A 132,414-nucleotide genomic window follows, 5' to 3' on the forward strand; every position below is an offset into this window, starting at 1 on the left:
CTGGAGCTGTTGGTGTGGCCGGCGGCCCGTCCAGGGGGAGCACACCCCTGGGACCCATGTGGGCTATACTCAAGAGCCTGGCCGCTCCAGACCCCAAGCATGTGCCCCATCACCTGGGCGGCGGACACCGCGGCAGGTGCAGGCTGCGATCCTGCAGGCCTCCTTGGCACCCTTCTCCTGAGCTGGGGTGTGCAGAGTTGGCTGTGTGGTCCTGGGCAGCTTAGGAAGGGAAGGGCCTGGCTCTTTCCTTTGACAAAAATAACCTGGTGTGGTGGGAACGGCGTGGAAGTGACATGGCTTGGATGTGGTACCACTGCCAGGCTCTCGGCCTGGCGCCCGGGCTGTGGACCGCAGCACCTGCCGCCCAGGCCACCTGCCCAGCCCCTGCAGGACTGCCAGACGGGACGCTGGCTGGCGGGCTGGGCAGACCCTGACCTCTGGGCATGGCTAGAGAGCCAAGTGGCCTCTGAGGCCATTTCCTGGGGTGTGTCCCAATGTGACAGCCCCTCCCCCTCCCCTTCCTCAGGCTCTGCTGTGAGGCCCGGCTGCTGCCCTTGGGCTAAGATGAAGTCATGCCTGGGCCACGGGGCCAGGACAGGGACACCCCGCTGGCAGGCACTCCCTTGGGGACCCCATAGGGCCTTTCTTGCCTGGCGCCTGCTCTTGGGGCCCAGCTCAGGGGTGACTCCCAGAATAGCTCAGGGAGGAGTGATAGGACAGCTGGGCTGACCAGCCCGGGCCGGTGGCCGGGAATGCCCGTGTCTGTGGCCCCACTGGCTCAGGGGCCGCTGCAGGCCGTTGACCCTGTGTCTGGGCCCATCCCGGTCCTTCCAGGTGCAACTACGGCTGGCAGGGACGGTTCTGTGACGAATGTGTCCCCTACCCCGGCTGCGTGCATGGCAGCTGCGTGGAGCCGTGGCAGTGCAACTGCGAGACCAACTGGGGTGGCCTGCTCTGCGACAAAGGTGGCCGGCTGGGGAGGGCGGGGACAGGATCTGCCCCCTGTTCTGGGACACGGGGCAGTGTGGCCAGGGCCTGTCCCCTGAGCGCGCCTCCACCCGCAGACCTGAACTACTGTGGCAGCCATCACCCCTGCACCAATGGGGGCACCTGCATCAACGTGGAGCCCGACCAGTACCACTGCGCCTGCCCCGACGGCTACTCGGGCAAAAACTGCGAGCGGGGTACGTGGGGCCACTGCTGGGGCCCAGAGGCCTGGGGTGGGGAGCGCTGACCCTCACCCTATCCACCCTGCTCTGGTTCTTAGCGGAGCATGCCTGTGCCTCCAACCCGTGTGCCAATGGGGGTTCCTGCCATGAGGTGCCATCTGGCTTTGAGTGCCACTGCCCGTCAGGTTGGAGCGGGCCTACCTGTGCCTTGGGTGAGTGCTGGACACGGGCCTGGGGGCTCCAGGTGCTGTGGGGGGCTGAGTGATGGAAGGGCACCCTCTCACCTGGCCAGGCCCACGTGGCTAGGCTGCCATGCCCCTGGCCACCTCTTCAGACCATCTTCTGTCCTCTGCAGACATCGATGAGTGTGCCTCGAACCCGTGTGCAGCAGGCGGCACCTGTGTGGACCGTGTGAACGGCTTTGAGTGCATCTGCCCCGAGCAATGGGTGGGGGCCACCTGCCAACTGGGTAAGGCCCCCCGGGCCAAGGGGGCATGCTGCCGCGCTGTGCATGGTGCTGGGGCTGCGGGGCTGCGGGGCCAGATGCGGCGTGGGCATGGGGGCTTGGGCCCCACAGCTCCCCTTGTCTCTTCACAGACGCCAATGAGTGTGAGGGGAAGCCTTGCCTTAACGCTTTGTCTTGCAAAAACCTGATTGGCGGCTATTACTGCAATTGCAGCCCGGGCTGGAAGGGCGCCAACTGCCACATCCGTCAGTACAGGGAGGGGGCTGCGGGGTGGGCCTGGGGCGCGGGGGCTCCACCAACACCCGCCTTCTGCCCTTAGATATCAGTGACTGCCATGGCCAGTGCCAGCACGGTGGAACCTGCAAGGTGAGACCAGCAGGAGGGGGTGGGCATGGGACCAGTGGGCACTGCAGGAGGGGCTCACTGGTGGTGAGACCAGCAGGAGGGGGTGGGCATGGGACCAGTGGGCACTGCAGGAGGGGCTCACTGGTGGTGAGGCCAGAGGAGGGGGTGGGCATGGGACCAGTGGGCACTGCAGGGGCTCACCGGTGGTGGGGCCAGAGGAGGGGGTGGGCGTGGGACCAGTGGGCACTGCAGGAGGGCTCATGGGCCTGCTCACGCCTGGCCAGGACCTGGCAGACGGCTACCAGTGTGTGTGTCCACGTGGCTTCGGGGGCCAGCACTGTGAGCTGCGATGGGACGCCTGTGCTGGCAACCCCTGCCAGGGCGACGGCCTCTGTGAGGACCTGCCGGATGGCGGCTTCCGCTGCCATTGTCCCTCTGGCCTCTCGGGGCTCCTCTGTGAGGTGAGGCCTGGGGCCCAGAGCAGGGCAAGGAGGCCAGAGTACTCTGGTGACCGGGGAGTCCCTGCTGGTGGGAGGCTCTCCCCAGCTCCCCATGCACCTGATTCCCCCAGGCCCAGGGGCAGATAGCTGACTCCGAGGGCGGCCAGACGGGGGCAGGGGATAGGAGGCGGCCTTCCTGCCGGATGCTGCCTCCGGGAGGCAGAGGAAGTTGGGCTGCAGCAGTGGCCAGGGCAGTGGGAGGAGGTCAGGGGCCCGCAGGTGCTTCCGTCCAGCGGCCAAGGCCTGGATGCTGCTGGAACTAGGTGGAGGCGGAAGCAGGAGGGCAGCCTCGGGAATTCCCGAGGATCTGCCTGTGTTGGGCATGGAGGTGGGGTGGGCCCTGACAGGTGTGTTCCCGCCTCCAATGCTGTGCAGGTGGCCGTGGACTTCTGTGAGCCTAGCCCCTGCCACAATGGTGCTCGCTGCTACAGCCTGGACAGCGACTACTACTGTGCTTGCCCTGAAGATTATGGCGGCAAGAACTGCTCGGTGCCCAGGGAACCGTGCCCTGGAGGGGCCTGCAGAGGTGTGCAGGTGGCCCAAGGCGGGGGCTGGGCTGGGGGCTGGGCCGGGCGACCCTGACTCCTGCCCCCTCCCACCTGTGCAGTGGTAGACGGCTGCGGCCTGCAGGCTGGGGTGCCGTCCGGCGTGTGCGGCCCCCACGGGCACTGCATTAGCCAGCCTGGGGGTGGCTTCTCCTGTGCCTGCGACAGTGGCTTCACGGGCATCTACTGCCATGAGAGTGAGTGGGGCAGGGCCGGGCGGCCTGGGGACCCCCGCCCCATGTGCCTGGCTCACCTGGCTTCTCCTGCAGACATTGACGACTGCCAGGGACAGCCCTGCCGCAACGGGGGCACGTGCATCGACGGGGTGGACTCCTTCCGCTGCTTCTGCCCCAGTGGCTGGGAGGGCGAGCTCTGTGACACCAGTGAGTGGCTCCCGCAAAGCCCCGGCCCCTGCCGACAGCCCCGCCCCCACTGACCTCCCCACCTCACCCTGTAGATCCCAACGACTGCCTCCCGGACCCGTGCCACAACCGCGGGCGCTGCCATGACCTGGTCAATGACTTCTACTGCGCATGCGACGACGGCTGGAAGGGCAAGACCTGCCACTCGCGTGAGCACTGTGCCCCCAGGGCCAGGGGGGTGCTGCCGTGGGCCGATGCTGAGCACCCTGTGTCCACAGGTGAGTTCCAGTGTGACGCCTACACCTGCAGCAATGGTGGCACCTGCTACGACAGCGGTGATACCTTCAGCTGCGCCTGCCCACCGGGCTGGAAAGGCAGCACCTGCAACATCGGTGAGGTCGTGTGCGGGGCTGGGCCGGGCTGGGCCGGGCTGGGCCGGGCTTAGCTGATCTGGGCTGGGCTGGGCTGGACCGGGCTGGGCTGGACCGGGCTGGGCTGGGCTGGGCTGGGCTGGACCGGGCTGGGCTGGACCGGGCTGGGCTGGACCGGGCTGGGCTGGGCTGGGCTGGGCTGGACCGGGCTGGGCCGGGCTTAGCTGATCTGGGCTGGGCTGGGCTGGACCGGGCTGGGCTGGACCGGGCTGGGCTGGGCTGGGCTGGGCTGGGCTGGGCTGGACGGGGCTGGGCTGGGCTGGGCCGGGCTGGACTGGGCTGAGCTGGGCTGGGCTGGGCTGGGCTGGACTGGGCTGGGCTGGGCTGGGCTGGGCTGGGCTGGGCCGGGCTGGACTGGGCCGGGCCGGACTGGGCCGGGCTGGGCTGCGCTGCTCTGGACTGTTGAGTGCCTTCTCCCCCTCACAGCCAGGAATAGCAGCTGCCTCCCCAATCCCTGTGTGAATGGGGGCACATGCGTGGGCAGCGGGGATTCCTTCTCCTGCATCTGCCGAGACGGCTGGGAGGGTCGCACCTGCACACACAGTGAGATTGGGGGCTGGGGTCTCCTCCCTGGCTGTCCACCCCAGTGATTCCAAGGTGGTCGGGCCGCCTGCCGACTCCTTCTCCCAGGGCAGCACCCCCGGGTCTCCCAGCACCCCCTCAACCTCATCCCGTAGTGGGGGCTCCTGCTGAGATGGCCCCCGATCCTGGGCTAAAAGCTGCAGGCCCTGCCCATCTGCCCTGTCCCCAGCGCCCCCGGCATGGTCGTGCTGGGCAGGTGCAGCCTGGACCAACCACCCCTTGTGTCTCCTCTCAAACCAGACACCAATGACTGCAACCCCTTGCCATGGTGAGTGCCAGGCAGGTTGTGGGGAGGGGCGGGGCAGAGCAGGTGGGCCTGCCTGACAGCCCTACTTCTGCAGCTACAATGGTGGTATCTGTGTGGACGGCGTCAACTGGTTCCGCTGCGAGTGTGCACCTGGCTTCGCAGGGCCTGACTGCCGAATCAGTGAGTGGTCCAGCCCAGGGCAGGGGTGCAGGGGTGGCTGGGCACCCCAGGGTCCCACTGCTGAGCCGCCGACGTGCTTTCCCAGACATCGACGAGTGCCAGTCCTCACCCTGCGCCTACGGGGCCACTTGTGTGGACGAGATCAATGGGTACCGCTGTAGCTGTCCGCCGGGCCGGGCTGGCCCCCGGTGCCAGGAAGGTCAGTGGGGACGGGCCGTGGGCTGAGGGCCGCCTGGGGCCTGGGCACCCACACTGGCCCTGAAGTCTCGTCTCCCCACAGTCATCGGGTTTGGGAGGTCCTGCTGGTCCCGGGGTGCCCCGCTTCCCCACGGCAGCGCCTGGCTGGAAGACTGCAACAGCTGTCGCTGCCTGGATGGCCGCCGGGACTGCAGCAAGGTGGGGCCTGACCCCAGCCTCCCTGGGTCTCCCGTCCAGTGCTGATCACCACGAAGACACCAGGAAGCTGGTGCGGGGGGGGAGGGGCTGGGGAAGCCGAGTGGGAGCCCTGGGGTGGAGGGCCCCGCTTCCCCCACGGGCATGACCCTGTGTGCTCATGCCTGCCCCAGGTGTGGTGCGGGTGGAAGCCATGCCTCCTGACAGCTGAGCCCAATGCACCGGGCACCCAGTGCCCACCAGGACAGCGGTGTCGGGAGAAGGCCCCAGGACAGTGCCTGCAGCCGCCCTGCGCTGCCTGGGGTGAGTGTGGACCTGAGGAGCTAGCCCTACCTAGCACGCCCTGCCTGCCCCGCTCCGGCCATCTGGACAACAACTGTGCCCGCCTCACCTTACGCTTCAACCGCGAACAGGTGCCACAGGTGAGCGCTGGGCAGGGGCAGTGGGCACCTGGCACTCAGACGAACCCAGTCCCTCCTGGACAAGAATGGGAGGGCATGTCTGCGGAATTCGCCCCCCTCTCCGGGCACAGTTGCAGAATGTCCCCTGTGTCCCACACGTCTGCCCAGGGCACCACTGTGGGTACCATCTGCTCTGGCATCCGCTCCCTGCCGGCTACAAGGGCAGTGGCCCGGGACCGCCTGCTGGTGCTGCTGTGCGACAGGTCCTCCTCGGGGCCCAGCGCGGTGGAAGTAGCCGTGGTGAGTGCCACAGGGTGGCCCCCAGGAGGCAGCACAGGCGCTGAGGGCCCCAGCCAGCACTGGCCCAGCCTAGGGGACCCACATACACAGGGGTACAGCTGTGCTTGTGCTGGAGGGCGCAGAGCTGGGCTGGGTGGGAGAGCAGAGAGCAGGGCCAGTGGGAAGTTGAGCTGTCTGGTGGGACAGGGAGGATGTGGGGCCCCTGAGGGCTCCCCTGTGGCTGTGGGCTCCTGGGGTGAGATGGGGTCCCCAGTACCTGTGCAGAAGCTGTGATGGCGGCCACCTGAAGTGTGGAGCGAGGGTGGTCAGAGCTCTGAGAGGCTCTCGTGGTTGTGGGGCAGGGGCTCGGGCAGCCTGGGCAGAGATGCCCGGGACCCCTACCAGGATCCCCGGCGGGCTGGACAACTGCAGCCATGTTGCGCCTGAGGCCAAGGGTCCCTAGAGTGTGGTTGGCCCCACAGCATGGTCTGGCAGGGCTGGGGTCTTGTGCCACCAGGCCTCTCTGGCGCAGGGGCCCCTCTACTCTGCTTTACCAGAGCCCTGGTCCCGGCTGTGGGGAGGACCCCGCCGGTGGAGCCTGGCGCGGGCTTGGTCTCTACTGGGGTGGGGAGAGGGCGACCCAGGCTGAGGACAGTGGGAGGGGTGATCCGGGCAGCAGCCACAGAGGGTTCGCCATCCCCCACGGGACCCCCTGAAGCCTCCGAGGGGACCCCTCAGTGCCTTGCTCTACAGTCCTTTAGCCCTGCGAGGGACCTGCCGGACAGCACCCTGATCCAGAGCGCGGCCCATGCCATCGTGGCAGCTGTCACACAGCGCGGCAACAGCTCAGTGCTGCTGGCGGTCGCCGAGGTCAAGGTGGAAACCGTCGTGGTGGGCGGCCCCAGCACAGGTGCGCGGGGGACCCCTGCCCCTGCCCCTGGCCCAGGCCCAGGCCACAGGTCCGCTCACTGCCCCATGCGCCCGCAGGCCTGCTGCTGCCCCTGCTGTGCGGCGCCTTCAGCGTGCTGTGGCTGGCCTGCGTGGTTGTGTGCGTGTGGTGGACGCGCAAGCGCAGGAAAGAGCGGGAGCGGAGCCGGCTGCCGCGGGATGAGAGCGCCAACAACCAGTGGGCGCCGCTCAACCCCCTCAACCCCATCCGCAACCCCATCGCGCGGCCCGGCGCGGCCAAGGACGCGCTCTGCCCGCGCACGAACTTCGCGCCGCCGCCACGCGGAGCGGCCGAGGCCCTGCCGGGCCCTGCGGACGAGGAGGACGCGGAGGACCCCCTGGAGGTGGAGCGGTTCCTCCCGCGCACCAAAGACCCCGACGGCTCCCCGGGCCGGCCGGTGCGCTGGGCGCCGGGCCCCAAGGTGGACAACCGGGCGCTTAGCAGTGCCCGCGAGGCCCTGTATGTGGGCAAGCAGTAGGCGGTGGCTGCGGGGCGGACCCGGGCCCTGCCGGACTGCGAGGGCCGGGGCTCTGTGCATAGTTTCTTTATTTTGTGTAAAAAAAAGGAAAAGAAAAAAAAAAGAAACAAAACAAAAAAACTCACTGGAACCAAAACCCAAACCCAAACCCAGAGGTTTATTTTGTACGTGCCCGAACCCGTGTGTAAGTTATTCGGAGCGGTGGGCGGGGCACCGGCGTTGGTTTACAGACGTGTGGGGGGGTCCGCCTCCGGGCCTCGCGCAGGAGCCTCGCTCCAGGGTCCCCCATGCCCCCGCGGAGTCTGCGTGCCTGGGCTGGGAGCCGGGCCCTGGCGGCCCTGCTGCCCCAGGTCTGCACCGAGCTTCAGAAGTGGTCTTCCCCCACTACCCGGAGCGACAAGTGCCTTTTGCCGCCCTCCCATGGAGCGCACCTGTGCGTATGTACATATTAAAGGCCCCTGTGTCCGAGCAGCTGCTGTACGCTGTGCCGTCCTTGCTGGGGTAGGAGGGGTGAGCATGGCCTGGTTCCCACGGTGAGGGACAGAGCAGGACGCACCCTGGCGGGTGGCCCTGGCCTGTTCTAGCCTCAGGCCCGTGGCCAAGGCTGTACCCCGATATGGCCCAGGCTCCTGGGGTTGAGGACAGTCGGAAGGCATGTCAGTAACATGAGTACCTCACTGGGGAGGTGCTCCCTGGAGACCCCGTCTTCGGCCTTTAAAAGATTGTAGTTGTTTGAAAGGCAGAGAAAGTGACCATCCAGCCACTGGGTCACTCCGGTACACGCCCTCAGCCGCAGCGACCAGGTGGGGCCAGAACCCAGAACCTTGTTGAGGTCCCCCTTGGAGATGCAGGGACACAGGCACCTACGCCAGGCCAGGTACACACAGCAGGGACCAGAGACCCAGGGACAGCAGGCCCAGAGGGGTCCAGCCTGCTACACCATGTGCCACACCCTGGGGTTCTCAGTGGAGTTGCCTGGACAGGTATACACGGCTACACCTATGCACACACCTGTGGGTCCTCCTGCTTGCTGGGAGTGGGGCCCGAGGCCACGGCCTGGGGGTGAGTGGGAGCACATGTGGGACCCTGGGCTGCCCGTCTCCACTGGTGCTGTCATCTCAGCCGTGATGCCCTGGCCACGTGGCAAGCTCCTTTCCTGTCCTCTGTCATTGCATACTGCAGGCCAGGCCCAGTGTGCACGTGCTAGCAGAGGCCCCGGGGGGGGGGGCTGGACAGGAAGCCCCCAATCCTGGCTGCATGGCCTGCCAGGAGGAGCACATGCCAACGCTGGCAGGCCCAGCGGGAGCAGCAGCCAACTGACCCGGGAGAGCTTCCGGAGGTGACAGCCTACAGGCTGCACGCCAGAACGGGACGCTGGACCCTACTGAAGCAGAGGTGGCGGGTGGCAGCTGAAGAGTGCCCAGTTGGGCGCCGGTAGGCGGGCATCTGCTGCAGGGAGTGAGCTGTGAGCTGCACCTGTCTGGTTCTGTCCCCTAGTTCTGGGGAGCCCTGCTGCCTTGGTGCGGGGCTCCCAGGACACAGTCCGCCTCTGGCTGCTCCAGGCAAGGCACCCGAGGGAATCTGCAGCTGGCTCTGTGTGCACAGGTCCATGGCTGTGTGCTGGTGGGTGCAGGCCCCCATGGATGTGTGTACACACATGTGCAGACCCCACGGCTGTGAGTACAATACGTGTGCAGGTCCCATGGCTTTGTGTACAGGCATGTTCAGGGCCCCATGGCTGTGTGTACACACATGTGCCAGCCCCCACAATCCTGCCTTCCATTCTCCCTGGTCTCCCCAAGCAGTCTCCCCTCAGGTCATGACTGGGGGTCACTGGGGAGTGTTGACCAGGTTCGGGTGCCTACTCTCCTGCCTCCCTGCCATGCCGGCCCTGCCCTCTAAGGCCATGAGGATGCTGGGCAGAGGTGCAGGCCCTGTGGCCAGCCTGTGTCCCCACCCTGTCCCCACCTGGTGGGCATGCGAAGAGCCCCCAGGGTACGCTGCTCCTGGCCTGACAGTCCCCAGGGTGGGGGAGGTGGGGGCTCGGGGCATTTGGGGTAATTCTTTCTCCTCACCCACTGCTGCTGGCCAGCCTGGTCCCTTTGGGGCACCATATCTGGGAGCTGTGCTCTGTGCCACAAGGGCATACCCTCCCCAGGTGCCGGGAGAGCCCTTGCAGGACTCAGAGCCCCAGGCCCTTGGCCCTGCTCCCACCATGGCCTGGGAGGATGACAGGGTCAGGTCCTCCGGCCCTAGGAGCTTGGAGCAGGGCAGTGAGGGAGGCAGCTGGTGGGAGGGGCCTGGAGGCAGGGTAGACTTTAGGGTGGCTGGACTCCAGGAGGGTTCCGAGGGTGGGTGTCGGATGCAGACCCATGACACGGTGGCTACTCATGGGCTCCAGGGGAGGAGGGATGGGTCACACTGTCCCCACTTGACCCCCTTGTGGGAGCAGGACCAGTGCTGGCTCCACCCTGCCTGACCTGCACCCACCTCACCTAGCCCATGAGGACTGCGGGGAAGCCCTTGGCCCACCTCCAGGGCCTTGGCTGCTTTCCGGGCAAAGGCCCGAGGGACTGCAGCAGCTGCTTTGCCTGGCGACAGCACGGGCTGACATGTCTCCGAAGAAACCAGCCCCAGTGGGGGCAGCGCGAGGAGGCCACACAGGCACCCAGGTGCCCAGGCCCGTTAACCCCTGCAGGCTGGGCAGTTTGGTGCCTGAGACGGAGGGTGGGGGTTATGGAAGCAGCTCTAGCTGTGTGGAAGCTCTCATCTAGGTACCTGGGCTGGGAGTGGGGGGCTGCTAAGGAAACATCCCGGTGTGAGCGACGCCCTTTGCCCATGGAGTGATCTGGAGAGCGGAGGCAGAGCCTCGGGGGCACCCTGGGCCTGGAGGGTGGCACTGGGCACTGTGCTGCTCTGTCTGCTCCACAGACACGCAGGGACATAGGCAGAGCAGGGCCAGGTGAGGGGCTGCAGCTGGAGATGGGAGGACACTGGCACTGCGCAGCTGCCCCGAAGCACTGTCCAAGGCTTCTGCTACCCTTGGTCACCCTCATCCGAGAATATTAAATAGAAGATTCCAGAAGTGAGAATAACACACTTGAAGTAGTTTTTGTGCTGTTGCTGCTTGCTCTGCTGCAGTTATTACTGTTAAGTTCTTACTCTAATTAAAGACCTTTGGATCAGTAGACCACACTCAAACTTTGTGAATCTTCAGAAAGTTCAGACTCTGTTTGTTGATTGATATACTTTTCTTGGAGAGGCAGATTTAGAGAGGAGAGACAGAAATTTCTTCCACCTGCTGGTTCTCTCCCCAAATGGCCACAATGGCAGGAGCTAAGCTGATCCAAAGCCAGGAGCCAAGGAGCTTTTTCTGGGTCTTCCACATGGGTGCAGGGTCCTAAGCACTTGGGTCATCCTTACTGCTTTCCCAGGCCACAAGCAGGGAGCTGGAGGGGAAGCAGAGCAGCTGGGACAAGAACCAGCGTTCATATGGATGCCAACACTTGAAGGTGGAGGATTAGCCAACTGAACCATCACACTGGCCCCATGACTTTCTTTCTTCAAGATTCATTTATTTATGTGAAAAGCAATGAGGGGAGTAGGGCGCACAGAGAGAGTGTGCTTCCATCTTCTGTTCGCTTCCCAAAGCTGGAGTGGGCGCAGGGACCAGCACACTCTCAGGAGCGGAGGAGCTATGCCCTCCACCCCAGATGCAGCCATGGCGGGTGCTGTCCCATCGCGCCGCAGGCTGCCCAGAGCCCCAGCCAGAGTTTGAGTGGCGCCGGCGCAGACATGAGCACATGGCTCAGGCCTCTGACCTGGTGGCTCCGAGGGGCCTTCCGACCCCAATGCACAGAATTTTCTCCCAGTTCTAGCCCGTCCTGGGGGCGGGTACAGGCTGGGTTCACAGCTTTTGTCTTTCTGCAGCATTTACATGTAAGTTGCAAGGCCTCGGCCCTGCATGTTTAGCGTGTGGCCCAGGGAGTTGGTCACACGTGGACCTCTTGCCCAGTCTATGCACAGGCAAGATGCAGGGCACCTATGGGGGCCTGGAACTGCCACAGGCTGCACGCTGCGTGTCCTGCTCCCCGCAGAACCAGGGTGCTTCTTCCGCACCCCAAGCGAGTGTGCCTGGCCTGACCAGCCCCACAAGCCTGGACCAGCATTGTGCCTGGGCTGGCAGCTGTAGTCGTGGTAACCAGGAGCTGTGTCCACGTGAGCTGTGTCCACGTGTGCAGCCCTGGCAGAGTGGAGATGGCACTCACCTTGAACACAGCACAGCCAGGAGCACGCAGTGTCTTTCCCCGCGTCTCCCTGTGTGTCGCTGTCTGTCTCATTCTCTTTCTCCAGCAATTACTGTCTCTCCCTCTCCTTCTCTCTGTCTCTCTTCTCTCTGTTTCTCTCTCCATCTGTCTCTGTGCCTGCCTCTGTCTCCTCTCTCCCTCTCCCTCTCTCTGTCTCTCCTCTCTGTTTTTCTCCCCCTACCCCTGGCCACTCACGAGTTGCCCTGTGCCCACCTCCAGCTCCCCCACAAAGCCTGCACGTTAGCCATTTCTCATGTGCCCCAGCCAGGTGGCACAGACCTCCCCAAACCCTGGCCCATTTGTGCTCACTGCATGTCACACCCCCAGCCCCTGGTAACCATGCAGTCAGCTCCCGTCCCTGCAGACCAGGCAGCTCGGCACACACACACGATGGGTTGGACAGTGATGGTCTGTTCCATCTGCTGGTTCACTTCCCCGCATGGCCAGGGGCCAGATCTCCATCAGATTCCCTGCACTGCGGGGCGGGCCTGAGGACTCAGACCACCCTCCACTTCCTCCCAGGAGCAAGGCGTGGAGCTGGACCCCGTGGAGCAGCTGAGACTGGCCTGGAGCCCCAACTGTAGGCGCTATGTGCTGGCCCTCACCTTGTAAGCCGTTCCAGCCGCTTCCAGCTGTGAACATTCAAGGGCAAGCTTGGGGCAGGTGTTATTGCCTGCTGGGCAATTCCTGGTTTGGAGCTTCTAGAAGCTGCAGGGGCCTCCTTCAAGGCACAGGGTGCCCCAGCACACACCTACCAGCAGGTGCGAAGAGCATCCCACAGCCTCTCTCCTGCCAGCGCTGCCTGCAGTCACTCACCGGGGGTGTCACTGGCAGACGTTTGGTGTGCCCACGTGGAGAGCCTGAGAGGCGCAGTGTGCATGTGTGACGCGGGGATGGACTGGGCACCAGCACCCCGGGCTTGGATCAGCCGTCCATCTGGCAGGTGCTGGCTCACACAGAGACCGCGGCAGCTCACGCCCAGGCCCTGTGGTTGGCATGGGAACTCAGCGAGGCTGAGCACCCTGAGGCAGGGCGTCACTGGTGGCATCGGACCAGGAGCCCGAGGGCTGCGTGAGGAGCGCGGGGCGTTGGCGCTAAGGCCGGCTTGCCCTCATGGAGGTCTGCTAGTCCTGCTTCCCAAATTTCTGTGGCTTCAGAGACCAGGGGGCGCTGGTGAGCTGTGGGCGGGACCGCCCTGGGCGCCAGCCAGCTCCCTGGGAGCCCTCCCCACCAGCACTGGGCACACCTCCCCACCAGCACTGGGCACACGGGGTACCACCCCCAGCACCCCTCAGGGCACCACTTCTCAACACCCAGCAACCCTCAGGGCACCACCCCCAGCAACCCTCAGGGCACCACCACCAGCACCCCAGCACTGGCCCCTAGCACCTGGCATACTGAGCACCACCCCCCAGCATCCTTAAGCTGGGCTTGTAAGGTAGGCGCAGGAATCCACACCCCCTTGTCCTGCAAGCTTGGTAGAAGGGCCGTGAGCCCAGCAGCTCTTTCCAGCTCAGCTCCCTGTGGCCTGAGTCCAGGGGATGCAGGGTGCTGACCAGGCCTGCCCAGGTCCTCTCCAGACCCTGGGGCCTGGAATACCAGGGCATGTAGGTGCATGCTTGGCGCCATGGGCCCAGCCAAGCTGCTCCCTCCGTGTATAAGCATGTGGGACACATACATGCAGGGTCTGCATGCTGGACCCAGCAGGGGAGTAGTGTCAGCTTGCCCTGTACCTAGTGTGGTTGAAGACCCTCAGGCTGCTGCTAGGCCCTGGCTCTGGGGGGCATCTCATTCTGTACGGGGTTGCGGAGGCCTCCCAGTAACCAAGGGAGGACACCCCATGCCAGCAGGCCTGAGGATGACTGAGTCATCCTGGACCCTGGGGGCTGGAGGAGCTGCGAGCTTAGGCTGACCCTGGGGGTCACAGGGGAGCTGAAAGGACAGCAGCATCCGGGGAGTGGGCCAGCCATGAAGGGTCCCTCTACCTGTCCCTCCCCTGGCTCTGATTTGCCAAGAAGCAGGGGCTCCTGGAGGTGAAACCCCGCAGGGGGTCTCCAAGGGAGGACAAGCTTGCAGTCAGGTCAGTATGGCCAGAGGCACCCGGACACAGCCCCTGTCCGCTCAGGGCCGCCCTGCCTGTCCCACACTCCCCGGGCTGCGGCGCAAGTGGCCTCAGGTGAGGGAGCCCTGCGCAGCAGCGGCAGTAGGACCCCTTGCCGGTGGGGACCGTGCTCTTGCGGGCGAGGCTCGCGACCACCTCCTGCCTCCTGTCCAGCCTCGGGAGCGTCTCAGCCACAGGCAGTCCCCCGTGCCCAGGAGCAGCCGCATGGGGCGCCCCGGGCAGCGCTTGCCAGTGGTTGGCGGATCAAAGGGCGGGAGCAGCCGCCAGCCGGCGCCCACGGAGGCAGGAATCCCTGGCCCCAGGGCGCGGAACCCAAAGCCACATTCCGGGTGCCTGGGCCTCACACGGCAAGGCAGGCCAGGAGCATGGCGACACCTGCCCGGGCTGGGCCTGTCCCCGGGGCCCCAGGAGGGCGGGGGCTGCGGGGAAAGTTGGGAGGGGGTCCCAGCACAGGACCAGCGTGCTCCCACGTGCTTTCCCCGGGGAGCTCACTGAGCAGGCAGACAGCCAGACGGCCTGGACCCCTGGGGGGTGTTGCTGCCCACCGGCCAGGTGCCTGGGGCAGCTGTCAGCCTGCCCCGTGAGGCTGTGACGAGTGGGGTCACTGCAAGCGGGCAACACGGTTCTGGGGGAAGGGCTGGGGCGCCGGGGCCTCCCGCCCCCACCCCTCCTGCCCCCAGCTCAGGCACAAGCGCTGGTGGGAGGACCCGAGTGCTGGGCTGCCCGGGGAAATGCAGGACCGGTCACGGCCACCGGGTGGCAGGGCAACTCCAGTGTCTGGATCGGTCCTGACCCGGCTAGCCGGGCGGTCGCAGAGGGGCCAGGGCCCTGCCAGCCTGGCCAGCGCCTTTCCCAGCCCCAGCACCTCGGTATGTCCTGAGAAGGTGGGGGCAGCGGGTAGTGACCATCCTCTGGCCGGTAGCGCTGGTCCTGGGCACAAAACACGTCAGCAAGGAGGGTTTGGGGCTGGACAGTGGGAGGACACAGTCCCCAAGAGCCCCCATCTTCCCTGGGCACCTGCCCACGGTACCTGCCCATGGATGACTCAGCTGGTCCATGCCCAGAGTGGACACTAGGATAGAATCTGCGGCTCTGGGGGCCCCGGGCTGTCCGCCTCACCGTCCCACCAGCTGACTGCCCAATGCCTGGTTCCGGTCCCTATGTTGCCAAGCCCCGCTGCAGCTCAGGCCGGCCCTGGGAGGCTGCAGGGGTAGAGGGGAAGGCTAAGGCTGAGTCTGAGGCTTCCGGTTCAGCCTGGCGTGGCCGATTGGTGACGCATCAGGGTTCCTGGACACAGCAGTGAGAGGAGAGGTTCCCCTCTAGTAAGAGACCGGAGGTGGGGGTGGGGTGTGTGCAGCCAAGGGCGCCTCTGTTCCCACTCTCCAGGAACAAACGGAGCGCTCAGGTCAGGTAAGCACCCAGCTCACGGCTTCTGTCTCCACCCCCTCCCCAGCTCAGGCCCCCGTCTCCAGCCCCCTACCCAGCTCAGGCTCCCAGCCACCAGCCCCCTCCAGCTCGGGGCTCCTGGTCGCCAGCGCCCCCACCCAGCTCCTCAAGGACCCCAGCTGTTGTGTCATCCCTGGTCTCCCCCAGAGCAGGAGGAGGAACCCACATCTGTCTGTTTCCTGAGAGACGGAGCTGGGAGGAAGGCTGCCTGGAACCCTGTAGTGCCTGGGATGGGGGTGGGGGTACCTTCCTGGGTCCCCACTGGGATCTATGGACCTGGCACTCTCTACCATGGACCGAAGGGCCTGGGAAGCAGGCCCAGTGCGGCCGTGGGCGCTGGCACGCTGCCCAACATCCGCTTTGCTGATTTCTGAGCCCTACCCACCCCCAAAACAGCCCAGTACTCTACTCTGCACCGGCTGTCAGTAATGGGTTTGGGGCGTGTAGCCTGTGAGGCCCTGGACACAAGACAGGCCCAGGAGGCCAGGCATGGGGGGCACTGGAGCAAAGGGGCAGATGGACAGGAGGCAGCCGGAGCAGAAATGCAGAGGATGGGCTAGCAGTTCAACTCCCGGCTGCTCTGCTTCCCATCCGCTGCCCGCTGAGGCCCTGGGGAAGGCAGTAGAAGATGGGTCAAGTCCTTGGACTCCCAGATGGGAGACCCGGAAGAAACCCTTGGCTCCAGTCTGGCCTAGCCCCAGGTGTGGCTGTTTGGAAAGTGAACCACCCTCCCCTTCCCGCATAACTCTGCCTTTCAGATCAATCAGTCAATATGTAAAAGATGAACACACACCAGAGGTCTGCAGGAAGGGTGGGGCAGGGCCACCCGTGGGGGGCAGGGCCACCCGTGGGGCAGCGTGTGCCGGGGACTGCCCAGAAATTCCACTTCCTCAGGTCCCTTGTCCCCATTTTGAGCCTTCAACAGCCCTGGCCTCTGGAGCACACAGAATTGTCACCGTCACAGTTCTTAGTAAACTGAGAGTGGATTCCCCCACCCCTAGGCACTCACTGGGGAGGGAGGGAGAGGAGGCACCAGGAGCCACCGGCCAGCTGTGCTCTGGGTGGGCTGCGGGGGCAGGTGCTGGGGCCCCGGGACCCTAGCAAGTCTCTGGGGGCAGGCTATGTGCCCTCCCCTCTTCCTCTCCATCCTTGCTTGGGGCCAGCCCGGGGTGTTGCAGGGTGTGAGCGAGATCATGCCAGACAAGTCTAGGATGTGTTAAGGAGTCTTTATTAACTAAGCTTGGTGATAACTAAAAATTAGCAAATGACAAATCCATATGGCAATCCAGTCTGAATCAAAGCTCCGAGAAAAAAGCAAATGGTCATTACCCGAAGTCTATCCGTTCAATTGAAGACCTATGTCCAGCTTGTCTCCTGAGGGACATAAGGGAGCAGCCTGGGCACACACTGCGCCCTCCCCTCCCCTTCCCCTGCCTCTCTGCCCACATTCCACTAGGCCTGACTCTCCTGGAACTCTTTTTTTTTTTTAATTTTAAAATTTTTATTGGAAAGGCAGATGTACAGAGAGGAGGAGAGACAGGAAGATCTTCCATTTGTTGATTCACTCCCCAAGCGGCCGCAACGACCAGAGCTGCGCCGATCCGAAGCCAAGAGCCCAGACCCTTTTCTGGGTCTCCCACCCGGGTGCAGGGTCCCAAGGCTTTGGGCCGTCCTTGACTGCTTTCCCAGGCCACAGGCAGGGAGCTGGATGGGAAGTGGAGGAGCTGGGATTAGAACCGGCTCCCATATGGGATCCTGGCACATGCAAGGCGAGGACTTTAGCCGTAAAGCTACTGCACCAGGCCCTCCTGGAACTCTTAATAGCACACACATTAGAAATACAAAGGATCTTAACATTAACATCTTCACTGTCCCGCCCCAGCAGTGACCAGAGGGTGAGGACTACAGAAACACAGGGGCCACGCTCAGGGGCTCCCTGTCCTTGGAGTCTGTTTGCGGGTACTGGGGAGGCCAAGGGTCGGAGTGCACATGCCCAAGAGAGCGAGCCCCTCCCTATCATGGCCTTTATAGGGGCTTGTGAGGGGTGTGATAACAGAACAACCCAATACTGCCCCCTCTCATGCCACATGTGGGCAGAAGGGAACACCTAGGTGGTGGTGGGAGTGGCTTCCAAGTTTGTGACCCTGAAGTAGCTGCCTACCCCACAAGGGAGCAAGGAAGTTGGGCATCTGGGTCTTAGCCTGGGGGCTAAGAGGCCCCACGCTCTGTGGAAACCACAGCCCTCACTCCACTCAGGGCCTCTGCGGCCTAGGCCTGCGACCCCAGCCCCAGTGACACTGACTGCCCCTGCTGGCACCCACAGCACCAGGAGCCCCATCTGGTTACCCCCTTCCCCCCACTGCCTGGCCTGATCCCTCTCCCCAGGAGGTGCCAAGGAGGGGTCAGGACCCTCAGGGGCCTCACAGGGGCCTCACCTGTCACATCCTCTGGGACACAGCATGGCAGGGCCCACCAGGACACCGGCGCCCCCTGCCCACGGGGTCCAGAAACAGGCGGCAGGGTGGAGGTGCTGCTGGGGGAGGCTGAGTGCGTGCTCCCTGGGGTCAAGAGGAAGCCGGCTGGCAGGCCGGTCATGCGCAGGCCATGCAGTGCCAAGGAAGCGGCCCTTCTAGGTGACACCTGCCCACCCAGGCTGGGGTCCCGGATGCAACGGGTCCTTTCCTCAGACACCCCACCCCTGCCTGCGTCCTCTTTCCACGCAGCCTGGTCCTGCTGTATACAGGAAGCGTGCCTGAGGCACTGCTGATTGCAGCCAGCTCTGGGCCAGCCCTGCCCAGGGCCTCAGCAGAGGAAGCGGCACCACCCGCCTGGAGCCTCAGCCCAGTGGAGAGGAGCCCGATGAGGACAGGTGGCGATCGCTGGCTCCCTGTTCAACTGCAGATGTGGCGGCTGGGTCAAGGGGCAGTTGGAGTGGGTGTGGTGTCTGGGGGCCTACTCCCAGGATGGGCTGAGCAGGGTTAGGGCGGGGGTGGGGAACAGCCCCGATGCACAGGGTGGCCCAACAACCTGTCTGCAAACCCAGGAGCTGATTGCTCCAAGGCTGGGTGGGACCCTGGGGCCCTCTCCACACGCCTCCACAGGGCCCACATAGGAAAGCTTTCCCCAGCCACTGTAGGGACCCCCAGGGCCTCAGGGAAGGCCCCCCTGAGGGAGGAGTGAGCCTGGAGGTTCCCTGCACCACCACCACCGCCCCCCCCCCCCCGCTTCCCCCAGGAAGACACGTCATCCGAATCAAGAGCAGGGCCTCGGCCAGCCCCCACCGCCTGCCTCTGTGGTTAGGGGCGTTCCAGACCCTAGCCACTTCCTGAAGCCTGGTGCTGTCAGGCTGGGCGCCGGGTAAGTCGGGCGGGTGGCAGGCGCTGGGGCCAGGAGGCTGCGTCGGTGGGCACAGGTGACCTGGTGGTGTCCAGGTGGGGACTTGGCTGGGGGCTTCTAATCTGGGTCCCCCCAAGATAAAACAGGGTGCAAGTGCCCACATGTGAGGAGAGGGGCCTGCGGGAAGGGCCCGCCATCCCCAAGGCGAGAGCTGGGGGAGTTAAGGAGGGTTTGGGGGTCAGGGTCCCAGCTGGGCCCCACCATCGCTGGCTCACAGCCTGCCAGGTGTCCAGGCTCTCGATCACTTCCTGGGTGTGATGTGGGGGTGTGCACACGTCTTGGCTGCCCCTCCAGGGCCCACCCAGGGAGGAAGGCTTGTGGGCCACAAGGCAGGGTGGGCTGTGGCCAGCCTGGCCATGCGGGGAGGCCCAAGGCCCAGCAGCACCCCGGCCTGTGCACTGCCCACAGTGGGCAGCATGGAGCCAGGCCAGGGTGTGCGAGAGGCTGTGCCAAGAGGGAGGGGTCAGCCCACCCCGCACCAAACAAGCGTCCTAAGTGAAACAGAAAGGGTGCTTCCCCTGGTCTGGGGGGACCAGGAACCCTGAGGGTGGGGGCTGGTGGGGACACGGGGAGTAGGCGTCGAGGAGCTGGTGGGAAGCCACCCTGCCCTGGGGCTCATCGACAGCGCTGGCAGGCAGCCCAGGAGGCCCATGCTGGCAGGCAGGAGGATGGGCCTGGTGCTGAATCCCCAGGGACAATGGCTGTGCAGATGGCTGTGTGAGCTTCTCTGTAGCAGGAAGGCAAGGGTTACAGGGACAGTCAGGCCACAGGACTGGGGCAGCAGCTGGGAGGCCACCCTAGGCCCCTATCCCTAGGTCTGTAGAGGTGTGCAGGCTCCCATGGACAGGCAGGGCAACTCCAGAGGGGAAGGAGGCCTGACCTCCAGGTTTCTGGAAACACAATGGGCATTGGGTGGGTGGGGGCTTGCGTCTGGAAGTACCTGAGTGACCCCCCCAGGACCCGTCCATCCAGCTGCTCCACAGCCAGTAGTCATCCCAGGGCACAGCCTGAGGAGGCTGTGGGCTGTCCTGGAGGATCTTGGCAGTTCTGTGCTGATATGGTGCCCGGGATCTGCGCCCCAAGCCTCAGCCTGTGGACCATGTCGGCTGGCCAGCCCCTCCCACCCCGGGGCAGAGGCTCCCGAAGAAGCTGTGACCTGGGAGGTGGCCAGGCTGGGGAGCAGGGTTGAAGGGGAAGCCCAGAAGGGGCCGGGAGTGACCTGAAGCGGTGTGCCCGCTGAGTAGGGTGGAACAGCAGGGGCCCTAGCTGCGCAGCTCCTGGCAGAGGAGCCAGGGCCTACTGATGGGCGCCCCCACTCTTCTGACAGGCCATGGCTGGGACCCAGAACTGGTCAACCAGGGCAAGTGGCCCCAGGGCGCATGTGCATTGGGGCCAGAGGGGGCCACAGGGGGCCTGGCTATGGAAGGCTCACTTTGCCCCGGGCTGTGGGAACATTGGAAGATGGGTGCACAGCAGGCCTCCCCCAGCAGGTGAGCCAGGGCCTCAGGGCCCCACTAGCTTCTCCCACAGTCGCAAGGACACCCATGCTGGGAAGCTCTGGGCTGACCTCCAGGGCTCAGCCAGAGGCCTAGGCTGGCCAGGGTGCTCCTGGTGCCTGGGTCATAGAGCTTGAGGGTGGGCCTGGAGGGCTCCCTTCCCGCAGACCCCCTGTAATGGGACCCCGTTAGGGAAGGAAGCAGAGACCCCCCCTCTCCAGTCAAGCCATCCTCACTGGGCAGCAGCTCCCGGGCTGTCACCTCACCACGACACACATCTAGCGGGCTGGGCCAATGCCTCCGGCTGCTGTGTACACAGAAGCAGCGCCCACTCCTGGCTCCCTGCTCATGTCAGTCTCCGGGGCTGTTGGTCAGTGTTCACAGGGAAGCACCTTGTGCTCAGCGAGGCTCAAACCTGCTGACCGAATAGGAGAGCAATAGATACTGCCGCCCACGGAGCCAGGAGCTCCGGTGTGGTCTCCCCCGGCTGTGCAAGGCCTCAGCCGCCCTCCCAGGCTATGGAGGAGAGCGGACTCGGGCTCAGAGCCAGGCACCTGATGATGCCTGGTGTCACAGCCGCTGCACCCCACGCCTGTCCTGAGCAGGCCCTGGGCCACTCCCTGCTCCGTCGCAGTGGGTCTCCGTGGGGGTGCTGCCAGTGGCTCCTGACACGCTGCAGGGAATCCTGAAGGGCTGAAGGCACTGTTGTCATTTCCTGGTCAAGGAGCATGCCAACCCGCTCAGCCGCTGCCGCCGCCATATGCAACGAGTAAGTCGCATTCAGGCTGGTTTGCACAGCGCTGTTTCAACCCGCCACTTCAGAGCCGTGTGCGACCTCCGCAGACGTCGCGCCTCAGGACGGCAGGCCCGAGTGGCTGTGGCTGTGTGTGAACCCAGTCATGTCAGGTGAGCGGCCCTCCCACCCCACATGCCATCGAGCACCGTCATCCAGCCCGTGCCAGCCCGAACCCAGGACAGGTGGTGGTCCCAGTGCTTTCCCTGTACCATGCAGCCTTGCCTGCTGTGGGGGGCGGGGTAGGGAGCAGACATGAGTCCACCTGCCCCCACCAGGAGGACTGGCTGTGAGGGGAAGGTATGGGCAGGGGGCGGGGGCTCTTGCTCAGTTGCACATGATGGGTGTAGGGCCTCCCTCCCGCCTGCGTCAGCTCTCTCCTCCAGGCACCTGAGCCACTGAACCAGCAAGTGCTAAGGTGCAGGTCGAGTGCCCCACGGGAGCTCCATCCAGCCTGATGGCACAGCAGGGGCTGCCCTGTGCCCCGTGAGGGGTGCCAGTGAGGAAGGGGAATAGCTAGGGTGTGAGGTGGCATAGCTACGTGGAGGACAGTGTGGCTTCCCCGGACCTGCAGCTTGTCCAGCCTGCGGTCTCCAGTCACCCTCCTGAGCCCTGCCTGGGCTCCCAGCCTCAGCTTCAGCCTAATGTCCCACAGGGAACGCCACCCCCGTGACCGCCTCCATCCCCCGGGCCGGCCCGGGCCCCTCCACCGAGCACTGCAACGCGTCCTTTGAGGAGAGCCGGGTGATGCTGGTGCTGGTGTACAGCGCGGTGTGCGCCCTGGGCCTGCCGGCCAACTGCCTCACAGCATGGCTCACGCTGCTGCAGGTGCTGCAGGGTAACGTGCTGGCTGTGTACCTGCTGTGCCTGGCGCTGTGCGAGCTGCTCTACTTGGGCACGCTGCCGCTCTGGATCCTCTACATTCAGAACGGGCACCGCTGGACGCTAGGCCTGCGTGCCTGCCGGGCCACGGCCTACATCTTCTTCTGCAACATCTACCTCAGCATCCTCTTCTTATGCTGCGTGTCCTGCGAGCGCTTCGTGGCTGTGGTGTACGCCCTGGAGAGCCGCGGCCGCCGTCACCAGAGGACCGCCGTGCTTGTCTCTGCTGCCATCTTCGTCCTCGTGGGGCTGGTCCACTACCCTGTGTTCCAGATGGAGGAGGAGGAGGGTGGTGCCTGCTTCGAGCCACCACGCATGAGTGCCACCATCGCCGCCTTCCACTATGCCCGGTTCACCATGGGCTTTGCCGCGCCCCTCGCCATCATCGCCTACACCAACCACCGCATCCTGAGGAGCGTTGGCCGCAGCCCGGGTCTGACCGCCGCCCAGAAGGCCAAGGTGCGGCACTCGGCTGCAGCTGTTGTGTTCATCTTCCTGTTCTGCTTTGCACCGTACCACCTGGTGCTGCTCCTCAAAGCCGCTGCCTTCTCCTACTACCACGGGGACCGTGACGCCGTGTGCGCCTTCGAGGCCAGCTTCTACAGCATCTCCGTGGGCTTTTTGTGCCTGGCCACAGTCAATAGCGTGGCTGACCCCATCATCTACGTGCTAGCCACAGAGCACTCACGCCAGGAAGTGTCCCGCATCCACAGTGGCTGGAGGAAGTGGTCAGCCAAGGTGGACGCTGTCAGGCTCACCAGCTCCAGGGACTCAGAGGACACGCGCTTGCCTGCCACTCCTGCCAAGGGCTGCCCCGGGCCCCAGAGTCCCCCAGGGCCAGAGCTGGCCATGGCGGGGGACAGCACATGAGCCCTGCACAGGCTGGTGGAAGGGTCTGGCTGGGCCCAGCATGCCAGGGGCAGGAGGGCAGCATGGGTGTCCCTGGAGCCCAGTAACAGATATCCCGGTTCCCTGCCTTGAACTGCTCCATCGGGGGTCCTCCGTGCGGCAGCTGACACTGTGTCAGGGACATGGAGGCCTGCAGTCCAGCCCGGCTCCCTCTTGCTGCAGCTGGGCCTGGTTGTGTTGTGGGGTCTCCATGGACTGTGCAGGAGTCTGGCTGTGGTATTACATCCTAAACCCCCTCTTGGGGCCTGGCATGGACTCTGGGCTGAACTGTCACACACTGCAATGCTCACATGCTGGCCATGGGAACCACAGAGGCCGGTGGTGCTGGCGGACAGCTGGGGGTGTGAGCTGAGCAGCAGAGGCCAGCACAGGCTGCCCACTCAGACAAGGAAGTGACAGGGAGCGTGATCCTAACCCCAGCATCTCTGAGAAACTCCAGACTCCAGGATGACTGGGCAGAGCCCTGCACTACAGCACGAGCAAGGTCTGGGCCAACTTGAGTCCACACTGGCCTCGGCGGCACAGCTCCGCGGTCAGGCTGGGGATCTGTGCAGGGCTCACTCAGGAGTGTGGCCCAGCCAGCAATGCAGCCCAGGCAAAGCCTCGCCCAGCTGACCCCACCTGACCTGTTTCTTTGAGGTTGCCGGACCCTCCCCGACGGGCCACAGCACACAGGACAGTGCCAGGCCACAAGCAGGAGCCTGGGCCTCCACCCACATCTCCCATGAGGGTGCAGGGGCCCAATGCCTGGGTCTGTCCTGGCTGCATTCCTGGGTGCAGGAGGCAGCCGGGACTCGAACCAGCACCCGTACAGGAAGCTGGCGCCAAGGGCAGGGGCGCTATGGCTGCTGCACCGGCACTATCCATTTGAAGATCTGCTTATTTCTTTTCAAGGCAGAGTGAGAAAAAGCAACAAAGGAAGGCGACCTTGGCTCTCAGGCGGTGGGAGGCTCCAGGGCCGGAACCCACAGCATGGAGTCCAGGGCCGCAGCCTCCTCTCCCGAGAGCTACCAGCCGTCCACGCCCAAAGCGGGTCCCCTTCTGCTCCCTCCAGTGTCGCATTACAGAAGGAAGAGCGGAGAGGGACCACCGCCTGGCCGCTGGCAAATGGCCGCCATGTCCGGCCGCAGCAGGGACTCGTTGCGGCCCCAGGAGACCCAGGTCCCAGAGTCCTCCGCCGCCTCCCAGGCGCCCAGGCAGCCCTCGTGTGCGAGGACGGGAGGCCCGGGGCCGGCGTCGCGGCAGTCAGGAGGCGGTATGGAGGCGGGCATGGGGCGGCATGGAGGCGGACGTGGGGGCCGGAACCCGCCCGTCACACAAGCACACTGCGTGGAAACTTGTTCTGGGGAAGCGAGGCCGGCCGCGCGCACGCGCCTGACGTGTCGGGGCGCGAACCCCGCCCCTACGGGGGCTCCGCCCACCGCGGAAGTCCGAGCCGCCCGCCCCATCCGCGCGCGCAGCCCGGGAAACTCCGGCGCAGGCGCACTCAGGCGCGCGCGAGGTGGTCCGGGGGGCGGGGCCGACGAGGGCACGTGATGTCCCCAACGGCCGCGCAGCCGCGCGGGAACTCGCGCCACCGCGGCTCTGCCCGCAGCAGGTTTGAACCGGAGGCGCCGCCCCCGCGCTCGGCCAATCGGCGTGCGCGGCGCGCGGCGGCCGCCATGGCGACCCTTTGTGGGCCCGCGGAGCCGCCTGGCGCCCCGCCCCGCGCGGCCGGGCCCTCCCTCGGCGGACGCGGCGACGGAAGGCGGTGGACGGCGTGCGGCGAGGTGAGAGCGGGAGGGCCGGGCAGGCTGCTGCGCTGAGGGGCCCGCGGGGCGCCGTGCTCGCCGTCCTCCTTCCCGCGTGTCCTGCCCGGGTGTCCTCCTCCCCGTCCTCCTCCTCCTGTCCGCGTGTCCTCCTCCCCGTCCTGCCCATGTGTTCTCCTGCCCGCCTGTCCTCCCCGTCCACCTGCCCGCCTGTCCCCCCATCCTGCCCGCATGTACTCCTCCCCGTCCTGCCCGCGTGTTGGCGTCACCCTGGGGCTCTCCGGCGTGTTGGGGGAAGTGGAGTCATGGGGTGCAGGGGCTGTTCTGGATTTCCCTGTGTCAGAGCCCACCCTCGGCTGCCTTGGCTTGCTGGCGCTGGCCCGCCGGCCTGCATGGGTGATCGTGCGCCCTTTGGCCAGCCTGCGCTCCCAGGGCTCCCAGCCAGTGGAGGCCCTGACCCCCCCTAGCCAGCTGGACCTGTGACCCGGTAGGCTTGGTTTGGGGCTGACCTGAAGGTGGCCGTGCGAAGCAACAGTGGACGAGGATGGGGCGCTGGCCTGGCTCTCAGTCAGTGGCTGTGCCCGCCTCAGCGTCTGCACAGGCGGACACGGTCCTCTGTGCTTCACGCACCTTAACACAGGGCTCCGTCAGAGGGAGATTGGGAAAGTGAGGTTGGTAGCCTGGCCAGATTGTGGACAGGTAATAGCAGAGTGATTGAAGCTGCCAGAGTAGGCCCAGCCCCCGGCTGCCCCCTGCCCCCTGCCCCATTGCCTGGCTCTGGAGCCAGAGCGTCCATTCAGATGTCCTGTGGGAAGCAGGTCGGGGCTCTCAGCTCTTGGATGCTGTGGGTGAGTGCTGTCCGGAAGGTGCTCTAGGGGCAATGGGCAGCTGCACGCCAGTGCTCACCCACAGGTGTCCCACATGTGCCCTTTGCCCCTGCTATGAGCCCCTCCTGTCTGGAAGCTCCCAGTTCTTTGGGGTGCAGGGCTGGACCCCCCCATGGTAAAAGGACATTGAAAAGTACGGAAGGTTGGGTCCCAGCCGTGAGGGTGAGTGTGGAGGAATGTGGGGACCTTCTTCTGCAAGGGTAGGGCTGGCGGGGGAGAGCCTGCGAAAGGTCTTCTGGCCTCTTTACCTGGATCCTCTGGGCACCCTGAAATGCCTCCCAGCCTGGTGCCAGCTCCCACAGCTGGGAGATGGCAGGCAGGCCCCGGAGCAGCGGCTCAGGGTGGTGTGGGGTATGTGTGCGTGTCCTCGGCTGTGTGAAGGTCCCGCAGGGTCATCTGACCATGAGAGCGTCACTGGGGCATGTGTGTGTCAGGACCGTCTGACTTGGGAGTGCCACCAGACAGGATCCACACAGTGGATGGGTCTCCACAACTGGATGGCACAACGTGTGCCACCCGCAGACCCCTGCTCCTTGCACAGCCTCCCACGCTGAGGCTTTTGGTTGGATTCCAGGCTAGGTCCTTGAGAACACACTTTACCTGCTCTTGGTCCCTTTCTCTGCTGTGCAGGGGAGTACTGTTTGGGCAGGCGGCTGTGCAGGGGGAGCGCTGTGTGGGTGGCCGGGCCCCAGGGTGGCTGTGCTGAGGGCAGCTGTGTGCAGGGGGAGCGCTGTGCGGGTGGCCGGGCCCCAGGGTGGCTGTGCTGAGGGCAGCTGTGTGCAGGGGGAGCGCTGTGCGGGCGGCCGGGCCCCAGGGTGGCTGTGCTGAGGGCAGCTGTGTGCAGGGGGAGCGCTGTGCGGGCGGCCAGGCCCAAGGTGACTGTGTGCAGGGGGAGTGCTGTGCGGGTGGCCAAGCCGAGAGCAGCTATGTGGAGGGCAAGCTATGTGGAGGGCGGCTGTGCAGGGGGAGCACTGTGCGGGCCGGCTGAAGGCGGCTGTGCAGGGGGAGCACTGTGTGGACGGGCTGAGGGCAGCTGTGCAGGGGGAGCACTGTGTGGACGGGCTGAGGGCGGCTGTGCAGGGTAGGGTGCCTGTCCTTCCGCTGCAGCTTCCGGCTTGCTCACTGGGTTCTGTTGGTCCCTGCAGGACAGCATGTTTGCGCGGGGACTGAAGAGAAAGAGCGCGGAGCCAGAGGAGGACGTCCCTTCCTACAGCCTGCAGCGACAGTCACTCCTCGACATGTCCCTGGTCAAGCTGCAGCTGTGCCACATGCTGGTGGAGCCCGACCTGTGCCGCTCGGTGCTCATTGCCAACACCGTGCGGCAGATCCAGGACGAGATGAGCCGTGATGGTTCGTGGCGTGCGCCAGCGCCCCCGGGCCTGGGCCGGACCCCCCTCGACCACCTGGTCTCCACGGATATCCTGTGCCGCCCAGCCAGGGAGCTGGGCGGGGAGGGCCCCGTGGCTGAGCTGTCCCTGGGCAGGACAGCGGCCCAGGCTCCCAGGGACGTCGGGAGCAGCGGCTGGGGTGTGGGCAGCCCCCAGGAGAACAGAGGCGGCTTCCAGAAGTCATTGGACCACATCTTTGAGACGCTGGAGAGCAAGAGCCCAGGCTGTGTGGAGGAGCTGTTGGCGGACGTGGACAGCCCCTACTATGACCTGGACACGGTGCTCACAGGCATGATGGGCGGCCCCAAGGCCGGCTCCTGTGATGGGCTGGAGGGCCTGGCCACGGGCACCCCGCCCACAGGCCCCAGCTGCAGGCCGGACCTGGGCGACCTGGAGCGCGTGGTGGAGATCCTGGTGGGGACGTGAGGCAGCCCAGCCCTCCAGCACGGCTGCTCTCCGGCGGGTGGCCATTCCCGGGAAGGCTGCCCAGTCCTGGGCCCTGCTGCCGGCATGTCCCGGCTGTGGAAGCCAGCGGAGCTGCCAGCTGTGTCCACCTCACTGGAATTGGGGTTGGTGACTTCAGAGCTACGTTGTATGTCGGGGCCGGTACAGTGTCTTACAGTGTATTTTTACAGTTTTTGTACTTTTTAGATCTTTCTCGGTTGTTTTGTATGAACGTCTTCTGCTGCTATGTCGGGGACATCTGTCCTCGTCTGCCACAGGTCTGTGGCCATGGCCAGTGGCTGTCGCTTGAAGTCCCCATGAGGCCGTGTCATGGTCCTCCTGGATGCTGAGATGGGACTGGAGCAGTCGCCCTGTGCTGCTGCAGAGCGGCCCGCAGTCTGGGTCTCCAGACGGACACCCCGCCCTGTCCCTCAGCCACAAGGTTTGTTTCCTTTGAGGATATGACTGCTGTTTAAGATCAGTGACATATTTTGCTTACTAAATTCATGTAATAAATGGACGCATTGGTTCATTTCAAAGTGAGGGAGGGAGGGAGGGTGCTTGGGCAGCCGATCGGCAGGTCCTGCCGCCTGGAGCCCTGCTGGGCCCGGCTCCCCTCCTGGTCGCCAGCAGCCAGGAGCTGGGTTTTCAGCCACAGGAGGTTTGGGGGCCAGCTCGGGGCCCTCTTGGGCTGTGGGGTCGGCCGGCAGCTGCTTCTGCTTGTGGAAGAGCGGTACGGGGTGCGGTTGCCCCGTAACATTTCCGCGTTCTCCACGTGTTGCTTGGCCGTTTTCCTGAGGAGTAACAAAACTGGAGCTGTAGTGTCTTAGGTTTTTCCAGAGAACTCTTCCATCCACTGGTTTACTCCCCAAATGGGCACAAGGAACAGAGCTTGGCAGGTCCTAAAGCAGAGGCTTGGAGCATGCTGGTCTCACAAAGGCCCAGAGTTTTGGGTCATTTTACTGCTTTCCCGGAACTGGTGTCCACATGGGATGCCGGCACCACAGGCAGACACTTTAGCTACTGTGCCCTGTAGAGTCTTTTCTTTTTTTTCTAAGATTTATTTATTTTTTCTTTTATTGCAAGGTCAGATATACAGAGAGGAGGAGAGACAGAGAGGAAGGTCTTCCATCCGATGATTCACTCCCCAAGTGACCACAGTGGCCGGTGCTGCGCCAATCCGAAACCAGGAACCAGGAACCTCTTCCGGGTCTCCCACATGGGTGCAGGGTCCCAAATCCTTGGGCCGTCCTCGACCACTTTCCCAGGCCACAAGCAGGGAGCTGGATGGGAAGTGGAGCTGCCGGGATTAGAACTGGCGCCCATATGGGATCCCGGAGCGTTCAAGGCAAGGACTTTAGCCGCTAGGCTACGGCGCTGGGTCCCTGTAGAGTCTTTATACCCTTAAAAGAGCAAAACATTTAGGAGGAGCTGCTCACTGGGGGCACAGCTGGCCAGGTTGCCACTTCCCAGGTGCCAAGGATATGCCATGCCTTAGCCCTCCGCTGGCTTCTCTGCGGGCTCAGCAGGTTCAGGTTATGTTCAGCTTGTTGGTGGCAGACACTTGTGGCCAGCACCGAGCCATAACTTCCCCAGTGCCACTGGGAACCAACACCGGTGCCAGCACCCATCCAGGGCACAGTCATGGTACCAGTGGCGTCTGACCCCCGCTCGGGCTCACCTGCTCGGCCTTTGTGTTGATGGGGCCTGTCAGGACTGTCCATAGAAGAGGGGAGTTGGGGGCGCCTTCTGTTACCTGTGGGGGCACATGGAGCCTTCTAGCCCACGGCCTTCTACCACGGGACTCCCCAAGGGTGACTGAACTCCACAAGTATCCAGGCAGTGGGAGTGAGCAGGCACAGGACTTGAACATCAGTGATGGGCTGGCCAGGCCCTGCCTCCACCTGTAAGGGTTGGCCAGCCCGGGGGTGAGCGGAGTGGGGCAGGGGGCAGTCCTGGGCACTGAAGCCAGCTGCTGTCTGAAAGCCGCCTTAGGGTGCAGCTTGTGTTCCCTGGTGGTGGCAGAGAGACGGTCAGCTGTCACACCTCGGGTCCTCTTGAGTGTCAGGCTGTCCCACGGCCCTTGGCCTGCTCCCCCATACACACAGACATGTCCTGAAGCCCCAACAAGTGTTACGGCAGTGCCTCAGGCCCTGACCCGCTGAAACCCATTGCCAGTCTGGCTTCTGGGGTGCGCTGTGTGGGCGTGGCCAGCGGCCCTGGGGAGGCCACCTCACAGCCTGCTGTCCTGTCTCTGTGCCTCCAGGCCCTGCTCAGTTGGCGTCCTTGGGGTCCCAGCACCATGCTCTGAGTCCACACGTGGCTGTGGCTCTGGGATCTTCTCTGCTGGACTTCCTGCCTCCTGAGTCCCCATGGTCTGGTGCCCGGCCAGCTCTCCAGCCAACTGCGAGGCCCCTCATGTCACTACCTGCTTGAGGCGAGGGCCTCAGATGAGCCCAGTGCCCCAGGCCTGACAGGGAGCCCTAGGGAACCCCAACACCCATCCTAGCCCGTGTTCCCCTCCTTCCACCCATGACCTGGCCCTCTCCTTGTGGGAACTGCCCCTGCTGGTCCAGTCTTTGATCACAGTGGACATGCAGTGAGATCACTGCCTGCCCAGCACTCCCCAGGGCTAGGGCAGCACTGCAGTCAGCTGCCTGGGCTGGCCCCACTAGTTCCTGCAGGTTCCTGCTGCTCAGGGCACGGCTGTAGCCAGTGCAGCTTGGGCAGGCTGCCATCTATCTCCTCTGCTGCTGTCCTCGCTGGCCACCATGTTCGGTGGGGACTGAAGCCAAAATGAGCTGCAAAGCAAGCAGAGGGCACGCTGGCCTCAGGGTCCCTCCCACCTCCTGGTGACATCCACGGCCTGAGGCCTGGACCTGGACTGTGTGAGTCCCTTAAAGGGTCAGGGAGAGGGAGGCGGGGCTGCAGCAGACCAGGGAGGACAAAGTGACTGACGCCTTCCAAGCCGAGCCGAGGCCCTGCTCAGCATCTGGGCAGAAACCCACAGGGCTGCAGCTGAGTGCCAGGCCCCTGGGGCCTGCTACAGGAGCCTGGGTGCTGGGGCAGGGGCAGCTGGGCCCAGAGTCTCATGGTGATTGTAATCTCTCTGAGCATTCCTGGCCAGCAGGGCTGGGTCAGGGCAGTGTCTGGAGTGACAGCCATGGTGCCTTGCTCTGGTGTGGGCTGCCTCTCCTTGCTACCACCACCTTGGCTGCTGTGACCACCAGGGGGGTGAGAAGACAGCAGCCCAGAGAGGCATGGCTGCAAACCCTGACTGGCTCCTGTTGCCTGCCCAGACCCACCGCAGGCTCTCAGCTGTGGGCAAGAGTCCCGAGACCCAGGGCGCTAGGTCTGAGCCTCTCTGACTGGAGCCTGTGCGAGGATCAGGGAAGGTGAGGTGTGGCATCAGTTATGGCTGCGGGGCACCTGGGTAGCAGAGATGTGAGAAGGACAGCCCCTCTGGAGGCCCAACCTGGAGGAAGGCAGAGGCGGGCTGGCAAGAGGGCACACAGTTCCTGTGCCAACAGCAGGTGACCCCTGGGGAGTGTTCACGGGGGCAGGAGCTGGGGGCTCCAGATGGCAGCCCCCTTCTCCCGGGCACCTTCTCCTTGGCTCCCTCAGCTTTGGGCTCTGAGACCTAGCAGGCAGGAGGAGGGGTCCTCCAGGGACATAAGGCAGGGAGAGGCTTGGGGCTCTGGGGTGTGGGGGCTAGCCAGGTGGCTCCTGAGATGGGGTCTCCAGGCAGACACCAGACAGGTGTCCGCTACTCAGTGCCCCTGCTTGCCAAGCACCTGTTGAGGTCCACAGCTGGGCCTCACAGCCCAGCACCAGGGGCAGAACACAGCTGGGGGTGGGGAGTCCTCAGGCCACGCAGGGGGCTGCAGTCCCTCAAGAGGTAGCCCCTCCTCCTTGCCTACGACCGGGGTGAGGCCACTTCCTTTGGGTGGGTGGGGGCATGGTGGGACACACAAGTCTGAGCCCTGGGCCCTGGAGTCTCCATCCCATCCGTGTGCCCAGGCCCCACCCTCAGGCTCACTCAACTGGGTGGATGTACAGGGCCCAGGGCCAGGCCAGGCGGGCATGCACAGGGCAGTGTCCCCACCCAGGAACAGCTGCTCCAGGCTATGGGGCAGTGTCCCTCTCATCAGGCTGGCTGGTCCAGGCTGCGGGGCCCCTTCCCGGCAGTGCTGTCCTCAGCTCGCAGCTGGCTGACCGCCTAGAGATGTGGCCAAGCAGCAAGAGCTGCCCATGGCCAGCTGGCCTATTGCTGGCTGCAGCCTTGGAGTGTGAGCATGTGTGCACACGGGCCCAAGTGTAAATGTGCGTGTGTGTGTCTGTGTCTCTGTGTGTCCTTCGGTCCAGGATATTGTCTTGAGCCGCCCCCTTTGGCAGCGATGTCCTGCCCACCTGTGTGGATGGGGATTCCTGTGCCCGTCCATGTGGGACCGAGTCCTGCCCCCACAGCGCCCACCCTCAGGCTTGCCCCAGCCCAGGTCGCAGCCAAGCTCCTTGGCTCACTGCACACTGCCTGAGGACCGTCCAGGGAGGCTCCCAGAACCTCACTCCAGGCGAGGATCCGACTTGGTGGCCTGCACTGCTCAGCCCTGCTCCAGCTCCGGTGGGTGTGGCTCCTAGCTCCCTGCCTTCTCTGCGGGAACAGTGCTTGTCCAGCAAGTTCCTTCCGCACTGACCAGCTCACACCTCATCCTCTGGCAGCCTCCCCGCCCACACAGCCCCTGGGGTGGGTGCAGTGGGGTGCCCGCCCCCAGGCTCCTGGTGAGAATGAGCAAGAAGGATGACTCCAGCAGTGCTGACCAGGCACCTTGTGGGCACTGTGCCCCCGACTCCATCCCTCCCGGGTGGGAGGGCAAGGCGGCGGCCACGAGCAGGTGCAGGGAAGCGGGCTCCTCCCCGGGACCAGCAGGGGAAGCGCCGGCCAATGGGCTGCGCGGGGCGGGGCGCGGCCGGTCCGCAGTGTCCAGCAGCCACGGGCTGCGGAGGCAGGAGCCGGGATAGCGACGGGACAGCGACGGGACGCGCCGGGCGGCCGGCCCCAACGCCGCAATGTGCGACTGCTTCCACGCCGTGCTGCCCTGGCCCGGCGCCTCCGGCGGCGGTGCGCCTCCCTGCCTGCAGCCCGCTGTGGGGCGGGTGGGCTCACCAGGGTGCGCATGGGGCCCTGCCTCTGCCTTCCCGTGGCCCCCAGCTCCAGCCCAGTGCCTGCCTCCCACCCCCTGCGGGGTCCCTGCCCCATCCCTGCATCCTCCTCCGTTTTGGGGTCCCGGTGTCTCTCCTCTCCATTCTGCTCTGGGGTCGCCATGCCTGTCCTGCTCCTCCGTGGGACCCGCCTCTGCTCCAGAACACCTGTCCCTCCTCCCATCAGTTTGCTTGTCTCTCTTGTCATGGCCATCGGGGACCTGTTTGCTGGACCCTGGGAAGTGGCTTTGGGAGAGGTGTTGCCTGCTGGGAGCAGGTTACCCATCCTGGTGGGTGGGAGGGGCCAGAGGCCAGGCTTGCCCCCTGGACCTGCTGCAGGGACAGTGGCCTGGCTGGCCCAGGAGCCAGGGCTGCTTGCTGAGAGGTGGGGTTCCTGGGTGAGGGGCTGAGTTGGGGCGCCCCAGTGCTGGGAATGGTGAGGCACCTATTGCTGTGCGAATGACCCTCGGGGTGGCCAGCACACTCCTTTTTGCCTCTGGCTACAGAACGGGCACTGGTGGCCACACCCAGGACACCCGGCTAGCATGGCCAGGGGCTGGGGCCACACCACAGCCCTGGGGGAAGCAGAGTTTGCTGCTGTTGCTGAGCCACAGGCTACAGGCCCAGAGGCTCCACCTGCACTGGGTGTGGTCCTGCAGCCCAGCTGGAACCCCGCCACCCTGCGGCGCTGTGTCCGCCACCCTGCGGCGCTGTGTGTCTGGCCGAGGCTGGACCCCCCAGCTCTGCTCAGTCCTGAAAGACCCCCTGTTTGGGCCTCCCCTCAAACACGGCATCAGATTGAGGGCCCTGGGCCAGCGCAGGGTGTGGCTGCTTCCTTGCTCAAGGTGCCACCCCGCTGTGCCATCCTCTTGGCTTCCCCAGGCTCCTGTCTGGTGCCGCTGCTCCCAGGGGGTGGGGCTTTGGCAGGCCACCCGTGGGGTCATGGCCTGGGAGGCTCTACCTAGTCTTCCCCACAATCCCTCAGCCCACGTATGTGCATTCCTGCGCTGCTGGCCCCCATGTTCTGGCTTGTGCCTACTTGCTGCCCAGGGGACAGTCTATTCCGGGCTCTGGCCTGTGTGCCAGGGCTGCCCCCTGGTGGCTGCACTGGGAACTCGCTGCCTCTCCCCCTTGGCAGGTGCCTGACCAGCCCCACCAAGTACACCAGCTCCACACTCTGTCCACGCCTTGGGCTGTCACTCGAGGAGGTGATCAGACTGACAGGGAGCCCCTACCCCCCCTGGCCATCCCCTACTTGGCCCCTGCCAACCCCGACCGGGGTCTGAGTGCCTCCCCCAGCTGCACCCAAAAAGGCCCCCTGGGTCAGGGGGATCCCAGAGGACATCTGCATGGTCTCCGCTCAGGTGGCTGACCCTCGGCAATGCTGGGAAACGACTGAAGCATCTGTGGCTCAGACCGTCCCAGCTGCAGACGGCAGTGACCATGGAGGCTGGCACCGGCCTGCGTTGGCATCTCCTGCTGCTCGCAGTCACACAGGGGTGTGGCCCCATTCCACAGCACCTTGCCCAGCGGGGTGTCCAGTGCTGGACCTGCATGCCACCCTTGCTTCCTCCCAGGCTGGCTAGTCCCTTCCGGCCCAGCTGGGCACTGCTTCTCCCAGGAAGCCCCAGGTTGCTGGACTCCCCACTCCCCGTCCCTCGGTCCTCTCCCCCTCTTTGCTCAGGGCCTCTGTCCAGATCCCTGCTTTATTCTGGCTGTGAGGGGCCTGCCTCCCCTTCTGAAAATGAGACGCCATGGACTCCCCAGCTTACTCTGCTGTGCTTGGGGGCAGTGTGAAGGGCAAGGATGCCTGCCCACCTGTCCATTCGGGTATGTGCGCCCCCAGAGCCGGTGTGTGAGCACTGTGGCCTTGGGGGCACGGAGGCCTCATTGAGAGAAGGCGTCATGGTGGCTGCAGCAGCTTAACACAGGAGCTGGGTGGGTGGGAGTGAGGAGGTCCAAAGGGCTGGGCGAGGAGCCCTCCTTCCCCCACCCCTGCACGGGGTGCTTGGTCCCACTGTTTCTTGCGCAGGGTGTTTTGGTTTCCAGACTTCTCTGGTTTGATTAGCAGCCAGTCCCCGCCTTTCTGGAATGAATATTTAATAGCAGAACACAGAGCAGGGCCCAGGAGGCCGGCTACGGGTGAGGGGAGGATGGGAGGACCACAGCCCCATTGCTGAGGGGACAGTGAGGGGTAGTAGGGACACACAGGTGACAGGGCCCTGGGGTTCACATTGGCCACAAAGGGCAGCCTCAGCCCCACCAGGGAACAGGGGCACCTGCCCCGCCCAGGCCTCCCTGGAGCTCTGGCTAACCCTGGCATGCCGAGGGCAGTCACAGGTGGGTAGCCTTTTGCCAGGTAGTATGGCACTAGGGCCCCTTGTGACCCGGCCCTGGGAATGCTGTGTTACCAGTGGCAGAGGCTGAGCCTGGGGTCCGATCTGAGCCAGGCCCACCTGTGCAGTGGGTGTCTGGGTCCAGGAGGTGGTGCCTGGGGGTTTCCTGGGAGTCAAGGCTGTGGGCAAGGTCTTTCTTGCTCAGTGTCTGGCCCATGGTGGTGGAGGGGTGATGGCCCAGTGTAGCTGCCCACTGCACCGGGGCATTACCCTCCCCGTCACAGCGCTCATGGGTCCAGAGCCCTGGCTTCCACACCCACTGCTACCGGCCAGCAGCAAGGGCTGGTGTGACCCAGGTTGGAACCAGGAGGGCAGGAACACCTGGGGTCCAGGGGGCGCTGGAGGGGCTGCTGCGCTCCCAGCAGAGCCTGCTGGGCTGCATGTGTGGGAGAGGGGAGGTCCAGCCGGGAGCTGGGGGCAGCCAGACCCCTCTCTTTGTCTCTCTGGCTTCTATGAGGAGCTTGTGGCTGAGAGGGTGCTGACGCCAGCCCCGGGGCTGGGGGCACAGGAACTGGAAGCTGACCTGGGGGGGCCGCATCTGTCCAATGGCTGGTCTGTTGGCTCCCCCACCCTCAGTTGCACCGCTGGGCTCAGCACTGACTCAGCCAGGCAGCCTGCCGGCCTGGGGCTGAGAATGGGCCATCAGGGTGAGGTTGGAGGCACAGTGCTGGCACCCCTGACTAACATCCTTTGATGTCAGCGGGCTGACAGCGTGGCTGGAGTTCATCTTCCAGGGCCAGGGCGCTGAGGAGGGGTCTCAGCCTTGCAGCCTCTTGCTGGCCTCCTTGGGGCATTGGAGCTGCTGAGCCCTGATTGCTCCCACATTCCCTGGAGGAGGCCCCAACACAGCTTGCTGACCAGGGTGAGGTGGGGCCAGCGGCAGTCCCGCTGCTCCAGGTTGCCCAGGAATGCTGGTCTGTACGGGCCTGTTCTGGCCTGCCTGGGGCCGTGGGCGTCTGGCATCCACAGTTCACCGGCAGCATGGCTGCAGGCCCTGCCCAGGCCTGCTGGCCACCCAGAGCCAAGAGGGGTGGGAGGGAGGCTTGGATCTTTGGGGCTGGTAGGCTAGGTGGCCCTGTGACCTGGGTCCCTGGATGAGAGGGCATGCCCCTGCCTGCTCTTGGTCCAGTGTCTCCGCTGCCCCTGGGAGCTTGGAGAGGTAAGGGCTATTGATGGGGCAAAGGAGTGGGCAGGGGGACAGGCTCAGGCTGCCCCCGAGGAGGCCAGAGTCACGGGGAGGCCTCCCTCCCTTCATTGCACCGCCATCTGAGCCCTTTGCAGGGCAGGGCGGCCTCTATCTGGGTGTCGCCTGTCTGCACACTGCGCCCTGCACAGTGTCTGTGCGTCTGGCCCAGCGGCAGTGACTCATGCAGTCGGCTGCTCTAGGGGTGGAGCTGAGCAGAGCCTGGCTCCCACTGCAACCAGGACTCGGCCACTCCCTCTGCAGGGCATGGGGGTCTTGGCAGGAGGAAGTAACTGGGGAGGGGAGAGACCAGCAGGCAGCGGAGGGAGGCTGCAGTCTTCTGGCCAGCTGGACAGCAGAGCGTCTTCAGCCCTGGCTGTTTCCTATGCCCACCCAGCACCCCTGCCCTCTGTTCACCTCGCCATGAAGCAGGTGTGTGGGGCCACTGGGCTGCCAGGCAGGGGGGCCAGGGGTGCTGAGATGGTGTGGTGTGTACCTGGCTGCAGCTGATGCTGGAAGGCAGGGGTCAGCTCATGGGGATCTGGCAGCATGTGCCGGACCAGCCAGGCAGGGCAAGACACCAGGAGGCACTGCCTCAGAGCCGGAAGAATCAGGGCTAGCTCATAGCCTGCAGGGGCTCAGTGTGGGCAAGGAGGTGGGCTTGGCTTGGAGGGGCCCCAAGGGCTGGACTGGGTGGCCATAGGGAAAGGAGGAGCTGTGAGAGCTGCTGTGCTAATTCAGTGCCTGGTGGTTCAGGAAAGCCCCGAGCCACTGCACTGGGGCTGCTGTGCCCCTCCCATGTTCGGGCTGTGAGTGGGAGAGGCATGTGGGCTGCAGGAGCAGGCGGTGTCTGCAGTGACGGCTCCACAGCAGGGCTCCACAGCAGGACTCCACAGCAGGGTTACACAGCAGGGCTCCACAGCAGGACTCCACAGCAGGGTTACACAGCAGGACTCCACAGCAGGGCTCCACAGCAGGACTCTACAGCAGGGCTCCACAGCAGGGCTCCACAGCAGGGCACCACAGCAGGGCTCCACAGCAGGGCACCACAGCAGGGCTCCACAGCAGGGCACCACAGCAGGGCTCCACAGCAGGGCACCACAGCAGGACTCCACAGCAGGACTCCACAGCAGGACTCCACAGCAGGGCTCCACAGCAGGGCACCACAGCAGGGCTCCACAGCAGGGCACCACAGCAGGGTTACACAGCAGGGCTCCACAGCAGGGCACCACAGCAGGGCACCACAGCAGGACTCCACAGCAGGACTCCACAGCAGGGCTCCACAGCAGGGCTCCACAGCAGGGCTCAGCCTGGGTCTGCATGGTGGAGGGAAGGTTAGAAGTGGGAGAGAGAGCTGGGGTCCAGGCAGGGGCAGGGAGGGAGACCTGGGCCACCATGGCTGAAAGCTGCGGGAGTGCTCAGGATGGCTGGGGGGCTGAGAGGATGACCCTGGACCCCTGGGACTCTGGCAGCCAGGCCAGCCTCCAGGGTTAGCCACGGTGCTCCTACAGGGAATTATCTGGAAACATGGGGTGAGGCCTGTAGGTGCCCACGCCTGTCTCATGACAGAGCCTGCGTGCCCCTCAGTAAGTCCCAAAGGGGCAAGGCTGAACCTCTGTGCCTAGATGGTGCACTGTGGGTCCCCCGTGTGCCCTCGGTGCCCTGCACCCTGGGTCCCCCGTGTGCCCTCGGTGCCCTGCACCCTCGGTCCCCGTGTGCCCTCAGTGCCCTGCGCCCTGGGTCCTGTGAGTGCAACAGGGCCGGTTGGTGTGGGTGCGGATGGAGCTGGTCAGAGTGGTTGCGGACACGGTGGGGTAGTTCGGGTGTAGACAGGCCAGTGGATGTGGGTGTAGATTTGGGTTGGTTTTGGCAGATGCGTTGGTCTTCACCCCTGGGGCCTCTGCCTGCCAGGGCTCCATCTGCCCAGGTCGTCCCGACATCCCAGGTGCTGGGAGCATAGCTTCCTGGGGCCAGGGGTTCCCAGCATGCTGCCCACCCCCACATTCTATCAGGCCCCACCCTGGAGTGGGAGATGGGCAGGTATGTGCGGAGGACAGAGTGTGGCAGCCAGACCTGCTAGACCAGGCTGAGCTGTGCCTAAGAGGGCTGTGCTGTGGGCTGGTGACTGGCAATAACCTACCCGCTTGCAGGGCAGGGCAGGGCAGGGCAGGGTCAGGCTGTGAGAGCCACAGGCCGGACAGCGGGTAGGCCCAGAGCTGGGTGGGAATGGGGAGAGAGCTCATAGCTGCCCAGGCCTCCTGGTAAGTGGTTTCCCTGGGTGACCCACAAGGCACCTGCTGTTGGGGTCAGAGGGGAAAGGGCAGGACCCTGCCTCCACCCCTCTCTCCCTGGCAGCGGAAGGCCTTGAAGGGTTGTCCAATCCTGCCAGCCCAGTGGGCAGTGACATGGAGGTTCTGACTTTCCTGAGGTGTCTTCCTGGGGGAGCAGGACGCAGTGGCCCTGTCCTGGGAGACCCCAGCCCTCTGCTAGGCCCAGGAGCATGGCCAACAACAACTGGCCAGGGGCTGAGGACCACGACCCCACTGGGCAGTGCTCACCAGACCTGCTTGGTGCACCGCGGCCGCAGGGTCCCCCAGTCAGGAGCCCTGCCCACGTGGCCAGCAAGGGTTCCCCGGGACCCTGGGAGGGGCCAGGCTGCCACCAGCAGGGAGCTCCAAGGTCCACCTGCTGTCCTTGGCACCTCGGCTGGAGCCACGGATGTTGGTGGTCAGCAAGCTGCCCCTGGCACCCTGCCGTCCTCCCCACCCACAGACCCACCCCAGGCCAGCATGGAAACGCTGAGCTCAGGCTGGGATATGAGCGGGGCCCCTGTGGGGGCGTCCATAGAGCCCTCTGTCCACGCGCACCTCTGCAGCAGCGTGGCCTGCTGGGCCACGTCTCGGTGTGTCCAAGGGCTTCGATCCAGGTCCGCCCTCTGGAAGGGGCAGACGGAAAACAGCAGCGCAGGCCAGTGCCATTAAGTCTGACGCCTGAGGGGTTTCTGGAAGCGTCACTGAGGCCTCTAAGGGACGTGGCCTCCGTCGGGATCATCCACGGGGCGTGGCCTCTGTGGACGTGGCCTCCGCGACTCCCTGCAGCTTGGCCACCCCAGGCGACCCCGGTCCCCTCACGCTGGTGTGAGGTGATGCGTGGACGGCCCCGTCCGGCGTGGGGCTCGCACGCACAGGGCCGGGGCGGGAAGCCTCGAGCCCCGCGGTGGGTCTGAGCCGCGGAGGGGGTGCTGGCCCCCAGCCGCCGTCTTGGGTCCCCTGGCAGGGTCTGTGCCTGCCTTCATTTGGAAGGACAGTTTGTGAGATACTAAGTTCTTGTTTTGAGGGATTATTTATTTGAAGGGGGGCGGGGTAGTGACAATACTGGAACATGGCTCCCATGTCTACCATAGCTAGGACTGAGCCTGGCACCCTGCCCGAGTCACCTGTGGGTGGCGGGACCTAAGTAGGCCATTACCGCTGCTCTCAGGGTGTCCATCGGCAGGAATCTGGGGCGTTCCCTGGGCTGCAGCCTGCCCTTGGAGCTCCGCTGCCCGGGGCACAGACACCAATAACAGCTTTGGAACCTGTTAAATCCAAAAATGGGGCTGACACTGTGACCATCTCGAACACAGCGTCCCACCAGGGCATTGGTTCATGTCCTGGCGCCCTGCTTCCCATCAAGCTCCCTACCTGTGGCCTGGGAAAGCAGTCGAGGACGGCCCAAAGCCTTGGGACCCTGCACCCGCGTGGGAGACCCGGAAGACGGTCCTGGCTGTAGGTTGGCTCAGCTGTTGAGGCCATGTGTAGAGTGAACCCATGGATGGAAGATCTCTCTCTCTAACTATGACTTTCTCTTTCAGAAAGTCTGGCACTTGCTTGACTGTTGCCACAGCCCCACTTGCTCTGCATGACTCCCACCCCGCTGCTGAATGGAGCACCTTGAGCTGCAGCGGCAGGGACTCTCAGGCACTTTCCGGGCTCCCCATCCCACAGCCACTCGAGCCTGGGCCTGGGACAGGCCTGGACCACATCGTGGCCTCTGTGGCTCCACTAACAGCCTCTCTCTCCACAGTGTCTGGTGGACAGCTAGAGCCCCAGGAGCCCGGTGTGGAAACGGAAGAGGACCACTTGGTATGGAGCACCCAGGGGAGATGTCCCCACACCCTACCCTCCTCCCATTGGGCCTGGAATGGGCCTCAGTGGCTAAGGGCAGCTCGGGTCTCCTCCCAGGTGAGCGAGGTGCCTGTGGACAAGCTGCTCCAGCCCCGGCCCCAGGGGTCCTCACCTGTGTACGAATGCAAAACTGAGGGCTCCAGCTTTGGCCTCCAGGTAAGCCCGGCAGAACCCTCAGGTGGGGCCCAGGGCTGGGCTCGCAGGCACTGGCATGTCTGCAAGCCTCCCTGCTGGCCACTGGGCCCTAGGGATGCCCATCAGCTATGCCCTCTGTCCCTCAGCTGTGTCTCCCTTGAGGTGGGTCAAGACACAGTCAGGGGAGCCCACAGCCCTTCTGAGTATGTGCACAGGTGGGACACACACACACACTGCCCACACACAGACTTTGTGCTAGACGTTATGTGACATACACACCTGAACCCACACACACGTTGTATGAGATGGCCAGCGAGTCACACCTGTGCCCCCACATATGTGTGTACACACACCTGGGCATTCACACACCTGTGCACCTACATATGTGTGTACGCACACCCAAGTATTCACACACCATACATGCATACACTTTGTGTAAAGCCTACTTGTGTACGCACACAGCTGGGCACATGCTCTGTGTGTGCGTAACACTGCCTCACTGAGGTGAGCAAGGCTGCCTGAGTCAGGGCTGTGAGGGACTCTCTCATGCCATACTCTTCTTGCCAGTGAGGTTTCTCATGAGCCGACGGCTGTGAGCAAGGTTGTCGTGGCAGTGGGGATGCAGTCACTTCAGCCCTGTGTGCTGCCCTGGTCTGGGGCGGCTGGGGCACTGCCCACTCCGTGGGCTGCAGTAAGCCACCCTGGGCAGGCAAGGCTCCTCAGAAAGACGGAGGTCCTGGTGAAGTGGGATTCCAGGCACTCACAGACACCCTCCAAGATGAGCCAGCCTCAGGTGGGTGCTGCCCGGCTGGGAGCATGGCTTCTGCCGCCAGAACTGAGGCCAGAGCAGAGGGGGCAGCCCAGGCCCTGGGGAGACCTGCTGTGCTGCAGGCCGAGCTGTGCTGCACCCTGGGTTCTCCCCGTGGACTGACGCAGGACTGAGGGAGCTGGGCTTTCCTCTGCCGGCAAGGCAGCCTCAGTGTTGCCCACCCTGGGTTCATCGTGGCCAAGGCCTCTTCCCAGTCGCCAGGCCGGCGGCCGTGGCGCTGTTGCTGCCCCTGGGGGTGGGGGTCTCGGCGGTGATGGGGAGGCAGCGTCAGGAAGCTGCAGCTGCTCCTGTGCCCTGAGGCCCCTGGGCCGGCTTGGGCGTGGACAGGCTCTTCCTGGGCCAGGCAAGGGAAGTTCCCATGCAGGAGTGCCTTGGCTGGCTTCCTCAGAGTGTGTCGTGTTCTGGGCTGCTGCAGCAGTGCTGTGGTAGGACAGGCTCACAGCCAGCGCAGTGCTGATCTGCTCCTGTCACAGTCCAAGCAGGAGGCCGCCGAGGTGGCCCTGGAGACGCAGGTGAAGGCAGGGGCCAGTGGCTACAGTATCACCGGCGGTGGGGACCAGGGCATCTTCATCAAGCAAGTGCTGAAGGAGTCCCCAGCTGCCAGGCTCTTCAGCTTACAAACAGGTGCCACGATGGGGCCAGCTGGTGGGGGTCAACGGGCGCATGTGGCGTGTGAGACAGGGCCAGTGCTTCCAGCCCTCTGAGCCTGAAGTGGTTGCTGGCATGGAGGGGTGGGGTGGGGACTAAAGCCGGGGCTGGTCTCACTGCCTAGGGGACCAGCTGCTTAGCACAACCGTGTTCTTCGACGAAATTAAATATGAAGATGCTCTCAAGATTCTGCAGTACTCAGAGCCATACCGGGTCCAGTTCAAGGTCAGACGGAGGGTCCCTGCTCGAGAGGCTGAGGGGTGCGACTCCAGCAGCGGCCGTGGGGCCCTGGGAGAGGGGGAGCAGGTAAGGCTTGTGGATCTCGACCCAGCAGTACAGGTCAGCCCCTGCCCCAGAAGCCTCACCACCCAGTGCCTTCTCCCTGCATTTCAGGACAAAGATGTCATCTGTGAGTGGACAAAAGCCCAAACAAAGATGCTGCAGGGAGACACAGACCAAGAGTGGCTCATCTCTCAGCCCCGAGAGGGTAGGGGCAGGCAGCCCCGGAAGGACAGGCGATCTTGGCCTAAGTTTCAGGCACTCGCAAGCAAGCAGGGACCCAGGCCCCGGCGGTCTCACAGCACCTTGGAGGCCTACAAGCGCAGGGATGCCTCAGACATGTGCCCAGACAGCGTGGAAACAGAGGCCCAAACCCCAGCTCCGGGTGGCCAGAGGACCAGGAGGTTCCTGAACCTGAGGCTCAAGATGGGCTTGGGGCAGGGCCTGTCTATGGGGGAGTCAGGGTCAGAGGCCACGAAGGATGTTGCAGACCGTCGGAGAGAGAAAATGCCAGCAGTGCCAGGTGCCAGGCCACACCTGAACATGCGCGGACTCCCTGAACCCGTGGAGGGGGCTGTGAGCATGGCAGTGGGAGCCAAGCCACAGAGCAGAACAAAGGACAGGACAAATCAGTGGGGGGTTGGGGCACAGGGAGAGGGGGACAGGAAAGCAGTGCAGAGCCAGGACGCTGGGATGTCCAGGAGGGCCCTGGAGGACGCAGCACAGCGAGGGGACGCCCGGAGCCACCCTCCAGAAATCCACATACGGATGCACAATTTGAAGATCCCCAGATTTGGATTCTGCCAAGAAAAGGAGCTTCAGACAGAAAGACAAGTTCCTGTCCCACAGGCAGAGGAAGGACGGGGCCCTGGGCGGCAGGAGCTCGAGGCCAGGGAGGCCAAGGTCAAGGCCAAGCTTCCTGGATGGCAGGAGGGAAGCCCAGACCCAGCGGGAACAGAGCCAGGCACAGAGGAAGGAGGAAGGAGCAAACAAACCGCAGAGAGGGTGAATGGGGTGCTGGAACACCCAGGGACCCCACCCACAGAGCCAGCAGGGCCTGAGGAGGACACCCCTCAGGGAGGAGGGCAAGGAGACACAGGCATAAAGGACAGGGCCAGACCCACCACAGAGAGCAAAGGAAAACGTGACACAGAATACAAGAAACTGACACCTTCAGAGAACGAAGGACCACACAACAAAGTGGGGCAGGAACACAGCCTGGAGGACAGAGAGGGAACTGCACAGGACAGCACGTTGAGGAATCAGGTCTACAAGACGCAGTCCTGGAGAAGCACAACCACAAAGAAGGGGACCAAAATCTCACTGAATATGCCAATGAACAGGGCTGGCATGACACGGAAATTAATTAAACATGACAAAGACGACACAGAACACAGCGTCCAGCGCCCTTCCTCTGACCTGCAAGTCCAACCCGGCCATGTGGACGTCAATGTCCCCGAGGCAGGGCAAGTCCCCGAGGCAGAGCTGGCGGCACCACAGGCCTCTGCAGCTGGCCTGAAGGTGCACCTGCCCACGGTGCAGGTGCCCGGCATCAGGCTGCCCACGGTGGAGCTTGAGGGTCCCAAGGTGGACGTGAAAGGTGCCAAGGGTAAGATGAGCATGCCCAGTGAGCTAGACATGCCACTGCCCAGTGTGGATGTGGACTTCCAGGCTCCAAGTGGGAAACCTGAGATGGACACAGAGCTGGGAAACAGGGACATGAGCACCAAGGACGGCAAGTTCAAGATGCCCAAGTTCAAGATGCCCTCTTTTGGGGCTTCCGCAGCCTGCAAGGCCACAGAGGCCTCGGTGGACGTGATCACACCAAAAGTGGAAGCACACCTGGGCCTCAGTACCGTGCAGGGGGACCTCAAGGGCCCCGACCTCAGCGTCCAGCGCCCTTCCTCTGACCTGCAAGTCCAACCCAGCCATGTGGACGTCAATGTCCCCGAGGCAGGGCAAGTCCCCGAGGCAGAGCTGGCGGCACCACAGGCCTCTGCAGCTGGCCTGAAGGTGCACCTGCCCACGGTGCAGGTGCCCGGCATCAGGCTGCCCACGGTGGAGCTCGAGGGGCCCCAGGTGGAGCTCAAGGGTCCCAAGGTGGACGTGAAAGGTGCCAAGGGTAAGGTGACTGCCCCCGACCTCGAGGTGTCACTGCCCAGTATTGATGGGGATATGCAGGCCCCTGGTCCCAAGGTGGAGCCCGACCTGGCCCTGGGAGACAAAGACGTGGCGACCAAAGACAAGAAATTCAAAATGCCCAAGTTCAAGATGCCTTCCTTCGGGGCGTCCACACCGAAGAAATCTCTGGAGGCCTCGGTGGGTGTGGAGACTCCAAAGTTGGGGGCTGATGCGAGCCTCCCCACTTTGCAGGGGGACCTCAAGGGCCCCGACCTCAGCGTCCAGCGCCCTTCCTCTGACCTGCAAGTCCAACCCGGCCATGTGGACGTCAATGTCCCCGAGGCAGGGCAAGTCCCCGAGGCAGAGCTGACGGCACCACAGGCCTCTGCAGCTGGCCTGAAGGTGCACCTGCCCACGGTGCAGGTGCCCGGCATCAGGCTGCCCACGGTGGAGCTCGAGGGGCCCCAGGTGGAGCTCAAGGGTCCCAAGGTGGACGTGAAAGGTGCCAAGGGTAAGGTGACTGCCCCCGACCTCGAGGTGTCACTGCCCAGTATTGATGGGGATATGCAGGCCCCTGGTCCCAAGGTGGAGCCCGACCTGGCCCTGGGAGACAAAGACGTGGCGACCAAAGACAAGAAATTCAAAATGCCCAAGTTCAAGATGCCTTCCTTCGGGGCGTCCACACCGAAGAAATCTCTGGAGGCCTCGGTGGGTGTGGAGACTCCAAAGTTGGGGGCTGATGCGAGCCTCCCCACTTTGCAGGGGGACCTCAAGGGCCCCGACCTCAGCGTCCAGCGCCCTTCCTCTGACCTGCAAGTCCAACCCGGCCATGTGGACGTCAATGTCCCCGAGGCAGGGCAAGTCCCCGAGGCAGAGCTGACGGCACCACAGGCCTCTGCAGCTGGCCTGAAGGTGCACCTGCCCACGGTGCAGGTGCCCGGCATCAGGCTGCCCACGGTGGAGCTTGAGGGTCCCAAGGTGGACGTGAAAGGTGCCAAGGGTAAGATGAGCATGCCCAGTGAGCTAGACATGCCACTGCCCAGTGTGGATGTGGACTTCCAGGCTCCAAGTGGGAAACCTGAGATGGACACAGAGCTGGGAAACAGGGACATGAGCACCAAGGACGGCAAGTTCAAGATGCCCAAGTTCAAGATGCCCTCTTTTGGGGCTTCTGCAGCCTGCAAGGCCACAGAGGCCTCGGTGGACGTGATCACACCCAAAGTCGAAGCAGACCTGGGCCTCAGTACCGTGCAGGGGGACCTCAAGGCCCCCGACCTCAGCGTCCAGCGCCCTTCCTCTGACCTGCAAGTCCAACCCAGCCATGTGGACGTCAATGTCCCCGAGGCAGGGCAAGTCCCCGAGGCAGAGCTGGAGGCACCACAGGCCTCTGCAGCTGGCCTGAAGGTGCACCTGCCCACGGTGCAGGTGCCCGGCATCAGGCTGCCCACGATGGAGCTCGAGGGGCCCCAGGTGGAGCTCAAGGGTCCCAAGGTGGACGTGAAAGGTGCCAAGGGTAAGGTGACTGCCCCCGACCTCGAGGTGTCACTGCCCAGTGTGCACCTGCACATTCGAGCTCCAGACGCCGAGCCCGATGTGGACACGGTCCTGGGAGACAAGGACGCGTCTACCAAAGACAGCAAGTTCAAGATGATCAAGTTCAAGATGCCCTCTTTTGGGGCTTCTGCAGCCTGCAAGGCCACAGAAGCCTCGGTGGACGTGATCACACCCAAAGTGGAAGCACACCTGGGCCTCAGTACCGTGCAGGGGGACCTCAAGGCCCCCCACCTCAGCGTCCAGCGCCCTTCCTCTGACCTGCAAGTCCAACCCGGCCATGTGGACGTCAATGTCCCCGAGGCAGGGCAAGTCCCCGAGGCAGAGCTGGCGGCACCACAGGCCTCTGCAGCTGGCCTGAAGGTGCACCTGCCCACGGTGCAGGTGCCCGGCATCAGGCTGCCCATGGTGGAGCTCGAGGGGCCCCAGGTGGAGCTCAAGGGTCCCAAGGTGGACGTGAAAGGTGCCAAGGGTAAGGTGACTGCCCCCGACCTCGAGGTGTCACTGCCCAGTATTGATGGGGATATGCAGGCCCCTGGTCCCAAGGTGGAGCCCGACCTGGCCCTGGGAGACAAAGACGTGGCGACCAAAGACAAGAAATTCAAAATGCCCAAGTTCAAGATGCCTTCCTTCGGGGCGTCCACACCGAAGAAATCTCTGGAGGCCTCGGTGGGTGTGGAGACTCCAAAGTTGGGGGCTGATGCGAGCCTCCCCACTTTGCAGGGGGACCTCAAGGGCCCCGACCTCAGCGTCCAGCGCCCTTCCTCTGACCTGCAAGTCCAACCCAGCCATGTGGACGTCAATGTCCCTGAGGCAGGGCAAGTCCCCGAGGCAGAGCTGACGGCACCACAGGCCTCTGCAGCTGGCCTGAAGGTGCACCTGCCCACGGTGCAGGTGCCCGGCATCAGGCTGCCCACGGTGGAGCTTGAGGGTCCCAAGGTGGACGTGAAAGGTGCCAAGGGTAAGATGAGCATGCCCAGTGAGCTAGACATGCCACTGCCCAGTGTGGATGTGGACTTCCAGGCTCCAAGTGGGAAACCTGAGATGGACACAGAGCTGGGAAACAGGGACATGAGCTCCAAGGACGGCAAGTTCAAGATGCCCAAGTTCAAGATGCCCTCTTTTGGGGCTTCCGCAGCCTGCAAGGCCACAGAGGCCTCGGTGGACGTGATCACACCCAAAGTGGAAGCAGACCTGGGCCTCAGTACCGTGCAGGGGGACCTCAAGGCCCCCCACCTCAGCGTCCAGCGCCCTTCCTCTGACCTGCAAGTCCAACCCGGCCATGTGGACGTCAATGTCCCCGAGGCAGGGCAAGTCCCCGAGGCAGAGCTGGCGGCACCACAGGCCTCTGCAGCTGGCCTGAAGGTGCACCTGCCCATGGTACAGGTGCCCGGCATCAGGCTGCCCATGGTGGAGCTCGAGGGGCCCCAGGTGGAGCTCAAGGGTCCCAAGGTGGACGTGAAAGGTGCCAAGGGTAAGGTGACTGCCCCCGACCTCGAGGTGTCACTGCCCAGTATTGATGGGGATATGCAGGCCCCTGGTCCCAAGGTGGAGCCCGACCTGGCCCTGGGAGACAAAGACGTGGCGACCAAAGACAAGAAATTCAAAATGCCCAAGTTCAAGATGCCTTCCTTCGGGGCGTCCACACCGAAGAAATCTCTGGAGGCCTCGGTGGGTGTGGAGACTCCAAAGTTGGGGGCTGATGCGAGCCTCCCCACTTTGCAGGGGGACCTCAAGGGCCCCGACCTCAGCGTCCAGCGCCCTTCCTCTGACCTGCAAGTCCAACCCAGCCATGTGGACGTCAATGTCCCCGAGGCAGGGCAAGTCCCCGAGGCAGAGCTGACGGCACCACAGGCCTCTGCAGCTGGCCTGAAGGTGCACCTGCCCACGGTGCAGGTGCCCGGCATCAGGCTGCCCACGGTGGAGCTTGAGGGTCCCAAGGTGGACGTGAAAGGTGCCAAGGGTAAGATGAGCATGCCCAGTGAGCTAGACATGCCACTGCCCAGTGTGGATGTGGACTTCCAGGCTCCAAGTGGGAAACCTGAGATGGACACAGAGCTGGGAAACAGGGACATGAGCACCAAGGACGGCAAGTTCAAGATGCCCAAGTTCAAGATGCCCTCTTTTGGGGCTTCCGCAGCCTGCAAGGCCACAGAGGCCTCGGTGGACGTGATCACACCCAAAGTGGAAGCAGACCTGGGCCTCAGTACCGTGCAGGGGGACCTCAAGGGCCCCGACCTCAGCGTCCAGCGCCCTTCCTCTGACCTGCAAGTCCAACCCGGCCATGTGGACGTCAATGTCCCCTAGGCAGGGCAAGTCCCCGAGGCAGAGCTGACGGCACCACAGGCCTCTGCAGCTGGCCTGAAGGTGCACCTGCCCACGGTGCAGGTGCCCGGCATCAGGCTGCCCACGGTGGAGCTTGAGGGTCCCAAGGTGGACGTGAAAGGTGCCAAGGGTAAGATGAGCATGCCCAGTGAGCTAGACATGCCACTGCCCAGTGTGGATGTGGACTTCCAGGCTCCAAGTGGGAAACCTGAGATGGACACAGAGCTGGGAAACAGGGACATGAGCACCAAGGACGGCAAGTTCAAGATGCCCAAGTTCAAGATGCCCTCTTTTGGGGCTTCTGCAGCCTGCAAGGCCACAGAGGCCTCGGTGGACGTGATCACACCCAAAGTGGAAGCAGACCTGGGCCTCAGTACCGTGCAGGGGGACCTCAAGGCCCCCGACCTCAGCGTCCAGCGCCCTTCCTCTGACCTGCAAGTCCAACCCAGCCATGTGGACGTCAATGTCCCCGAGGCAGGGCAAGTCCCCGAGGCAGAGCTGGCGGCACCACAGGCCTCTGCAGCTGGCCTGAAGGTGCACCTGCCCACGGTGCAGGTGCCCGGCATCAGGCTGCCCACGATGGAGCTCGAGGGGCCCCAGGTGGAGCTCAAGGGTCCCAAGGTGGACGTGAAAGGTGCCAAGGGTAAGGTGACTGCCCCCGACCTCGAGGTGTCACTGCCCAGTGTGCACCTGCACATTCGAGCTCCAGACGCCGAGCCCGATGTGGACACGGTCCTGGGAGACAAGGACGCGTCTACCAAAGACAGCAAGTTCAAGATGATCAAGTTCAAGATGCCCTCTTTTGGGGCTTCTGCAGCCTGCAAGGCCACAGAAGCCTCGGTGGACGTGATCACACCCAAAGTGGAAGCAGACCTGGGCCTCAGTACCGTGCAGGGGGACCTCAAGGCCCCCCACCTCAGCGTCCAGCGCCCTTCCTCTGACCTGCAAGTCCAACCCGGCCATGTGGACGTCAATGTCCCCGAGGCAGGGCAAGTCCCCGAGGCAGAGCTGGCGGCACCACAGGCCTCTGCAGCTGGCCTGAAGGTGCACCTGCCCACGGTGCAGGTGCCCGGCATCAGGCTGCCCATGGTGGAGCTCGAGGGGCCCCAGGTGGAGCTCAAGGGTCCCAAGGTGGACGTGAAAGGTGCCAAGGGTAAGGTGACTGCCCCCGACCTCGAGGTGTCACTGCCCAGTATTGATGGAGATATGCAGGCCCCTGGTCCCAAGGTGGAGCCCGACCTGGCCCTGGGAGACAAAGACGTGGCGACCAAAGACAAGAAATTCAAAATGCCCAAGTTCAAGATGCCTTCCTTCGGGGCGTCCACACCGAAGAAATCTCTGGAGGCCTCGGTGGGTGTGGAGACTCCAAAGTTGGGGGCTGATGCGAGCCTCCCCACTTTGCAGGGGGACCTCAAGGGCCCCGACCTCAGCGTCCAGCGCCCTTCCTCTGACCTGCAAGTCCAACCCAGCCATGTGGACGTCAATGTCCCTGAGGCAGGGCAAGTCCCCGAGGCAGAGCTGACGGCACCACAGGCCTCTGCAGCTGGCCTGAAGGTGCACCTGCCCACGGTGCAGGTGCCCGGCATCAGGCTGCCCATGGTGGAGCTTGAGGGTCCCAAGGTGGACGTGAAAGGTGCCAAGGGTAAGATGAGCATGCCCAGTGAGCTAGACATGCCACTGCCCAGTGTGGATGTGGACTTCCAGGCTCCAAGTGGGAAACCTGAGATGGACACAGAGCTGGGAAACAGGGACATGAGCACCAAGGACGGCAAGTTCAAGATGCCCAAGTTCAAGATGCCCTCTTTTGGGGCTTCCGCAGCCTGCAAGGCCACAGAGGCCTCGGTGGACGTGATCACACCCAAAGTGGAAGCACACCTGGGCCTCAGTACCGTGCAGGGGGACCTCAAGGCCCCCCACCTCAGCGTCCAGCGCCCTTCCTCTGACCTGCAAGTCCAACCCGGCCATGTGGACGTCAATGTCCCCGAGGCAGGGCAAGTCCCCGAGGCAGAGCTGGCGGCACCACAGGCCTCTGCAGCTGGCCTGAAGGTGCACCTGCCCATGGTACAGGTGCCCGGCATCAGGCTGCCCATGGTGGAGCTCGAGGGGCCCCAGGTGGAGCTCAAGGGTCCCAAGGTGGACGTGAAAGGTGCCAAGGGTAAGGTGACTGCCCCCGACCTCGAGGTGTCACTGCCCAGTATTGATGGGGATATGCAGGCCCCTGGTCCCAAGGTGGAGCCCGACCTGGCCCTGGGAGACAAAGACGTGGCGACCAAAGACAAGAAATTCAAAATGCCCAAGTTCAAGATGCCTTCCTTCGGGGCGTCCACACCGAAGAAATCTCTGGAGGCCTCGGTGGGTGTGGAGACTCCAAAGTTGGGGGCTGATGCGAGCCTCCCCACTTTGCAGGGGGACCTCAAGGGCCCCGACCTCAGCGTCCAGCGCCCTTCCTCTGACCTGCAAGTCCAACCCAGCCATGTGGACGTCAATGTCCCCGAGGCAGGGCAAGTCCCCGCGGCAGAGCTGACGGCACCACAGGCCTCTGCAGCTGGCCTGAAGGTGCACCTGCCCACGGTGCAGGTGCCCGGCATCAGGCTGCCCACGGTGGAGCTTGAGGGTCCCAAGGTGGACGTGAAAGGTGCCAAGGGTAAGATGAGCATGCCCAGTGAGCTAGACATGCCACTGCCCAGTGTGGATGTGGACTTCCAGGCTCCAAGTGGGAAACCTGAGATGGACACAGAGCTGGGAAACAGGGACATGAGCACCAAGGACGGCAAGTTCAAGATGCCCAAGTTCAAGATGCCCTCTTTTGGGGCTTCCGCAGCCTGCAAGGCCACAGAGGCCTCGGTGGACGTGATCACACCCAAAGTGGAAGCAGACCTGGGCCTCAGTACCGTGCAGGGGGACCTCAAGGGCCCCGACCTCAGCGTCCAGCGCCCTTCCTCTGACCTGCAAGTCCAACCCGGCCATGTGGACGTCAATGTCCCCGAGGCAGGGCAAGTCCCCGAGGCAGAGCTGGCGGCACCACAGGCCTCTGCAGCTGGCCTGAAGGTGCACCTGCCCACGGTGCAGGTGCCCGGCATCAGGCTGCCCATGGTGGAGCTCGAGGGGCCCCAGGTGGAGCTCAAGGGTCCCAAGGTGGACATGAAAGGTGCCAAGGGTAAGGTGACTGCCCCCGACCTCGAGGTGTCACTGCCCAGTGTGCACCTGGACATTCGAGCTCCTGACGCCGAGGCCGATATGGACACGGTCTTGGGAGACAAGGACGCGTCTACCAAAGACAGCAAGTTCAAGATGATCAAGTTCAAGATGCCCTCTTTTGGGGCTTCCGCAGCCTGCAAGGCCACAGAGGCCTCGGTGGACGTGATCACACCCAAAGTGGAAGCACACCTGGGCCTCAGTACCGTGCAGGGGGACCTCAAGGGCCCCGACCTCAGCGTCCAGCGCCCTTCCTCTGACCTGCAAGTCCAACCCAGCCATGTGGACGTCAGTGTCCCCGAGGCAGGGCAAGTCCCCGAGGCAGAGCTGACGGCACCACAGGCCTCTGCAGCTGGCCTGAAGGTGCACCTGCCCACGGTGCAGGTGCCCGGCATCAGGCTGCCCATGGTGGAGCTCAAGGGTCCCAAGGTGGACGTGAAAGGTGCCAAGGGTAAGATGAGCATGCCCAGTGAGCTAGACATGCCACTGCCCAGTGTGGATGTGGACTTCCAGGCTCCAAGTGGGAAACTTGAGATGGACACAGAGCTGGGAAACAGGGACATGAGCACCAAGGACGGCAAGTTCAAAATTGCCAAGTTCAAGATGCCCTCTTTTGGGGCTTCCGCAGCCTGCAAGGCCACAGAGGCCTCGGTGGACGTGATCACACCCAAAGTGGAAGCACACCTGGGCCTCAGTACCGTGCAGGGGGACCTCAAGGCCCCCCACCTCAGCGTCCAGCACCCTTCCTCTGACCTGCAAGTCCAACCCGGCCATGTGGACGTCAATGTCCCCGAGGCAGGGCAAGTCCCCGAGGCAGAGCTGGCGGCACCACAGGCCTCTGCAGCTGGCCTGAAGGTGCACCTGCCCACGGTGCAGGTGCCCGGCATCAGGCTGCCCATGGTGGAGCTCAAGGGTCCCAAGGTGGACGTGAAAGGTGCCAAGGGTAAGATGAGCATGCCCAGTTTGCTAGACATGCCACTGCCCAGTGTGGATGTGGACTTCCAGGCTCCAAGTGGGAAACTTGAGATGGACACAGAGCTGGGAAACAGGGACATGAGCTCCAAGGACGGCAAGTTCAAAATTGCCAAGTTCAAGATGCCCTCTTTTGGGGCTTCCGCAGCCTGCAAGGCCACAGAGGCCTCGGTGGACGTGATCACACCCAAAGTGGAAGCAGACCTGGGCCTCAGTACCGTGCAGGGGGACCTCAAGGCCCCCGACCTCAGCGTCCAGCGCCCTTCCTCTGACCTGCAAGTCCAACCCGGCCATGTGGACGTCAATGTCCCCGAGGCAGGGCAAGTCCCCGAGGCAGAGCTGGCGGCACCACAGGCCTCTGCAGCTGGCCTGAAGGTGCACCTGCCCACGGTGCAGGTGCCCGGCATCAGGCTGCCCACGGTGGAGCTCGGGGGGCCTCAGGTTCATATCCCATGTTCCCAGGTGCACGTGTCATATACCAACGTGCAGGGCAATGCTCCCGACTTGGCAATATTGCTGCCTGGCTCTGATATGCGGTTGCCCTCTTCTTGTTCCCCCCTGGAGGTGCCTCCATCTCCTGTTGCCTCTTCCCTTCCTTTGCCATCCTCACACTGTCGAGCTACTTCTTTGTCTGTCCTGGATGGAAGCCTGGAGTACATTCAGGATGCGGCCTCTGTGAGCCAAGGAGCAGACATGGTTCATGCGACCCCTGCCTCCCTGCAGAATGATACTGGGCATACAGCATACCCTTCTATTGGTGGCGAGAGCACTGTATGCCGCCTGGGCTTTGGGCACAGGCTCCCTCCTACTTTCCCCCAGAGCAGTTTGGTCAGCTTTCCTGGGGTACATACCACCCGGCTTTCCATGGATTTGCCCAAACTGGTACCTCCTGGTTTGTCTTCAGCCAGTGTTCATGGCTCTCCTGCCTGCACCCCCACTTCCTGGGAACCGTTCCCACTCAGTCAGCACCAGGAACCTGCCCCTCAGGCTCCTCCTGACAGTTCTGCGCTCTCTAGCACTGGTAGCTCTGCTGTCCCGCAGTGCCATGTGGGCATCCCTGCGGCCCAACCTGCTGCGCCACTTCACCTGGGCAATCCCCTAGTGCCTTTAAGTCATGATCAGTTGAATTTTCCTAAATTATTTAAACCAAAGTTTGGGTTTTCAACCCCTGAGGCAGACCTGTGGGCCCCTGCCTTGCAGCCTTTGGGTCCTCTTCCCTACGTGGCCATGCAGAATAAGCGGCCTCCAAAGAAGCAAGGGCACAAAGGCATGGGCAGGCTTCCCCCGGCGACGGCTTCAGAGGGCCAGGGACAGATCCCTGTGGCCCAGCGAGAGGTGGGCCCTCCCCTCCAGGGTGCCATAGAACCAACAGGTGCTGGGGCTGGGCCTCGGGCTAGGTCAGCCCCTGCAAGGGAAGGCCTGCTGCAGGGTCACTGTGGGGAACTAGGTGGACGTGGCCCTGAAGAGGGCCCCCAGGAGGACAACCGCACAGGAGCTGAGCCAGGGGGCACACCTGGGAGCAGGTTTGGGATGCCCAAGTTCCACATGCCAGACTTGAGACTCACCCCATGCCCAGACAGAGGTGGGGCTCTGGAGCAGGGAACCCCTAGTGAGGACGGGTGGCCCCTCCCTGGGCCTCAGCTGCAGGCGGGCACATGCCCATTGTCCCCAGCCACCACTGCACCTGAGGGTGTTCCTGCAACAGTGCTCAAGGTAGACCTTCCTGCCATCCACAGCCGGCCAGGCTCGGGCTCCCTGCCTCTCCGGGGGCTAGACACAAGGCTGCCAGGAAGTCAGGCTCCACGGGAAGACCCTGGTGGTGGGACTGTTCTCAAGCTAGGAGCCCACGAGCTTCTTGCTGAGAGCTGGCCTTCCCTGCCACAGGGCCCTGTCAGACTGACGGTGTCCAGGACGGGCGTGCCCGCCCAGGTCTCTGTGGTCAGCACTGAGCAGCTCTGGCAAGATTCCGTGCTGACAGTCAAGTTCCCCAAACTAAAGGGCCCCAGATTCTCGTTCCCGGGCCCCGGCTCCGAGTCCGATGTGTTTATCCCCACGGTAAGGCAGGTGCCGAGCTACGTGGCCAGGGTGGACGAGGCCCTCGGGGAGGGGTGCACTGGCCTCTGGACAGCCGCTGTCCTGCCAGCAGCCACCGGGGTGTTCAAGGAGCCCCCTGCTGACCTCGACCCCTCCTCGAGACCACCCCCCATCTCAAAGGCTCGGGAGCATTTCCAGAGGGCTCCGGCTGAGAGCCCGGATGCCATCCTAGGCAGGGCGACACCGATGCCCACCGACCTTGCCCAATCCGACATCATATCTACTCAGATCGTGCGGGAGTCGGAGATCCCCACGTCCCAAGTCCAAATGCCCTCCTATGGGTTCTCCTTGCTGAAGGTGAAGTTCCCAGGGCCCTCCAAGCAGGAGGCCCCTGCAGGAGCCTCAGTCCCTGAGACCCCGCAGCCCGACACTGGGGAGCCCTTTGAGATGCTGCTCTCCAGCGGCTGCTCCGATGAGGAGCCAGCGGAAGTTCTTGAGCTCCCCATGGAGGATGGCTCAGAGCCCGCAGCAGCCAGTGAGCCGCCGCAGCAGCCTCACAGCCAAAAGTCTGGTCTGTGGTTCTGGCTTCCCAGCATCGGCTTTTCCTCCTCTGTGGACACCACGAAACCTGTGGCCAAAGCCCATGGCCCGAGACAAGCTCCCGTCCAGACACAGCCCGAGGCCCGGCCACGGAGGCACGAGAGGGCCGACTGGTTCAGATTCCCCAAGCTTGGGTTCTCGTCTTCAGCTCCCAGGACCAGTCCTGGCGTGGAGCGCGAGGCAGGGCTGGCCGGGCCAGAGCCCCAGGAAGAGGCTGCGACCTTCTTTGATGTCCAAGAAAGTTTCTCCGCTGAAGAGAAGGAAGGAGTTGCGCCGGCTACAAGTGAGGAACTCCCCCAAAACGCCATCCAGGACCCTGCGTCCCCATCCCTGTGAATGGGGGATGCGGAGGAATGCAACCTGGCCACTGGGGAGGACGTGGCTGCCGCCCCCCAAGGAACCCTGCAACTCTGCAGTCCCCTGAGGAGAGCCCAGGCAGCCCTGGTCCTCCCTGCCAACCCTTTGTGCTTCCCCGTGGATGGCTGTCTGCTCAGGGCACTGTGGGCGTCTGTGGGTTGTCAAGAGCCCTGCTTGTGTCCCCATGCTGGCTAGGGGTTCCGTGACTGCTCCTGGCGTGCAATAAAGCAATCGCTGAGTCCCCTGCGTTGTTCCAGGTCCAAGTTGAGCTAATTCTGCCCCCTGCACCCCACATCCCACACACCTCCTACCCTGAACAGTGGACCAGAAGGCAGGCTAGGATACATCTCAACCTGCCCACCCCCAACCAGCTGTCCCTCTCATCTCGCCTGGCATTGAGGCCCCAAGTCACGGCTGGTAGGGACACAGACAAGCCTGGCGCTGGGAGGAACTGGAGCGGGGGGAGCGGGCCCCAGGCTTGGGGCATGGAGTGAGGCCCAAGGCTTTTCACAGCTTTCCCACTGCCCTGACCCCCTCTGAACCCTCCAGTGCCCGCTGATGCTCCCTGGGCCATGTGCAGACTGTTAGCAGACATATTTGGAACCTGGAGCCACCTCCTCTCGGCTAACAGGGTTTCTGTCCCAAGGCAATGGGTCCCTTGCGGGGGCTGCAGCACAGTGGGGTCTCCTTCCTGAGCCCTTCTCTATAGCTGCCAGGGAGAGAGACCACCCAAGTGAGGGGACATAGGAGCTGCTACCCGTTGCCCCAGGAAGTGAAGGTTGCAATCCCAGGCCCAGGCCAGGTCCGGATGAGCCAGGCAGGTGCAGAGTGGTGCAGGCTGCCTGGTTCCATACAGCATGTGCTTGCTGTGCCTGGGCGAGGCGGTGGCCACAGCCCCGGTGGGGTGGGGGGCTGGACTGGAGGCCGGAAGCCAGCCCTGGCCTGTGCACCACATTCCCCTCTGTGTAGGTGCAGCTACAGGCGTCTAAACCACACTCCACTGAGTCATTGTGGAGGGCTCTGCCATGGAGCAAGCGCTAGAGGCCACCCTGAGGGAGGTGTGGTCACCTGAGCCAAGTGTGTGGCGACAGGCCCTAGACCCCATCAGAACCAAAGACGAGAACCTTCTGGAAGGCACTGTCAGGTGTAAGCAGGCGAGTACTGGGTATGGTAGCAAGGCTGGGAGCTACATGCAAGCCTAGAGACAGAGCCAAGGTTGGGACAGTTGACCAGGATGTGAGGCCACAAGTACACAAGTATACAAGCGAGCTTGGGTTGGCATCCTGGCCAGCTTCCCAGGGAGGGAGTTAGGAGGGGCCAGATGTGAAGGTCTGTCCAGAGCCCAGAGAGGTGGGTGCAGGAAGTCAGTGGCCTGTGGGGGCGTGGTCCTGCTGCACCCTGGGCCCTCTGACCCAGGGGGAAAGGCTGAGGGGTAGGGCAAAAAAAGCCCAGATAGTGTGGCCCAGCAAGGGCACTGGGCATGCCCTGATGTTGAGAGACCCAGAGGCTCCTCATGCTGTGTGCCTTGTTCCTGATAGGGCCCTACCCCTGAATTCACCTGCCCTGAACCCCTAAATGCCACTTAAGATCCTGAGCTCCTACAGGAGCCCCTGGGTCACCAGGGGCCATTGCTGGACACAAGACTACATGTGCCTGGGCCCTGTCCCTGTCCTGTGGGCTTGTGCAGTGCTACCTGAGCCCCTGGCCACTCAGTGCTGCCCGCCACCCTCTCCACCGCCACGACTGCAGAGCAGAGGTGGCTCCTGCCCCAAGTGGCAAGGATCTTTTCCAGGGAGCATGAGGACAGAGCCACAGCATGGGTGCTGGGCCGCCACCCACAGGCCCACAGACTGCACAGGGAATGTGGGACACCAGCTGGCCAGCAGGTGCACACCCAGGAACTGTTACCTGCTTGGTATTCTCTGGGTCCTGCCCATAGCCATGAAGAACAGGGGTCAGCAGGGTGGGTTCTCCGCACCCTCAAGCCCAGCTGTTGGGTGTCTGCAGCCTGCTCAGGAAACATGCCATTGGTGAGGTTCACACAAGCTCCTGGCAGGGGCACACTGTACAGGCACTGGGCTACCTGCTCGGCTGACCCAGGCCCATTGGGCACTGTCCTGGAGGTCCCTCGGCACATCCCAGGCTGTACCCATTGCCAGAAACTGTTTCCTGCTCTGTGAGAGCTGCTCCCTGCCCTAAGGGAACCCACAGCTGGACATACCTTCAATGAAGAGGTCCCCAGGTGTATCCTGGACTGGAGTTCAGACTCCAAGTCATGAGCGGGAAGGGACCTGCCCCACACCCTGGGGCCCCGCCTCATGCCTGTCCCTAAAGGAAGGAGGTGCTGGTGTCACCAGCAGGGGACACTTGTTCCCATCTTCCCACAGCTGTCGGCAGGCACAGGAGCGGCAGCCACTCAGCGGGGCTGCCTGGGGGCCAGGCTGTCCTCCCCAAGAGCCACACACCACCTGGCCCCACGTGCTGACACGCCTAGAAGGGCAGCAGGTCTGTCCATGGGCAGGTTTGGGGAAAATGCTTTCTTGCCTCTGGAGAGAGCTGGCAGCCAGACCCCATAGGCTTCTCCTTGCCTAGCACACTCCTGGCAGCCTCCCCTGGTCTTGTGGCCAGCCTACCTCAGGCACCCCTCCTGGCACTGTGGTCCCCGAATGAGGCCAGGGCGAGGGATGCCGGCATGCTGCCATGTGACAGAATGATTTATTAGAACAAACTCCATGACAAATCATATAAAATAACTTTCCAGAGAGACAGCACAAGACCACCTGAGAACAAACGTGTGAGGGTGGCTCCCAGAAGCCTGTGGGGCGACAGTCCCAGGGTCGGGAGCAGAACTCAATGTGAGAGCACGGATTCATGAACAACCAAAGTGAACAGTGATGCCCAGGGTGGATGATGGAGCGGGCAGCCAGCTTCCGGCTAGGACATGCAGGGCGGGCCATGGCCAGTGCCTCCTCCGAATGGACAGCAGGCTTCCTGGGGACAGGGGCACCCGGCCACCCTCCCCTATACATATACACACGTGCCAGGCAGTTGGGGCGCAGGCACACGGGACTCGTGCACTCGACAGCTCAGTGTAAACAGCAGACTCGCCCACTGGGCCTGCAGCAGGCCCAGCACTTGCAAGCACACCGGGGGATGGGCGCCTGTCCCACACCACAGCCAATGGGCTCTTTGGCTTAGCAGCCCTGCAGGGGCCACCCTCTGCTCACTCCTCCCTGCTGGAAGAGCTGGGATGGCAGGACCACCCCACAAGCCTTATGTGCAGGGGTACGTTGCAGATGGTCTACAGCCTTCAGGAGCATGGCTGAGGTCTATGGGTGGGGGAGACTGCCCAGTCACACCCAGGCCTCCGGGAGCCCTTAGCGGGATGCCCCTGAGACAGCAAGCAGTGCCCGGGCATGCCTTCAGCCGTGTATGACATGTGGCTATGTCTGGGCACACCTTCAGCCATGTGTGTGTGGACCCGTGTGGCAGTGCCATGTCTACAGCCGTGTGTATCACGGGGCTGTGCCCAGGCTGACCCAGGCCGGCTCCTTTGGGGCAGCACCCAGCTTGGGGTTGGTGCCTGTATTGGCACCTAAGGTTCTGAGCAGCGGGATCTCGGCCGCTGAAGTCAGGCCTGGGGAGAGACAGGGCAGCAGCCCCAGCCCTCCCAACATGGGGTTTTGGCACTGAATCACCACCTCTAGCCGATCCTGCTCCGAACACAGGGCCATGGCCCTGGGGGCCCTCCAATGGCACAGATCCCGCCTTCCCTAAAGCTAAGACAAACACCACAGCAGTGGAAAGGAGTGGGGGCCAGGACAGGCGGTGTCTAGGGCTGGGGGGCCTGGGTGTGGGGGCACCCGCCCAGGGTCATGGCACCTGTGGGGCCCTCACGGGGAGCCACCTGCAGCCGGGCAGGCACAGGGCACACACAAAAGAGGAGCCCCGGCCTGGCCTGTGGCTAGATCAGAAACCGCTCAGCATCAGAGAGAAAGGCAGGCTCCGAGCGTCCAGGCGGCCCGCAGCTGGCCCGCGGCGGGCGGCTCCTGGCAGTGAGGCTGGGCAGCAGGGCGTCCGCCGAGGATGGTGAAAATGGGCTCTGGGCAGCCACGCGGCCTCTCCCCAGCCCTAGCTGGGTGGCGCCCCCACAGCCCCTGTTCTCGGCCAGCAGGTCCAGGTTCCCACTGGGGTCCACGATGGCATTGATGACTGAGGGCAGGAGCAGGGAGGGTCAGGCTCTCCTCACTCGGGGCCCATCCTGTCCCCCCCGGGGGGCTGCACCCACCTTCCAGCTGCTTCTGCACACGTCTCAGTTCCTTCAGGATGGAGCTGATTTCCTAGAGGCAAGGGGGCAGCATTGGTGCGGGGGCCAGGCACGGCCCGGGCCAGGCACGGCCCTGTCCAGACAGGGATGGCTGAGGCCGACAGCTGTGTGCGGGCTCACACCTTGTTGGATGTCTTCAGGATGGGTACCTCATTCTCAGTGTTGATTCTGGCTTCCAGGTCCTCCCACGCCCGGCCCGTGTTCTGGAAGAGGATCCTGGGGGGCGGTGGGATGGAGCCAAGGTGACTTTTATGACCAAATGGCCTCTCTCTGCCATGCTGGGTCACGGGCAAATGAATGCTCAGAGCAGGACTAGGGCTGGCTGGCACCTCTATCCACCTCTGCACTGGACACGGGAGCTTGGGGGCTGAGCTGGAGCCAAGGGTACCGAGTTCAAGGTGTGCTTGCTGGGCCTACAAACTCAGGGGCCTCTGCTGCCTCTTAGACAGACACAGAGTTCCCACCAGGCCATGTGCACACTCACGAGCCTGTCGGGCTGTGCACATACGTGTACGCCCATGGGGCTGTGGCCCTGCTGCTTCCAGCTCACACACACCAGCAGCTCAGGCACGGACTGCCGACTCACTTCATCTTCTCCGCCAGCTGCTCCGTGTTCTCGCGGATGGCGTGGGACAGCTGGGACACCGGGTTCAGCATCAGGTTATCGAAGATCACCTGGAAGGGGTTGGTGTCAGCACAGCCCTATGGCCGCAAGGCCCCAGGCCCGCCTCGCTCCCCGGCAGCCCCGCGTGCCTCTTCATGGTTCCGCAGCCGCGTCTTGTTCGCCAGCGCGTCCTCCCCCCGGCTGTCGTTCATGTTCTGGTCAAAGTCTCGGGAGTTGAGGCACCCAGGGGGCACCTTCTGGAAGGTCAGGCTGGCCTCCGGAATGCGCTGCACCAGCTGTGGGGGGCAAGGCTTAGCCTGGTACAGCCGCGTGTGCAAGAGCCCACGCCTCCCGACAGCGGGCGGCACGTCCACCACAGATCTGGCCATGGGCTTACCTCCTCCCGGGCAGAGATGGTGGAGGCAGGGGTGCTGGGCACGCTGCCGAGAGAGGGGCTTCGGGCGGGCCCCCCAGATTCCAGGGAGTCAGCACCCTCCCCAGCCACGTCATGGATCTCTTGTGCCAGGATGGCCACGTCCTTCACCAGTGTCTGACTGAGTCTGCGGCCAGTGAGACAGCAGCTTGCGGGGGGCAGGGGACAGCCAGTGGAGGCATGGGGCCAGGACAGTGGTTCCTAGCCTGGTTCCAGCCCCCAATCCATGAGGGGTTGGGCTGGGGCCGGCGCCACATCCAGGCAGACCACTCTCTGCACTAGGGCCCATGTCACGTGAATGGACTCGGTGGAGCAGAGGTGGACATGTAAGCTAAAGGGGATGGGCCTAGGCCACGGCAGCAAGAGCCCAGGGCCCGGGACTGTAGGGTCAGGGCGGGGCAGATGGACAGCAGGCCAGGCTACCCCCACCTCACCCCCTCAGCCAGGTGCCTCAGCAGCCACTGCAGGCAGAGAGGCTCCTGTGGCTGCCAGCACACGGGTGTGCCTCAGCTGCTCCTGCGGGAAGCCACATGAGGGCCGTGTGGTGGATGGGGCGGCTGGTAGGTGTGGGTGCATGCATGGGCTAAGTCATGGGCAGATTCCTGAGACGGGACAGCGGGTGCCACTCACTTGGCAATCTCTGCGATCTCAGCCGTCTGCACGATGAAGCCGTACGGGTCGGGTTCCTCCTCGTCATCGTCTGTGTCCCGGGGGCCGGGAGGCCGCGAGCGAGCCCGGCTGCAGCTGCCAGCCCGCGGCGTCTGCGTGGCTGTTGAGGCATGGGAGCGAGTGTGTTTGGGGGAGCCGTGATGGGAGCCGTACTCCTCCTCGGAAGTGGACGTGCAATCTGAACCCTGCTGCCGGCGACGCGGGTCTTGGGTGAGCAAGAACGGAAGAGAGCAGCACTCAGCGTCCACGCAGCCCGGGCCCCGCGCCGAGACAGGCTACGCCGAGGCCACGACCGCACTCCCAGGAGCCAGCCCAGTTGCAGAAACGCCACCCGGCCGAGCCACATGCATACACGGCTGAACCTGCTTGCTGGGGTGGGGCCACGCATGCCGGGAAGGCAGACACAGAGCGGGGTGTAGCTCCCCACTGGGTCAGCCTAGGAGGGCGGGGACAGTCAGAACGCCTCCCTGCAGCCACCATGGTCCTGCCCTGCCCAAGCCCCACAGCCACGTTAAAGCCACGCCAAGGGCTGCACAGTGGCCAGGCAGGGCCAACCTGACCCTTGTCCCCTGCTCCTGAGGCCAGCTGCCCCTCAGCACCCTTGCTCAGGACTCAACCCCCTATGGGGAGTGCCAGCCTGGCCTGGCCCACCCAGCCCACGCAGCAGGCAGGCAGGGGGTGGGGTGGCAGCACTGTGGCTTCAAACCAATCTGACTGGCAGAGTGAGTGTCCCTCGCTGGACAGGGCAAGCCAGGCTGGCTTGGGCCAGCTCTGTAAGTGCAGCAGCCCATGGGCTCATGTGTGCCATAGAGGCATCCAGACAGACAGGTGCAGCGGGGTGGGGAGGGAGGCAGGCCACCCAGGACCAGTGTCACTTGGCTGGCTCAGCTGCCCAGCTTGGGATGCCCAGCTTCGGAACAGGCTCCTCCGTGGGTCCCCACCCTGCCCAAGCCCAGACACTCACTAGATGCATATCTTGCGCTACCCGGGCGGGCCCTGCTGAAGGGCTGGCGGGGACTTGAGGTGGCTGTGCTGGTGGCAGCGGCCTTCCGGGCAATGGCCCGGGCTTCGGCCATGGTGGGCTTGCGGTTGGTGCGGCACAGCTCTGCACTGTGGCCCGAGAAGCCGGGACGAGCGGGGCCTGTGTCTGTGTCACTGGGTCCTGTGAAGGAACCTGCCCGCTTCCGGGGCATGGCCAGAATGTCCAGGCGTGATAGCTTCTTGGTCTGTTCAGCAGCCGGCCGGCCCGCAGGCTCGGGATTGCCCAGGGCTCCCCGCTCACTGTCCGCAGCCTCAGTGTCCGAGGCATCCCCGAGCCGGGCGCGCCTCAGCCGGGAAGCCCGTGTGGGCCGGGGTGTGGACAGACTGTTGGAGCGGGTCAGAGCCTGCTGCACCTTCTGGGCACTGGTGGAACTGCGGCTTGGCTCCTCCCGGGGGGCTGGGGGTGGCGGTGGGGCCGCCGGTCTCCGGGTGACACCTGGCCGCCCTGCCCCCGTGGCCTCAGGTGCCTCGTGGTCTGAGCTGGGACCACGCTCGTCCTCCGGCCAGTCGAGGGCTCCCCGGGGCCCAGGGCCACGCCGCACAGCCGGGTGCCGGGCTGGCTCCCCGCGGCCTGGGTCCGTGGGGCCTGGTGGGCGAGGCTGCTTTGCGGAGGGCCTTCCACGGGCGCTGCCCGAGTCCAGTGTGGCTGGCGGCTTCTCCTTCTGCAGCCCCAGGGCCGGGGGTGTGGTGGGGCTGGGTCCATTCCTACCACTGAGCAGACTAAGGGTGCTGGCCGTGTCCACATCAGAGTCCCCAGATAAGGAATCCTCGGGGGGCCCAGGCATGCCGCCCCCGTCACTATCGGCAGTCTTGGACAACAGGCGGGCCTCCAGGGCAGCCAGGGCTGTCTCAGTGTCCTTCAACAGGAGCTGTGTGTCCTGCGTGGGGACGTCCAGCCGGGAGGCCCGGGCGGCGGCCAGGTCCTGCAGGAGTGGGTGGCTGGAGACGCGCAAGGGCTGTTCAGGGGCTGGAGGGCCACTGGCCGGCTCCTTGGAGGAGGCCTCCCTGGGCAGGGCCAGGCCGGGGCTGTCCGGCTCTGGGGATCGTCCTGCCCGCAGCTGGAGGGCCAGCTTTCTGTCGCTGCTGCTGCTGCTGCATAGGCCAGCCCTGGCCGGGGCACCCCCCGCCTCCCCGGGAGCCGCCGCTGGTTTCCTAGGGAAAGTGGTGTCCCCGTTCTGGTCTCCGATGAAGAAGGAGGTGGGGGCCGGTTCCCTGGCAGCCCGCGATAAGTGTCGCTCCTGGCACCAAGCCAGTCCCTCCTGCGGCTCCTGGCCCCGCTCGGGGCCCCGGCTACCGTCAGACCCACTGGTGTCACTGAGGCTGTCGGGGTCGACGTCCTCCCGGCCTACAAGGCAGCCACTTGGCTCGCTGCCCAGCTCGGGCGGCCTAGGCCCACTCCTCCGTGCAGCATCGGGGCCTACAGGGCCGTCCGCCCTGTCGCCAGGCAGCTGGGGGAGCAGCCTCCGTGTGCGTGCGTGCGGGGTCCCCTCCGACTCCCCAGCCCTGTGTCCAGGGCCCTCCTCTGTGAAGCACAAGGGTATCTGTCAGGGGCCACGGCCCCCAGGCCCCATGCGGCCTCACCACAGCACAGGGTCCACTTACCAGCCAGTCCGGGGTCCGAATAGCTGTCAGCTAGGCTGGCCCAGCGGGACACCCACTTCTGAGCTCCAGGAGAGCCAGGCAGCTGCGGTCCCTATGGCAAGAGGGCAGGCGCATTGCAGGCAGGGTGCGGGCAGCTTGCCGGAGGAGCCAGGAGTCCCTGTGGCCTTGCTCAGGCCTGCGTGAGTCCAGTGGCGCTGCCCGTTGGGTTCAGCACTGCCCAGGTTCTGCCCAGACCTGGACACACCTGAATCTGGCACACCCACCAGGGGAACTACCCTGGGGTGAGGCCCATCCTCATCACCACCCCCTTCATGCCCTCTGCTCAGTACCTGGTGCTCTGCTGAGGGTGCCACGCCTGGTACCCGAGCAGCAAACTCCTGCAGCACGGCCACACGCTGGGCTACGGCTGCATCCCTGGGCTCCTCCCGGTCCCCCCTGATAACTGGGCGGAAGGCGGCCGAAGACGCCCTGCAAAGTTCAGGGGACTCAAACACTCCGAAGACCTGGCGGGAGGAGACGGCAGGCACCAGGTCAGGGGTGCTGGGGTGCAGGGCCTGGCTGCCCGGGCCGCCCGCCCCCACACACCTGGTCGATCATCCTACGGGCCTCTTCCACCTCCTTGTCCTGTGCCTCGGTCTCAATGGTGTAGGTGCCCGCATCACTCAGACTGTCCTCCTCCTCTACTCTGCCTGCCCTGGGCAGCTGGGGGGCAGCACCAGGGGGCTGGGGGGCAGGGGACACCGCAGGGCTGGGCCCCCGGGGTGTCAGGGCTGCAGGCAGGATGGGGGGTGCCTTTTCAGGCCCAGGCCGGGTGGTTGGGGGACCGTCCCCCAGACACTGGGCCATGAACTCTTGCGCCAAGCGGGAGCGGCGCCCCACACTGCCGAAGGGGCGGGCAGGGGTGCGGGGGGCGGGAGCGGGGCCCCCCAGCCTCTCCTCAGTCTTCTCACGTTTGAGTGAGCTGGCCCTCTGGGGTCCCACAGCACCTGGGGCTGCCCGGTCCCTCTCAGCTGGCCCAGAGGGACCACGGCGCTTGTCGGCCCTGGGATCACCGGGTGGGGTGTGCGTGAAGGACTGCGAGCGCTTCTTGCGGGGCGTGTCTTCATCATAGAACTCGATGACAAAGGCCTGCTGGTTACGCAGCAGCTCCTGGGGGTCTCGCTTGATCTGCCGTTGCAGCCGCACCTGCTCTGTGCCCGGCTCCACGGAAGCCCCGGCCACTGCCGCCGCCGCTGCCTTGGCCAGGGGATCCTCGGAGTCACTCTGCGTGCCATCCTCATGTTTGTGGCCTGGGGAGGGGTGGCCATCAACCTTGAGAGCCCTGGAGGCTGACCCATGTGTCATCTGCGGGACCAGGCAGGTGGCTCTTGTCCTGCGGCCACTCCTGGCACCCCCAGCCCAGGAACTCACCCTTGGGGCTGCGGCTACGGACAGGCAGGTCGCTCTTAGTGCTGTGGCGGTCATCCCCGGGCCCCGCTCGCCGCAGCAGGCTTGGGTCGTTGTGCACCAGCCAGTCGGCAACCTTGGTCTCAGCTGAGACCACCTCTACAGCCGTGGGCTCCCGGGCCGGGGGCCGCCGCTGGCGCATTGAGAACTTGGTGACATGGTCCTTAATCTTCACCTTGCCTGGGCTGCAGTCGTCAAACTCAATGGTGAAGGAAGCATGGCTTTGCACCACAGGGGCCACCTCTGAGTCCCCGCCGCTACCCCTGGGTACCGCCTGCGCCTGTGCCTCCGGGGCCTCCTTCGTGGGAATCTCGAAGTAGCTGGGCTCGCGCCGGAACGAGTAGCCCGGAGGTTCAGCGGGTGCTCGGAAGCCAGTTGGGGAGCCATCAGGCTCTGAGTCAGCCACTGGCAGTGGCAGTGGCTCCTTTGGGTGCTCTGTGGGCACGGCATGCTCAGATCAAACCTCCAGTCCACCCCCTTGCACCCTGCCCTGGCCCCACTCCAGCCATACCCCCTGAGTCCTCCAGGCCACACCAAGGCCGCGCTCTTCACCCCTCCACTCTCCCAGAAAGCCCTGCCACCCCTGTGCTGCTCGGGGGCCCCAGACGCCCACCTTGGCAGGGTTCCTCCTGGTGCCGGCCCTCGGGCAGTGTGCCATCGCCGTCATCCTCCCCCCACCACGAGGGCTGCCCATACAGGGGTGTGCGGTAGGCAGCCGCCTCTGCAGAGGATGGAGATCCCAGTGTGAGCGGGCCAGGCTCCGGCTCCAGCCTGTCCCTGTGCAGACCTCACGGGCCCGAGGCTGCGTTGCCCTGTTCAAGCGGGCAGCACAGACAACCCCCACAAACCTTCCCGCTCAGGCTGACTCTCACCGACACCGCGACGCAGGTGGAGCCACGCCCAGGCAGCTGCCGCTCCATCCCACTGCCTTCCAGAACACTTCACTCCTGTGCCTCTGTGCCACACTGGGCACTTGCTGAGCCCCCAGGCCTTGCTTCCCTGCCACCCAGGTATGTCTCACCACACGCCCACCAGCAGCCAGGGGTCTCTGCAGGGTCAGTGTCAAGGTCACACCCTCTGTGACCCCTGGGAACACTAGGGTGGACTAGCGGAGGACAGGGCCCAGGGACACGAGACACAGGTGAGCACGGGCAGGGGCTGGGGGCCTCAGTCTTGTGGGTTGCTGTGAGCCTTGGATGTGTGGCAGCCAACTAAGAGTTCCCGCGGGCATGGGGAGCTGCCCCTGCCTCCCAGCACCTACCTGCTCCTGGCCTGCGGTCCCCCTTGTCCGGCCTGGGGTTTGAGGACTCGCAGTAGAGTGGGGGTTCAGGCTGAGCCTCACCCCTCACGGGAGCTGCACCGTTGACGCTCACCTGCAGCTGGCTGGTGTACTTCTCATGCTGCAGGCGGGCAGGAGAGGGAGGGCTGGCCATCCTCCAAGCCACCCAGGGCAGGCCGAGCCTCGCATCTCCCCCTCCACCCACAGGGCCTGGGGTCTGCAGCACAGCCCACTCCCAGGGAACCCAAGCAGGGAGGGAGTGGAGAGGCCCCACCCCCCACTGCCACACTGGGCTGGCCACAGGACAGGGCACCCACCTTGAGCGCCTCCTCGGGCACACGGTGCTGCACCCGCTCCAGCACATACATGTTGGGATGTAGTCGCACATTAAGGAGAACACGGCTGGGAGGGGCCAGGATCAGCTCCAGCACCCAGCGCCCTGGAGTTCCTCCCCGCTGCTCCGGGAACCAGATCCGGCCACCCAGCCACCCCGTCCGCCCCAAGGCACAGGGGACCCCAGGGGGTGCCGAGGGCCGGTAGTACCCGCCAAGCCCCAAGGGTATCGTAGCCGAAACGGACGACATCATTAAGCTTCAGTGTGACGTACTTCTGGTCTGGGATGCGTATATCATTCACAAACGTCTGCCAAGAAGCCACGAGTGACCAGAGCCGCCCAGAGACAAGAGAGACGTCGCCCGGCCTCCGTGGGCCCGGCTGGGCGCACAGGCCTCAGTGGTGCCTCATGCCCAGGCCGTGGGGAGGACAGATGCTTCGCCAAACAGCAGGCCCCCAAAGCCCACCCAAAGAGGTTCGCCCGAGCTGGTGGGGTGCTGAAACTCACCCCATTCAGGCTGCCCAGGTCCTTCACCCAGTGCTCGTCCTTCTCTTGGTCGTAGTTGATGACGGCATGCTGCCTATCCACACTGCGGGACTAGAGACGAACGGGCAGCCCTCAGAAGCCCAGCCACCTGCGTGCCCCGTGGATTGAGGGCCCCAGTACCCCAGCAGGTGCAATCAAGCACCCAATAAATGCAGCACAGCATCCCAGCACACGCAACCCAGAACCCCAGCACACGCAGCCCAGAACCCCAGCACACGCAGCCCAGCACCCACCACACACAGCACATAGCCCAGCATCCCAACACATGCAGCCCACCACACACAGTCCACTACCCTGGCCTCAGAGCAGCCACAGTCAGCCAGGGCCACTCTGGCTGGTGCCCCCTCAGGCCCCGGGTGCTTCTGAGCCAGCGGTGGGAGGACTGGGAACCCTCTGGCACCAGGCACAGGCCCGGGAACAGGCCGTTCCCTCCCAAGGGCAGGCAGGGACAGCCAGCCCGGCTCCTGCAGGACCCGGGGGAGGCAGGAAGGCAGTGACGCTGTCTTGAAGAGGCACAGCCCCCAGGCTCGTGCACTCCCTGGCCGGGATGGCCACCTGCATATACACCCAGAGCAACCCCATTGGGTGTGTCTGACCACCAACTTCCCTGGGCCCCAGGCCCACGTTCAGTGGCTCACAAGGTGGGCCCCGCTGCCCCACCCCCACACCACACGTCACCGTGGGTATCTGGAGAGCAGCTGTGTCCATCCTCATCCTCATCCCAGCTAAGGAGCCTCAGGCCTGGCGCCAGGGCCAGGAGAAGCCAAAGAAATCCCGCAAGCCAGGGAGGCCACCGAGGCTGGGCCAGCCTTTGGGGTACTAAAGGCAGCTCAGGGCTTGGGTCCCCCCTGGAGCTCATGCAGGAGCCCCAGACCCTGGCCCTGGCCACTTGTAGCACGGTACGTGCAGGACACCTTCCCCAGTAGGTAACCAAGCCTACATTTGTGCCTGTGTGTGTAAGCTGGCGCCTGAGCTCTGTGCCATACCCTTAGGCCCAGAAACTGGGGGTTAGAGTCCAAACCACAGCGGCCTCCCCAGTCCCTGGGAAAGCAGCCAAACAGGCCCAGGGGTCCAACAAGAGCATCCCTGCATCCCTCCCAGCAAAGGCTTCAGGACTGCTTCCCCCAAGATGCCCTCCTGGCCACCTCGGACCAAGTGCCTAGTGGCCCCCCAAGCTGTGGCTGGAGCAAGCAGAACTGTCCAACCCGCATGCAGGCCGCTGGGGGCCTGGCTGCGTCCCCCACCCCGACCCAGTATCCACAGGCACTGTGCCCTGCTTTGGGGGCCTCCCAGGGACCACGTAGTAAGGGGGCCCACAGCCAGACACGCTTCCTGGTACTGCCACGACAAGCCAGCAGACAGCACATACGTACTGCCCACATGCCCAGTGCCCAAGGCTACTGCTTGAAGCCCTCTTCCCCTGCTCGCCTGGCTTGGTCTCCTCGTCATACCACACTGCTATAGAGTCCCACCTCAGCATGGCTGGCACAGGCTGGTCCCGACACAGCCCGAAGCCCCTGCCAGAGCCTCAGACAGCTCTGGGTGTGCAGTTCTGGCAGCCAGGGCTGCACCCAGGGCCACGGCGGGCCAGGGAGTCCCTGGGGCATGAGGCAGCTTTCCTGCCCCATGCAGGCCTCATGGGGGACTGGACGGGACAGTACCCCTGGATTCTCTTCCTTCTGAGCATGCCACCAGGGACCACCGCCAGGATGCCCCGTCCTGCACCTGGTGGGCCTGGAGGGCCTGCAGGGCAGCACCCAGCCGACGCTGAGGGGCATCGGCCTTGCTGAGCCTAGCAGAGCCCCAAGTTATGGGAAGACTAGTGACCACACGGAGCCCTGTCAGCACCCACCCAGGGTGCCTCCAGGGTCCCAGTTCTGGCTGGCCCGCTCACCTGCAGCATGAGCTCACACTCATCACGCCCCACGAAGATGAGCTCCCGAGGCAGCCGGTGCCGCGTGCCACTACTGCTCACCAGGAACCATGACGTGACACTCATCTTGGCACCGGCCAGGCCCGTCCGGCTCTGTGGGAAGCAGAGTTCAGAGTGGAGCCCCTGGCCACTCCAGCTGGCTGCTGCTGGCCACCTCGAGAGATGCCGGGCTCCAGCCATGACAGGTCCTGCCTGGCCTGCCCCCTCACGCTGTGGACACATGTGCCCAGAAAAGCCAGCGGTGGGAGCAGCTGCTAGCACAGCCCATGGCATTGCGCCAGGAGATGCGACGAGAACAGCAGGTACAGAGCTGGGGACGTGGCCCTGACCTGTGTGCACCCAGCAAGGGATGTCCACGTACCCTTGGACCATGGACCACCATGGGGGACGGGGCACGGCCCTGTGTGCCTGAGGCTGTGACATGGGTCAAGGAGGCATGTGAGCGCCTGTGCTGTGGCCAGCCAAGTGGGCAGCACTAGAGGCCCTTGGGGAGGGGGGAAAGCTTGTATGACCACCAGGAACACCTGGCCATGCGCACAGCCTGGCCAGGTGCCCACGTTCACATATACACTGGCAGAAGTCAGCAGCGGGCATGGCAAGCAAGCAAGCTAAGCAGAACAAGCTGTGCTGGGGGGCAGGACACCCCTGGGAAGCAGGAGCCTGTCTCTACAGCCCCCAGGGGCCTGGTGACACCACCTTCAGGGCAGAGGTGGGCAGAGGGATAGCAGCCAGCTGCAGGTAGCAAAGCAGGTGGGGAGGGGGAGGGGCCAGGTGGGGCCAGGGCAGACACACAGGCCACACACAGGTCCCGGAAATGCAACAGCCACCATGATCACGCGCACCAGGCCACACCCAGTCCCTCTGCCCAGGGAGGGGAGAAAAGAGGGTCCTTCGGAGCGCCTGTGGGAGGGGCGGGGCCTCAGTCTCCTTCCAAGCAGGCAGGGGGGACCAAGGCCAGGATCCCGAGCACAGCGGCCCCCCTGGGCAGGCAGGCGGAGTCAACAGACCGGGAGCCAGGAGGCAGCTCTGGGCCCTGCTGCTTTTGAGGGTCCAGCCGGGAGGCAGGCGCTGGAGCCGGAGCGAGTGGGGCCTCAAGCCCCCAGCACGGGACCCTGGGCACAGCCTCTGCCTGTAGCTCCAGCTGGGCAGCGGCGCCCAAGCCCAGCCCCACGCCGCACACCCCACTATCACCTGCACCAGTTCCCAGGCTCCCAGCAGCAGCAGGCCTGGGGATTCCCACTCCGGACTCCGGCTAAGAGAAGCCAAGCTTTCGAGGCCCGGCCCTGCCGGCTAAGCCGCAGCCGGCCGTCGCCTGCCTCCGCCATCCCATCCCGCAAAGGCCTGGAGCCGGCTCGGGCTGCGGAAGCACCGGTCTCCGGAAAGGGAGAACTTAAAACGCCCCGGGGTGTCCCCAGCCGCCCCACAATGCGGGAGACAGGGACCGGTGCGGGATGCAGGCAGCGCAGGGCGCAAGGAGACAGGGACCGCGGGCAGACGGCGCTGGCGAAGGGAAATGGGGAGAGGAGGAGGAGGGACCGGGAGGAGAGGCCGGCGGGAGGGAGGCGGCCTGGGCGGCCGCCGGGGCACAGGGAGAGGCAGCGGCGCCTTCTGAATCAGCGCCCGCCGGGGCGGCCATGGCCGTGCGGGTGCCGGACGCGGACCCAGACGCCCAGGCCCCGCCGCGTGGACGCGCGCGGGGCGGCCCCTCCCGGCCTGGCGCAGACCCCGGCCGCCTCCGCGCAGGCGGGGACCGGCCCGGCCAGGTGTGCCGGCGCTCCCCGCCCCCGCGCCATGTCGGGCCCGGGCCCGGCCGGTTCTCCCGGGAGTCTCCCCGATCGCGGCGCGGCCCGAGGCGCGCAGGTGCGGGCGGAGAGCGGGAAGGCCGCGGCGAGAGCGGGCCCGGCGCGTCCTACCTGCGGCGCGGCCCCGGCTCCGTCCCGGCTCCGTCCCGGCTCGGCCCGGCCGAGCGCAGCGCGGGGCCGCCTAGGACATGCCCGGCGCGCCCGCACGCTCGCGGCAGCCCCGGCCGAGCCCACGGCAGCGCGGCCTCGCGCGGCGGGGCCTTGACGTCTGCGGCGGCCGCCCCGCCCCGCCGCGCGCCCCGCCCCGGGCCGGCCCCCGGAAAGCAGGTTAGCGCTGGCAGCTGCGGCCAGGTGCGGCGGAGACCCCTCCCCGCCACTGCGCCGGGGCCCGCCCCGCGGCTCCCACGGGCGGGCGAACGCCCCACAGGCCCCGGCTGCCCCCGGCCCCCCAACCCTAGTCCCCGGCGGCCCAAGGAGGGACAGAGGGTCCACGAGGTCTGCAGAGTCGTGGCGACGCGCATTCAGGCCCGTAGACGTTCGGGCCCGAGTGGGGGTGCTCAGGGAGGTGGCTGCGGACGCCCTTCTACCTCGTCCCGCAAGTGGGCCAGGCCTAGCGGATGCGGGGGGCTGCACCCGGGCGCACCCGGCTCCCAGGGTCCCACAGTCGAGGGGCAAGGATGAACATGGGAAGAGGACCTGCGTTCCGGGTGGGGGCGGGGTGACGTGAGGAGTGCTCCAGACCGGAGCCCTGGCTTTGTCCAGTGCGCTGCTGGCGTGTCCTGCGCCTGGCTTGCTGGCCACCACCTGCACCGCAGGCAGCAGTGCCAGCAGAGCCTCCTGTCTGGCCGGAGCTGGAGCTGCGAGCGCCGATGGCACCAGACGCCCGCACATGAGCGGAGCGCTGCCCTGCCTCTGCGTTGGCAAACAGCCTGAGGTGCCCGTGGGGCTCGGATCGCCTCGGGCGAGGGGACTGCCCCGCAGCCAGGTGATCCCAAGGCACCGGGCAGCGCCGCAGGAGAACCTGCCCTGCAAGGGTTTGGGGGCGGTCCCTGGAGTGCTTGGTGGGCCTGGTCCCTGAGAGGGTCTTTTGAGGGAGCTGTGGGGGAGGGAGGGCAGCGGGCGCACTTTGTCCCTTCCCCAGGGGTATAGTCGCTGGGCACTTCCTGCTGCCCGAAGGAGCCTGGGTAGGAATGCTTTCCTCTGCTTGTGCCGGGTTCCTTCCAGAATGCTGAGCCGCACCCAGGTGTGCAGCTGCCAGCTCCTAAGATCCCAGGTGCCCACAGCGGCCGCCTGGCAGGACCCAACCAGGAGCTCCCAGCTTTGCCGGGTTTCCCAAGGAATCTCCAAGGGCCCTTCAAATGAGGAGGAGGGGAGTTAGGAGTGACTGGATAAAGACCAAGAAAGGGTAAGGACCAGCCCCTCCTCCGCACCCCTCCCTGTCCCTCCTCGAATTGACAGTGTGAGGTAACAGCTTGAGAGAACAGACAGTGCACAGTGAGTAATCCGAAGGCACTGGGACCCACCAAGGACTCCGGAGGACTCGGGCAGGGCACCCAAAAGCAGTTCACCTCGGGCCGGGTGGCGTGGTCTAGCGACTAGAGTCCTTGCCTTGAACGCACTGGGATCCCATATGGGCTCCGGTTCTAATCCCGGCAGCTCCACTTCCCATCCAGCTCCCTGTTTGTGGCCTGGGAAAGCGCTGAGGACAGCCCAAAGCCTTGGGACCCTGCACCCATGTGGGAGACCCGGAAGAGGTTCCAGGTTCCCGGCTTCGGATCGGCGCAGCACTGGCCATTGCGGCTCACTTGGGGAGTGAATCATCGGACGGAAGATCTTCCTCTCTGTTTCTCCTTCTCTCTGTATATCTGACTTTGTAATAAAAATAAATAAATAAAAACAAACAAACAAAAAACCAAAATATTTAAAAAAAAAAAAAAAAGCAGTTCACCTCTCCCAGGGCATCCCACCCAGTGCCTCACATCCCAGAGCTGCCACAGCCTCTCGGTGAGGGCCTGGGCACCCTATGTGGTGTGGTTAAGGGGTCTTCCTTAGGGCTGGCAGGGACGTGACCCGGAGGCCTTCAGGCTTGAGCCCAGGGGACACGTGGTGGGGAGGCAGGGCCTTCCCTCCCTCACAGAGCCATTCTCCTAAACCCTGGACTCAGCAGCCTTGGGGGATCTGGGGCCACCGGCTGACAGTAGTTGCCATCCCCCATCTATCTGCACCCCACACTCTGAGGACCTCACGGCAGCCTGGCACACAAGGCAGTGTCCTGTCCTCCAGGAGCAGGGACAGGGACCCCTCAGGAGCTTCACCTGGGGGTGGAGCTTCAGCGCTGGCCATCTTCCCTTCAGTGACCAGGAAGGCCCTTAGGCCATGCCCAGGGTTGGCCTTGCTGGGGCCCTCTGGCCTGGGGACTGCTCCACCTTCCGCAAGCCCCACAAGCCCCAACAAGGTCCTGGCTGCCTGTTCCTGTCCCAGAAGTCAGCCTCACGGGAACTCTAAGAACCGTCTACTCAGACAGCCACTGAGACCCTGGGCCGGTGGGGCTGCCCTGTCCTCTGGTACAAGGGCGACAGTGGGAGGGGGGACAGAAGGAGAGAGCCTGAGAACATGGGGGCACAGGAGCACAGGGCTGTGCAGGGTCGGGCTGCTGCTTCCCTGCCCAGCACAGGCAGGTGCAGCCCTGGGAGGAAGAAGGCAAAAACAGGTAGCCCCCTACCTGCCCCCAGGCTCATCCGGCAAGCCTTGCAGGGTTGCCCCCAGGCTTGTCCAGGAGGCCCTGACCATTGCGGTAGGAATGGGCCTGAGGCCCTGTGAACCCCAGGACTCCTGACTGTTGCTGAGCTCTGGGGAGCCTTCCTGAGCAGAGGGACCCTGCCTTTGTTCAGAGCTGCAGCAGCTACCTCATGGCTCCTCGGAAGATGAGACCAGGCCCAGAACCCACAAACTTGTTATTCTTGTTGAGTGAAAGAAGGCAATGAAAAATCCTGCCTGGGGCTGGACGCACCTGGTGTGCGTGGCTCAGCTTTCTGCAGGCCACTCCTCAGCATGGGGGCTCCTGTGGGCGTGTCACCTACCCCTATCCCCAGGCCTGATGCCTGCAACTCCTCTCTGGGGGGGCGGGGGTGGAGAAGATGAAGTGATGTCTCCCTCATCCACATGCGCCCCACTTGCTGGGGTCCAGGGGTCCAGGGCCACTCCTCAGGCTGAAGGTGCTGGGGACAGGCATGGGCAGAGGCACCTGTCACATGGTTGGAGAGCTCATCTCAACCTACGGACTCTGACCCACGTGGGAGACCGTCATGGAGTTCCAGCCTCCTGGCTCCAGCCTCACCAGCCATGACCACTGTGGCTGTTTGGGAAGTGATCCCCTGAATGGAACATCTCTCTTGCTCTTTCCTTCTCTTTCAAATAAATGAAACAGGAATGTGAGAAATGGGCCGCTGCAGGCGCCTGATGCCCTCCAGCAGATGACAGTGCGCCACCTGAGTGTTTGCTGGGCACCAAGTTTCACATTGGCTGGACTCCTCAAAGGACAACGGACAGAGCTGGGCCAATCAGGCGCTTTTTCTGGGTCTCCCACGTGGGTGCAGGGCCCCAAGGCTTTGGACCATCCTCTACTGCCTTCCCAGGCCACAAGCAGGAAGCCGGACGGGAAGTGGAGCAGCTCAGACATAGGGGACCCCAGCACATGCAGGCAAGGACTTCAGCCACTAGGCCACCACGCCAGGCCTGAATCTAGATATGAGGCTATTTATTCTTTTTTTTTCTTTTTTTTTTTTTTAGGAAGTAAGATACATAGAGAGGAGGAGGAGAGAGAGGAAGAGCTTCTGTCCGATGATTCACTCCCCAAATGGACGCAATGACTGGAGCTGTACTCGAATCCAAAGCCAGGAACCAGAGCCCCTTCTGGGTCTCCCACACCGTGCAGGGTCCCAGGACTTTGGACTGTCCTCGACTGCCCTCCCAGGGCACAAGCAGAGAGCTATATGGGAAGCAGGGCTACTGGGATTAGAACCGGCGCTCATATGGGATCCCAGTGCATTCAAGGTGAGGACTTTAGCCACTAGGCCACCACGCCAGGCCTGAATCTACAGATTCTTAAACAGACAGTTGCACAGGGGCCTGGCCATCGAGAGTGAGAATGGGTGCCAGGCCTTGTGCAAGCCAACCTCCCGCAGAGAGAAGCCCAACCACCGATCTGGGCCACTGGTCAGACCCTGTGGGTCCCGCGTCTTGGGGCATAGCCAGGGGAGGAAGGGTCCCACAGGCAAATGAGGTGGGGAGAGCCTGTGGGCTCTCTCTGATGGAGAGGGGCAGGCAAAGGAGCTGCTGGGGTCGGGGGAGGTGCAGGAGGCTGGCCTGGGATGGGAAGAGGAGCAGCCTTCATGGCGTGCACAGGACTGTAGAGTCCAGTTCTGCGAAGCCCCATGGGCAGCCACAGCCCTACAGCTAAGGAGCCAGTCCTGGGGGGTGGGAGGCAGGGCAGTGCGGAATTCTAGCCATGAAGGGACACCCTGGTCTGGGCACATGGAAAGCAGGCCCAGCAAGGCCGGACACCTGGCTAGCCACTCCACCACCCAGTGCCTACCAAGTGAAGAGTGGCCCAGGTTCACTATGTCAAAATCCTGCCACTGAGTGTGGGTGCCCAGCTGTGCCCTGATGCCTGAGTGACAGTAAGTGTCCCAGGGCCCAGAAGTGCAGACTCCTACTCCATGTGCGATGCCCTGGTAACTCAGGATAGCCAGGAGAGAAGAGGATGGACAGAAAGAGGGCCCTGGGCTGGCAGAGGAAGGGTGGGGCTCACGACCCTAATCCCGGGCAAGGGGCGAGGTTCTGCCATGGTGAGCACCATTGTGTGCCAGCCCTGTGGGCATCTCACCACATGCACCTACCAGGGTGCCCGTGTGCTGCCTCTTGGGAGGATGTGGACTTGGGGGCCAACACCCCAATGTAGCATAAAGGCAGACGGATGGACAAGGGCCCCTGCAGGAACCCAGCCTGGGAGGGGCAGCTGGGGAGAGGGGCTCCGCTCGGGGACACAGCATGTGGGGAAAGGGGCAGGAGCTTGAGGACAGTCACCATGCACAAGGCAGGCAGTATTGTTTTTTATTTGTTTTGTAAGATGGACAGGGGCCCAGTGCAATGGCTCAGTGGCTAAATCCTTACCTTGCAAGCGCCAGTATCCCATATGGGCATCAGTTCTAATCCTGGTGGCCCAGCTTCCCATCCAGCTCCCTGCTTGTGGCCTGGGAAAGCAGTCGAGGACGTCCCAAAGTCTTGGGATCCTGCACCTGTGTGGGAGACCTGGAAGAGGCTCCTGGCTCCTGACTTCGAACTGGCTCAGCTCTGGCCGTTGCAGCCACTTGGGGAATGAATCATTGGATGGAAGATCTTCCTCTCTGTCTCTCCTCCTGTCTGTACATCTGCCTTTCCAATAAAAATAAATAAATCTTTACAAAGAAGGATGGTGGACAGAGTGCTTCCGTCCTCTGGCTCACTCCTCAAATGGCTGCAGCACGCATGCTGAACCAGGCGCCCACGCAGTCTCCCCTGTGGGTGGGGGCCCAAGCACTGGACTGTTGGGTGCCTGAGCAGGAGCTGGGCCAAGCAGCAGGGACCTGAGCCAGTAGCCTGGGCACAATCTCAGAGGCCCCATAAAGGCACAGGGACGTGCACTGGCCCTGCCAGGAGCTGGCCCTGTGGTGGTGGAATGGGGAAGCTTGGCACTATGTGGGTCCTCAGAAGGCCTTCCTCCTGGGTGGCCACAAGCATGAGCAGCAGCTGTGTTCCTCTGGTGGGGCTGGCCCTGGACCCACATGCCCGGCAGCCAGGCTGGTCCCACTCAGGTTCGCAGGCTGTGGGAGCCTTGTGGCAGCCCCAGGCAGGTGGTGGTGCTGGCTCCTGTCCGGGCCTGCAGACGTGGGCTGAGCCCCTTCTGGCCTGGGGATCTATGTCCACCCAGGTCCACCCAGGCGCTGGGGCATACTGCCGCTGAGGGCTACCTCCCAGTGGTTCCAGGGAGTCAGGAGGGCAGACGCCAGCACAGCCAGTGGTGGGGACAGTGACAATGTGCGGAGTAGTGGTACCACTAGGCATCTGGCTTGGTTTTCTGGGCAGGGTGAATGCCTGCCCTCTGAGCCTGCGCCCCCCAGCCAGGCGGGGCAAGGGGACTCCGCTGCTGTTTGGCTGCGGGGGGGGGGGGGAGTGGGGGGGGGAACTGTGCACACCCAGGGAGAGCACCACCAGGTGGCACGTGTGGGGGAGCCTGAGCCCTGCTGCTCAGGTGGGTGAGTCATCCACCTGTGTGTGCCTCGCCCACCCATCCACCTGTCTGCATGGGTCCTGGCTCACTAGCCACACCTGGACTCAGTGGATCTGGGCAGGGGCGGGGTGGCATCAGCCACTGGGACTCAAAGCGCCTGCAGGTTGTCCCCCCATCCCCCCCCCACAGGAGCCGCCCTGCCCAGAGGCAAGAGGGGAGACACTTCTGGTCCAGCGTGTCTTCAGGAATGCAGTGTGGTCGGTGTCCTCAGAGGAAAGCGCCATGCCCTGGCCCAGCTCTCAGGCCAGTTAGCACCTGAGGCATTGAGCTCTAGTCTCCATTCACAGGGGCCTCCTGGACATTCCAAGCAGGGACAGGCCACAGGTAGGGACGTGCCCAGCACCCCTGTTCCTGGCTGTGATGTGTCCCTGACCATAGGGACAGGTCAGACTCCCTGGTGCCACGCGGTCTCCAGGGGCACTCGGGCCCCGGTACTCCTGTGTCTGGGGTCACTGGGGCCCAGGGGGTCCTGCTGCAAGCACAGAGCACACTCCCAACAGTGTAGCTGTGGTGGCCCCTGGGAGCCCAGCACAGCCGCGGGAGTGGGCAGGAGGGGGCTGCCCAGGCCTGCTCACCCCTGCCTGGTCCGGCCCCTCCACGGTCAGCGATCTGGGGAGCAACCCAGAGGAAGCAGGCACTGTCTCTCTCTGCCTTTCATATAAATAATTCTAAAACAAGCAACCTGCTTGGTGGAAAACAGAAGGTACGGAGACGGACAGGAGGGCACAGCCCCAGCTCTGGCCGGTCGCGTCCTGACCCGCTCCTGACCGCCGACGGACGGGCTCAGCGGTCACTCATCCATCCTCCGTGGAGGCAGAGGGAGGACACAAGCCTGGTGTCCTGCAGCAGAACCCCACAGGCGTGTTCCTCCACGGTAGGAGCCTAGGACGCAGGTCAGCAGCCCAGGCCTTGTGCGCACGGGGCGGCCACCGCCGCGGCGGGCGAGGGAAGGGACCCCAGCCATGCTTCAAGGCTGTGCGGTCCTGGGGCAGGACGTGCAGGCCGCAGGTTCGCTCCCAGCCCGGGGCAGTCCAGCGGGACCCCGTGCCCACGGATGGGCCCGCGCAGCCGGCGGAACCACGCTTGCTTGCAGCCCTCGCTTCCGGACGGACCGCCGACTGCGACACCGAGTGCGGCTCCCGCGGGAGGGGAGGCCGACGGAGTGCGCGTGCGCGGCGCGGCGCTTCCGGGTGTCGGTGGGGTCCGCACGAGGGGCAACGGGCGGAGGCCGAGGGCCGCCCCGAGTGCGTGCAGGCTGGGCCCGGCCGCACCTGCGCCCCTTGGCCAAGCCAGGCGGGGCCTTGCACCCCGAGGCTGCTGGGCTGTCGGCACACACCGGCTCGGTCACAGCCTCCTGCGTGGGGCTGAGGCCACGTGCTGCCGCCATGAGTGGACACGCCTCCGGAGGATTCCGAACGGCGGTGTGTCTGGGGTGTCTTTTATTTACGTGAAGAACAGAGGGATTCCATGCATCCCGCGGGTGCACCTGCCGGAGCACAGGTGTGCCAGGTCAAGCCAGCTGGCAGTGCGGGTGCACTGGTCAGACAGGAAGGGGCACAAGGCACTGCGTCCGAAGATCCAGGCAGCCGGAGTGAGGGGGTGGTCCGCAGGCCTGGCAGTGGGAGAGGAGTGGGGGAAGGATGGGGGCCGTCTTCCCTCACTCTGGGCCGAGCCCCGCCCAGGACATGAGTCTGCAGGCCTCACACACTTTGTCCATTTACTTGGTCCATGACTGGGGAGCATCCTGCCTCAGCGTTGGCTGTTGTGACCACTGCCAAGGGCACCGCGGGCGCCCTCTCCGGGCGCTGGAGGGCCTGTCGTGTGGACCCTGCTTTGCAGTGAGGTACACTGAAGTTAGTACAGTCCTGAATCCCCCACGTAGTGACCTTCTGGCCTGGGAAGCCCTGGAGATGACAGGCTCCTGGTGCCCACCAGAGAGGGCTGGTCTCTGGGGACAGGGACAGTGCCCTCGTGCAGCTTTGCAAGTGGACGGCTGGAATGGGCAGCCCAGCAAGGCTGCAAGAAGTGCCAGTCCTGGTGCCCAGGCCAGGGCTTGCCGCTCACCATGGAGGCCCTCGCGCTGGCTGACGGGGCGAGGCCACTCAGGTGCTTGGCTGGCAGCAACCTCCTCAGTGTCCCTGATCAGCAAGTGTCCCTGGCCGAGGTTGTCATTTTCTGAGAAGGCCCTTGTCGTTTCCCATGTATTTACCTGTTTGTGTCTGAGAGAGGCAGAGAGAAATCCTAGCAGCTGGGGCTGGGCGAGGCAGAGGCTGGGAACCTGGAGCTCCCTCCAGTACCCCGCGTGGGTGGCCGGAGCAAATCAGATGTGGGTATCCTAACACCAGCTGACCCCCTGGCCCTCTGCAGCTCCCTGACGCTGTCCCCTGGCTTTCCCACCACCAGCATGGTGGGATCCCCGGCCCAGCAGCCTCACTGGGATGAAGCCCCTGTGTACAGATCCACCTTCCTCCTCTTGCAGCAGTGGGAGTGCGGTGGGTCTACTGTCCCACGGTGACCTAGGGACAGGTGGCATGTAACCCTGGTTGTTAAGGCCTTGCCAGGAGGCTGGTGCTGTGGGCTGAAGCACTGCATCTCCTGTGGGCACTGCTCGCGGCCTGCCTGTCCCACTTCCCACCCAGCTCCCCGCTGAGGTGTCTGGGGAAGCAGAGGGAGAGCCACCCACGTGGGAGTTTCCGGCTCCCCACTTAACCTGGCCCAGCTCTCGGCCTTTTGGGGAGTGAATCAGTGGATAGAAGCACTCTCTCTCCCCTTGTCTGTCACTCTTTCAAATAAATAAATAAATAAATAAATAAATAAATAAATCTTAGCGATGGCGAGCTCCTCTACCCTACACCAGAGAGGGCTGTGTGCCAGGCCCTGGTCCATGACCCCCTCGGGTCACAGGGAAGGCAACTATGGGGGAAGCCTGGCCCAGCCCTGGCCGCTGTGGGCATCTGGGGGCACAGCAGACAGGAGAGCTCCACATCTCAGGCAGTGGGGCTCTGGGGCTGATCAGGGAGTGAGGGGAGGACAGCCAGGCCGGGGGTGGCCTTGGAGAAGGGGCAATGGGAGGTATGGCTGTGAGCACTGACAGGGCTGGCTGGCATGGGTGACACTGTCCTGGTGCCCACTGCATGCCCAGGATGGAGCTAGGGTGGACAGAGGGACCAGATCCCTGCAGCCAGAGCCTGCAGCGAGTGAGGGGGCAGCGCCGGGGACAGGAGAGGGAACAAAATGGCTGCTCTGGCTTGGTGGGCAGGGCATCTCTGTGCCCATTCCTGTTGGCAACCACAGGGTGGCCACAGGGTCTGCAGAAGGGCAGGTGGCAAGGGACCTCTGATTGCCCGGAGTCCAGGCCCTGGTGGGTCCACTGAGGGCAGAGGAGAAGGCAAAAGGGAGAGACACTGCCCCACAGCCACAGCCTCTGAGAAAAGAGCCCGAGGCCGAGCCCAGGAGCCAGTGGCTTTGACAGCCCGCAGGGTCCAGTCTGGGAAGGGTTCCAGCCTCATTCCCCAACTTCCTGAAGGCTCTGTTCAGACCTGGGGCTGGGTGGGGAGGGGGAGCCCCCAGGCCCAGCACCTTGTGCCCACCTACAGACCTTCCCAAAGGGTCTGGCGACAGTTATGCCTGTCTCCTCCCCCACACCATGTGGGTGTATGGTCGTGTTTGTGGACACAGGCAGCCTGTTCCAGCGCTGTGCGCCAGGGTCTAGGCCAGCTGTCACGCAGGAGCACTGTTCCTTTTCCCAGTTGGGGTTGGGGGGCAGGGGAGGCACCCCATGAACTGGAAGGCTGCAGAGGAGCAAATAACATCTCTTGCACCCCCAGCCTCAACGAGAAGGGGGTGAAGCTCTGGGGCCAGGGTCAGCTTCCAGGGACTTCTTCCACAAAGGGGACGGGCCAGAGGCGACGGGGGAGTTGCTGTGGGTGGGGACAAGGTTTGGTGACAATGAGGCTGAGGGGGAGGCTGTGGTGCCCAGGGCAGAGCCTGGTGTCGGCTCTGCACCCCTTCTGTCCCAAAGCCCTATAGGTTGCAAACACATGACCCCAGGCAAAGGTTGGGGGTCACTGGCTGTGGTGGGGGAGCAGCATGCCAGGTGTGTGTGGGGCGAGAGGAAGGCAGGCTCTGGGGACTCTTGGATCACCCCCAACAACTGTGCTCTGCAGCTCCCCCTGGGCCCCTGCCCAGGGCATCCCCGGCCTGGGGTCTGCCCCCTGCAGTCCACTGAGAGCGCCCTGGTGTGGGCAGCCCTTCTGACCCTGTTCTGCCAGGATCCAGGGCGCTGTGCACTGACAGGACTACATTTATACAAGGGAGGAAGTCCCGGCCTCACACTCCCCAGGCAAGGGCCGGCTGCAGCCCCACTCCTGGGCTGCCCCAGGCACGGGATCCATTGAGCTGGCAGACTTCCCTGTGAGACAGTGGCCTCGGTACAGCTCAGTGGGAGGCTGGCTGCGATGTGGGCAGCAGCCTTGGGAGCCAGGGACCTAGGGGAGCTCTCAGGTTGCAGCTCTGGGGGTCCTCCAGCAGGTCCAGCCCCTTCCTGTCTTGAGGAGGGAGCTGACCCTGCTTCCCATCAGCAGGGTGCTTCGTCCCGGCTGGGAGGCAGCCGAGGGCTCCTCCAGAGGCCAAGAGCCCATGGAGGGTCACCCCAGCCACCTGCTCAGCTCCAGCCCCAGGCTGGGGTAGAAATGGATAAAGAAAGGGGGAGAGGCTGGGAGGAGGACCCACAGTTGGGATTTGTGGGGCCAGTTCCTGCACCTCTGAGCCAGCACAGTGGGGAGTACCTGAGGCGGTGAGGCTGGCAGCTTTGAGCCAGCCCAGGCTGCCTGCCACAGGAGAGCAAGCAGGGCCCCTTGGGAAAGGCAGCTGAGCTGGACCAGCCAGGGGGCTCTTCGCCCCCCCCCCCCCAGTGCCTCCAGGAGGCCGGGCACATAGACCCGCTCTGACCATTCTGCCCCAGCTCCTTGACAGTGACTGAGTCCAGCTTGGGGAGCCCGGGCTGTGCCCAGGGTGGTGCAGGGCCCTGGTGCGCTCTGGGCTGCAGCTGGTGCAGGCCCCCGAGCCCTGCATGTCACCTAGGGGTGCTAGAGCCTGGAGGGGCCACCTACCCTTCCCTGCAGACTCACCTGGCAGAACAATAAACGGGGACACTGTTGTCAGCATTGATCCAGACCTCAGGTAACAGCCCAGGCCATGGGAGTGGGGGTCTGTGGTGGGGGTCTGCCACCTGTTTCTCCTCTCCCTCCCGACCCTGACTGGCAGCTGGGGCTCCCCCTCCAGTGCCGCTGGAGGCCACCTGCAGGTGAGGCAGGAACGCTGCTCATGCAGGTGTCCTCCATGGGGACAGGCGGCCCTGCATACACTGCATGTGGTAAACAGGATCCCAGGACACCACTGCCCACAGGACAGTGCCCCCACGGTCAGCCCCTCAGCCCTGCCACCAACAAGGCCATTCCGTGTTCACTGAGGGGACTCTCAGGATGCCACAGTCCTGGCCCACCCACTGCCATAATAGATGTGTGGAGCCACTCGTGAAGACCCCACTTCTCTGGCTCCCCCAAGGTTACGGGTGCTAGGGACTGCTCGTGGCTGAGGCCCGTCATCCCACCCAGTCACACTGCCCCTGGGGCTGCACAGCCTGTGGATAGCTCCCTTGTCCTAGCTGTGCCTCCAGGGATACCATCTGTGCCCAGCCGGCCCCCCTGCTGATACTCACTCTCGGCCCCCTCCCCCTGCAGCCCCAGCCAACCAGGAAGGGGCTCCTGCTGACAGACCAGGGAGTGCCCACCAGGAACACATGCCAGCCACCTCCCTGCCCTGGGTCGGGTGCCCGAGGATGCGCCCTCAGGTGCCAGAGCAGACAGGGAAAGTTCTTGCAGGGGACCCCAGCCAGGGCGGTCTGAGGACTTGGCTTGCAGGGGCTGGGAGCAGGACAGAGCTGGCACCGCCAGGCTGTGCTGGGGGACAGAGCAGAGGAGCCAGCCTGGGGTGAGAGGCCAGGGTTAGGGTTAGGGAGGAAGGTCGGAGCCCCAGATGGCGGCTCCCATAGGCTTCACCTCTGGAGCCCCCCACCCTCGCGCCAGGGTTCTCCCGCCAGCCCTCCCCCGGCCCCAGAGCCCCAGGAACTGCATCACCCCAGCAGGGATTTGAGGAGGCCGCTGTGGAACTTGCGCACGTGGCGGTACAGGTCCCCTGACTGTGTGAAGCGGCGCTGGCACCAGCGGCAGGAGTGAGGCTTCTCGCGCGTGTGCACCACAGCGTGTCGGCTCAGGTTGTGCGAGTACTGGAAGCTCTTGCCGCACTGCACGCAGGTGTAGGGCTTCTCCCCCGAGTGGGTCCGCTCGTGCCTCTTGAGCGTGTAGGCGCACGAGAAGGTCTTGCTGCACTGCGGGCACGTGGGTGCCGCTCCGCGGGCTGGGAGCCGGGCGCGGACGCCGTCTCGCTCACGGAAGTGGGCGCTGAGGTGCAGCTGCAGCACGCGGGCGCTGGGCAGCAGCTGGCAGCACAGTGGACACATGCAGAGGTGCCCTTCCTGGCTGCCAGGGCTCCTGATGTTCTGCTCCTGGCGGTGGGCGCCGCTGGCGGCGGGCGCGCCCTGGGCTGCAGGAGCAGCTGAGGGCCGCCGGGGGCTGCCAGGAGTCCCGGGACAGCCGCCGTCCTGCTGCTCACGCAGCGACACCAGCTCATCCTTCACCAGCGACTGGGCCCCCGGCGGGCGGCTGGGCCCCTGCCTCGCGTCAGACTTCAGCGACAGGTCCAGGGCCCCGTCAGGTGGTCCCGGGGCCTGCCAGCGGCAAGGCAGCGGTGCTGGCGGTGGGAGGGTGGCCTGGACCCTTGGAGCGGCGGGCAGGGGGCGCGGCGGCTGCGGGTCCAGTTCCCGCAGCCTGTCCTTGCAGACGGCGACCACGTCCTGCATGTGCAGGTAGCTGGCGGCGGCGAGCACGTCCTCCACGGGCAGGCGGCGCAGGTCCAGGCGGCCCTCGTACATAAAGTCGAGCAGCCGGCCGAAGGCGGCGGCCGTGACGATGTCGCGGTCCAGCCGCACCGTGTCGCGGCCGCCCGCCGGCTGGTCCCTGTAGCAGAGGTGGAAGTACACGCTGCAGGCGGCCAGCACGGCGCGGTGCGCGGGGAAGCGCGCCTCGCCCACCTGCACGGTACAGTCGCACAGGAAGCCCAGCTCGCGCTGCCGCCTCAGGCGGGCCAGCAGCCGCGCGCCGTGCCCGGGGAACTCCATGCAGCCCCGCCGGCATCGCCCGGCGAGACGGCGCGGGGAGGCGCTGCGCGGCCGCGCGCCCGGGCCGCCCTTTGCACCTGCCCCGAGCAGGACAAACTCCACCGAAAGTCAGCAGAGAAGCCTCGCGCCGCGGAGGGCGGCCCCCATTTATGGCAGCGCCGCGGGGCGCGGCCGGCGGGGCGGGCGCAGCCGGGAGCCCGCCCCTTTGTGCTCACCCCGGGCCCCAGCCCCTCTCCCGCCATCGCCTGCCCGCGCAGCGCGCCCTCCCGGGTGCGGCCCCGCGGGGAGGACGCGGGCGCCGGGCGGGGCGCGCTGCCACTTGGCGGGCCGGTGCTCGCTCCGCCCCGCGTCGCGAGAGCGAAACTCGGGGTGGGCCGGCCCGGGGTGGCGGGGCTGGGGTAAGAGGGGGTGCGGGACACGGGGAGGCGATCTAGCGATGTTTTCCGCCTCTGCCTCCGCCCTTCCTGTGCAGCCCCAATCCGAGGTCCTGATTGCCTCCAAGGGGCTCTCCCAAGCTGGGCTTGGTGGCCCCAGAGCGGCCGTCGGGGCCTGGGTCAGGTGGCAGCTACGCCCCTTCCTGGAGAGCTTGTGCTTGCGTGTCAGTGCAGACACAGACCTGAGACCCCCCTACCCTCCCAGCAGACCGGGAGGGCTGGGGTGGGGTTAGGACTAAAGCTTCCGGGTCCTGGGTCCTGCTCATTCTGAAGACAGGTTGGGTGGGCGAGTGGGGAGGAGGCAGAGGGAGCAGGTGCCCCACACCGCAGACCCCTCCCTGTCCACGAGCTGCCACCCTGGTGGTCTTCCGATAAGGGAAGGTAGCTGGTGTGGCCTCGGCAGTGATGGGGAACCAGTACCATTTGGGAGCCTCACTCTGAGCACAGGTGTGTGCGTAGTGTGTGCGCGGCCCCAGCCCTCAGTCGCCCTGCAAGGTACGTGCCCAGAGGGCTGGGGCACCAGGCGCAAGCCTGGTCTCCCTGACAGCAGCCCAGTACATGGGGTCCAGGCAGAGCCCCGCCCTTCCCTGCGGTGAACCTAATGACCCTCGGGAGCAGATGGGGGCACATTGCTTGCTTGGCTTCAGACCCGGCTACCGGCTGGCTATTTGTTCTGAAAGGTTCTCCCCCTGAGAGTACGCCTATTTTCTCCCCTCTCCTTAGGTGGTCTTTTCCTCCTCCCTGCACCCTGGGGGACCCTCCTTGGGGGAAGGACTGTGCACTCTGAGTGGACTTGCACTGGAAGCCGCTGTGGGCAGGGAGCAAGCAGGCCACCCTGAGGAGGGGCAGGCCTGGCCCTGGCAGTTCACGGTTAACTGTGGGAGTGGGCTGTCCTGGGAGCCTGCAGCAGGCCGCCCTCGGAGGGCCTCTCCAGAATCGGGGCGCCATCTGGCCTGGGAGCTGCCCCAGGCCCCGCCCTGCAGCTGCTGCTGAGCTCACAGCCCCGTGCCCGGCTCTGCGTCCTGTCCACGGCAGCTGCAGGAGGGGACAGGGCAGGAGGTTTGTTGGGAACATCTGGCCAAGGGGCCCTGTGGCAGGCCCAACAGTGGCCAGAGCGAGGCCTGGGCTGTAGCCCTCAGTGCCAGCTCAGGCGCAGGGGTGGGTCACTGCAGCTGTGCAGAGTGCAGGGCCACAGATGCGGGTCTGCAGGGGGGCTCCCTGGATGCTTCTGTTCCCCAGGCTCCTCCTCCTTCCAGGGTGGGGGTAAGCAGACTGCACAGCCCGGAAGGCGTTCTGGGGGTCACGGTCAAAGTTTGTTGGGTCCCTGAGCTGGGGTCACTCAGTCCTGGAGGAGCAAGTGACGCCTGTGCTGTCGGGGCGGCACGGAGCCCTGGACACCCGGTCCGCCTGCACCTGCCTTCCCGCGCATCTCCCAATCCCGAGCTGAACTCTGACCCTGAATAAAAAACAAAAATGACAGCCTCCCCCAGCCCCGCGGCCAATCAACGCTGGGCCTCTGGGAGGGGGCGGGGCGGAGCTTTCGGGAGCGGGGGGGGGGGGGTCTGTCAGCCTCGCGGGAGACCCCGCAGCGCGCGTGGGCTGCGGCCAGGGGTCCGGCCCGGCCAGTCCAGGCAAAGGCCTGCTGCGTGCGCCCTCCGCCGACTGCCTGTCCCCAGCTAGGGGTCCCTCTCCTCCCCCTGTCCCCGCAAGCCCCGCGCCCCGTTCTTCTCAGGGCTGGGGAGACCGTCCGCACTCGCCCCGCACTGTCCCTGGCGGCCACTCGCTCGCCTGGGACCTTTAGGGCCTTCGGGCAGCTCCCTCCTCCCGACTCCAGCCCCCAGGCCCATTTGGGACGCGGGCCGGGCCACTAGTGGCCGGCGCCTTACACAGAGGGCCACGGAGGCCGCGGCTCCGTTAGCGAGCCGCCGGGTCCGTCCCGCGCTGCTCGCGCTCCGGGCGCTCCGCCCTCGCCGGCGGCCGCGCGCTGGGGGCGCCCGGGGCGGCGGAGGCGGATGTGGGCGGGCGGCGCGGGCGCGGGGCGGGGAGAGGGCGGGCCGGCGGCGGCGGGACCGAGCGCGGCGGGCGGCCGGCCCAGCGCAGCCAGCGCGGCCCGAGCGCGGGAGCAGGCGCCGAGCACCGAGCGCGCCGCCGGCACCGAGCGCGCCGCGAGCGCGGGCACCGGAGCGGCAGCGCGCGAGCCCGGCCCGAGCAGCGCCCGCCGCGGCCTCCAGCCGGCCCCGCCCAGCGCCGGCCCGCGGGGATGCGGAGCGGCGGGCGCCGGAGGCCGCGGCCCGGCTAGGCCCCGCTCGCGCGGACGCGGCGGCCCGGTGAGTCCCGCCACCGCCTGCGGCCGTACTCGCGGCCCGACGCTTTGTTCCCGGTGGGCCGGTGCGGCCACGGCCTCTGGCGTGGAGGGCGGGGGCAGGAAGTGGCCGAGCGAGGTCTGGGCGTGGAGGGCGCGGGGCGCGCGGCCGCGCGGGAGGCGCCCCGGCTGGCGTCCGGGTGCGGGCTGGCGGCCCCGGCCTCTTTGTGACCTTGGGAGGCCTCCCCGCCGGCCGGGCCTAGGCCAGCAGAGGGGGTGCGCCCGGCCCCGCGGCCTTGGGCTGGGGGCGCCCCTGCAAGCCTGGGTGCGGGGCCAACGGGACCGAGTCGGTGCTGGGGGCTTGGGAAAAGGGTTGTCCGCACCGCTTTTTAGTTCCTAGGAGCCTCTGGTAGTCAGACCTTCCTGGGCTGCCTGGGTTACTCCTTTAGGGGTCTGCTACCCCTTCTGGGCCCCAGGCTGCTTCCTGTTTGGCTGGGGTCAGCTGCTCACACCTGCTTGGGGGTCCTGGACCCGCTGAGGAGCCTGCCTTGGTGCACCCCCTGGCTGGACTGGCCTGAGATTCCCCCCCATACCATGCCCCCTGCTGCCCTGGGCTGCTTGAAGCTGGCACTCAGGTGCAGGGCAGGCTGTGTGGGTGGGGCCTGGTTCCCTATCCCTGGCTGGACACAGCCTACAGGCTGGGTTCTAAAGCTGGGGGCGGGAGCCTCTGGGCTGCAGGAAGTGGGGGTCCCCCATGCTGCAGCGGTGGTCCTCCTAGGCCACGCCCACTGCGGTTGTTTTTGTCCCCAGCCCTCTCTCCCAGGGCGAGTGGATGCAGGCCCCAGGCCCTTCCTGGTTGCCACTAAACCTGGTCCTGCTACCCAGCTTGCTGCTTAGGAGGCCTGGCCTGTGGCCTCTGCCTCCCTGGCTGTCCCCCTCCTGGGGCTCCTGCCCAACCTGGGGAATGCTCAAGTGGGCCTGTGCCAGATGCTGTGGCTGGTGAGCAGGGGGCTCATACTGTGGCACAGGGCCTGGAGGAACGCTGAGGGTTCCCAGTGGCAGGGGCCCTGTGGTTTGGGACGGTTTTCCTGCAGTCCCAGAGCCTGGACAGGCTGGGCACTGGGCGGTGGGGGGCTGGAGCAGTTGAGAGCTACCTGGACGATGTGGTCTCAGCTGGTTCCACAGGTTGGGGAGGCTGCAATCCCTTGGGGCTGGGAGAGATTTATACACAGGCTGGGGGAGGGGCAGGGGGCTGGCCAGCCTGGTGTGGAACCCAGGGAGCCCTGGGCATGTGGGAGAGGATGTGGACAGGCCAGGGCCGCCAGGGCCAGACTCAGACTGACAGTCCTCGGTCACTTTCTCCAGAGCCCTGGGCCAGGCCCCCTCAGCCTCCAGTGAGTGCAGCAGGAGCCAGACACCATGACCGACGGAAGCATTGTGAAGGAAGGCTGGCTGCACAAGCGAGGTGCGTGTGCCCTGGGGGTGGGTGCCCTCAGGTCTGGTCTGGATGCCTACCTTCCTGATTTCCTGGAAGGCCCTGAGGACACTGGGCTGCCTGGGGCATTGCCCAAGGGCCCCTGAAGACAGGTTTCCCCACACCTGCTCTGGATGAGCTCAGCGGGTGGGGGTGGGGGTGGGGGCCACAGTTGCAAGGAGGGCCCAGCTGACAGCTCCTCCATCCCTCCTACGGCCTGGGGCGGGCTCCCTCTGCGAAGGGCAGGGATGCCTCTTGTGGAGGACAGCAGACCTGGGGCAGCACTGGCATGGGTGTGACACTTGTCCCATGCTTCAGCTGGGCCAAGTTCAGGGACTTGCCTGGGCCTGGGAGGCCTGGCAGCCCCCAGTCCTCCTTGTGGCACCCCCAGCCTGGGTGGTGAGGCTGTGGACCAGGCCGTATGTCCATGAAGCCCCCTTCCCCTCCAGAGGTGGCCATCTGTTGTGGCCCCTGGCTGTGTGGTGGTCACCATCAGTAGTGCTGATTCCCGCTGCATCCTTCTCCTGCTCAGGTCTGGCTGCAGGCAGGGGGCAGAGACCCCTGGGAGATGGTCTGGTGGGGGGCTCCTGCCCACCTCTCCGGAGCTTGGTGCCTGGGCCCCGGACGGCTGCATGTGGACCTGCATCCATGGCTGGCGACCCCGGGAGCCAACACATGGGGCCAGCCGTGCTCTGGGAGGGCCTGCGGGTCCCCTGAGGAGCATACCCAGTGGGACTCTAGATGTCAGCTTTCTGTTTTGTTTTGAGAGGCAGGCAGTTCCTCCGGTGCCCACAATGGCTGCTGCAACCGGGACATAGTCCGGGTCTCCTGGCCACCTGAGCCCTTGCCGTGCAGAGCCCCCAGTGGAAAGCTGTGCCCAGGGGCTATGGCCCTGGAGGTGCCAGCCCAGAGGTGCCTGGGGGAAGTTGGCCTGGGGTTGGCATGTAGGTTCCCTGGGCCCTGCCCACTGCCTAGGAGGCAAGGTGACCAACGGGCTTATATGGGCACCCATCTGTCTGCAGCATTCAAGGTCTTGCTGTGCCCCCAGTATGGACTTCCCTGCTATGGCCCTGAAGGTGGCCAGGCTCCCTCTCGCCTCCCAGCCACCACCTCTGAGTCCAGGGGCAGGTGGCCCTGGAGGGGCCTCCAGTCCCAGAACCTTGTGGGACCCTGCTTGCCACTGTCCAGCCAGGCAATGCCCTCTGTGGGCTCACCCTTGCAGGGCAGGGAGCACTGGGGCTGTGCCCGCCTTGGGCAGGGCTGCCCCTGCTTCCCTGGGAGGCGGGTGGCTGTGTCTACATCCTGCAGTGCCCTGTGGGCAGCAGGAGGCAGCATGGGGCCTGGGAACCTGGAGGGGGTGGCTGTGTCTGGTGGGAGGGCTGGCCAGAGGGGCCAGGCTGCTGGGAGCATGGCTGTGGCCATGGCTTGGCAGTGTTGGGCCCAGCTTCCTGTTTTGTGAGGTCAAGTTCTCCCTCCAAAAACAAACAACAAAAGAGGAAGCTAAGGTGTTGGTGCTGGGGGGCGGGGGCAGTACTCAGGGCTCTGTCAGGCAGCCTGTGGGGGCTCAGGAGGACGGGCAGGGCTGGGGCATTCACTCTCCTGCCCCGGGGGTGTAGCTGGGGCTGGGGTGCGGCTGGGCTGCGGCTGGGCTGCAGGACGATGGCACCCCCTTCCCCTCCCAGCTTTCTGCACCCCCTCTGCAGGCCTGGCTGATTCCTGGAAGTACCTGGAGGGGTAGAGGGGGAGACATGCCTAGCGGGCATGGGACCTGCCCTCAACTGCTCCCTCACTGGGGCTCCTCGGCCCCGTTGCCCACCCACGGAGCAGTTGCCTGCCTTTACCACTCGTCAGCATTGAGGGCTATGAGTTCCTGGGGGTCCTGTTGGCAGCCAGCCGCTGCCTCTGTGTCCCGCGTGTGTCTGTGTTCTTGGGGAATGTCTAGTTGCTCTGTGGTGGCAGGTGGGCATGGCGGGGCCCCACCTTCTGAGCGCTGTCTGGGGAGGCTGCTCAGCCAGCAGCACCTTCTCTCTGCACAGGTCAGGAGCTCTGCCACACGTCTTGCCAGGTTGGGTCCCTCTGGACTCTTGGCCCGGGACAGAGGCTGGGAGGTGCCCCTGGGGGCCCCACATGTGGCTGTGGCAGCTGGAGGCAGTTGGTGACCACTGAGGGTTCTGGCTTTTCAGAGTGGCCACAGTTGGGGCCGGCCCTGAGCTGCAGATCCAGCCATGCTGGATTTAGAGTAGTCAAGGGTGGGGAGACTAGAAGGCCACCCCACCCATGGAGCAGAGGGATCGTGTGTAGTTGAGCCAGGGGACTGGGTGATGGTGTTTGGGTGGGGTGCTGCAGGAGGCTGCGTCCCTCCACTGCGCTGGGGTGGCTGGGGGAGCCCAGCGTCCAGCCCAGGGGCAGTTGGTCACCAGCACCAGGTCACGGCCATGGCCTGCCTCTCGGACTAGTGTCCCAGGGACCCTGTGCATCCTGCCCTCTGGGGCCACCCCCTGCTGGCAGAGTGGACGCTGCTGCTGCCCTCAGTGCAGCCCTCCCAGCCGGGCTGACCGCCTCAGGGGACGCAGGGCCCGCTCAGCCGGCAGTGACGGACTGGTGCCAGCAGGCCGTCTGCTCAGTGGGCTGAGAAGGTACGTGGCGGCTGCAGCTGTCGCACACGATGGATGTGTTGGTGCGGTGGCAGTGCTGTCAGCTGGCGCTGCTCCCCGGGCCTGCTGGGGTTCACTTTGCTGTGGAGAAACAGCTTGGTGCTGCCTGGCACCCTGCCAGCCACTGCTGTGGCAGCAAAGCGTTAATGCAGCAGTTTGCTGAGAGTTGCAGGGGCGGAGGGGATGCTCGTGGGGTGCAGGCCACGCAGCGTGGCGCCTGACTCCTGCCCCAGTCATACAGGTGCTGCTGGGGGTGCACAGTTCGTGGGGGGCTGAGGGTAATCCAGCGCTGGGGCCTCCTGGACTGGCTTGGGGTTGGGGGCTTCTGATAGGACCCAGTGTGGGGCCAGCTGGGTGCCTCTGCCTCTGCTCCCAGCCCTGACCCACATTTGAGGCTGTGCTAGTGGTGGGCTGGCCAGCCTGGGGAGGCGTGGGTCTCCTGGACCTGCTTGGGAGTGGAGCCTGCTGGGGCAGGGAGGCTGGGGCCGGCCATAGTTGCAGGTCTGAAGTGCATGTGTTGTTGGGGGATGCTAGGACACCCAGGCCTGGGTGCCCGCTGCACACCCTGCTTGTAGGGTGGCCTCCAGAGAGCTCCAGTGTGCTGGCTCTGCTCCCACCCCACGTATGTCATGTGGGCCCTTGTGGCTAGGGGTGGACCTTCCCTGCTGGACTCTGCTGCCCCACCCATGAGCAGTGCCTGACACGGGGGCAAGGAGGGACCCCTTGCTGCTGGGAGAGGGGGAACCCAGCGGGCACATCTGCCTTCTCTGTGGGCTCCCAGGGGCCAGTCTGATGGTGGCCACAAAAGACCCATGGTGGCCGCACTGCCTCTTTTCCCGGCCTGCTTCCCCCCACCCAGGCCTGGCAGGGTCTGTGGCTGTGTCCACATCTTAGCTGACTAGGTTAAGTGTGAGGAGGCCACACCCCAGCCAAACCAGGGCTCTGGTGAAGAGGTGGGGCAGGTGTGTCCCTCAGCAGACCCCTGGGCAGGCTCCCAGTCGGTGGGGCTGCATCACACAGGGCCAAGATGGATTCGGGGACACGGGCTTGGTGCTCATCAGTCTCCGCGCTCCGTCAGCGTCCTGGGGCGCGGCAGCTGGCAGGATGGGAGGCACTCCATCAGGGGCCGACAGCTCCAGACTGGCGCGCAGGCGGGTGGGCGCTCCGGCGGGCGGCCCGGCCCAGCAGAGGGGGGCTGTGCAGCCCCCAGAGCCAGCTCCATGCTCACCCTGGAGCCCCTGTGCACCCTACCTGTGAGGCCAAGCCTGGGGGCATCAGGCCCTGGATGTGGAAAGGGTTATAAGAGCAGGGGTGGGACTGCCCATCTGCCAGGGCCTCCCCCTGTGAACTAAGGGCTGCAGGCTGGGGTGGGGAGGTGCCAGGGAGAGCGAGTGCCCTGCCTGGGCGGCCCCTGCCAGCCCTGGGAGTCTGGTGGTCTAAGTTGGGGTCTTTGCCTGCTCCCTGGGCCCTCTCAGTGGGAGCAATTGCCTAATTAGCCCCGTCCCTGTTGCTCACACTCTAAGCTCGGCAAAATGTAAATGAAGCGTTCTCCTGGGTGTCAGGAAGATAAATGACCCCACGCACTGCCAGAGCATCTGTCACGTCCCCACGCGCTGTGCGTGGGGGCAGCTGTGCCTGTGTCCCTGAGCCAGGACAGGGTCACAGCAGCCGGTGTTCAGAGGCTGTGCCCAGGGCGGAGCGGCGACTGTCCTGTGTCAGCTCTCATCCTCTTGTGCCTTCCAGGATCATGGGGCCGGCGTGCCCCTGCCAGGAGCCAGGCTTTTATGTTCTTGGTCAGCTCACTTGCCTGTCTCATTCTAGCCACCTGCTGGCCACACCCTGGGTACCTGGCCTGGGCCCTGGCACCCCTCCCCATGCCTGCAGGCACCCAAGTCTTGCATAGTCCTCACAGCCGGTGTCCTGGGTCCCCACAGGGGAGTATATCAAGACGTGGCGGCCACGCTACTTCCTTCTCAAGAGTGATGGCACCTTCATCGGCTACAAGGAGAGGCCGCAGGATGTGGACCAGCGCGAGTCCCCCCTGAACAACTTCTCTGTGGCACGTAGGTGTCCTCCCCAAGGCCCTTCTGCAGCTGAGGCCCCTGGGAGGGGTGACTTGGATGGGGCCGATCCCCTCAGCTGGGGGTTAACGTCCAGTGGGTGCGCTGTGTCACTTCCCCTGTACTGTTCTGTACGAGCCACTGACTTAGGGCCCAGCTTAGCCCTGGGGGCTGGCCTAGCCAGGCAAGAGCCCATGTGCCCCAGGATGTGAAGGGGGATGGCCCCCATGGGATCTGCCCCCCCCACCCAAGTTCACGGCTGTGGCACAAGCTGCTGGGTCGCCCTCCTGTGGTGTGCCCACCTTGTACCCAAGGGGCTCAGGCTGAGCACATGCCCCAGGACCAGGACTGGTCAGGCTCCTGGGGTGGGGACCACCAGGCAGGCTGCCCGCAGCCTCAGGCATGGCAAGAGGCCGCTCGGGAACCAGGGCAGGGGCAGGGTCTGGCTTCCTTAGGACGCGGGGCTGCAGAAGACAGGCCGGGCTTGGCTGCACAAGAGTCTGGGAGGGTGTGGGGGTTGCTGTGTCCTGGCTGTGCAAAAGCCCACGTGTCCCCTGCATGTTCCTGGTATACAAGTGTGTTGAACACGGTATAGGTATGTGTGTGGGTGGGGGCTGAATGCTATGCAGGCGTGTGTGCTGCAGGCAGCAAAGGTGGCTGTGAGGAGCAGGACACACTGCTCTGTCACAGCCCCTCCTGGGGCCCCCAGGGCCTGGCAGGCCCAGCCGCTGACTGGAGGACCCACGTGGTCATGTTGGCGCAGCTCAGTGTCCTCCTGGGCTGCCTCCGGAGCCAACTGTTCACGCCGGGGGGTGCCGAGGTGTGGCAAGGGGCCCTGCCTGCTGAGGGCTGTCCCTGATGCCACCCAGAGTGCCAGCTGATGAAGACGGAGCGGCCGCGGCCCAACACCTTCATCATCCGCTGCCTGCAGTGGACCACGGTCATCGAGCGCACCTTCCACGTGGAGACGCCTGAGGAGCGGTAGGCAGCGGCCCGGGCACCTGGGAGGAGGCTGGGCAGGCGAGGGACAACCGGGCCCCGGGGAGGAGGCTGGGCAGGCTGCCTGGCCCCACAGGCCCTGTCTGCCGGGCATCCCTGCAGGGAGGAATGGACCACAGCCATCCAGACAGTGGCCGATGGGCTCAAGAAGCAGGAGGAGGAGATGATGGACTTCCGTTCGGGGTCTCCCAGCGACAACTCAGGCGCCGAGGAGATGGAGGTGTCGCTGGCCAAGCCGAGGCACCGTGTGGTAAGAGCCACCCCTGCCCAGGCTGCTCCCCGCGCTGACAGTGGGTCAGGGAGGACCTGTACCCGCACCGGCCTGGGCTCCTGGGGGCTGGGCGGCCGTGAGCTGCAACCACTCATCACCCACAGACCATGAATGAGTTCGAGTACCTGAAGCTGTTGGGCAAGGGCACCTTTGGGAAGGTGATCCTGGTGAAGGAGAAGGCCACCGGCCGATACTACGCCATGAAGATCCTCAAGAAGGAGGTCATCGTGGCCAAGGTGGGGCTGGGGTGGGGCGGAGCCGGGCGCCTGGGGGCGGGCCCTGGGGCGGGGCGGAGCCGGGCACCTGCGCTCAGATGCCCCACCTTTGCCCCACCTTCCAGGACGAAGTGGCACACACGCTCACAGAGAACCGCGTGCTGCAGAACTCCCGACACCCATTCCTCACCGTGAGTGTGCGCGTCCTGCCCAGCAGGGGGTGTGGGCAGTGTGCTGCGGGTGCCCTGGGCCGTGCCCTACAGCCCTGCATCCGGTTCCAGGCACTCAAGTACTCCTTCCAGACGCACGACCGCCTCTGCTTTGTCATGGAGTACGCCAACGGCGGCGAGGTGGGCGCCGGCAGGTCTGGAGGGCGGGGTCGGGGGTCGGGCTCCCTGCGCGTCTCACCTTCCTCTCCACAGCTCTTCTTCCACCTGTCCCGCGAGCGCGTGTTCTCCGAGGAGCGCGCGCGCTTCTATGGCGCCGAGATTGTGTCGGCGCTGGACTACCTGCACTCGGAGAAGAACGTGGTGTACCGGGACCTCAAGGTGCCCAGGGGGCCTGGCAGGGGGCTGATGGGCCAGTGGGGGGCCGGGGCTGACCCTGCCTGCCCACACAGCTGGAAAACCTGATGTTGGACAAGGACGGACACATCCGCATCACCGACTTCGGGCTGTGCAAGGAGGGCATCAAGGACGGCGCCACCATGAAGACCTTCTGCGGGACGCCCGAGTACCTGGCCCCCGAGGTGCTGCCCACGCCCACCCCACCTCCCCCAGGCGGCAGTGTGGGGTGTGTGGCTGGGCCCGCGGCGACGCTGCCCCCCTTGGCCCCGCAGGTGCTCGAGGACAACGACTATGGCCGGGCCGTGGACTGGTGGGGGCTGGGCGTGGTCATGTACGAGATGATGTGCGGCCGCCTGCCCTTTTACAACCAGGACCACGAGAAGCTGTTCGAGCTGATCCTCATGGAGGAGATCCGCTTCCCACGCACGCTGGGCCCCGAGGCCAAGTCCCTGCTCTCAGGCCTGCTCAAGAAGGACCCCAAGCAGAGGTGAGGCCGGCGGGGCCTGGAGCCCCTCCTGAGCCTGCCTGCACCCCCAGGCTGGGCGGGGCCTGGAGCCCCTCCTGAGCCTGCCTGCTCCCCCAGGCTTGGCGGGGGCTCCGAGGATGCCAAGGAGATCATGAGGCACCGCTTCTTCTCTGGCATCGTGTGGCAGGACGTGTACGAGAAGAAGGTGCGGCCCTGCCCGCCCCGGGGTGGGGTGAGGGTACACGGCCCTGCCCCAGGGTGGGATGAGGGTGCATGTGCCCACCTCCTGCCCTGCTTTCTGAGGAGGTAGGGCGTGTGCCCAGTCTGCTGTCACCCCACCTCTAGCCACGCCAGGCCCGTCATCCCTGTGACTGGGGCCTCGCCTGCGCATCTCCCACTCCCGCGGCCTGGGTGCTCACTGGTCTTCCTCCAGCTGCCAGGCCCGAGGCAGGGTGGGCTCAGCCTAGGAGTGTTCTTCCCCAGCCCCCCTTCTCCATTTACAAGGAAACCAGTGCAAGAATGGCAAGCTGTGCCACCTGCTGTGGCACTTTGGGGTGCCCTAGGCGGTCCAGGGTCAGCTGACCAGTGCCAGCCTCCTTTTGCTGTCATGCAGCTGAGCCCGCCCTTCAAGCCCCAGGTCACCTCCGAGACAGACACCAGGTATTTTGACGAGGAGTTCACGGCCCAGATGATCACCATCACGCCTCCTGACCAAGGTGAGGCTCCATGCCTGGCAGGTGGACACGGCCAGGGTGGAGTTCGTGTGCCAAGGGCCCCACCTGAGCTTCCCCCCAGCTCAGTGCTCCTCACTGCGGGGTGCCAGTGCCTTGTTCCTGCCCCTGCAGATGACAGCATGGAGTGTGTGGACAGCGAGCGCAGGCCGCACTTCCCCCAGTTTTCCTACTCGGCCAGCGGCACTGCCTGAGTGATCCCCGATCCCTGGGGTGGAAGGAGCCATCGCGGCCGCAGCCACAGAGCCAGGCCACCCATCGCAGCAGATGGGAAGGAAGCTGCCACAGTCCTTAATTTATTTCACCAACTCGTTCTGGCGAGGCCCGGGCTGCCAGGGCCAATGGGCAGAGGCCAGGACGGGGAGTAGTGCTGGGCACTCCACCCCCTCTCCCTGCCAGCGGCTGGCCTCTGAGGAGAGTGTGGGGTGGCCCTGGGGGAGGACCAGCCAGGGATAACACTGTGACCTCTTCCAGAGGCCAGAGGCCCTTGCTCAGGTCAGGTGGCCCTTGGGCACTGTCCCCCAGTGTCCCCTTGGATGACCCCTGACAGCTCCTGTTCTCCCAGACGCTCCATGTCACCGGCTCTTGCCCTGGCCCTGCCAGCGTTTTTATCATCAACCTTTGTATTTTTACTATGAAACCTGGAATGGTCCTTCCAAGTTCAATAAAAACTGCTTTTCAAGTTGGTGGCACTGTGGGGTGATAGGTGGAACCCCTGGCTACCTCTATGAAGCCTCAGCCTCTGGCTGCCCAGGCAGCATGGACACCCCAGAGGCCTGAACTGGTCACGTGCCTGTGAGGTGGCTGCTGGTGCCCTGTTGTCTCCTGAGGGTGTGGCCAGCCCCGGTGAGCACCCTCGCCAGGGGACCCTGGGCACCTTGCGGATGACAACATGCCTCCACAGTCCTAGATGGGGCAGGCATTTGGGGTCTGCAAGGAGCCTGCACCTCCACATTGCAGCCAGCACAGCCCTCCCCATGCTGCCACCAGGGGCTGAGCAGCTTCTGTCACCCTGGCAGCCTCCACACCCCCCGCGCACACACACACACTCAGGCCATTAACAGAAATAGAAAGTTCATTTGCTGGTGTCACGACAGTATAAACACAGAGCCCGCCCACACAGCCATCAGGCCTCGAACATGGTACAGCTGCCGCACAGCACCTTCTCACCCGCATCGCCGAGCCTACAGCACGGGAAGAGGGAAGAGACGGGGTCAGGGTGAGTCACTGATCCCACACAACCAGCCCAAGAAGCCCAGTGGACACCCCCACCCCAGCTGGCTGGTGGTCCCAACAGAGCCAAGACAAAGGATCGTCCCAATCAGAGGTCTCAACTGTCCCCACGAAGGCTCTGTGGCCAGCCCTCCTGGCCACCCTCGGGTCAGAGCCAGACCAGGCCAAGCCATGGAGAAGCACTGGCTGCCGCCGACGCAGGTGTCGCTGTGCCGCCTTCCCCAGTGCTTCACGATACGCACAGCAGTGTACACCGGAGCATTCGTGCCCACACGTGTGCGAACTTGCACATCCACACCAGTGTACACCCCATGCATGCCCACACCTGTGCACACTTGCACCCATGTACGCACACCCCACACCTGCATACATGCACACACCCACGTACGCACACCCTGTTCCCAGCCTGAAAGGCCACATGAACCCAAGGGACACATGTAGGAACCTGCACCTGCAGGCAGTGCCCAGACCCCAGGAGGGTCACCTATGGGGAGGGGGGCCCAAAAGATCAGCACGCAGGGCCCTGCTGTGCACAGTGTGCTAATTCTCTGCAGCACCGGCAACCCATGTGGGCGCCGGTTCTAATCCCGGCAGCTCCACTTCCCATCCAGCTCCCTGCTTGTGGCCTGGGAAAGCAGTGGAGTGGAAGACGGTCCAAAGCCTTGGGACCCTGTGCCTGTGTGGGAGACCTGGACGGCACTTCAGGCTCTTGGTTTCAGCCTAGACCAGCCTGGCCATTGTGCCCAGTGGACAGCATGTTCTCTTTATCCTCTGCCTTTCAAATACATAAAATTTTAGGAAATAAACAGCCCAAAATACTAATCTGTCCAGGACCCCACCAGGCAGACAATCAGCATGCTGTGGGTTTGATTCTATGTCGTCAAGGACGCCAGCACCTAACACGAACCAGGCATGTCCACTTACTCCAGCAGGCCACACAGGCCGCAGGCCACGGCACCGCAGCCCCAGCAGGCTCGCACGCACTGCTCACACAGGGCCCGCTCACACTGGCCACATGCCGCCTTGCCGTCCACTGCACGTACACATGATGAGCAGGCCACTGGGGCCACCCTGGATGGGTCTGCGGGGAGGGAAGGCCAGGATCACTCAGATGCTGGGGCTGAGGGGTTCCCACTTTCCCGTCCCCACCCCATCTCCCACTGGATCCTTTGACAACCTCCCACACACTGTGTGCTCTCTGCCCAGGGGGCTCCCAGCTCGCCTAGGCTTGGGGGTGGGCTGTTTTAAACACCCACCCAGCTGCCTTCTGTCTGCTTCTGCATCTAAGTGTCCCTCCAGCCAGCCATCTATCAATCCGCCGCCCAGGCAGCCCAGTTCTGCCAGGTGGACGCCAGGCCCAGGAACTCCCTCTGTTGCCCCCCCCGGAAGGGTGGAAGGTGCTGGGACATGTCCCAGACAGCGACTGCAGCACCTGCCCCACCCTGCACAAACAACATTGACCCGGAGGTTCCCGGCGCCCCCAACAGGTGTGAGGGTGCGGGCAGCCAGCCAGTGGCCTCAGCGGCCCCCACTCACCAGCCTCTGCCCGACTCCGGAGCAGGCGGCCGTCGGGTCCGATCAGCATCTGTCCCCTGGCAGCAGGGCCGGGCTTGGGGGGCTCGGGCAGGTGCACAATGGCGCAGCCGTCGGCCCACATGCGGTCCATGTAGGCCTGGGCCCCCTGGAAGAGCAGCTGCTTGGTCCTCTCTGGGAAGACAAACCACACGCGTCAGCCAGGCGCCCGCAGTCCGCCCACGCCCTCCGTGGGCTCATGGCCCCGGACTGGGGACCCCTATCCTCCCCAGCCCTCTGCAGGTGCGATGGAGTGAGGAGGCGGACGATGAGCCGGGCCAGCCCCGTCCCCTTCCCCTTCTGGGAGGCAGCGGGCAGCATGGTAGGGATGGCCCAGGCCCACGGCCAGGCGGGCTCCTTGCCGCTGGCTTCGAGCTGTAAGCGGAAAGGAATGGAGCTCCCGTGGAGAGGCGGCTCCCTGTCCAGTAGCTGCGTGGCCGACCCTGCAAACCTGCATTTAACCAGCGCGCCCCAAATCGCGCCTGGAGCACCCCCGCAGCCCCCCGCAGGGCTGGCAGGCCCAGAGAAGGTGCCTCTGCGGCTCCCCGCACGCGGTTCGCCGCACGCCCGGCCTCGGCTGGCCCTCGGGCCCCGGCACGCGCTGACCCCAGCCCCGCGCGGCCGCCGCTCACAGCGCACGCACTCACCGACCATCTCCCGGGAGTAGCGTTCGGCGCACACGCCACGGCCCAGCTCCCTCTGGCCCACGCGCAGCTTGAGCTGCAGCGGCGCCGCGTCCGCAAAAGGGCAGCCCCGCTTGGGCATGGCCGCGGGGCTGCAGGACGCGGCTGCCCGCTTGCCGCGCGCCACCGTGATGTCACAATCTCGCGCCAACACTGCCAGGGTAGGGGCGGTACAGAGGCGAGGTGCGGGATAGGCCAAGAGAGGCTGCGCGGGGGCGGGACTCGTGCGAGACGCGGCGCTGATAGGCCAGACTAAGAGGGAGGCGGGCCTCTTACGCTAACGGGCGGGACTCTGGGCGCGGGAGAGGTCTCGGGCGAGGCCTCGGACGCGAGGAAGAGGCGGGGCGAAGCCCTGCCACGAGGCACAGGATAGGTCAGGAGCCACGCTGGGGGCGGGGTTCGACCGAGCGCGGCGCGGGATAGGTCCGGACAGGCTAGGGGGCGGGACCAGGCGTGGGGCGCGAAGGGCTGCGTGGACGTGGGGTTTCGGGCTGGTGGCGGTGTTGGCGAGCCGCTTTCCTCATGTCGTTCCTCAGAGGCTCCGGGAAGCGCGCGCCGTCCTCGTCTTCAGCATTCTTGACAGGAGGACGCAAGGGTCCTCCCGGGGCCGAGGCCGAGCTCACACGCTGCAGGAGACGGCAGTTTTGCCCAGGGCTTCCTGCACTGCCCGACGACTGCGGGTGGGGCAGCATACGAACTGGGGTGGGGTGTGTGAACTGGATTTGGGGTGTGTGAACTGGGAATGTAGGTATATGAACTGGATTTGGGGTGTGTGTGAACTGGGGTGGGGTGTGTGAACTGGATTTGGTGTGTGTGTGAACTGGGGTGGGGTATATGAACTGGATTTGGTCGGGGGTATATGAACTGGGAATATAGTTATATGAACTGGATTTGGGAGTGTCTGAACTGGGGGTGGGGTATATGAACTGGATTTGGTGTGTGTATGAACTGGGGTGGGGTATATGAACTGGATTTGGTTGGGGGTGTCTGAACTGGGAATATAGGTATATGAACTGGATTTGGGGGTGTCTGAACTGGGGGTGGGGTATATGAACTGGATTTGGGGGGTGTGACCTGGGGTGGGGTATATGAACAGGGTGCCACCGAGGCTGCTGCTGCCCTCCTGTGCCAAGCACTGCCTGGCTGGTGGCAGCCTGTGCTCCACCTGGTCCCTCTGGGCCCGGGCCGGCCTCAGGTGAAACGGTTAAACGCCCTGCACTGGCAGCATGTCAGCTGCCTCTGGGTGTCGCCCTCCCAGCTAGGGCGCCTGCTCAAATCCCAGTACTCCTGCTCTGTATCAGCCCCCTGGCGTGGCTGCCACACCGGAGCCCCCGCCGCTGCAGGTGCCGAGGGAGTGACAGAGGATGCAGGTTCTCTCTCTCCCAAGTGAAAACGGGGATTTGAAAGTGAGCGTCCGTCTCTTGACAGGTGTGGCCCAAGCACAAGCTGGCATGTACAGGTGCGGTTGGCGGCAGCACGGGCTTTCCGTGGCTGGTGATATGGCCTGACCAGTGCCAGCCACATTGGGTTAGGCATGTTTGCAGGGGACACGAAGGCTGCCCCTTCCCCCCACCCCAAGTGACCTCAGTTCTGCTCTTGACCCTATTCTAGAACCTTCTGGATGGGGTCTTCTGGATGCCACCCTCCCGCAAGGGACTCCCGGCTGCCTTGCACCATCTGTGTCAAGTCTCTTGCGGACACGCGTGTCCTCCTTGTGCTGGCCAACACTGGGACACGTGTAGCCTCTGAGAAACTCCTGTGACTCTCCACTCTGGCTTGAGGGGCCTGCAGAGTAGCCCTGCGCTTGTGTCTGCCCCGGGGGGCAGCACAGGCCTCGCCCACCCGGGTTCACCTGGGGTCCCGGTATGTCAGCTCTGGCTTCAGCTGCTGTTTTGCTTTCTGGATGTAACTCTCTGCCCCCTGAAAGGGGGGCAGCTCTGGGGATGCTGCCTCCCCCCGCCTCTCCACTGCAGGGAAGCAGCAGGCCAACAGGGACACACACACAGGTGGCCAGTCAGCTATTTATTGGGCCCAGCACCCAGGCGCCCATGGCTGCAGCTGGCCTCGGGGCCCCCGGGGGGCACAGGGCTGGCCTCGGGGCTCTGATGCAGGCTTAGCTAGAACAGCTGGATTATGGACTCCCGGGACTTGCCAACGCCGACCCACTTGACTGCAAGGGCAAGGAGCAGCCCATTACCCTGGTGGGCACCACGCTGGTCCCATGGCCGTCCAGTCATGGGGCTGTTTTCTTCCCAGTAGCAATGGCAGAACACAGGACAGCAGGGGTGGGAGCATGTCCCCAGGGGACTCCCCCAGGAGGCTGTGTTCTCTACCTGATCTCTGAAAATCACTCTGGGGGCTCTTGTATGGGTGCACAGAGGGGCCTGGGTACCCACCTGCCACTCCCACATGGTTCTCCACGAAGCGCACATAGTTCTGGGCCTGGGGGGGCAGGTCCTCCCATTTCCTGGCCCCTGTGGTGTCTGTCTTCCAGCCTGGCAGCGTCTCATATTCAACCTCCACCTTTTGAAGTGTCTCCTGGTTGGCTATGGGGAGGGGGTGGGTGCACACAGGGACATGAGCAGGGAGGGTAGCCTGCTGTGGTCTCGGCCACTTTGGCACGTCCTCCAGGCCCTGCCTGGGAATCTCACCCACAGAAAGTGCCAGCTCAGCAGGCCCCTTGAGGTGAGGGGTCAGCAGAGATGGGGTTTCCCACAGCCCAGTTCATCCCTGAGTCCACACCGGTAGGCTTGATCTCAGCCACTGGGGACCAAGGTGGGGTCAGGACGTGATCCCGGTGTGGGCAAGGGGCAGGGGACAGAGACCAAGGGAGCAGCGATTCCTCCTTGAAGCCTCAGGACCAATGGGCTAGGCCTTGGCGGAGGAGAGAGCAGATTACTAGGGAGAGGGGAGCCAGGCCTCAGAGAGGAGAGGGAGCTAGGCTTTGGAGGAGAGGGGTCAGGCCATGGGGGAGAGGGGTCATGTCACGGGGGAGGGGGGTCAGGCCCAAAGGGATAGAGGGGCCAGACCATGGGGGAGAGGGGGCCAGGCCACGGGGTCATGCCCCAACCTGGGAAGTATGGGATCCTCTTCCCGTTGAGCTTGTAGGCAACACCAACTTTGATCTCGCCTAGGGTGTCCAGGATGTCCAGTTTGGTCAAGGCCAGCCTGGGCCGAGATGAGTGTGGCATCAGCAGGTGGGGGCCTTGTCACATCCCGAGTAGCAGGCAATGAGGTGAAGGCCCAGACTGGAGCCCTGGCCACTGCCAGCCCTCTCCCTTGCTGAACACCATGCCTTCCCCACCCCTGCACCTTGCCTGCCCTGGGGACCCGGTGTCAAGGGGAGGGGCCCTCCTCTCCCTGTTTCTCTTTGCTCCCAGTGGGGACTTGGGGAGAAGGCCTCTGCACCCCATGGAACTGCACAGCTGGGCCGTGGCTTGACTTTTGACTGTGGGCCAGTCAAGCCGACAGCAGCCTCCCCTGACTGCAGCCCCCCCTGAGGCCACCTCCTGCTTGGTGCTGACCACCTGGGCTGGGCTGCCCCTCCCTGCCCACCCTCTGCCTTGTGGGAGGGGAAGGACCACTCCCCTTTTGGAGCCAAGGTGCTTCCCGGACTCAGGGCAGTCGGGCATATCTTGGCCTCCTGTCCAGGGCTGGCTCCAACTTGTCCCAGCTGGGCAGTCATGGAAGGCCCAGGGCTGGGGGCCGGCAGGAGCGGGACCCTGCGGGCAGTGCTGGGCAGGCGTGGCTTACGCAGTGAACCCGTTGACCATGTGGGCGTATCTCAGGATCATGAGGTCCAGCCAGCCACAGCGCCTCTTCCTGCCCGTGGTCACCCCCCACTCGTGGCCGCGGGTCTGCAGCAATTCCCCGGTCTCCTAGGTGAGGATGGAAGCGGGTCCAGGGCCAGCCTGGGGGCAGTGTCTCCTTCCTCCCCCGCCTTGCCCTACTGAGGCCCTCAGTACTCTTGGTGGGCCCAGGAGGGACAAAGCGGGGCCTGACCACTCCTAGCACTGGACGTCCTCCTGAGTAGACCTGGGGGTCCATGAACCGCCCCCCCATAGACCGTGCTGAGGGCTGGGAGGTAGCCCCCGGGCAGGCTGGCACTCAGGTGAGCTTGCTCAGACATGGCCCATAGCACCCCCAGCCTGCACGGGGGAGGCTGGCCTGGGTGAGGCAGTGGCAAGTCACTCACGTTAGTCTGCTCGGTGGGGAAAGCCCCGATGCCCACCCGGGTGGTGTAGGCTTTGACCACGCCATACACATCACCGATGTTCTGGGGTGGGATGCCCAGACCAGTGCACACACCGCCCACCGTGCAGTTGGAGGAGGTCACGAAGGGGTAGGTCCCTGCAGAATAGGGTGACAGCTCAGCTCCACGTCTCATTCAGGCGCCAGGGGCTGGCAAGGTGAGGGGGAGGTGACCCCAACTAAGGCTGCAGTGGCTGCGCCCTAGGAACCAGGGTAAATTAGGGTGCTTTTGGGTCTGGGGGCAGAAACCCCTGCCCTGTCTGGTCCCTATCTAGCCCAGCCCCTGCCTTACTCCTCTCCTTGCAGGGCTGGGAAAGCCGGGGCTGCACTCCTGCCAGAGTCCTGACTGATGAGGGTGACAAGGGGTGGAAGGGGTGATGGGGGGAGGAAGGGGCGACTGAGCAGATGGGTGTGACAAAGGGAGATAAGGGTGATGGGCAGATGAGGTGACGGGGGAGACAAGGTTATGGGAGAAGAGGGGGTGATGGGGGAGGAAGGGGTGACGGCACATGGGCTGACGGGGCTAGCTCCAATGGCTGCGCTCCAACAGAGTGACGGGTACATGGGACAGAGACCCTGGCCACGTACCAAAATCGATGTCCAGCAGAGCCGCGTTGGCGCCTTCCACCAGGATCTTCTTGGGGGGCCCGTGGAGGGCCTCATACATGAAGTAGACCCCATCACGGACCATGGGGCGGACACGCTCAGCCAAGCCCTGTGGGCCAGGTGCGCAGTGAGGGGGCTGTTGGGGTGGGTGCCTCGCAAGGCCCTGTGGCCCCCGTGCCCCCTCACCTTGAGCCGTCTCAGCTGGCCTTCCACATCTATTTCCAGGGTTGGGAACATGGACTGGTGCTGGGCTGCCAGGTTCTTGAACCTGCAGGTGGACTGTCCCCGTCAACCCCCATGGGCCATGCCAGGTGCCTTGACCCTGCAGGACCCCGGGGCTGCACAGCTCGGATACCTGCTAGAAAACTCTTCAAAGTCTGCCAGGAGGTCACAGATGCGCAGGCCGGTCCGGGCTGCCTTGGAGGAGTATGTGGGGCCGATGCCTTTCTTGGTGGTGCCAATGCTGTGAGTGGGGACGTGTGCCTGTCAGGCTGGGCCCAGGGTCTCCCTGCAAGCCCAGGCCTGAGTGGGTGACATCAAGGTGGCTCCTCCTGCTGTGTGTGTCTTGGCTTCCCTCTGGACGCACGGCCCTGCTCTGCCTGGCAGAGCCCAGGGTCTGCAGAGGCCGCCAGATGCTCACCATGGCGCTTGTGTGCGGGTGTGTGGGGTGAAGGCGCACATTGGGGTGCCTCTGTGTAGGTGTGAACCCCCTGTTTCACTCCCAAGTCCCAGGCACATGACGACTTAACAGCATCTTCAGGATATGGGTCCGCCTGTCAGCTGAGGCTGAGACGTTGCATGGGCACCCAGGCAGTGAGGACAGTGTGGGACCTGAGGGACAGGCTGCCCTCCAACCCTGTGCCAGCCAGCGCAAGAGCCTCACTCACTCACTTCTTGCCCTCCTGTGCCTGGCGCTGTACTTCCTGTAGACCGTCCACCGCCTGGTGAAAATCAAACACTGTGGGCAGGCAGGGCACCAGGGTCGGGAGAGAAGCAGAGGAGAGAGGGTTAGCGGGGAGAGGCAGAGGAGGGGAGAGGAGAGATAGGGACAGGGGAGAGGCAGAGGTGGGGCCAGCCTCGCTTGCTGCACGGAATCTCCTGCAGGCCCTGGCCGGGGAGTGAGGAAGGACAGATCAGGGGCAGAAGCCCAGCTCCTGGCCAGAGCAGGCCTCCTTGGGCCTGGGCTTCCCGCATGGTGGTGGGACTTGGCAGGGCCCCCGGTGCCTGTGGTTCCCGGCCGGGCATCCAGCCTGAAGCCCTTACCGAGGTGGGCCCGGTCTGAGATGATCAGTCTCCTCTCCCAGTCCTTCAGGCCTGTGGGGAGGTAGGCAGGGGTCGCTGAACTTGTGGGGGACCCACAGCGCTGCCCCCATGCTGGCCCTGGCGTTCATCTGCAGCCACAGCTTTGGGGCCTCTGAGTTGCCCAGCTTGCTGCTCCCCAGCTGACCACCCGAGAGACCCCAGTTTCCCAGGGACCCTGACCCACCTTTCTTCTCATTCTTCTCTGCTTCCTCGAACAGGTCTGGGAGGTGGACCACCACCCCATTGCCTGCAACAGAACACAGGAAGTGGACTCGTACCACACACGTGGGAACACTATGTGCACAGTGGGACTCCCAGCAGCCAGCAGGGGACCCTGGTGGCAGAGTGGGCCACACACACAGCCTTGGAAACTGAGGGGGCTCCTTAGCTGCCCGCTGATGGCCCCTGCGTGGGAGACAAAGCTGAAGCTCCTGGCGTCAGACCTGCCCAGCCCCAGTGGCTGTGACCCTTTGTGGGGTGAACTAACAGACGGAAGATCTTGCTCTTGTCTCCTTCAAATACATACATACATACATACATCTTATGAAGCCAGAACAAAAGAGGCAGCCCTGGGGCAGGTGGCAGCACGGTGGAGTGTGTGCATGGGACCAGCACAGAACAGGTCAGACCTCAGGAGTGGGCGAGGGCTTCAGGGGACCCCGGTCCCCCCTGCCCACGTGGCTGAGCTGCAGCGAGCATCAACAAGGCAGCCGGCAGCAGAATGCCAGTCCATGAGCAAGCAACAGGACAATGGCTGCTGGGTGGCAAGGGCGGGGTGGACTCTGGGTGCTGTGGGCCTCTCTGAGGCAGCCCTGGTCTGTAGCAGGCCAGAAGCCACCAGCAGAAGATGCCATGCAGGCCTGTGGGAACCCCAGACACCGGCCATAGCACGTGAGACACAGTCCAGCCCAGTCCTGGGCACAGCCCCCTCCACGGAGTGACCACCTGCTGGCCCAAGGCTGGAGTGAACTAGCTGCTAGGAGCCAGTCCCTGGCAGGGTGGGGAGATGACTTCGGCCGTGGGGCCACCACATTTCTGTTTCTGGCTCTCAGGCCTGTGCAAAGCCTACAGGTCCTGCCTGACCCCAGAACGCAAATAAACCACGGTAGCCAAGTGGCTAAAGTCCTCACCTTGTATGCACCAAGATCCCATATGGGTGCCAGTTCTAATCTCGGCAGCCCTGCTTCCCTTCTAGCTCCCTGCTTGTGACCTGGGAGGACCGCCCAAAGCCTTGGGACCCTGCACCTGCATGGGAGACCTGCAAGAGGCTCTGGGCTCCTGGCTTTGGATTGGCTCAGCTCTGGCCATTGTAACTGCTTGGGGAGTGAACCAGCTAATGGAGGATCTTTCTCTAAGTCTCTCCTTCTCTGTAAATCTGCCTTTCCAAGAAAAATAAAATAAATCTTAAACAAACAAACAAACAAAAACGAGCCAGCGCCTGTGCTGGCCAGCCTGCGGGCCTAGGGTAAAGTCAGCGGTGGCCAGCTGGGGGTGGGGCGGCCAGGACAGGGACATCCTGGCCTGTGAGCAGCACCCCGGGGGAGGGCACGCATGCCTGGGCTCCTCCGCGTGACGAACATCGGCTGGGGTGCGGGGCACCCGCACCTTCTTGCCTCTCGGGTGGCGACACCAGAGGAATTTCGCAGGGCGGATCCCGCAGGCAGTCTTACAGCGCATGCGCATGGCAGGCCTGGGGGCCGGGCAGGGAGGACCCGCCGCACGTTTTTGTTCAAGTTTTGCAGGTTGGATGGCCCCGAGGGAGGTAGCTGGCTGGGGTCCCTTAGCAAGCAGGGCATGGGACCCTGTTCTGATACTACTGCTGTCCCCAGGGTACCTGGGCCGAGGCCGATAGGGAGCACCCAGGTCACTAAATGCCACGTGTCCCAAAATAACCGCGTGGCTGCCTCTGCTGATGCACCTAGCAGCCACTCCCACCCCGCTGTCCCTGCCCGCCCTGCCAGCTGCTTCCCCCCACAGGGTGGTGCACGCTGAGTCTTGCTGCTGGCTGCCCAGGCTGTGGCTGGCTGCCCCTTATGGATGCGCCTAACTGCCCCTGCCAGCCCTGCAGCCTGGGTGCCAACCACCTTCCCCCACAGGGCAGTGCGCTGTACTGCTAGCCCTGCTGATGGCAAAACCAGAACTGGGGGCTGGCCCCAAGAGAATGGCTCTGAAGGCTCTCAAGCTGACCACTGCCCAGCTGTCCTCGCCCCTCAGGCTGGGCCCTGGGAGGGCAGCATGACTGGCAGCCTGCATTTGCCCACGAGGGATAGGACAAGGTCACAGGTGTCGCAGTGTCACCGTGATGGGCAGGGGCAGTCAAGCACAACCTTCCCTCCACTGTGCTGGTCACCGGGGCACACACACACACTCACGTGCACATATTTGCACGTACGAGTATACCCGCTCATATGTGTACTCTCACACACATGCGGAGTGTGGGCAGTTCAGCAGAACTGTGCTCTGCCCTGGGGAGACGCTGGCCAACAGGGAGTGGTTGTCCTGGCCCAGCACACAAGCAAGAAGGTAGGGCGCGGCCCCCAGCACACCGGCAACTCCCCGGCAGGTGCCAGCCCCTCCTGCGGCATCCATGAGGTCCAGCACCGAGGCCAGTCACTCACCAATGAATGACACAGCCTTGGGGTTGATGATGCCGCTGGGCAGCAGGTGGAAGTCGTACTCCTTGCCGTCCACCACCACGGTGTGGCCAGCATTGTTCCCGCCCTGGGAACAGAAACCTGGTTGAGCTGGGAGTCCTGGGTAGGGCCTGGCCATCTTTGGCAGTCAGCTGTGTCCCCACAGCAGATGGCACAGACCCTGGGGACTCTGTCCCACTCTGAACCTGGGAGTGGAGCAGGAGGGGGTGGGAGACCAGGGCAGAAGGCTGTGGCCAGGCTGGCCCAAGGCCTCCAGGAGTTGGTTAAGGAGGTAACCACTCAGGGCCTCTGCCTTCCAGTCCCCCCTGCTGAGAGAACCAAAGGTCTCAGCCCTTCGAGGAAGTGTGAGCAGCTCCACCACGCTCAGCCTCCCTCAGCTTCTCAAGAGCCCATGCCCTGCAAGGGGCATCCCTCGGGCCGCAAGCTGGCCTGCCCACCTGTGCCCCCACCCCTGCTTGCCCGGGGAGGAGCCTGGAGGTCCCTGGGCTCTGCTGCCCCATGCAGGTGGAAGGCACCAACCCCCACTCCTGGCGGCCTGCGGGGGCACTCCTGGACAACCTTAGGGGTCTAGATGTGAGGCCCCAGAGCCCTGAGGGTCCAGACTGCAGGAGGGGGAGGGGTAGTGCCTGGTATTGGGTGCCAAGACTGGGGCCTGGCCATGGCCTCCTAGCCCAGTTGGGTGCCACGGCCAGCCCACGGCCAGCCCACTGCCTACCTCAGCCCTGTACCATCTCCTGCCACGATGGAATGCCAGGCACTGGCCCTAGCACCTCGCCTCAGCCTTCTGTGGCTCCGGCAACTTCCCAGGAGCACCCGGATTCTCCACCTTGCATGGCCCCCAGATGTCCCCCACATCCCATAGCCCCCCACGAGGGCCAGCCGGCCGTCCCCCACATCCCATAGCCCCCCACGAGGGCCAGCCGGCTGCCATCTGCCACTCCTGCTACATCAGCACCAAGTCTCCAAGCTTCCAGCTACTTGCTACAACGTGGGGCACCTTGGGGAAGGGAAAGCCAGGTGCAGGGAGAGGGCGGGCATCTGTGACCTGCCAGGGACCCTCAACATGAGGGCACGCTGAGCCGTCTCTTCCTGACCCAGTCCTCCACCAGCCTAGCACTCCCAGGCCAGGATCCACAGCATCTGCCAGAGTCTCTGGGGCTGGGGTGGACACCACGGGTGCTCCCCAGCCCAGCCCTCACCCAGGAGGGAGCCTCACAGGGCGGCGGGATTGGGGGCAGGTGAGCGAGTGACTGGCTGCCTCCTGAGGGGCAGTTGGGTGAAGCCTCTGTAATCAAATGGGTAAACTGGGGTCCTGGCAGCAGGGGAGTGGACAGCAGAGCTCCAGGGACACCTCTGGCCAGCTGCCAGATTCCAAGTACCAAGTGCTGCTGCCATGGCTGGGGACGGACGGGCCTCAACGCCCTGCAGCCCTTGTCTTCCACTCCCAGTGCCCAGAAGCCATGTCAGCTCCGGCCCAGATTGCCCAGGTAGATGGATGGGCCTGCCCAGCACACTCCTTGGCTGGGGACAGGCAGGCGTACCTGCCAGCAACCAGCAGGTGACCCCAGGCCCAGGGCCTCGTTCTGTGCTGGCTGACCATGGGAGACCAGGGTGACAGCCTGTGGGGTGACACCAGGAAAGGCAGCGCAGGGCAGTTGGTGCTGGGCCATGGCCTGACTTGGAAACAAACCATTTGAGTCCCCCTGGTAGGAGGAGAGCATAATGGGACAGCTGCCTGGGCCTCCTATGGGCTGGGCCACTTGGGAGGTGAGGGAGAGAGCCCTTCCTGTGGTCACCACGGGCCCCAGCCTGGCATGAAGCCTGCCCAGGGCTCCAGGGGACACGATTTACAGCTCTGTGTCATCAGATGGAATCTGTGCCACTGTTGTGGGGCACCTGCTGGCCAGGCTGAGGCCGCGGCCCTGCCCACAGCCCTGAGCTGGTCCTGCCTGAGCAAGGGCTGTGGCCACAGAGGGGCTGAGGCCGTGGCAAGCTTCAGGCAGGACACCACGGGGTTCCCTTCCAGGGCTGCCCCTGGGCCCTTGTGTGGGCTACAGCCTCCCCGCCCCCACCCTGCCCCTTCCTGTTCTGCTTCAGTCCCAAGCGGGACAGGAAGCCCTGGCCGCTGCTCTGGGGTGGTGGGGGTGCCCGTGTGGTCAGCGGCTGCCTTGGGGACAGTTCCCACATGCTTCCCTTGGAGTGAAGCCGTCAGCTGTGGTCCCAGGACTGCCCTCCCCTGCCGACCAGCTCAGGAGCAATGCCTCGCCATAGGGAGCAGGTGGACAGCTGGGAACCCCCGCTGAGTGACCCGAGGAGCCAGGGTCTCACGTGCCTCCCTTGCCACCTGGCTGGACACTCCTTGGACGGCCTGCAGGGTGGGAGTTCAGGACCAGGGCCCTGCCCACAGGGGTGGAAGGATGCGGGGCCCAGCCCCTGTTCTGTCCCTCCCGGGGCTGGAAGTCAAGGAGTTGGCCAAGTCCACAGGAGCCTTCTGGAGGGGCTGCCGGCATCATGGCAGGCATGGTGGTGGCTAAGGTCCAGCCCTGCCCCCAGCCTGAGGCAGGAACCCTGCCAAGCACCTGCCCGTGTCCCAGCATTCACAAGCCCTGCCTTTCTACCGCCTGGCCCTCTGGCAGCGTGTGTTCAGTGCCCAGGCAGCCCGCTTGTGGCCACTCCTCGGGCCTCTGCCAGTGCCTGATGTTGCCTGGCGGAGGCCTCCAGGGGTAGCAGGCACTGGCAGGCTGGGGTGGGCCTATGTACATGACTACGTACTAGACCAGCTCCTGGTCTACCCCGGTGACCCCAGCTCTGCCACCCTCTCTGCCTCCTCCACGGCTGCCCCATGGCCATGCCACGGTCTCCTGAGCACCCTCCCACGCTGCTCACTCCTGCCCACACATCCTTCCCCTTCTCCGACTGCCCAGCTGTGCCCTGGATGTGTCCTCTAGCCAGGCAGTTGCCCCATGCCTGCAGCAGCCCCTGGTCCCAAGCCCCAGGGCCACACAGGCGGAAGAGCTTGTGGCTGACCTGGGGTGGAGCCCTGAGGTGGCCTCTGGCCGCACGCACAGCTTCCTCTTGTGCTGTCGCTCACTGCCAGACTCACCAAGGCCAGTGCGGTGCCTGGAGGCTTCTAGAAGCAGTGCCTGGCAGCCACACCCTCCTCTCAGTGGTCCCTGGAACAGCCCAGGGCCACGGAGGGGCCCCTCCACCCTGAAACCCTCAGCCAAGGTCAGTGGCAGGCCCCAGGTCCAGCCGGAGAGGTGAGTTGCCTTGGGATGGCCACTGCCCCAGGCGGTGAGTGCTTGGCCTCACAGAGCCCCTGGCTGAGAAGGGCACTGCGCAGCTGCTGGGCAGGGAGCCTCCAGCCCTCGCAGACCAGCGGCCCAGCAGGGTCTGAGGCTAGAGCTGACCAGCAGATGGGTCAGGCGACAATATGGAAAGAGGCCCAGGCGACCCGGGGAAATGAGGGGTCAGCCTGGGACTCCAGCATGACAGGCCATGCTTTGGGCTGTGACACAGGAGGGAGCTGGTGCTGTGGATGGGGTGCAGCTCCCCCAAACCGAGATCTGCCCTGGGCCAGGGACAGCACGGGAGCTCCCAGTGCCAGGAGCGTGGAGAGGGCAGCGACTTGCAGAGCCAAAAGGCCCTGGGACCCCAGGGTGGGGCTGAGCCAGGGCCACAGCAGGGCACTGAAGCCGTCACTGGCCTCACCATGGAGTGGGCAGGAGGCCCAGGCCCTGAGCAGCTGTGCCAGGTGCCAGCTACTCCGAGCCCCCCAGCCCCTGCCCCTTGAGAGACCGGTGGAACACCCCGTCCCAGCTTGTCAGGAGCAGTGGGGCTTCCCCAGGACTGCCTGACCAGGTGGTCTGAGGTGGCCTGCTCTGCCCTCTGCTGGTCACTGGATGGTGGAACCATGGACCTGTCCCAGTCTAGTGCATCAAGTTGCCGGGTGCCCTGCTTTGGCAGTGGCTGTCAGGGCCTGTGGGGTCTGGACAGGGGTGTGTGGTGGTAGTGCGGCATCCCCAGGCACAGGAGCTGCAGCTGTATGGTGGGGGGCACACAGCAGGGGCAGAGCATGGCCGGTGGGGCTGCTGAAGAGCTTGTGGGGCCGCAAAGAGAGGGCTGGTTGGCAATGGTCCCGTTCCAGGTAGAACTTGTCCCTAAGTTCCTGGGAAGCTGGGGGCGTCCCAAGGCTGTACCATCTGGCTTGGGGCTGGTGGGAGATGCCAGGGCCCTTCAGGACAACACCTATGTCAGTGCCAATCACAGCAGGCTGGGCACAGCCCGGTGTGGCCTCCTGGGCACCCCAGTCACTGGTCACCCTGGCATAAGCGCTGGGATCCTCCGCCTGACTGACCAGACCCTCCTCAACACTTGGGCACCCTCTGACCCCTGCCACGGGCCAGCCAGCCCTGGGCCAGATCCCACAGGCCCAGGTGGCCGCTGCCAAATGGAGAAGGAGCCGGCCTCCCTCCCCCACCACGGGATCGGGTGTCCCCAGCTCAGCGCTCGTATTTATAGCCCAGGGAGTTGGGGGCGCTCTGGGAAGACCCCAGGCAGACCCCGGGGTCGCGAGGGGAGGTGGGGGGCGTTCCCGGGGCCCCAAGCCGCACCTGGCAGCGGCTGACGATGTCTGCGTCCGTGGCCAGCAGGTCCACCACTTTGCCTTTGCCCTCGTCCCCCCACTGCGCGCCCAGCACCACGGTCACGCGGGCGCCGCTGGCCGCCGCCTCCTGCTGCAGCCGACCCCGCTTGACGCCGCCCGCGCCCAGGGGCCGGTCGTTGGAGGCTCGGGGCGCCGACATCGGGGGCTGGGTTCGTCCGCTGCGCGGGGCCGCCCCGGAGTCCGCGCCATTAAAAGGGCCAGCGGGGCGGGGCGGGGCGGGGCGGGCGCCGTGACGCGCAGTGACCTCTGGGCCGCCCGCCGCACCCCCGGGCCGCGGACACCCCGGAGGAGGAGGCGCGAGCACAGGTGGTCGGGCAGCCCACCAGCCCTCGGCATCCGGAAGTCAGGGCCAGTCCGCGACGATTGCGCGGGTCACCGCCAGGTTCGGGTTGAGGGTTGGGGCCTACAGAGCCGGGACTGCGCGCTGGCGTCCCACCGGAGGGTGTGCGTTCTTGGGGGCACCTGGCCCGCGGTGAGTGCCGGGCTCCCTGGGAGGACGCGCGCGTCCTCTGGTGGCCGCGCCCTGGAGAGGACAAAGCCCCGTGCTGCTGGTCCGGGCTTCAGCTCCAAGCTGCCCAGGCCTGAGGTCCTGGCACCTGCTCCTGGACAATTCCCAGTGATGTGGCAGCCCCATCTCCCACCCCTTCCAGCACCCACCTAAGGTGAAACAGGCTGGCAGGGGCTGTCCTGTGGCTGCCAGAGGGCAGGGTGGCTCTGTGCCAGCCTCACCCAGGGCTGGGAGACATCTCGCTGAGGCTTTTCATGCCTGGGGCCTGCAGCTCGGAGCAAGCCCCTGGACTGTTGGCCAGACGAGATCCTGACAGACTGCTGTCCAGGGAGGGAGTGGGCTCGCTGCCCACAGCACAGGGTGCTTGTGGACCAAAGGGCAGCAGGGGGTATCACTGTGTCCCGGATGATGCAGCTACCTCTCTGCTGGGCTCTGACCATTCCTGTACCCACAGGCCACGGCACGCCGACATCGCAAGGCCCAGCCTTGGGGGGCTGTACCAGCAGCTGTGGCCTCCGTAAGTAAGGCACCCTGACTGCTGGGTGGGGGTAGACCCTGGCCTGGTTCTGGGGAGGGCCTGGTGGAGCAGGTGTCCAGGAGCAGGCAGGGACTCATGGGAGGTCTGTCTCCATCAGGGCTGTGGCCCTGTCCCCTGGGAGTGGAGGACCCCTGGCTTGGAGCTCTTCCCAGGGGAAGCCAGGCTCCAAGGCCAGCTGGGGGGTGGGGAGCTCTCCACTGCTCTGCAGGGTGCCAGGCCAGCCTGGCCCTATAAATAGCCCATCCAAGTAGAGAAGGGAACTTTTCTAAAAATGGCCCCACACGCTGGCCCTAGTCACATGGCCCAGTCAGCCGGAATTAGAATACCCCTGTGCGCTCCTCCCTGCCACCCAGGGCCCCCAATCAATGGGCAGTGCATAGCTGCCCTGTGTGGCTGCAGCCATGTGGTCCAGCAAGTGGGCTCTGTCTGCTGTGCCACACCTCCCTGGGCACTTGGACATGGTGGCTAACAGGCTGGCCACCAACAGTGGCAAGCACAGCTTAGCGCAGTGGGCCGTGAAGAGCAGGCCCTGGGCAATCACTTATACCTGTCAGGCAGGAACCGAATCTGGGTTCCGTGCTGGGGGCGGGGCCATTGATGGCCAGTCAACGTCCACGTCCACCCACACCTGAGCTATTTTTAAGCCAGTGACATGGCAGACACGTGACTTCAGCGGTTCTATGAGAGCTTCAACACTGGCCTGGCCCAGGACCAGCCACGCCTGACCGAGACGCTGCCAATCCCAGGCTACCTGGGGTGCTAGGCAGGAGAGCTGGGGACGTAGTGGGGACCCTATCATGGAGCGGGACCCCGTGCAGAACGGAGAGGGCCTGGAGTTGCTGACCATGGGTAGACATGTCCTGGTGCTGCTGGGGCCCCTGTTCCCCCTCAGGGCCTCTGGCCTGCCCTGGCTGTGGTCAGGGAGGACCCAGCTGATGCCCATCCCAGCCCCGCCCTCACCTGGAGTGCCCAGACTCCCCCAGCCTGGACACAGTGGTCACCGCAGGGCCAGACTTGGCCTTTATTGTTCTGGCAGCACGCACTGGGGCTGAGGGCACGGCTGGGGGCGGGACAGGCTGCTCTTGCCCCCTGGGAGGGAGGAGGCCGCTGTGATGTGGCCACATCCTGGCTGCAGGCAGAGCCCTTCCCATCCAAGGGCATCTGGGTCTGCCAGTGGCAGGAATGTGCTGGGTTAAACAGCAGCATGGCAGGAGGCAGGCCTGGGTAGGGCAGGGGTGGGGGCGCTGACCATGTGCTGGCCCCAACCCCACGGCTGTGGACCTTGCTGGGTGCAAAGCAGGCCTCGGGGGCCAGGTGTGCAGCTGGTGCCTGAGGGTCCTGGCCATGCTGCCCCGAGGCGGCCCGGCTGTCGGTCTCCGGGGGGCCAGTCCCAGCCTGGACCCCAGGTGTTGCTTGGCAGCACATGCTGTCACTAGGCTCTGGGTTTGGGCCTGAGTCCTGCGGGGACATAGAGAGAGGGGACGGGACCTGGTCAGGAGTCGCCCCCTACATCCCCACCGCTTGGGACCCCCGGTTCTTCCTCTGGGGCCACGCTGGTGTGCCCCGCTACCCCCAGGACTCCACACCCACTCCTCTGCCCCCACCCCTGGCCAAATCTGGCCTTGCTGGTCCCATCCCCAGCTCAGCGCTCATTCAGCCTGCTTGGGGTCTGTCCCCATGACCTTCCCGCACAGGTTCCCAGGAGGGACACAGTGGGCTGGGGTCAGTGCCAGCAGGAGGCCAGAGTGAGAGCAACTTGAGCAAAAAGGCGCTGAGCAGAGCAACTGGGTGCTGGGCCTGTGTGGACACCATGGTGGAGGAGGGCAGCAGGTACAAGAGCCAGCCCAGCAGGCTGGTGCCGTCAGCACACACACAGCTGACCAGCTCACAGACCTAGCACATGTGAGGCTCCAACCCCAGGCTCACACAACCCAGAGTGGGGGGACAGTCTGTGTGTTGGGGTAGGGCTGTTGGCTGTCATATCCATATCCCCACCTTTAGGGGACAAGGGTCCCGACCCCTTCCAACAGGACACAGGGTCCCTGTCCCAGCCCAGCCCAGACCTGCATGGCAGGGATGACGCCTGGGGAAGGACCCCGGGCAGCAAGGGGCCTGCAGACGCCCGGTGCTGGCCCAGGTGCTGCAGGATGCCAGGCAGCCGGGCTCATGGCTCTCGCCCGCGCCCTGCTGGAGTCCAGTGAGAGGGAGGAGTAGGCCCTGGAGGCTGAGGCCAAGCAATCGCAGCAGAGCTGCCAGAGCCCGTGGACAGGCAGGGACTGGAGGCCTCCCGCGCCAGCGGCCCCAGAGGGAGACCAGCACAGACCTCGCACCTGAGAGCCGCACACGGGGCACTGTCCTCGGTGGCCACTCCAGACCCCCGCTCTCCCTGTTCAAGGGCCCTGGCAGACCCCAGCCCCAGTCCTCAGGGTGGACACGACCTGCAGGCTCCTGGGAGGCCCTAGGGGCCAGCTCAGCCCCGCCGGGTGCCCGAGCTGGCACAGAGGCTATGCCAGGCAAGCGAGGAGGACTGCCAGCCGCAGGACCGGTGTTTGCTGAGATGCCCAGCAGATTAACAGAAGCAAGGTCAGTGCCCGGGGCACCCAGCAGACCGGACGAAAGCGAGTTAGTGAGGCTCTTGCTGCCCGCCAGCCCCACCTACCTTACTGGGTCACACACAGCCTGCCTGTCTTACCATCGTCGCAGCCGCGCGCCACAGCTGCTTCCAAACAGAAATGCATGCTCAACTGGGGGACCCCACCCCACCCCCATCAGAGGCTGTGAGGGATGCCCAGCCCCACCCGGCCCCGAGTTACCTTCCTGGCTCCGAGCAGGGCGCCGCTTCTTCCGCCGGCCTGGCCCCTTTGGGGCTCGGGGGTAGGTGCCCGAGCCTGAGGAGTCTGTCACCGCATCCTCGGAGAAGGACTTGTCCAGGGATGTGTCCAGTGTGGACTCTGGGGCCGTGCCCTCCTCATCCCCAGGCTCGCTGCTGTCCACGGCTGGGTGGCCGGCACTGAGGCCTGGGCCCTGGCCCGTGCTGTCAGCCTCCTGGTCGCCCCCCGACCCTGCACGGTGCTGGGCTTCCTGCCTGGAGCTCTCTACCCTGGGGGGCTTGTCACTGAAGACGAGGGGCTGCAGGCCTTGACCGTCTCCCAGAGTCACTGGCCAGGCCCCTTCGGGGGACTGGGGACTCTGGGTGTCCTTGGTGGGCAGGAAGTCATTGGCATCCACATACCAAGAGGAGCGCCGTTCCTGGGGCTGGGGGCCGTCCTCCTCAGGGGGCTGGGGGCTAGAGCTCAGGGCATCCACCAAGTCCCAGCCTGGGGGCTCAGGGCACGAATGGCCAGGCGTGGGGTCACTGGCGGCCACTGTGGACGGGGATGGGCGCGTTAGGGTCAGCCTGTGGCCTCCTGCTGCCACTCTGCTCCTGCTGGACCCCCGGTGTGACTGGCCACCGGGCCCCGGGCCTGGGAGCCTCCTCAGGGCCGCATGAGAGAGAGCTGGGCACCTGCCCAGGCTGAGGAGGGCATCCTTGCACAGCCAGGGAGAGCTTCCTGAAGGAGGCTGTTAGGGAAGCTGCAGCTCTTACCAGGTGCCGCAGCCTTGGGGGCATCCGTGGTGCCTGTCTTGCCGCTGGCCTCGGGGTCACCCCGGCCACGAGCCGTCTTGCGCAGCCGGAAGCCCTTCCTGATGTCTGCCAGCAGGGCGTCGATGACACACACCTCCTCCTGCTGTGGTGGCCCTCTCCTGGCTAGGGAGCCGGGGGCCTCAGGAAGCCGCTGGGGGAGTGACTGGGGTGCCTTGGCCCTGCCCGCCCCCACCTCGGGACAGTCCTCACCCGGCTTGGCCTCCTCGCCCCGCAGCCTGCGTGCCTCCTCCTTGGCCAGCTGTTCCTTGCGTGCCTTGTTCTCCTGCGGGCACCGGGGGACCAGTGAGACCAGTCCCCAGCCACAGCACCCGGTCCCCGGGGGCCTGCCCTGCCCTGCCCTGCCAGCCCTGCCCCATCCTGCCCCGCCCTGCCCTGCCCACCCTAACTTGCCCTGCCCTGCTCTGTCCGCCCTAACTCACCCTAACTTGCCCTGCCCTGTCCAACCTGCCCTGCCCTGCCCCGCCGCACCTTCAGCGCGCGCAGGAAGAGCTCCCGGAAGGTCTTCATGGTGCTGAAGGTGTCCTCCAGGGAGAGCTGCTGGGGGTCCTCACACAGGTACTCGGCCAGCTCCAGCTTCCGCCGCTCAATGGCGTCGAACACGTCCTCCAGCGCCTGTGAGGCGGCGAGGCTGGCCTGCAGGCAGGCGCACCGTCACAGCCCCGTCAGGCCAGTGCAAGGCAGGGGTCGGGGTCGGGGTCGGGGTCGGGGTCGGGGTCCACCCCGCAGGCCCGCCCAGCGCCCCAGGCCCCACCCCCCTCCGCAGGCCCCGCCCCGCAGCCCCGCCGCGTGCCACAGGCCCCCCCCAAGACCCCCCTCCCCCGCCGCAGGCCCGCCCAGCGCCCCAGGCCCCGCCCCCGTTAGGCCCCGCCCCACACCCCCTTGCCTGTAGCCGCTCCTGGTACTGCTCCTGCACCTCGGCCACCGAAGCCGCTACTTTCCGCTCGGCTTCACGCAGCTTCTTCAGGTTGGCGCTGGCCTCGGAGCGGATGGCCTCCAGATTTATACTGCAGGGCACCGAGAACCAACAAGGGTGAGGGGCCCCACCCCGTACCCCAACTGCCTCTGGGAGCAGCTGACCGTCCTGCACAGTCCCCCTCATCCCGAACACAGCACTCCTGGGGCAAAGGACCTTCTCACGTGGGTGTAATGCCCAGAAAGGCGGAGTGGACCCTGCAGGAGGTGGGGGCTGTGAGGTCAGCCCCTAGGGACATGGGATGGCCGGCCCTTACCCTGCAGCTTGGGATGGTTGCTCCAGGTCCTGTGGGAGCTGTAGGAGATCCGGATGGGTCATTTCCACCTCCTGTCAAGAGGCGGATGCAGTCAGACCCAGCCACAGTCAGCTTTGTATCCGGCCCTGGAGCTCTAACCCCCAGCCCCTCTCTAACCCCCTGCCCCACCTGTAACCCAGCCCCTCTCTAACCCAGCCCTGCTCTAACCCCCCAGCCCCACCTCTGACCCAGCCCTGCTCTAACCCAGCCCTGGGTTCTGAGCCCAGGAGTTCTGAACCCCAGGGTGGTTCCAGGGAGGGACAGTTTGAGAGAGGGCTCCCAGGGAGGGCAATGGCCCCCCATCCTGGAAGGGGCATCAGGTGGGCACCTCCAGCACATGGTGCAGCAGCGTCACTCGGCCCTGCTGGGACTTGGTCTCAGTGAGCTTGAGCAGGGTGTTCATCTTGAAGCCGTCAGCATCCCCTGTGTGGCTGCCCTGGCAGGGGGGACAGGCAGTATGTGGCCCTCCCTGGCACCAGGGCTGGCAGCCTAAGGGTCACCCCACAGGCCCCTGACTCACGTAGTTGAGGAAGTTCCCAATACTCAGGATCAGCTGGCAGAAGACAGGCAGCTGGGTGCTGCAGAGCAGGCCTGGGGGTGGGCACAGGGGTCTGGTGGGCACAGGGGTCTGGTGCTCTCCCACCGCAGCCCAGGGAGGGCCCAGGGGGAAGGGGACATTGCTACATTGTGTGCTCCGCCCCAGCTGGTCCAAACCTGCCTTTGTCCCTGCTGATGCCTCAGAAATGGTGTGAGCACATGTGTGGAGATGGCTGTGTGCGTACCCTGCATGTATACAGCTGCGGGCATGTCCATGGGCCAGCGCATGGATCGCCATGTGCATGTGTGGGCCTCACATGTGTGCAGGGACATGTGCCCCACATGTATGTGCAGGAGCCTGGTCCCCAGTTGGTGCTGGGTGTGACTGGTGCTGGCAGCCCTGCCCCCACCTGGGGCCCTACTCACTCTGGCAGGCGGCAAGCACCAGCTGGGCCTTGGGCCGCACCATGTCCAGCAGCACAGCCGTGCCTTCACACAGCAGCATGCACTCCACCCGCAGCTGGTAGCTGAGACAGCGGGGACAGGGTCAGCCCAGGGCTGCCCATACCCACCCCGCCTTGGGGGTCCACCCCAGCTCCTCCCTGCCCTACTGGCCTCTGTCTGCCCTGGCTCTCACCAGGGAATGCTCAGAAGCAGCAGGTAGAACTGGTCGGCACTGGCCAGCTTGCTTTGTTCTTCAGTGAAGGTCCGCAGATTCTCAATCTGCCGGGAGGTGGCCCGAGTGTGGGGAGCCAGCGGCTGGCAGTTCCCGCCTCCCTCAGGAAGCCCTCCTGGGTTGGCTGGCTGGCAGCTCCCACCTCCCTCTGGAAGCCCTCTGGGGCTGCGTGGTGGGCTCCAGTGAGGCCCAGCTTGGGGCAGCTTGGTGGGAGCACCCAGGACGCTGCTTGCTGGCCTCACCTCGTACTTCTCTGGGAGTAGCTTCAGGAGCTGTTTGAGCACCTCTGTGTCAAACCGCGAGGTGTCCCCGGCCCGGATCAGGGCTGCGACCTCCTCGTTAGAGCTGCAGGGGCGAGAGGGCAGGGAATGGTGGGTATATGCCTCCCATCCCTGAGTCCCATTGGGTCATTGGGCAGGGCTGGCACAGCACTGAGATGCCAACTCTGCCCAGGAAGGCACCTGCCATCCAGGGCTGCTAGCAGGCAGAGCTCACTCTCTGGCAGGGCCCAGGGCCCAGACAACCACAGGGGAGGACTAGGCGTGGTATGTGGGCTGAAGGAGGGCTCAGTTTCCTGGCAGGGGCAACCAGGGAAGCAGGGGCCTGGGGGCCCTCCCTGGGGTGGCACCCACCATTTAAACTGCTTCAGGAAGATGTTGAGGTTCAGGCTCTTCCTGGAGTCCAGAAAGGTGACCTAGGGAAGTCCCGCCGTGGGCTGGCACACAGCTGGCATGGCATGGTGCTGCCCTGGCCACATCAGCCCCCATGCACCCCACTCCTCCCCTAGCATCCCTCCCTCATCACCCCTACACACCCCAGCTGCTGCCCTGCCCCTGGCCCACACTGCCCCTGGCCCACCCCACCCTCGGTCTGCCCTGCCCCTGGCCCACACTGCCCCTGGCCCACCCCACCCTCGGTCTGCCCTGCCCCTGGCCCACACTGCCCCTGGCCCACCCCACCCTCGGTCTGCCCTGCCCCTGGGCCACCTGCCCCTGGGCCACCTGCCCCTGGCCCACCCCACCCTTGGTCTGCCCTGCCCCTGGCCCACACTGCCCCTGGCCCACCCCAGCCTTGGTCTGCCCTGCCCCTGGCCCCCCACCCTCGGTCTGCCCTGTCCCTGGCCCTCCCTGCCCTGCCCCCTTCCCCCTGCTCCTGGTCCTACCTCCCGGGGCTCCTTCCGGGCTGGGGCGGCTGGTCGTTCCTGGGGCTTGGCGGCCGGGAAGGAGAAGAGCCGCTCGATGCTGGGGAAGTCGGGCTCCACCACGGCCACACCTGGGCCACTCAGCGTTGCCCACATGGAATTGCGCTCTATGGGGGAGGGACACACAAGGCACTTAATGGGCACCTGGCAAAGTAGCCTAAGCTGTACCCAGCATGTCAGCAGGCCCCACACAGACTACTGAAGAGCAGGGCTCAGCCACGCAGTCACACACCTGCCAGGGGAGGCTCACCTCGGGCTACACTGGATGGCAGCTTTTGCCAGTTCAGCTTCTTCATGCGCAGTGTGGGCGGGTGCACACGCCGGTGGCTGGGGACCCAGGCGGAGCCCAGGCCGTGGTCCACCTGGGACACGATGACTTCTTCTACCCTGTCCACTCCAGGGGGGCCGGGCAGTGGGGGTGGGCAGCCCATGGATGGCAATGGTGGAGGGGGCGGTGGACCTGGGAGAGGGGGTGGGGGTGGTGGGGGGCAAGTGGTCCCAGGACCTGGGGGAGGGGGCGGGGGTGGTGGGGGGCAAGTGGTCCCAGGACCTGGGAGAGGGGGCGGGGGAGGAGGCAGGGAAGGGCAAGTGGTCCCAGGACCTGGGAGAGGGGGCGGGGGAGGGCAAGTGGTCCCAGGACCTGGGAGAGGTGGGGGTGGGGGTGGGGGTGGGCAAGTGGTCCCAGGACCTGGGGGAGGGGGCGGGGGTGGTGGGGGGCAAGTGGTCCCAGGACCTGGGAGAGGGGGAGGGGGAGGAGGCAGGGAAAGGCAAGTGGTCCCAGGACCTGGGAGAGGGGGCGGGGGAGGGCAAGTGGTCCCAGGACCTGGGAGAGGGGGAGGGGGAGGAGGCAGGGAAGGGCAAGTGGTCCCAGGACCTGGGAGAGGGGGCGGGGGCGCAGGGGTGGAGCTTGGGACTGGGGGTGCCACAGGTGGGCAGCTCAGGGCTGTTGCTGGCTGCCGGGCCTCCAGGTTGGCCTGGATGCTCTTGTGGGCCCGGCCCAGGACTCCCGGCTGAGGTCGCCCCTTGGTGGACAGCAGGCGCTCCAACACCTCCTCAGAGCTGCGCTCCTGAGCTGTTCGGGGTGGGGGAGGGAGGCCATGAGCAGCAGAGGCTGGGCCCCAGGGTGCCAGGCGGGCCGGCCTGCCCACTCACCATCACTGGCCAGCAGCACTGCCCGGGTCACGAGCCTCTCCAGGGCCTCCCAGAGCACCTGGCTGGGGCGGTGGCTGGGCTCCAAGTGCAGGAGACCTTGCAGCATAGAGAGCAGCTGGCTGGACACTGGGGAGCTGCTCACCTGGAGGGTGGACGGTGGGGTGTCAGCAGGCACCTGGCTAGGGCTGCTGCGCCTGGTCCTGGGGATGGCTGGGACTGCCATGTGTTCCCCACTCTGACATGTGCCTTGGTCCCTTCGCTCTGTGGGTCCACCTGTCAGCGCTGGCCAGAGGGGGCCTGGGGTGGTGCCCTGACCCTCTGCTCGGCACTGGGGCCGGGTCTTGGTGGGGTGGCCTGGCAGGGTGGCTTGGCGAGGGTGTGCGCCGGCCAGGCCCACCTTGTGGAAGAGGTGGGCAAACACCTCTTGATGGCTGCTCATGTCCACACCGCCACTCAGGCGCAGCAGCTCATCCTCATCCTCGGCCCTCGCCTCCTCAAAGGCCTCCAGTTGGATCAGCAGGTCCTCGTCCTCCAGGTCTCTGGGGGTGTGGGGAAAGGGGAACAGGTGTGCTCAGCTGTGGCTCCCAGCAGCCCCCGCTCTGGCAAGTGCACAGACCTCACCGAGCTGGGGCCCAACCGGGGGCTGGGCCTGTGGCTGCCAAGGCTGGAGACAAGGCCTGAGCTTCGGGTGCTGCCCAGCAGCCCCCTGGGCAGCTCCATGCAGGTCCTGCTGTAGGGGCTACAGGCCGTCATCAAGGCCATATCAGTTGGTGAAGCCCTGCTTGCAGCCAGACCCTGGGAGAGGGACCCAGGTCACGAGTGGCCCTGACCAGGTCCTTGGCTGAGGACCCGGGGACCACTCCAGTGTGGGGCTGCAGGGCAGCAGGCAGAAGGACGGGCCCGGGGACAACTCCAGTGCGGGGCTGCAGGGCAGCAGGCAGAAGGACGGGCCCGGGGACCACTCCAGTGCGGGGCTGCAGGGCAGCAGGCAGAAGGACGGGCCCGGGGACCACTCCAGTGCGGGGCTGCAGGGCAGCAGGCAGAAGGACAGACCTGGCTGGGACTCACCGTAGTTGTGTCACGACGTCTAGCAGGTGCAGCCCTGGGCAGGAGGCATGGGGTGGGGGACAAGGCAGAGGTTAGGGATGGCCTCAAGCCATGCAGGCATGCACGGCTTGCCCGTACCCTGCCTCTTGCTTCTCTCAGCTCCCAGCACGTGGCGCCTGGGCTGGACATGCGTGGTGCTAGGGGCACCCGGCTCCCTCCACTGCCCACAGGGCAGGCTCCAGGGTAAATGTCTACTCACAGGGCAGATGGTATAGGGGGAGACTGCGCAGGTGGGTGTGGTGTGGTCGGGGTACCTGACAGTCAGGGGGTATGGTTACCAATGAACTCGTTTCGCAACTGGGCACGGGTGTGCAGGTCCTCGGGGCCCAAGATGATGGCGTTAACCACGCTGAGCAGTGTCGCCACGTAGGGCACGTTGTCGCTGTCCGACAGCTCGCTCATGATGACGCTGAAACGGTACTGCTGGTTGCACACGACCTGTGGTATGGGTGGGGTCAGCCTGCACCCTACAAAGAAGGGCCATCCTCTCCCCCCAACCCATCAACAGCCTGGGCCGGGCTGCCCACCTTGTAGTGGTCCAGGGCGTCCAGGGTGAGTTCGTGGCCCTCGGGGGAGTAGATGCACAGTGCAGCCAGCAACTCAAACACCTGCTTCTTGACCATCACGTTGGAGGTGTCCAAGGCTGCCAGGGCAGAGGTGCAAGTCTCAGGCCCTCCTCATGCGCCTGGGGTGTGTGACCCCACAGCCAGCCACCAGGCCTAGCCTCGCCTGCAGCAGGTGCATGGGCTGGGGGCCCTCCAGACCCTAGCAACCTGGCCCTGGGCTCTGGTGGGGGAAGGGGTGTCTGCTGACCTAGCCCTCCACCCTCCGCTGTCCTGCAGGCCAGCCTGTGTCCTAACCAGGACACATGAGGCCACCTCTGGCTCAGTCACTCACTCTGGCACCTGCCCACATCCACAAGCCCTGTCCCCCAGCCAGCCCCAGAGTCCTAGTCCTGGTGAGGGTCCCCAGGATGGGGAGACTTAGCAGAGGGACTCCTCACCCTGGGACAGCTGGCGCACGTAGGCCTGGTTGCTGAGGATGTACCGCAGGCCCTGTTGCGAGTTCATGACGGCACGCACGCAGCTGACGCAGGTGAGCTGTAGCAGTGCGTCAGCGATGCGGGCCACGCCGCGGCCCGACAGGCGCGCCAGTGCCTCCAGCAGCAGGTCCAGGCCGCTCTGCTCCAGGAACTGCACCATCCAGAGGCCGTCACTGCTCTCCAGCCGCTTGCGCAGCCCCGAGTAGTTGACCACCGAGGGCATCTGCAGCAGCCGGATGCACAGCTCGGGGTCGGCGTTCTCCAGGTTGGCCTCGGTCGGGTCCGAGTCCTGCGGCCCCAGGCGTTCCTTCAGTGCCGCCCACTTGCGCTGGGCACCCTCCTTCTCCGACATCTTGCTGAGCTGTGGGACCACAGGAGGACGTTAGTCCAAGCCCAGATGGGGACTGTCCCCCACCCCTGCCGAGTCCTCAGTGTCCCACACCCTGTCCCTAGTAGACGGCCATGGAGTTCAGAGCCAAGACAGGGTGCAGGTGCAGAGCCAAGAGTCTGGCACAGGGATGTGTCCACCCCCACACTCAGGACCTGGGAGAGCCAGGAATGACTTTGTGACAAGATGGTGGCCTGGGGCCTCCTTATCTCCCCCCTCAGGCACTTCCTGGGCTGCCCATAGCATGGGGACCAGGACCCAAAGGGCAGGAAGCAAGGGTGGCCACGTCATGAGACTTTCGCTGTCCACCCAAGTTGGGAACAGCTCCGCCAGGCACAGGGAGGGGGACACATACTAGCTCGACCCCCTAGCACAGGGGGCAGGCTCATCAGCTCCATGAATCTCCTGTCTTCCTAGAGCAGCAGCCAAGACGGGGGGGTGGAGCCTCCCACAGACCCCACCCCCTTGACTTCCCATTCTGCGGGAGCTCTCTGGGGACTGGCCTCAAAGGTCAGGGACATCCCAGGCTCCCTGAGGCCATGTGCAGCTTAAATCTTAAATTTAGCCTCTGAGAACCTGGCAGGCAGTGCTGCAGAGGTGCCAAGGGGCAGGGTAGGACTGGGACACCAGGCCCCCTGCTCCTTGCCTTTCGCACCCCACAGGCGGGAGACAGGACGTTCTGCTGCCCAGAAAGGCAGAGCCCCACAGACCCTGGCCCGACTGGCTTCTTGAACTGCCTGCGCCCGCCTGTGGGTTGAGCGGAGGGGCTGTCTGTGGTGTGGCTCTGGGTCCCAGGAATTCTTGCCTTCACCCCGGTGTCCTAGAGCCGAGCCAACCCTGCCCTGCCCCGCATGGGGGCCCAGCCTAGGCTTCGCCAGCAGCCTCAGGCCACACCGTGGGTCCCATCCAAGGCTCAGGCTGCTGAGAAGACCCGGAAGGCTGTGGGCATGCTACGGCTATGCTGGGTGGAGGGGCTGGCAGCCTGGGTCAGAGCCCCAAGCCCTGCCCTTGACCCCCAGGGGCTCCCCACCCCGGGACCCCCTCCATCCACTCACCCAGATGTGCCCCTGCCACCCACCTTGGGCCTGGCCACCTGCTGCTCGTGGCGCTAGTTGAGCACAGCCGCTGCAGCCAGGGTCTGGTCTGAGCCGGCTGTCTGTGCTCCTAAGGCCCCTCTGGGCAGTGGGGAAGAGGCAGGCGGAACCCTCTACCTGGCCCGTCCTTCTCATGCTGCCTAGAGAGGCCGCCAGGGCTGCCTGTTCCCCCTACCCCACCTCCCTTGGCCCAAGTCCCGGTCCCCTTGGCACGGCCAAGTGGACTGAGGGTGAACTACCCCAGGCCTGGCCTCTGGCGGCTGTGGTGTGTGCATCAGGAGCCTCACATGCAAAACCTGGTGCCCTCTCATCTGGCATCGTGCTCCAGGACACAGGTCATGGTGCCTGCTGGCCCCAGCCTCGCCAGGCTCTGGTACCACGGGCCTGTCCCCCCTCCTGGCTGGTGGCCTGTCCCCTCTCCTCCTGGCTGGTGGCCTGTCCCCTCTCCTCCTGGCTGGTGGCCTGTCCCTTCTCCTCCTGGCTGGTGGCCTGTCCCCCTCCTGGCTGGTGGCCTATCCCCCCTCCCAGTTGGTGGCCTGCCCCCCTTCCTGGCTGGTGGCCTGTCCCTCTCCTGGCTGGTGGTCTGGCCTCCTCCTGGCTGGTGACTGTCCCTGTTGCCCCACTCCAGTAGCACTCTGCAGGAAACACACAAGCCATAGCATGCCTGTTGCCGGGTGGGAGGGGGCTTAGCCGAGAGATTTTGGGAAGCCTGATGTGGGCTCCACATCTGGGGAGAGGGAGCTCCATGTCCCCAGGAGCTCCCACATTCCCACAGAGCAGTCCAGTCCAGCAGTGCCCTGCCCAGGTCTTGGGGTGAGGCTGCAGAGCAATGTACTGGGGTGTGGCCTCCCCAGTGTTCCTATAGGGAGTGCTCTGCAGGAAGTGACCACTGGGGGCGCTCTACAGCACGAAGTAACCACTGGGCTATGAAGACCAAGAGCCCGTGATTCAGAAAGACCCGGCCCTGAACAGCCGAGGACTCAGGCAGAAACTTCCCTGATCACCCACGTCCTGCCAACACACAAGGGGCTGCACTGTGAGGGCCCCACTTCAGCACGCCCAGACCGCAGGGGAGGAGGACGCGGTCTGCCCAGCCTCTCGGCCTCCTGCCCAGCAGCGTGGGCCCTGAGTGGGTGTCGGGCTAGCCCGGTGCCCATGCCTGTCGGCAGTGCTGACTCAGCCAGACAGGGAAGCCGCCACCCACCTGCCTGGTCACGTGGGCAGCTGAGAGTGGAGAGGAGGCAGGGGCAAGGCTGGAAGGCCGGCCCCTCCAGCCCTCAGGCCACTGGAGCAGCCCTGCTGGGCGGCTGGAGGCGGCCCCTAGGGCAGACGTGGCTGCTGGGCAGGAGGGTGCAGTGAGAGGCCCAGGCCTCGGTGGGAACTGGCTTCGGGTGGGCCTTGCCAGCGTCCACACTGGCCGGCAGGGGCAGAAGACTGGAGGTAGCAAGGATTGCACAGGAGACACGGGGCGGAGCAGGATTCCACAGTCGGGAGACAGGGAGCCACCAAGTATTTTTAGTTCTGCTAACTGTCCAATTTCTCACTGACTGGCAACGCTCGTGTCTCCGGAAACATGCATGTCCTTGGCAGCTCCCTGGGCCGGGGCGGCTCGGCTCCCTTGGCCTTAGGCCCTTCCCTCCCACCCAGAATCCGTCCCTCGTACCCCCCACAGGTCATGGCCCCGTTTGCCGCAGACTCTCCCAGGTCAGGGTCCTGTGCCTGGGAGGCAGCAATGGTAGCAGCCTCACTGTCGGTCCTCACTGTCCCCCAGCCCATCTCATGTGCCGAGAGCACTTGGGGCCCCAGCCTCCTGCAGGCACAGCCTCTGGGGACCTCACTTCAACTCCCTTGGGGACAAGAAGAGCACCAGACCACGGTGGTTCATGTCCCAGCTGCTCCCCTGCACCCATGTGGGAGACACAGAGAGAGCTCTTGGTTCCTGTGACCTGGCCCAGTCCTGGCCACCTGGTAGCTGGAAGACCTCTCTCCCTGTCTCTATTAACTCTGCCTTTCAAATAAGCAAATAAAACAAAGACAGGAAGCTGGAGGTGCACAGAATCTCCACCATGCACCATGACTTCTTCACCTGCCAGGCTCTGGGCTCAGGCACAGGGAACAGGAAGGTGCTGCTCCGGGGAAGGCCCCGTGGGGAGGGGAGATGCCAGCCCTCTTCCATTTCCCCTAGACCACTGCACGGGGTCCCACTCTGGTGCCATGCCGCAGCTGGGCTTGTTCCCTGCAGGCCGGGACCCTCCAGGGCCTTGGGGGATGGTGACAACAGCTGAAGCCCACCGGGCACTTACGGGGCGCTCTGCTCAGACAGCAGTGGGCACTTATGGGGCACTCTGCTGGGACAGCAGTGGGCACTTACGGGGCGCTCCGCTGGGATACCAGTGGGCACTTACGGGGCACCCCACTGGGATACCAGTGGGCACTTACGGGGCACTCCACTCAGACAGCAGTGGGCACTTACGGGGCGCTCCGCTGGGACACTTACAAGGCGCTCTGCTGGGACAGCAGCTGGCTCTGCGTGTGCCACACAGGTGGCCAAGGAGTTTAGGTCCAGTGGCAGGCCACCGACCCCAGCTGGTCTGTGCCAGCCCAGGCCCGAGTCACTGCTCGGCCTGCAGGGGCCGTGCCAGGTGAGGAGGGCAGTGGTCCTTCCGCTAGGACCCTCTCTGGGTGACCTGCAGCACGGGGCTTGGGGTGAGCAGGAGGGATGCAGCAGCCTGCCTTTCAGGGGCCCCTCTGCCTCTGAGGGGTGGGGTTCCAGGCCTGACCTCAGGGTGTCAGCCCCCCTCATCCCTAGCTCCAGAGGAAAGGAAAGAGGGAAGGTAGGGAGGGTTGAGGGTAGTCGGGGCTCAGGAGGCGGGCCTGCGCCCACAGCCAGGCCACGGGCACCACCCCCAAGCTGCAGTGGGTGGATCCCAGCCTGAGAAAGCCTGAGGGACCAGTGAGCCGGCCACCACAGCCCCTCCCAGCCTCCAGGGCACCTCTTGGCCGCCCTGCCCCCAGGCAGCAGCCCAGAGCTGGGCTGGTCCAACCGGGTGAGCTGGCTCCTCACATGGCTACAGCCTCGCCTGGCTCAGTGTTCTTTCTGGAAGTAGCCACCATATCCCCTCACCCAACACGAGGACCCTTCTCACCTCCTAGAGGCAGCTCCCCAGCCTGGGGAGCTCGAGGAGGGTGTCCCTAGGCCTTGCACACCTGTGTCCCAGGGAGACAGAGGGGCCAGGGTTCCCCGGCTGGCTGTGGGAGGAGCAGCTGCGGGGCTCCTGGGGCAGTGCAGGCGGCAGTGCCAAGCTGTGCATGGAGCAGGGACAGGGACACAGATGGGAGAGGGGGCTGGGCTCAGGCCACATCCCAGGATGCCAGCACAGACAGGGAGGCCACGGCCGCTCACACAGCCGGCTAGGGCCAGGCCTCATGATCGGGCCTTGTGTCAGGCCTGGGATTGTGGGGAGCCTGCCCCTGCCTCTCCAGGGGTCTCCCCGCTGGCCTCCCCTGGAGGAGGGGAGTACCTGGCAGTACTGGCTGTGCCCCGCAGGGAGGCTGCCCAGGGCCAGACTTCCAGCCCAGCTAGACCTGCTGCGCCTGTGACCCCAGCAGAGGCCTTCAGGAATGGACACGGGTAAGCATCCCTGCCTGGTTCCTCTGGGCCTCTCCCACTGTGCCCTGTCCTTCCCACACCCAGGGAAGGCCATGGGGGAGTGTGGGGGCGGGGCACGGTGGCCAAGGAGTGGACCTGGCCCTGCCCCGACGGCTGGGTCTTCAGGTGCTGCTGGGGGCGGCACCCGGGCCAGAGCAGCCAGGAGGGCCTGCACCTGCACTGGTGCGTGCGGAGGCCCAGTGGGGACAGGAGCAGGACAAAGCCTCCTGTCAGTGGAGTGGTGGTGCCAGGACGTGGTGCGGTGGGCACAGAGGGGGCAGGAAGCCTGGCCCAGAGCCTGGCATGTGCCTAGGATGGAGCATGGCCAGGCCAGGGCGGCCCCTGGAGGGTGTCCTGGGCTCTTGCTGCCCGCCATGCTCAGCTTCCCTCAGACCCAACCGGCGCCCAGCTGAGGACACTCAGAGGGGGCCGGAGGAAGGGGCACTCAGGAACGCTTCCTACCCGACGGGGGTGACCCCCGGCCCCTGCTGGCCTTGCCCCTGGGGGATGTGCCACCATCCACTGTCCTGCCCACCATCCAGCTGTGTGTGAGCCCCGGGAGGTCAGGGGTGCAGGCAGTCAGACCCCCACACCAGGGAGTGCCTGCTCCCCACCTGACCCAGGCCTGCTGGGCGGGGAGAGGGTGTGCAGGCGCCCCCTGGTCCAGGCCCCTGGCTACTGACCAGGGTGGGCGTGGGAGGCCTCAGACTAGACCTGGCCCCAGTGCCAGGCCGGCTGTGTCCACTCCTGGAGGTCTCTGCCCTGGGCAGCGCCAGGGGCGTACCGGGAGGTCGCAACCGCAGGTGTCACTTGTGGCTGAACCTGGATCGCGGGGCCAGCAGCGACCAAGACTTCCCAGGGGCAGCTGTGGGCTGTTCTGACCTCTGCCCGGCAGGGTCCCAGCCACTCCTGGCCAGTCCAGGCCGCACCCCGACGGAAACACCAGCGACTCGGCGCCTGGCAGGGGCGTGGGCAGAGGAACTCGCGGTCGGGGCGCGGTGCGGGCGCGGCGGCCAAGTTGAAGTTGATTTTCCCAACTGTGGCTGATTCGCAGCCAGGATGTGGCCACGGGGCGGGGTGGGGCCGCCGGCCGACCACCCCGGCCCCACCCGGTTCTGCGGCTGCCGGGCCTCGCTCCCCAGCCCGAGCACCGCGCCTCTCCCAGACTCAGTTTCCCCGGGGATCACGCGGACTTACCGGGTGCGGGCGGCCGCGGCGGGGGCAGGGACGGCTGCAGGCAGGACGCCCCAGGCACGGCACTTTGGGACCCCGGGGCTCCGGGCTCCGCGCGGGCGCTCGGCGCGGGGCGGGCTCGGCGGGAGGAAGAGGAGGGGCGGCCCCGCCCGCCGCGGCCACGTGAGGCGCGGGCGCGGTCCCGGGGCGGGGGTGGTCACCGGGGAGGCCCCGCCCCGTCCAGGGGGCGAGGACACGCGCGGTGCCCTGTCCGCAGGAAGGGCGGAGGGCCGAGGCTGGACGGGCTGCGGGAGGGACGCGCGCGGTCACCGCTGGCTGACGGGTGGGGGCCCTTGGTGAGGGCTGGAGAGAGATGTCCTGCTGCCGGCGCTGTGGGCGAGAGCTGGCTTGGGCCTCTGTCTTCCACCTGGGGCCCGTGGACACCTCGCAGGATTGGGCCGAAGTCACGCTGGCCTGAGGTCTGGCTCCAGCGCCGGCACAGGGACTTCAGGCTGCAGTGCCAGTGGGGTCTTGGACCTCAGACCGGCTGGGCCGCCCTGTGCGGGAGAAGGCCCACTCT

General features: G+C 65.0%; 10 protein-coding genes across 13 annotated transcripts; 5 read left to right on the forward strand and 5 right to left on the reverse strand.

Annotated features, from left to right (window-relative positions):
- Positions 1-802: 802 nt before the first annotated feature.
- On the forward strand, positions 803-7,562 carry LOC131478065 (protein jagged-2-like; the record flags this gene model as incomplete). The annotated part of the gene is made up of 21 exons (XM_058655642.1): positions 803-965; positions 1,065-1,184; positions 1,268-1,381; positions 1,525-1,638; positions 1,767-1,880; positions 1,955-2,001; positions 2,265-2,441; positions 2,856-3,006; positions 3,088-3,222; positions 3,295-3,408; positions 3,483-3,596; positions 3,666-3,779; positions 4,245-4,361; positions 4,641-4,668; positions 4,742-4,827; positions 4,913-5,026; positions 5,108-5,223; positions 5,394-5,642; positions 5,790-5,921; positions 6,654-6,810; positions 6,888-7,562. Coding segments are annotated over 21 exons (2,916 nt in total), but the record flags the coding sequence as incomplete, so codon positions are not given.
- A 52-nt stretch (positions 7,563-7,614) lies between these two features.
- Positions 7,615-23,089, forward strand: LOC101534712 (probable G-protein coupled receptor 132). The gene is made up of 4 exons (XM_058655643.1): positions 7,615-7,764; positions 12,157-12,214; positions 20,938-21,000; positions 21,543-23,089. The coding sequence occupies exons 1-4, from the start codon at positions 7,615-7,617 to the stop codon at positions 22,637-22,639; spliced, it is 1,368 nt and encodes a 455-aa protein (XP_058511626.1). The 3' UTR covers positions 22,640-23,089.
- Positions 23,090-24,442: 1,353 nt separating this feature from the next.
- On the forward strand, positions 24,443-27,375 carry CDCA4 (cell division cycle associated 4). Of its 2 annotated transcripts, none has more exons than XM_058655266.1 (2): positions 24,443-24,447; positions 26,459-27,375. In XM_058655266.1, the coding sequence occupies exon 2, from the start codon at positions 26,465-26,467 to the stop codon at positions 27,125-27,127; it is 663 nt and encodes a 220-aa protein (XP_058511249.1). In that variant the 5' UTR covers positions 24,443-24,447; positions 26,459-26,464; the 3' UTR covers positions 27,128-27,375. The 2 variants fall into 2 exon arrangements, with proteins under 2 accessions (XP_058511249.1, XP_058511247.1); XM_058655264.1 differs by lacking the exon at positions 24,443-24,447 and adding an exon at positions 24,684-24,993.
- A 4,837-nt stretch (positions 27,376-32,212) lies between these two features.
- Positions 32,213-55,146, forward strand: AHNAK2 (AHNAK nucleoprotein 2). The gene is given in 10 exon segments (XM_058655644.1): positions 32,213-32,264; positions 39,989-40,047; positions 40,147-40,245; positions 40,917-40,962; positions 40,965-41,017; positions 41,527-41,677; positions 41,826-42,007; positions 42,095-47,950; positions 47,999-52,708; positions 53,186-55,146. Coding segments are annotated over 10 exon segments (13,137 nt in total). The 3' UTR covers positions 55,115-55,146.
- Positions 55,147-57,833: 2,687 nt separating this feature from the next.
- Positions 57,834-71,450, reverse strand: CEP170B (centrosomal protein 170B). Of its 2 annotated transcripts, none has more exons than XM_058655354.1 (19): positions 71,263-71,450; positions 69,311-69,442; positions 67,378-67,467; positions 67,098-67,178; positions 66,854-66,910; positions 66,519-66,657; positions 65,871-65,978; positions 65,222-65,692; positions 64,397-65,100; positions 64,141-64,314; positions 63,812-63,902; positions 62,133-63,731; positions 61,130-61,268; positions 60,464-60,626; positions 60,216-60,362; positions 60,049-60,137; positions 59,585-59,678; positions 59,424-59,475; positions 57,834-59,347 (listed from the first exon to the last, which is right to left on the reverse strand). In XM_058655354.1, exons 2-19 carry the CDS (start codon positions 69,413-69,415, stop codon positions 59,100-59,102), a joined length of 4,551 nt encoding a protein of 1,516 aa, XP_058511337.1. In that variant the 5' UTR covers positions 69,416-69,442; positions 71,263-71,450; the 3' UTR covers positions 57,834-59,099. The 2 variants fall into 2 exon arrangements, with proteins under 2 accessions (XP_058511337.1, XP_058511336.1); XM_058655353.1 differs by having other exon boundaries at positions 61,130-61,373; positions 71,263-71,448.
- An 11,814-nt stretch (positions 71,451-83,264) lies between these two features.
- On the reverse strand, positions 83,265-84,816 carry ZBTB42 (zinc finger and BTB domain containing 42). The gene has a single exon (XM_004584507.2). It carries the CDS (start codon positions 84,714-84,716, stop codon positions 83,613-83,615), a length of 1,104 nt encoding a protein of 367 aa, XP_004584564.2. The 5' UTR covers positions 84,717-84,816; the 3' UTR covers positions 83,265-83,612.
- Positions 84,817-88,857: 4,041 nt separating this feature from the next.
- On the forward strand, positions 88,858-97,107 carry AKT1 (AKT serine/threonine kinase 1). Of its 2 annotated transcripts, none has more exons than XM_058655513.1 (13): positions 88,858-88,917; positions 93,515-93,643; positions 94,510-94,621; positions 94,742-94,889; positions 95,015-95,146; positions 95,251-95,316; positions 95,407-95,475; positions 95,548-95,673; positions 95,745-95,873; positions 95,964-96,178; positions 96,275-96,362; positions 96,771-96,873; positions 97,003-97,107. In XM_058655513.1, the coding sequence occupies exons 1-13, from the start codon at positions 88,872-88,874 to the stop codon at positions 97,080-97,082; spliced, it is 1,443 nt and encodes a 480-aa protein (XP_058511496.1). In that variant the 5' UTR covers positions 88,858-88,871; the 3' UTR covers positions 97,083-97,107. The 2 variants fall into 2 exon arrangements, with proteins under 2 accessions (XP_058511496.1, XP_058511497.1); XM_058655514.1 differs by having other exon boundaries at positions 96,789-96,873.
- An 828-nt stretch (positions 97,108-97,935) lies between these two features.
- SIVA1 (SIVA1 apoptosis inducing factor) lies at positions 97,936-100,498 on the reverse strand. Its single transcript, XM_004584508.2, has 4 exons — positions 100,341-100,498; positions 99,658-99,828; positions 99,046-99,202; positions 97,936-98,072 (listed from the first exon to the last, which is right to left on the reverse strand). Exons 1-4 carry the CDS (start codon positions 100,456-100,458, stop codon positions 98,015-98,017), a joined length of 504 nt encoding a protein of 167 aa, XP_004584565.2. The 5' UTR covers positions 100,459-100,498; the 3' UTR covers positions 97,936-98,014.
- Positions 100,499-102,401: 1,903 nt separating this feature from the next.
- Positions 102,402-114,086, reverse strand: ADSS1 (adenylosuccinate synthase 1). The gene is made up of 13 exons (XM_004584262.4): positions 113,803-114,086; positions 109,154-109,256; positions 106,720-106,782; positions 106,497-106,547; positions 106,125-106,191; positions 105,589-105,696; positions 105,420-105,501; positions 105,216-105,342; positions 104,572-104,726; positions 104,130-104,254; positions 103,447-103,544; positions 102,773-102,922; positions 102,402-102,546 (listed from the first exon to the last, which is right to left on the reverse strand). Exons 1-13 carry the CDS (start codon positions 113,992-113,994, stop codon positions 102,494-102,496), a joined length of 1,374 nt encoding a protein of 457 aa, XP_004584319.1. The 5' UTR covers positions 113,995-114,086; the 3' UTR covers positions 102,402-102,493.
- Positions 114,087-115,926: 1,840 nt separating this feature from the next.
- Positions 115,927-125,891, reverse strand: INF2 (inverted formin 2). The gene is made up of 21 exons (XM_058655517.1): positions 125,492-125,891; positions 125,016-125,131; positions 124,767-124,926; positions 124,450-124,483; positions 123,779-123,920; positions 123,382-123,523; positions 122,480-123,301; positions 122,191-122,336; positions 121,661-121,722; positions 121,271-121,373; positions 120,990-121,075; positions 120,779-120,879; positions 120,336-120,406; positions 120,144-120,251; positions 119,777-119,847; positions 119,431-119,551; positions 119,016-119,180; positions 118,737-118,809; positions 118,488-118,649; positions 117,715-118,266; positions 115,927-116,359 (listed from the first exon to the last, which is right to left on the reverse strand). The coding sequence occupies exons 1-21, from the start codon at positions 125,880-125,882 to the stop codon at positions 116,334-116,336; spliced, it is 3,654 nt and encodes a 1,217-aa protein (XP_058511500.1). The 5' UTR covers positions 125,883-125,891; the 3' UTR covers positions 115,927-116,333.
- Positions 125,892-132,414: the final 6,523 nt, after the last annotated feature.

Source organism: Ochotona princeps, chromosome 26 (genome assembly GCF_030435755.1).
Source record: "Ochotona princeps isolate mOchPri1 chromosome 26, mOchPri1.hap1, whole genome shotgun sequence".
Taxonomy (NCBI): Eukaryota; Metazoa; Chordata; class Mammalia; order Lagomorpha; family Ochotonidae; genus Ochotona; species Ochotona princeps.

Bases quoted from the DNA above. Each gene is read 5' to 3' on its own strand.
- CEP170B (XM_058655353.1), bottom strand. From the start codon at position 69,415: ATGAGTGTCACGTCATGGTTCCTGGTGAGCAGTAGTGGCACGCGGCAC. The intron at 67,468-69,310 runs GTGAGCGGGCCA...GTTCGTCTCTAG, and splicing joins AGTGTGAGCTCATGCTGCAG to TCCCGCAGTGTGGATAGGCA. The intron at 60,363-60,463 runs GTAAGCCCATGG...TGCCCCCCACAG, and splicing joins CCATCTCTGCCCGGGAGGAG to CTGGTGCAGCGCATTCCGGA.
- ZBTB42 (XM_004584507.2), bottom strand. From the start codon at position 84,716: ATGGAGTTCCCCGGGCACGGCGCGCGGCTGCTGGCCCGCCTGAGGCGG.
- CDCA4 (XM_058655266.1), top strand. From the start codon at position 26,465: ATGTTTGCGCGGGGACTGAAGAGAAAGAGCGCGGAGCCAGAGGAGGAC.
- INF2 (XM_058655517.1), bottom strand. From the start codon at position 125,882: ATGTCGGAGAAGGAGGGTGCCCAGCGCAAGTGGGCGGCACTGAAGGAA. The intron at 119,181-119,430 runs GCAAGGGGGTGT...GCCTGCCTGCAG, and splicing joins AGTACCAGGAGCGGCTACAG to GCCAGCCTCGCCGCCTCACA. The intron at 118,267-118,487 runs GTAAGAGCTGCA...CCCCGTCCACAG, and splicing joins CCCCAAGGCTGCGGCACCTG to TGGCCGCCAGTGACCCCACG.
- SIVA1 (XM_004584508.2), bottom strand. From the start codon at position 100,458: ATGCCCAAGCGGGGCTGCCCTTTTGCGGACGCGGCGCCGCTGCAGCTC. The intron at 99,829-100,340 runs GTGAGTGCGTGC...TTGTCTTCCCAG, and splicing joins CTACTCCCGGGAGATGGTCG to AGAGGACCAAGCAGCTGCTC. The intron at 98,073-99,045 runs GTAAGTGGACAT...CCCGTGCTGTAG, and splicing joins GGCCTGTGTGGCCTGCTGGA to GCTCGGCGATGCGGGTGAGA.
- LOC101534712 (XM_058655643.1), top strand. From the start codon at position 7,615: ATGCCCCCGCGGAGTCTGCGTGCCTGGGCTGGGAGCCGGGCCCTGGCG. The intron at 7,765-12,156 runs GTATGTACATAT...ACTTCCTCCCAG, and splicing joins CCCATGGAGCGCACCTGTGC to GAGCAAGGCGTGGAGCTGGA. The intron at 21,001-21,542 runs GTGAGCGGCCCT...AATGTCCCACAG, and splicing joins TGTGAACCCAGTCATGTCAG to GGAACGCCACCCCCGTGACC.
- AKT1 (XM_058655513.1), top strand. From the start codon at position 88,872: ATGACCGACGGAAGCATTGTGAAGGAAGGCTGGCTGCACAAGCGAG. The intron at 88,918-93,514 runs GTGCGTGTGCCC...GGGTCCCCACAG, and splicing joins AGGCTGGCTGCACAAGCGAG to GGGAGTATATCAAGACGTGG. The intron at 96,363-96,770 runs GTGCGGCCCTGC...GCTGTCATGCAG, and splicing joins AGGACGTGTACGAGAAGAAG to CTGAGCCCGCCCTTCAAGCC.
- ADSS1 (XM_004584262.4), bottom strand. From the start codon at position 113,994: ATGTCGGCGCCCCGAGCCTCCAACGACCGGCCCCTGGGCGCGGGCGGC. The intron at 105,697-106,124 runs GTGAGTGAGTGA...CCCCACTCACAG, and splicing joins CAGGCACAGGAGGGCAAGAA to CATTGGCACCACCAAGAAAG. The intron at 105,343-105,419 runs GTGAGGGGGCAC...CCTGGCCCACAG, and splicing joins GCCAGCTGAGACGGCTCAAG to GGCTTGGCTGAGCGTGTCCG.